The sequence below is a fragment of the Hakea prostrata genome, chromosome 4 (assembly GCF_041222555.1).
Source record: "Hakea prostrata isolate BN-2017 chromosome 4, UWA_Hpros_2, whole genome shotgun sequence".
Taxonomy (NCBI): domain Eukaryota; kingdom Viridiplantae; phylum Streptophyta; class Magnoliopsida; order Proteales; family Proteaceae; genus Hakea; species Hakea prostrata.
Genome location: NC_142603.1, coordinates 50,825,437 through 50,929,438, shown reverse-complemented (window position 1 = coordinate 50,929,438; position 104,002 = coordinate 50,825,437). Strand labels below are relative to the sequence as shown.

General features: G+C 37.8%; 5 protein-coding genes and 1 pseudogene across 11 annotated transcripts; 4 read left to right on the top strand and 2 right to left on the bottom strand.

The window, feature by feature from the left end:
* Positions 1 to 7,116: 7,116 nt before the first annotated feature.
* On the top strand, positions 7,117 to 22,129 carry LOC149019422 (DEAD-box ATP-dependent RNA helicase 40-like). 3 transcript variants are annotated; one of them, XM_089153441.1, is made up of 9 exons: positions 7,117 to 7,399; positions 7,615 to 8,989; positions 16,212 to 16,436; positions 18,347 to 18,415; positions 18,969 to 19,238; positions 19,334 to 19,681; positions 20,123 to 20,400; positions 20,587 to 21,448; positions 21,533 to 22,129. In XM_089153441.1, the coding sequence occupies exons 2-8, from the start codon at positions 7,736 to 7,738 to the stop codon at positions 21,440 to 21,442; spliced, it is 3,300 nt and encodes a 1,099-aa protein (XP_089009567.1). In that variant the 5' UTR covers positions 7,117 to 7,399; positions 7,615 to 7,735; the 3' UTR covers positions 21,443 to 21,448; positions 21,533 to 22,129. The 3 variants fall into 3 exon arrangements, with proteins under 3 accessions (XP_089009567.1, XP_089009566.1, XP_089009565.1); XM_089153440.1 differs by having other exon boundaries at positions 20,587 to 21,453; XM_089153439.1 differs by having other exon boundaries at positions 20,587 to 22,129.
* Positions 22,130 to 24,767: 2,638 nt separating this feature from the next.
* On the top strand, positions 24,768 to 25,742 carry LOC149019421 (dihydroorotate dehydrogenase). Its single transcript, XM_089153438.1, has 3 exons — positions 24,768 to 24,972; positions 25,208 to 25,279; positions 25,433 to 25,742. Exons 1-3 carry the CDS (start codon positions 24,811 to 24,813, stop codon positions 25,598 to 25,600), a joined length of 402 nt encoding a protein of 133 aa, XP_089009564.1. The 5' UTR covers positions 24,768 to 24,810; the 3' UTR covers positions 25,601 to 25,742.
* Positions 25,743 to 25,788: 46 nt separating this feature from the next.
* On the top strand, positions 25,789 to 32,246 carry LOC149019420 (GDSL esterase/lipase At1g09390-like). The gene is made up of 6 exons (XM_089153437.1): positions 25,789 to 25,872; positions 26,013 to 28,248; positions 30,341 to 30,526; positions 30,783 to 30,940; positions 31,404 to 31,677; positions 31,789 to 32,246. The coding sequence occupies exons 2-6, from the start codon at positions 27,975 to 27,977 to the stop codon at positions 32,019 to 32,021; spliced, it is 1,125 nt and encodes a 374-aa protein (XP_089009563.1). The 5' UTR covers positions 25,789 to 25,872; positions 26,013 to 27,974; the 3' UTR covers positions 32,022 to 32,246.
* A 3,990-nt stretch (positions 32,247 to 36,236) lies between these two features.
* LOC149019419 (peroxidase 12 pseudogene) lies at positions 36,237 to 38,037 on the bottom strand (annotated as a pseudogene).
* Positions 37,720 to 96,008, top strand: DRM3 (S-adenosyl-L-methionine-dependent methyltransferases superfamily protein). Of its 4 annotated transcripts, none has more exons than XM_089153433.1 (10): positions 37,720 to 37,968; positions 39,033 to 39,142; positions 39,234 to 39,350; positions 51,345 to 51,455; positions 52,682 to 52,781; positions 63,506 to 63,576; positions 70,557 to 70,659; positions 71,516 to 71,595; positions 92,343 to 93,754; positions 95,868 to 96,008. In XM_089153433.1, the coding sequence occupies exons 2-10, from the start codon at positions 39,140 to 39,142 to the stop codon at positions 95,887 to 95,889; spliced, it is 2,019 nt and encodes a 672-aa protein (XP_089009559.1). In that variant the 5' UTR covers positions 37,720 to 37,968; positions 39,033 to 39,139; the 3' UTR covers positions 95,890 to 96,008. The 4 variants fall into 4 exon arrangements, with proteins under 4 accessions (XP_089009559.1, XP_089009556.1, XP_089009557.1 ...); XM_089153430.1 differs by lacking the exon at positions 95,868 to 96,008 and adding an exon at positions 94,902 to 95,461; XM_089153431.1 differs by lacking the exon at positions 95,868 to 96,008 and adding an exon at positions 94,902 to 95,461 and having other exon boundaries at positions 51,329 to 51,455.
* Positions 96,009 to 96,363: 355 nt separating this feature from the next.
* Positions 96,364 to 103,786, bottom strand: LOC149019417 (shaggy-related protein kinase alpha-like). 2 transcript variants are annotated; one of them, XM_089153435.1, is made up of 13 exons: positions 103,491 to 103,786; positions 101,427 to 101,617; positions 101,205 to 101,297; positions 100,842 to 100,901; positions 100,435 to 100,707; positions 99,751 to 99,825; positions 99,057 to 99,113; positions 98,837 to 98,977; positions 98,647 to 98,697; positions 97,698 to 97,793; positions 97,530 to 97,613; positions 97,278 to 97,380; positions 96,364 to 97,159 (listed from the first exon to the last, which is right to left on the bottom strand). In XM_089153435.1, the coding sequence occupies exons 2-13, from the start codon at positions 101,538 to 101,540 to the stop codon at positions 97,077 to 97,079; spliced, it is 1,230 nt and encodes a 409-aa protein (XP_089009561.1). In that variant the 5' UTR covers positions 101,541 to 101,617; positions 103,491 to 103,786; the 3' UTR covers positions 96,364 to 97,076. The 2 variants fall into 2 exon arrangements, with proteins under 2 accessions (XP_089009561.1, XP_089009562.1); XM_089153436.1 differs by having other exon boundaries at positions 103,544 to 103,786.
* Between the last annotated feature and the right edge of the window lie 216 nt (positions 103,787 to 104,002).

Below are 104,002 nucleotides of genomic sequence, written 5' to 3'. Positions count from 1 at the left end.
TAGCGTTATAAGCACAAGTTCTCTCTCCCCTGTGCTCATATTATTTATAATGCTAAAGTTGAGTATAAATGTGTGACAGAGGCCTCAAGAAAGAAAGGCTCACAAATTGCAGAAGGATAAAAGACCAAATTTTCAGAAGTTTTGGTGCAGATAAAGCAACCAAATAGAAGTAGATTTATTGCTGACAAGAGTACAATAAATTAACCAAATACTCAAAATTTTAATCAATTCTTTAATCATGTAGGATTGTTTAACTAAAACCTCACTAATGATATCACATCCCAAAAAAAATATGTTCTCACCGGTGGTACAAACAAGAAAGGGATCATGACACCAAATACATGCTTTGTTCATATACACAGTTAATCTTGTAAATGTATCAAACATATGAGATGCACATTTAATCCATGTATAGATAATCAAAAGGCATTATCAGTACAATATTCAACAAGCCTACCATATGATCAACTTTAACAGATGTATCGAAAAACATTTTGGAATTAAAGGTGCCAATAACCCTTTATAGAGTAAACGAACTCCTTACCAACAACGAATAACAAAATCAAACCATTTCACGAAAAGAATGAGTGAACTCTCAACGAATATAAACAAATATTCCCTACCAGCAATCCTCGCCTCTGCATCGAGGTAAGCTCTCTAATCACAAGTAGCAGAGAAAGAGAAAGCTGGAAAGACTGAACACACCAATTAAAAACCATGAAAAACAATCAACCTCTTTACCTCAAATTTCTCTTCCTTCTCCCCCGGAAGGATGGAACCCTTGTATGTAAAGGATCCGAATGCTACGATGCTTCTATATACCATATCAAAATTTTCCATTTCCATTCCACGCAGTCATTTGTTGGCTGATTGACTGGCTGAGAAACTGAATGGTTTCTCTGGAGCCAAGAGCAGAATGCCTTCCGCTGTTATTGTAGTTTCGTTTCCAGAAATATATTTTTCTAGCAAAATGTTTACTATCTTACAATCCTATCTGATGCATAATCATGTTTTCATCTATAAGGTGAAAATAGAAAGTCGTCATCGGATCATGATCATGTTCACCCGTCTAGTACTTAAAAGTTAAAAATTGCAATTACACAAATTTTTTTTTTTTCTGAGATAAATAACTTTTATCCAGAATGTGGGTTGAGGTCAATACATTCTCATGGGTTTTTGATTTGTTTTACCAACAACAATAATTAAATGAGTTCTAAGCTTATTACCCCAAAAAAACAGAAGAAGAGTTCTACCCTTGAATTTTGATTGACATATGCATGTGGTTTAAAGCTTTCATGTCAATTGTCCAATGAGAATATGTAGTTGATGGGTTTTGAATCCACTAAAGATTAGTGAAGATTTATTCCTTAATAAAAATTAGAGAATCTTTTAATTGAGAAATTAAAGAATAAATAAAACAAACAATGGATGAAGTAATTAACCATGATAATAAAACTTTCAATCAGTAATTAATTTTAATATGATTTCCTCAATTGATCTGACTCAAAGACAAAAACTTTAATTTCGGATAGATTGATTACGGCCATTGAAAATCAGTTATCTAATAACCAATGTTTCTCTACTTTCTCTATAACCTTGGAATACGTCATTTGAGTTATTTTTCCTAATCAATAAACATAACTTTCGAATCTGTCTTTTGTATGAACTCGGAAAAAATCTTGTTTAATTAAACTATGACATACATTATAATTGCAAACTCTCTAGGGCATGATTATCTATTCTATGATGCTATTTGTTATTTATTAGAATGATCAATAAATAACTATTTGAATTTATTAACTGTTGAATTAATCATCAAACAATAAGTGGATACACTTGATACATGACAAATATGGCCAAACAGTCACACACGGTATAGATTGAGCAAATGAGATTGAGATTCTTTCCATCATGACGATGAGATTCTTAATTAGTCAACAAAATGTTATACTGAGGATAATTAGCAGCCAAGTCGAATGAGAACATGTTTTTCGTCCCTTCAAACTTCGTGAATCCATTATATCATTATTGGTTTCAATCTGCAAATGAGAATACCCTTCATCAAATGACAAGATAGGTAGCTTTAGATTATTCTTAATAGGAGATCGATGGAAAAGCCAATACCAACATACAAAAACAATAAAAAAGAAAACCCCAAGCTATAACCCATTATTCAAGTATTATTAATCTCTCCTACTTCATTTGTTTTCTTCGCCATAAATATCCCTATTACTACATTAAACCAATTGGCTTAAAAAAAGTCATATTGCCATTGAAGAAAGAAAGGAAGACAAGGAATAGAGAGGCTGTCTTCTTCAAAGCTCTATCAAAACAAACACTTGTAGAATTGTTAAAATCAATCACGAATTTCTCTATATAGAAACTTCCCAGACTCTCTCGAAACTCAGGATATCCATTCACATGCAACACAATATTGGTAGTTAAGGTTATGATCGTAATCCGTACCTTTTTTGAGGTCCATTGTGCAATTAAGATAATTGCCAATCTTATACTCAAGCTAAGTGGAATTTGAATGGAATGTATGTATTTATAATGTTATGAACCCCATTAATATTAGAATATAAATAAATCTAATTACGATAACGAGGTCTATGGTTTTAAATGCGATGAAATTCGTCTATGATAAGCATCCATAATTTGAGCTTTCTCGAATTTTAATTGTTATGTAGATGAAAACAAAAATGAATGTACATTTAATTGGAGACATCAAGTAATGCTAATGTAAGCATTCTCAATATAGCAAGCTAACAAAGAGTATTGTCAACCTAAAAAAAAAAAAAAAACGAAGAAAAAAAAATAAAGCAATGGATGGTTGATTTTATTTGCTTTAACTTAAGACATTCTTGAAAACATTAATTTATTGCCCCAATTTCAATTGTTCCCCCATGGTTGTGTAATATCTCACTTGATTATATGTTTCCAAAATGTGTTTGATTTAAATCTTGTACTAATTAATAGCTTTCTCTCTTTACATGAAGTGAAATAAATGAACTATAAATTTTGAAATGCCAAGTGTCCTGTCCATGTAGGATGGGATTTTGGGAAATTACTTCTGCATGATGAGTTGGTAGGGGTGTAGGCAGGAAAATTCAAAGCATTATCCACCTATATAGACCTGAAACTAACAAAGAGTGATTAGAGTTTTTCAAGAACTGTGGAAGAGTCCAAGTTGGACCACCGGATACCCACGGATCCATTAAAAAAAAAAGGGCTAGCACCATTGCTAATGACTCTATTTACCCTTTCTTTAAGGTGGGAAGAGACAAAGGTGAAGTGCAGAACCTATTTTCTTTTAAACGTTTGGATAAGAAAAATGGAGGATTAAGGGGAGTATTTTTCTTTGATAACCCCAAGCCAAAACACTAGGGGTGTCAATTTAGAGCCTGAACCGTTAAAATCGAACCACACCGGCCCGTTATAGCCCGAACCGAACTTTAATGGGCCGTAATTAGGGCTGAGGGTTGTGGAGCCCGCACCAACCCGAAACCGAACTGCAACCCGTTTAACCCGTTTACAACCTTTTTTGTAATTTTACATTAAATAGTATTTAAATTATTATATTACCATTAGATAGATGGTATAGACAATTAAAAAAATTAAGCATGAATTCAAAGATCAAATAATCATTTTACTACTTAATATCTAGGTTATTGATTTATATAGAATGGGTGGGTTTTTTTAATAGAAATTGACCAATAACAACTTTGTTTTTCATATAATTTTTGCTTTTGTTGTAGAATGCTTAATTGTTTCTTCTTGTTTTTTTTTTCTTCTTACATACCATAAACCGTTAGTCAACCCGAATCTAAACCGTTAGCCCAACCGTTAGTTAGCCCGAGCCCAAACAGCACCAAACGGAAACCAGCTCGAAACCGTTATTTTGCTAATGAGCCGTGTTTGGGCTAGGTGTTTCTCAACCCGAAATCGTTAGGCCCAACCCGAAACCGCCCCAAACTGCACCATTGACACCCCTACAAAACATTTTTAGTTCCAGTTTAAGCCTCCAAGCATGCTCGGGAAGCAAGTCCTTACTAGGCACCTCAAACTTTCTAAACTTAGACCTCTATAAGAGGTAAGCAAGCAAACATGCTAATCAGGGAAGAGTTTCTTGACCTTATGCAATTACCTATTGTAGGAATAACATCCTCCGATGTGCTGTGCGCAACAAGTGCATATATATGCCAAATAATTGGATGAGAAAGCCAAAAAATTATAAAGCTATTTTGGACTTTTCAAATTTGAAATCAAGCTTAAAGTCTTAACATGTTATATGGTATAAAAGTGCACTGCTATGCTCAACAGAAGATTCCCCTCTCCATCCACTATTGTATTGTTTTTATTAATAAACTATTTATGACAAAACCTTTTGGGCAACGATTTTGAAAATTGAAGATTCCCCTTTGAATATGCTTGTTTGTCTAGAAGAAGAAAAGAAATGTGTTCGAGCACAAAGCGTGTAGTTTTTGCTTGAATGGTAATTAGGATAGGTTGCATATTCCTAGAAAATGCAGCTTTGCTTAGTGTATTTGGTGGAAAGTAGTTATAGCTTAGTATTGTGGGCATGGTAAAAAATTCGAGGGAAACTCAAGTTTCAACCGGGTGAAAATAGGAAACTTATGTGGAAACTTGGGAAATTTGAAGAAACTAATGACTTTTCCGTACAAGTTTCGATAGGTTTTAGAGAGTATTTTGGGATATGATTTTGTATTTAAGCTAATCAGAGTATAAAGAACACATTGGTTGTATTTTGTTAAAAAAATCAATGTAGACATGTCATTCAATATACATAACATCAATGTAGAGTTGTCCAAAAGGTATATTATAAACTTAACTACTTAAGCATATAAAATTCAATATATAATTTCTAACTTCAAAATAGTTGACAATAAAAGGAGAGTACAACATAGTGCTAAGAGAAGTGCCAAGAGTGGATTCATCATGTGAGCTGAATAGTAGTATACTTGTAACATCATCTCCTCAAACCAACAAACATAGACACCCCATGACATTTTATGCCTATGGTTGTCAAGGTAATCGACAACTGTAACTTTTATGAGTCTGGTCATCAACGTGCTTAAGATAACCAGCCTAAGAGAATACGCACTTTGGATAGGGAAGTCCTAATGGAGGGGGTATTTGGGGAAAAATGAAATAAACAAAATAATTGAAAATTTGGGAAAACTACAAAAATTCTAAGAAATTTTCCAAGTTTCCCACGAAATTTGAGAATTTTTTTCTTATGAACCAGCTGGACCAAGTTTCGATGAAAATTCGACAAGTTTCGACGAGTTTTGACAAAATGATTACTTTTTTTTCGGTCCTCACGAGTTTCGTTTCGTATTTTTCAAAATGTGAAATTTCGACCGAAATTTTGCACATTTCGACCGAATTTTGTATCATGATCGTGGGTGGCTTTTTTCATTGCGACCGAGCCAATTGACTGCACTCAAATCTTTGCGGGCGACTCTTAGGGCCTGTTTGGTTACACGAGTCCAAAGATTTTAAATATCTAGAGATTTCAAATCTATAGACTTCAAATCTATGGAGTCATAATTTATAAAATTAAGTGTTTGGTTGTGGAAGAAACAGGATTCATCCAAAAATATTTGATCGCGGATTTTGGAAGTGCAAAGTATAGCTTTTTGAAACTGGTTTCACCCATACCATAATCATAGATTCCGTTTAGTGTAAAACGGATCTATAAATCATGAATCTAGAGATTTTACAACCACGGGTATAATTCGATTCATGATCCAAGATTTGAAATCTCTAGATTTATGTAACCAAACAGGCCTTTAAGTGTTTCAGTGATTTGCCAGTAAAGGTTTCTTGCATCATGTATTTCTTATAGGGTTGGCGATCAAGATATTCACAAAGTTGATTTCACAGGACCATGTGATGGAATGCCTATATTTAATGATTATTAATTGTCAGTTGGTCTTCTTCTTGGGTTCTAATGATTCGACGTTTGGGTGAACCTGTCTCTTTTGATTGCAAATCTCTATCAATTTGAAGGTTCAAGTGTAATGCGGATGCAACGGTGGGCAAAAGAGGCAGTTTCACGCAGTTGAGGTGCCATAAGGGATTAAGGTGGAGTTTTCAATAGAGGTTTTGCAAAGGAAATAGGCGATTGCTCTGTTCTTGAGGTGCAAACGTTAACAATCACATAATGAATTATGCTAGTCGTGGAGTTGAGGAGGTTCACTCTGATGGTTGAATTAGATTCTTTGAAGGCTGTGGCTATTTTGAGGCTTAGTTCGTGAGTTCATGGTAGGTTGGTGAGACACATAGAGGAGATTAAATTGCTTGCGTGGCTCAATGAAGGGGGGATTTGCATGCTTATTCATATTTGTAGGAAAGCCACTCGCGCTGATTTGATGTCAAAGGTTTCTATTAAGCCGATGGATTCTTCGATATTTTTTCTGGATCCTCTTCAAGAATTTAGTTCGATACAAAGAGTCATCTATTGTAGTTGTTTCGTTTTGGGCCTTTAACCCCATCATTGGGCGGAAAGAAAAATATTTTATTAATCAATTTGATGTTTTTTACAAAATCTTAAGCTATGGTTTGGGAATGTGGATCGTCTTCCTTGACATTCTTTCGATTATAACCATAAATCAAGTAGGACCCACAAGTAAAAAATAATAAATAAAAAAAATCTCATGTTTGGGAGCAATGCAACCGTGCCTGATCCAGATCCAATTTGGGGTCCAGAGCAAATTCGGACTCCAAATTAGATCTAGGCCTTTGATTGCTCCCAAGCAAAATCACATCATCTTACCGTGCAGGCCTCCTATAATTTGTGGTCAACAGCTATCAGAGAGCACGGAGTGCTCCCCGTTGGAAGAGACGATTGAGACTCAGGGTTAAGAGAAATTCCTAAGCTACGGTGATTACTGAACTCCTTTACATTCTGGTCAGATCAAATGTGCGGCAATCATCCGAAGTTGTGGGGATCGACTCTATACGCGTCAACCTCGACGAAATCGGAAGGCATGTAATTGGACGGTTCAGATTGATGATCGTAGGTCCCTCCCTTTTTGTGTCCAATAAATAACTGAAGTCTACTCGTGTGTTCCAGCGTTTCAGGCCTGGTTCTACGGTCGCAAACGGACGTTTCTCAAACCCTAATACGAGCAGCCTTAAAATTTCAAGGCTCGTCTGGAAGCGCATTCGTTAACTCTCCCTCTCTGTCGAGATCGAGAGTTCGAATCGCTGTGAAGAGTCTTAAGACTCGCGAATTATTTGATCTTCTCTCGCCTTTCTAAATGACAGGGCTCAGGGAGGTTTTTAGGGTTTATCGTTTTCCCCTAGTTCATTGCTAAAGCTCCCCGGAAATAGAGGAAGTACGGTGTCCGCAGGAACCCTAACTCTCGAGGTTAGCAATCTTTGTCACCCGTTTAATTTTCTCTTAACCTGATTTTTTTTCATATTGTTCTTAAATGTTTATCTAGTGCTTCCCTCCTCCATTCTTTCGCCGGAGCTCGGTTGGTTATTAAGTTTTAGGTTGTGTTAATATTTCGCTTGGCAAGTTGCATAATTTTAGGCTGATTCGGTATTACGCCGTTGTTGCTATTGGTTTTGCTCTCCTAGCTTTGGGCTCTGAACTCTGGCAAAGCGCACTAGAGCATTTTTAAATTGGGAGTTAGGGCTGGAGATTGAATTATTTTGTCTTGTCGGTTGAATCTTGCTTCTGTGCCAAGAACAACTGCGCATGGCTACTACCGAGGCCACTTCAGTTTCTTTGGGTCCTCGATATGCACCTGATGACCCAACTCTTCCAAAGCCATGGACAGGATTGATTGATGGAAGCACAGGCCTTTTGTATTACTGGAATCCTGAAACTAATGTCACTCAGTATGAGAGACCTGCTTCTTTACCGCCTCCATTGCCACCGGGTCCTCCTCCTGCTGCTTCTACTCCAAAGCTGGCTCCAATACCCATGACCCGGACAATGCAGGGTCAGCAATTGACACAAGCCGTGCAACAGCAAGGACAACAAATAACCCAATCTGCGCAACAGCCTGGTCAACTACTGTCTCAGCAATCAGGCCAACAATTCACTCAAGCTCAACAGCAGGGTCCTCAAATACAACAAGCTTCTCAACAACCTTCACAAATGGTGCAATCCGCACAGCAGCATGGTCTGCTTATGCAACAGCAGTTTAGGCAGCAAATGCAGCAGCCGGGGCAACAGATGACTCAGCAGATGGGTCAACAAAATGCTCAACATCAGGGGATGCAATTTTCGAATCAGCAGATACAACAACTGTCATATCAGCAAGATTCACTCTCACCAGGGCAACAAGTTTCATCATCACAAACACAGCAGGTCGTGCATCATCATCATATGCCACAGGTTTCACCGCAACAGGCACAGCCAATGCAACATCAACAAGGGCAACACATCTCACAGCAGCAGGCACAGCCATTACAACAATATCAACAGGGCCAACAGATTTCACAGCAAATCATTCATCAACAGGGTCAGCCGTTCTCTCATCCTCAAGCGCAGAAAATGGGGTTTCCTGTCAGAGATGAAACTGAATCTTGGCAAGGAAAGCAAATCCCATTTTCTCCATCGCAGGTTCAGAACCTGTCTACTGGATCACATTCTGTTCAAGTTCCCCAATTTAACATTCAGTCAGTTCATGCTCAACAATTTGGTAGTTCTTCTGGGAATACACAAGCTGCATCTCCTTTGGTTCAGATTCAACAATCTATGACTGACCATATGAACCGTCAACAAGTAAGGCAACAAATGGGTGCTCCTATTGAGAATCCGGTGGGGCCACCTGTGATGCATAATCAACAATCTGGTGGACCTCCTGGTGGACTTAAAATAGGGTATGAGGATCCTCATGGAAGACCTGGCCATGAATTTTACTTTAACTCCCACAAGGAGGGTTCAATGATGGTTCCTCCGCAACCAAAGCTTGCTGCAATCCCCGCTGCACGGAATCCGCAGGTATTCATCTCTAACATTTCAATTAATTTTTGCCTTGTGTAACTTAGAGCTAGTTTGCATTGATAGAACTAAATTTGCATGTGCTTTGAGTGTATATTTAATTTAATCCTCAACAAATTGAATAAGCATCCAGTGAATTAGGGCTCCGGCTACTGTAGGGTTAGGGAGGTGCTGAATATCCTGATTCATTGAGAGGCTGTTTCCATTTTTCGATCCCACAACCTGATACAACTTAACTGTCGTGAAGACTCACCCACTCAATTGTTTATGAATTATTTCCCTTATTTCTCTATCCTTTTGATTTGCAAGTGAGAGATATAAGTATGGATAATATATGTCAATATTTCCATCCTCAAAAAGTGTACATCTATCTCTAATGGCACAGGGTTAGATGGTTAGATTTAGTCTAGTGGAAGATGGGGAGGCAACCAATGATGGTTTAAGGTGTTGCAGAAGTGTTTGGAATGATGAAGTTTAAGTTCTTAGCAAAATTTAATTTGGTGAAACTAAGGCACTATTTGTTTGCTAAATCTGAAGTGGGGTGTGGAAAAGTTTGAAAAATTAAACTTTTCCATGAAATCCCAATGTGTGGCTTGTTTGGTTCATTGGGGTGGGAAGGTTGGCAATTAAGGAGGCTTGTCTATTAACATGGGGTGCTAAGTTTTCCACTCTTTTCCTTTTCAAAGTCCTACTAAATAGGTGGATTTTGTGGAAAAAGTGTAGAAACAACAAAAGTGGAACTTACATTTGAAAAATTTCCACAAAATTCTTTCCTTTCCTTTTTTGTTCCCCCACCCCATTACATATGGGCCCCACATATTTATTTTTTCCACCCCACCTTTGCAAACAAATGGTGCCTAAGGTTTAAAGATTTTGGGGATGGGCATTACGATGGGGCTGTATTTGGTATCTTGAATTTGGATGGTTGGCCAATGTTTTGTTGCTGGTCCCAAGCCTGGGTAAAAGAGGAGGGTTGGTGCGTGAGGTTGGTAGCCGGCACTGGAAAAAATTTAGTCAAATCCTTTTCATTGATTCGACCTTTATATGATAAAAACTATGCTAGGGCGTTCCCTGACAAAAGAAGCGACGCGCTACACTATGGCCCGGGTGTAGTGATAAGTGGGCAAGGGTTAGCTAGGGCATCTCCTGTAAGCGATGCGTTGTATCAAGCGCCGGATGCGGTGATAAGTAGGCAAGGGTTCTCACTTCGTGGATGAGTGCGAGTAAAGAAGCTAGTCCAAAAACGTAGGATTAGATTGGCATCTTGGAACATAGGATCTTTAATAGGTAAGAGTTTAGAATTGATAGATGTTATGAGGAAAAGAAGGATTAATATAGCTTGCATTCAAGAGACTAGATGGAAGGGTAAAAAAGCTAAAGAGTTGGATGACTTTAAACTTTGGTATATTGGGGATAAAACTAATAAAAATGGAGTAGGTATAATAGTGGATAAAGATTTAAAAAATGATGTGGTGGATGTTAAAAGAGTGGGAGATAGGATTATTGCTATCAAGCTTGTAATGGAGAATGAATTCGTAAATATAATTTGTGCATATGCACCTCAAGTAGGATTGGATGAAAGTCTAAAGCTAGAATTTTGGAAAAATATGGATGGATTAATGCAAGGAATTTGTCAAGGAGAAAAGATTATCATAGGAAGTGATCTAAATGGACATATTGGAAAAGATCAAAGAGGCCATGAGAGTGTATATGGAGGATATGGTTTTGGAGAGAGGAATGAGGAAGGGATTTCAATTTTAGACTTTGCTATTGTTTTTGATCTATCTATTATAAATACTTACTTAAAAAAGAGAGATGAACATTTAATTACCTTCAAAAGTGAACATCATAGAAGCCAAATAGATTTCTTCCTAACTAGAAGGATGGATAGATTGTTGTGCAATGATTGCAAGGTGATACCGGGGGAAGTTTAACTGCACAACATAGACTTTTGGTCTTGGATATGTGCTTAACCCCAAAAACTCATAAAAGGTCCAAGGTTAACTATCTCAGGATAAGATGGTGGAACTTGAAAAGAGAGTGCTCGAAATCCTTCGTTAATGAAGTAGTCAAACAAGGAAAGTGGGATTTTAAGGGGGATACTAATGCGATGTGGAATGAGATGGCTATGTGTATCAAGAAGGTGGCTAAAGATGTCCTAGGTGAATCAAAAGGAATGCTCCATTCTTGTAGAGAGACTTGGTGGTGAAATAGTGAGGTTCAAGCTGCCATTAGGAATAAGAAAGGTAGTTTTAAGACATGACAAAAAAATAAGGATGTTGAGGATCTTCAAAGGTAGAGGTTGGATAGAAATGAAGCTAAGAAAATTGCGAGAAAAGCAAGGGAAAAGAAGTATGAAGAGTTATACAATAAGTTGGGCATGAAGGAAAGGGGAAAAAAATCTATTTATAATATAGCTAAGATGAGGGATAGGAAGAGTAGAGATCTTGACCATGTTAGATGTATAAAAATGGAGATGGTAAAGTATTAGTATGTGATGAGGACATCAAGAAAAGATGGAAAATCTATTTCTCTAGTCTACTAAATGAACATACTTCAAGCATTTATAATTCAGATGATTACACCTTTCACCAAGGCACCAATTTTTGAACTTATATACATAGAATTTCGATATCCGAAGTAAAAGAAGCACTAAGGAGGATTAAACTCGGTAAGACACAAGGTCCTGATGAAATCCCAATAGAAGTATGGAAGACTTAGGAACCCATAGACTAGTTTGGTTGTCTAAGTTGTTTAATAAGATTATGAGCACAGGGAAAATGCCAGATGAATAGAGGAGAAGCGTCGTGGTTCCAATTTACAAAAATAAAGGAGATATTCAAACCTGTAATAATTATAGGGCATTAAATTGATGAGCCATACTAAGAAATTATGGGAGAGAACAATTGAAACCTGTTTGAGGCACTTAACTACAATTACGGAGAACCAGTTTGGGTTTTTGCCGGGAAGATCTACAACGGAGGCTATTTATCTAATAGGAGACTTATGGAAAGCTATAGAGAATGTAGGAAAGACCTTCATATGGTATTTGTTGACCTAAAAAAAGCTTATGATAGAGTCCCTAGAGCGTTAAGTTGGCAAGTACTAGAGAAAAGAAGTGTTGCAAGTAAATATGTAGATATAGTTAAGGATACGTATGATGGTTTGGTGACAAGTGTAAGAACAGTGGGGGGACAAAATAATGAATTTTCAATTACAGTTAGGCTACGTCAAGGATCAACTTTAAGCCCATATCTATTTGCACTTGTAATGGATGAATTAACCAAAGACATTCAAGATGAGATCCCCTGGTGTATGCTTTTTGTTGATGATATTGGGTTGATTGATGAGACTCAAGTGGGGATTAATACCAAATTAGAATCATAGAGTGTAACTTTGGAATCGAAAGGGTTTAAACTAAGTAGAACAAAGACATAATATCTAGTTTGTAACTTTAGTCATGATCAGGTAGACGATGAGTTGGTGATACTTGACGATAAGGAGATTTCTCAGAGTGATTGTTTTGGGTACCTAGGTTCAATCATAAGTAAAAGAGGTGATTTAGAAGATGATGTTTCCCAAAGAATTAAATTAGGGTGGATGAAGTGGAGAGATGCGTCCGGGGTCTTGTGTGATCGGCGTATTACATTAAAGCTTGAAGGAAAATTTTATAGGACCGTTGTTCGACCAGCTATGATGTATGGTGTGGAGTGTTGGACTATTAACATGAATCATATAGATAAACTCAGTGTAGCAGAAATGAGGATGATAAGATGGATGGGTGGTAAACTAGGATGGATAAGATAATGAATGATCATATTAGAGTTGGTTTGGGAGTTGCTCCCATAAGTGATAAGCTTTGAGAAAGTCGTTTGAGGTGGCACGACCACCTATAAATGCCCCTGTACGGAGAAGTGATATAATCCAGATTGAAGGAACTAGAAGAGTTAGGGGTAGACCTAAGATAACCTTAAGAGAAGTGGTGAGAAAAGATATGCATAGCTTAGGCCTTTGTATCTAGCATGGTCTTGAACATAACTGATTGAAGGCAAGAATCCATGTAGCCGACCCCATTTAGTTGGGACAAGGCTTATTGTTGTTGGTTGCACTAGGTAGAATATTAGGGTCTTCACTTGAGGTTAGGGTTGATAGAATCTAGGTTTCAACGGAGGGATTTTGCAGAAATGGTGGACTTGGGTGTAGGGATTGATATGGTGAGGCCGTGGACTGAATTTGAATGCTTTCTAAAGTTGAGTAGAAGAAGAATATTCAATAAAGGGGGGAGTCAAGGTTCTGGAAATTAGAGGGCAGAAGAATAAGTATGGGCTGGGATGTTGTAAACTGGCTGTTGTTGTTAAAGCCTCTTTAACAGCAGCTTGAGTGGTTGAATGTGTTCTTGGAAGGAAGAAAAGAGAAGAAGGGAATAAATCAGATTTCAGATGTCAATCTCGTGTTGCTCAATAGCATTAAGGATGCCTTTGGTATAGTTTGAATTTATGATTATTTGACATATAAACATAAATAGATGTGTTTGCTATGATTTATGATCGCTGTTTCTCATTAAAATAAATTGATTTAAACATTAATTCATAAACAGATCAAGAGCCGTTTATTATTGTCATAAACTATCAATTTTTGTTTATGTGGGTACCGTTAATGAACATGTTCAGAATTACTTTTTAAGTAGGGGTAAAATGGTTACATTATAAAAAATTAGGAAATTTTTTTTGCTTTTCTCGCTTGCCACTCCCGCATGCTTATACCTCCACTATAACAACATTTTGGGGGTATTCTTATAAAACTAACCCAAACCAATAAAAGTGAACCAAAATCAAGCCTATATGTTATTTATCCAACTATACAAACTATTTCTTGTTATCTAGCATATTAGTTTTAGTTCTAACCAAACAATTATTTATTACTCATAACCTATTGCTGCAATTGATAATTCATAAATAGGTCATAAACATTATGCCAAAGAGTGCCTAAAACTCTGATAAAAATTTAATTTCTTTGTTCAAATTATCTCGCATTGATGGGGGATGTATAACATATATATTGACTCTAAAAGTCTTTAATTTAAACTGAAAATGGTCTCCTACTCATTCTAAAGATTCAAAATGGTACTGAGGACTCAAACTGAAGCTAGGGTTCCAACTGGGATACACTGTTCAATCCTAGTTAAGGTTGCAACTCCAAAATGAGACTTAAGTAGAAGACTGAAGCAAAGATCAAATATTCTTAGCTACTATGAATCAAGTCTTCTGATCTGGTTGGTGATGCGCAGCCCCAATATAATGAGGGTGCTTTCAAGATCTTTAAGAGAACTGTTAGAGATGTGAGATATGAATATGAACTACTATGATGTGAGACGATGGGGGAACCCCCCTATAATGGTTTTTTTGTTGCTTTTAGGTTTTTACTTATCAATGTCTTAGTCTAAGTAAGCTTCTTGTAGATAAGAGTTGGGAGTCATTTTTCTTATGTAATTCTATTTTGGTTTATCATAAATATGTGGTGGGATATGCTAAGATACAAATTTTATCGCCCAACACTAATCTCCGATTATTCTCTCTTTTTCTCCCTCAATCTCTCTTTCTTCTTGTCTCTGTCCCATACTGGTTACAGATCTTGAGATTGCATGGTATCAGAGCCAAAAAAAATTCAGTTTGAGTCGTCACCGCTCTCTTGTTTGTTGTGAAACCCTATTTCATATAAGAAGAACAACTATGATTTGGATGAAGATTGATGAATTTGTATATTGGATTATGGCTGATATTGATTCATCCTATCTCATAGTCATATGGTGGCTATATTGAGTTATTTTCAGTTTCTGTCAATTTTCTATGGTTTTTCAAACATGGAAATGAGAAATAAAGTCATGGGTATTAGATATTTTCTTGCTCAGAGGAAGAATCATCTTCAAAGGCATTAATTCAGTTCTGTGATTTTTGTTCAATTTTCATATGGTTTATCTCCCTTTAGAACAGCATTGAGAATCACTGGAATTACCGTTCTTCAGAATTTATTTGTGAATTGAGGACATGATTTTGAGTGAATATCTGCTGCAGAGAATAAGTTCTCTTTCTTTATGCGGCTTTTCCCACCATTTTTCAAGTTGGGGGAGAAAGTGCTATGTTTCTGGCTTTTGGTGGTTTTCTGATGCTGCCACTGCAATTCTCTGTTGTTAATGTTACAGACCAGAGAAGATCAATGGATTAATGGATTGAAACTGTCCCTGTTGATGTTTTCTTCAAAGGTTTTGGGTTTCCATGAGTGTATGTCGTTGAGAGAAGAAGGGTACTTTGGTGCTCTTTTTTTGTGGGTTTGCAGCAATTGTTTGGAAGTAGGAGAAGATGATGTCCCTTCCCAACTTGTATTTGAGGTCATACTTACTAGAAAGGCCTTGGCAGTGTGTTTCTAACCTCACCACTTTTCCCCAATAACTTCATATGAATATTCTTGATTCTGATCTGGCAGCAAAGAGGATTCCTTTTATTAGAAAAATATGTAGAGTTGGTACATGTACAGGTTGGGCTTTTATTCACTGGATGTTATCGGCTCACTTCATGGACCCAAAACAAGGTTACATGGGTTGAGTACGAACTAAACTTTATTTTGGTAGACAGTAGCAATTCAAGGATGCATAGGACTTAAACCCCTATAATTGGACTTAAAGAATTGGTTTATAACATTGAAAACCCAAAAAAAATTAAGCAACTTCCCCATATGACTCATTTGACAGTCAACTTTGAACATATTAGTCCATTTTTGGTCCAGATTGATGGTCTGGCTTGCTTCTGGCCTTGTTCATTTTTACCACATCAATTTCTCATTTACTGCAGAAACGTTAATATATTTGTGTGACAGTCTGGCTTGGTGATCGTATCTCTGTGTGTGTGTGTTGCATGCCATGTCTTTCTCTTCAGACTCACGTACATGCACATTTGCTGCGACACAAATCCACTAAATTTAACTCAATGTCTGCAACTTCCTCTTAATATTTAGATAGATACAAAACATTGTATTTCCTGAGAATTAGAAAGCATTTTTTCTCTAGAGTACCAGCTAGAAATATACCCAGATGATTTTTGCCAATTAAATTTACATGATTTTGAGAATATCTAGTACAGTTCTTCTTTATATATATAAGTTGGGATTTGTAATGTTTATTAGATGACATATAACTGAATTTAAGGATGTTGTCACTATCTAACAACAGGAAATCAGGGTAGAGGGTGTCCCTCATAATCTCAATCCTGGACGTCCAGGGGGATTGAACATTGTACCAGGGCAAATAATGCCTAATTTGTACAATCATGCTGCTGGTGTTCAAGGTTTTTCTAATAGTGCAACAATAAAACCTCCAAGGATGGTTGGTTCCTCAGATGTTGGGAATCTCTCATCTGCTGAAGTATATTGTCAACAGCATGAAGTTACTGCAACGGTTAGTGAATACTGAACCTATTTTTTACTGGTTTTCTGTGTAAACATATATTTTTGAGGTATACGTGGCTTTACTTCCATTTATATTTATGAACCATTGCCTTAAATGATTTCCTCTCGCAGGGGTTTCATGACATGCTTTAATTTCAAGTTAGTTCCTATTTCGTGGTAAGAAATGTGATACAGTAGTAATGTAGAAGTACAATGCAAAGGAGCTTTGGAGATTTTATAACAACGGCGACAAGCCGACAACTACTACAACAACAACAGGATCACCTTATCCCAGCTAAATGGAGTCGACTACATGGTCCAAATGTCCAATAGGGAAATAGACAAGCAGGTTAAAAAAAATACAGGAAATAGAAAGAAAAAGATAAGAAATAATGTGAATAAGTCAAGAAGCATCTCAGGAACACCTCCTACGAGGGGCCAACAACATGGATCTATATCCTCCAAATAACTCTATTTGCGGTAATACTAGTACAAGCCCCATCACATGTATATCCTTTCTTATTACTTTCCTAATAGTCATTTTGGGCTTTCTTCTACCTCTTTTAATTCCAGTCATTTTTTAATAAACAGCTGATGTGCATTGGAAGAGGAAAACCAAATTGAATTTTTTTAATAAACAGCTGATCTCATGTAGCTGATGTGCATCATCCAATTATTAAATTTAGGTTAGAATCTATTAAATGAGTCAATTCCAACTCCTGTTTAGAATCTTTAGAGTTTACTAATTAAGAATAAATGAAATGGTGGTCATCTTGGCTCTCAAGATGTCCAAGGCGCCTGCCTTATGGACATCTGATAAAGCGTGCATTTCCTTGCACCTCCAAGTTCCTCCTGGACACGTAGGCTACTCCTTGCCAACTGTGATTGTATCATGTTTAGCTTTTATTATGCCAAATACCATTCTGGTAATTTTTCATTTGCTTGAGGTATTTTGTATTCATAAATAAGCAAATAACCTACCCTACTTGAAATCCATTTAAAATAGTTAAAGAACCAAATTTCAAAAGATAACTAGTTATTTCCCTGTTTATAAACAAAAAATGGTTGGCAGCAGGTGAGAATTTCAACTAGTTGATGCCCCCGGGGGGTGTTTCCTTTATTTTATTAATCGAAGTAATTATACAGCATTTGCATAACCTTTGAGCAGAACAAATCTCCTTCAATGCAAATTATATTTAAGCAATCTTTTGTTTCTTCAGAAGCTAGTTTCTGCTGTCTCTTATGTGACACCAAAATTCTTATGTAAATTGACATCAGTTTTATTAATTATGGTAAGATCATATGCTACTTTCTGAGAACAGTATAATCCCAATGTGAGACTTGGTATACCAGGACTGACCAATTCTAAGAACAATATAGAACCAATGTATGTTTTGGTATTTTCAATCATCTAATTTGCCTTTTGAGTTCTGCTGTCTTCTATTTAGGCATTCGGCAAACCATTTTGTTTTCATTTTATATGACCTCCTTATGGAGCAAGCTTGGGGCTTAGATTCATTTTGTGGAGGAAGTATTAGTAAACAAAACAGCCGTTATTGGTGTAGACTTCTCATGAAGTTGAAATAAATACTTCTCTCTCTTCTTCTTCTTCTTCTTCTTCTTCTTCTTTTTTCTCCATCTTTTCGAAGACTATAATTTATGTCCTGTTTAGTTTGTTATGTTATGTTATGATCTTAGTCTTCTTCTTGTATTATTGATTAATCCATGTTAATATGTTCCACTAACACCTCTTTTGGCTGACAGACTGTTTTCTATTCTCTTGTTTCATATTTTTCAATGCTATCATTTCTTGATTGGGCGAATAATATTGTTGAAGGGAAATATGTGTTTCTCTTGGATTCAGTAGGATTTAATCTTTCGTGTGGCTTGTGACATGGATTTGTGAAACAAATTGCTTAGGGTGACAATGTTCCTGCTCCCTTCATGACTTTTGAAGCCACTGGTTTTCCTGCAGAGATACTCAGAGAGGTACATATTACTATAAATCAAAAAATTTTCATCGTAGTCAACCAACTTATATGGTTGAAAACTTCTATTTTTTTCCCTTTTCCTTTGCATTGAAGTTTTATTTATTCAACATCTATAGGTGTTTAAACTCATCTATTTTCCATTGTCGCTAGTGCGGTATTTGCTCCGGTATTGGAGCATATGTCGTACGCTGCATTGCTATGTGCACCCTGATACACAGCAACTGCTCTGTCCTTTGGGGGCTGCAAAATAAATAGTTGGAGCCTTCTGGACAGGTTGGGAGGGTGGTGGGCCCTGCTTCCAAAGACACAAGATGAGGCTGGGGTGTTCCTGCTTCTTCACTTCGCCGTCTGAAATGCCCCTTTTGCTGCCTCAAGTTGCTTCAGTAAGCGACTGTATACCCATGGGGTTGTCTTTGGATTTTTTTTTTATTTACTTTACAATGCATGAGAGTGGAAGTAAATTCAGATATTTTCGGTTGTGCGATGATGATGATATATCTTTAGTAGATATATTTTATTTATTAGGACTATTTCCCTTTTGTTTGTTTTAGATACATATGGCTGGCTTCTCTTCTCCTACACCAATACAAGCTCAGACATGGCCGATTGCAGTACAGAGTAGGGACATAGTGGCCATTGCAAAAACAGGATCTGGGAAGACCTTGGGCTACCTTATTCCTGCATTTATTCATTTGAGACAATGCCGAAATAATGCTCAGAATGGTCCAACGGTGTTGGTTTTGGCTCCTACACGTGAGCTTGCAACACAAATACAAGATGAAGTTATGAAGTTTGGACGGTCTTCCAGGGTCTCTTGCACTGTGAGTCTTATGTTTAATTTAACAGTTCTTGTGTTTTGGGGTTTCCACTTTTTGTTGATCATCTGTTTCTCTTTATTGGTCAATTCTTCCTCCAGTGTTTGTATGGTGGAGCTCCAAAGGGTCCTCAGCTTAGAGAATTGGATCGAGGGGCAGATATTGTTGTTGCCACCCCTGGTCGGCTCAATGATATTCTTGAGATGAAGAAGATTGATTTTCATCAAGTATCTCTGCTTGTCCTTGATGAGGCAGATAGAATGCTTGACATGGGTTTTGAACCTCAAATTCGCAAGATTGTGAATGAGATACCCCCGCGTCGACAGACTCTAATGTACACTGCTACCTGGCCCAAGGAGGTCAGGAAAATAGCTAGTGATCTACTCGTTAATCCTGTTCAGGTGAATATTGGCAGCGATGAGCTTGCAGCTAACAAGTCCATCACTCAGGTATGTGATTCATATTTGTCAAATGATTGATTGAAACAACATCTTTTAATGAGGGAATTACAAGGTTCCCTCTGATGGATCCTAGGGTGACCAAATTGGATCAGAGTGATAATGTAGCCACCTGTCACCTAGTAAAGGAATTATAAATTATAAATAATACATAACAAAGGGATTGATAATTTCCCCGCAAGCCATGCGCTTTGATGCTTGCTGCACATGTGGCCTTTCAGGTTTTTTTTTTTTTTTTTTGGGGTGGGGGGTTCAACCATCCTTGTGGTTTGATGGGTTCTGTCATGCTTCAGTCTTTTCCTTGACCCAGGAAATGGACTACTGGGTTCCACTGCTCCCACCGAACTCTCTTTCGTTTTTTGATCTTCCCTTAGTGCGTTCTTAATTTTGTTTTGAACCTAGTGCTTTCTTAATTTTATTTTGAACCTGCAGTATGTTGAGGTTGTCCCACAAATGGAGAAGCAGCGGCGCCTAGAACAGATTCTTCGATCCCAAGAACGTGGGTCCAAGATAATTATCTTCTGCTCAACAAAGAGGTTGTGTGACCAGCTTGCACGTGGTATCGGCCGTAGTTTCGGTGCTGCTGCAATTCATGGAGACAAATCTCAGGGTGAGAGGGACTGGGTTCTTAATCAGTTCCGCAGTGGGAAAGCTCCAATATTGGTTGCCACCGATGTGGCTGCACGAGGGCTTGACATAAAAGACATCAGGTTCAATGATCCCTCTCTAGTTTTTTGGTTGTTGTTCTTGACGGCCACAGTTATAGTTCTTTTTTATTCAAATGTCCATGTGGACTTCTAGAGAAGGGGTTCACATGATTCATGTTGGTCTCTGGAATCTGGCCACTGTCTTGTGTTATTGTCTTGTCTGATGTACTTGTGGTATGTTTTGTTCAGGGTTGTGATCAACTATGACTTTCCCACCGGAATAGGAGATTATGTCCACCGAATTGGAAGAACTGGGAGGGCTGGTGCAACAGGAATTGCATACACCTTCTTCTCTGATCAAGACTGGAAGTATGCAGCTGATCTGGTGAAGCTTTTGGAGGGTGCCAACCAGCGAGTTCCACCTGAATTGAGAGATATGGCTTTACGTGGTGGGCCCATTATGGGCAAGGGGCGGGGTGGGATGGGTCGTCGGGATTCTGGAGGGCGTTTTGATTCTGGTGGTGGGCGTTTTGATTCTGGTGGCGGGCGTTGGGATTCTGGAGGTCGTGGTGGCTCGAGGGATGGTGGTTTTGGAGGCCGTGGTGGGAGGAATGACTTTTTTGGTGGAAGGGGATCCCGAGGACGGGGATTTGGTGGACCTGGTAGTGGTCCAGTAGGTTGGGGAAGGCATGATCAGGGGCCACGTGATCGTTACGATAATATGAATGGGAGAGGGCGATATGATAATAGAAGAGCAGAAAAGTTTCGTAGAAGTTATGGCAGGAGTCGTAGCCGGAGTAGGAGTCGTAGCCCAAGCCGGAGTTGGTCCCGTAGTAGCAGGAGCAGAAGTAGGAGCAGGAGTCGCAGTCGCAGCCGAAGCTGGAGCCGGAGTAGGAGTCGCAGCCGTAGCTACGAAAGAAATGAGAGGCCACATGGACATAATCGTGACCCGGGTCCTAAAGAACCAGAATATGTTGCCGGCCCCGAAGAATCGAGGATGTCCCCCATGTCCCCTGGAGGAACACAAGGTGGATCGATCTTGGGTGTTGAGGCTACAACTCCTCAACTGCCAATAGGTGATAGCGCTGGATCTGGTAACCCGTGAGGATTGGTGAGGTGTGCTACAGAAAGATTTTTGCAATTATAGTTCTCTTTTCTTCTTTTGCTGCTGTATGATGGTGGTCTCATACCTCAGGGCTCGTGTGTGAAGGGATCATCACAGGTCGACTTTGCTATTCACTGTGTCGAAGGAATTGCTGTGGCTACTTTCAGGGTTTTCTGGTGCTTATTAGTTTTGCATACTTTTAACCCAGATGGAATAGGTAGACTTTTGAGTACTTTTGAGACAAGAACAGCTGGGTGGGATTGAAGTTACGGTATTCAAAGAATGGCAAAGAAGGGAAGGCAGGAGAGCTGGTGCATGTCCATCTAATTGAATTTGTCTGGAAAGTGTATGATCTTACTAAAGTATGATTTAGCCTCCCCTAGAATTGAATATGGTTTATGTCTTTTGGCTGTAAGAACCTAATATACCTGAAAAAATGAATTCTTTATGAACAATTGACCTGATCTTTAACCATTTCTTCCCCACCTTAATTTATTAAAGGAATGGGTTAGTTTTATGTTATCTCTTTTTAAGATATCATAATATAATGTACTCGTTCAGGAAAAATGTCAATTGTACCTTAAAACTAGCTGTATTAACTCAAAATATGAATGAAAAAAACAATAATTTGTTTTTATTGTTCTCTTCATTACCATCTCAAAGTTCCTATTTTAACTCTATCTTCATGTTCCCCTTGAGGGCAAAAATCAAACCTCGATTTAAGTTTGGATTTTCTGTGTTTTGCGAATAATTTGGTGGTTCGTTCATGCAGCATCCTAGTTTCAAAATGTATTAAGTGTAATTTCCTTTCATTTATATTCAGTTTTAAAATCAACTGAATATACTTTATATTTTAATACAAGTCTCACCCAACATTCCAAACCAAGAGGCTATCGGCTGTTAAATAAACCAATGTAACTTTTTTTTTTTGAGTGAAGTCTACAATTAGGGCATGTACTTGACTTCAACCAACGTTTGGGAATGGAAAGTTAGAAGAGCGAAGAGAGAACACTGAATCCTTAGGGTAGAAGGACGGAGAGAGAGAGAGAGTTAATTGAGGAAACTCGTAGCAAATGGAAAGTTAGAAGAGCAAAGAGAGAACCCTGAATCCTGAGAGGAGAAGAACAGAGAGAGAGATAATTGAGGATACTTGTAGCAATTGAACTATTGCTTGTTTTTAAGTAATTTGTCAACTAAGGTTTAAAGTATTGACATTATTATACCGTAATAAGATTACCAAAAAATAAAATATAATTGTAAGTTGCCAAGTAAGTATCAATATGTACCATAAACCGTAGTGGTGTTGCTTGAGTTACCTGACTTCTGACTTTTTTTTTCTTCCAGTAAATAACCTCTATGCAATTTCAGTATCAAGTTTTGTCAAATTTATTGGAGGAATTGGTGTATATTTGCTAGTTACTTTTCTAAGGACGATGAAACACATATCTCAAATTAAAATTGTTTAAAAAATCACTTCTAATTTTGAAGGGGTCATGATAATCTCAATGACCAACTATGTGTGGACGCTAATGAATTCTTTAAACTGGACTACCAAAAAAAAAAAAATTCTTATAGCTTGGAAGTGGAAGTGTAATTCACCTGTTTGCACTAGTTGGGTTCTTGCAGTGGCAAAACTCTTCCTGGGCCACGGGTGAAATTTCTCTAAAAGACCCTTTTAGTCCCTTGTTTTTTTTTCCATGTGCAAAAGTACCAGCATTAAATAAGTTGCCAAAGTAAGGTTTAAAGTATTGATATTACATGCAAGGTTCGAAATGTCCATACAAAATCGCGTGTCGGTGGTTGGCAGGAGCATCGACATGGCAACATTTTGCTGACATTTCGGCGACTTTTGACGGTGGAACCTCCATAAAATCGTCTCCTCCATTTTCTGTTTTGCAGAGATCAAATATGAGAAGCAACTGATATAAAGAAACAAATTTGAAAGATATTGAGAGATCAGGTCGAACTTCAAAGGACTCCATTTTGCAAAGTTGCAGCAATGAGGGTTGTCATCTGTGAGGCATTTCCATTGTTGAAGTTGGAGAAGGTGAAGGGGAAAGCTTAGAACCATGGTTCTCTTCTTCTTTTCGGGCATCCAATAGCACTTGCACGGTAGAATTCATACCGCCGGCAGCGAAAGCTTCGATTTTTGCTAACATTTTGCTGGTTCAACGATTTTCCGACGACTTTTAGGATATTTTTCGGCGACTTTTGGTTGCTGTGATGCTTGGTTTCTCGTCGCCCTTGAACAATGTGCGGATTTTTTGCCGAAATATTGTGATATTTCATCGACATAATATACCTTGATTGTAGCTCAGGTTATTCAAAAGAGAAACATATCAATATGTACCGTATTGATTGAATTCAATAGGGATACATATATCGGTTAATATTGTTGACAAAAAAAAAAAACGGGTTAATATTGCATTGTACCATGGGATGCCAGTCTAGGGGTGTAAATGGATAACCGAAATCCGCTTCCGAATTTGCATCTGCATCCGTTTAGAAATATCCGAATCCGTCCGATTATCAATAGGATGCGGACATGGTATACCCCTTTCTTACCAAATATTATCCGTCCGATAAAATTATCCGATTAAGTTACTTATTTAGATTTATTATTCTTGTTTTTATAAATTTTACCTATGATGTGACTATTTTTCTAGATTTTCTACTAAAATATCTCCCAAAGTTGTTCAATTCTTCAAACAAAACAACCCCAAAAAAAAATACAGAAAGGAAAGAAAAAAAATATATACAAGAAAACAAGATCAATCGAAAAAATTTAGGAAAAAATTTTTAATGAAAGGGGGCCACCACGAAAAAAAAAAAAAAAATCCAAAAAAAAAAAATTGGGAGGGGAAAAGGAAGGAAGAAGAAAGAAAAAATGATGGTGGTGGGGTCTCCCTAGGGGAAAATTAAAAAAATACTCCCCCCCAAAAAAAAAACAAAAAAAAAAAAAAAAAAAAAAAAAAAAAAAAAAAAAAAAAAAAAAATATTAAAAAAACCCAAATAAAAAGGTACAGATGAAAATAGGTAGTAAAAAACTTGTATTCAATCTATATTTATGTTCGTTTAGAAGAATCTTCTAAAGAAAATAACTATCCGATTATCATCCGAATCCGAGAGAATCCGTCCGAATACCGATAAGATATTATCCGAATCAGTCCGAATATAATAGGATACGGATATGGATATACCACTATCCGATCCGAATCCGGTCCGTTTACACCCCTAGATGCCACTCATTGCCCCTTTCCCAAAAAATAAAAAATAAAAAAATTCAGACATTGGTTGGTTCACTTGGCTTTTTAGGTGGATTAGATTGAACCAGAGACTAGATGTGTTGAGTAGGTGGAGGAAGAGAAATGACCAGTGGAATGGAAGAAGCCGGCGAAACCCACCACCAAGAATACGTTTATCGGATTAGTACGGTCAAGGAATGGGAGGTGTTTCAGTCTAACGGTTGCATTTTCGGTGGAGAACTTGATAGAACTACTGGTTGTATTCATCTAAGCAAACTCGATCAGGTCTTCTTCTCAATTTGTTCTCAAATATTCAATGTCTTTCTGGTTCGGATCATCAAATATAGCTGCTAATTCTATTCGATCAATTCTTCATGATTGTTTAGCTTGAAATCATTGGTTCAGATGTTTGTCTGGACTGATGTTGCTGAGATTAGGTTTAGATCAACGGAAACTTTTTCCGAAACCTAAGTTTTCCAGTTGTAGGATGACTTGATGGATCAGATTTTGTATTTTACAGGTGCAGATGACTCTGCAGAATTTTTTCAAGGGCGTTCCAGATCTCTACTTACTCCAGATAGACAGTAAGAAGGTATACAAGAATTCGCTATTTCTGGAGTATTTTAATCTCCGCCATCTATCACCTCTTCTCTATCTTTTCAAAACCCTATCAAAACCTAATATTCTCTGTTATTCTATTGTACATTATGATCTCATATTCAGTCTTTTTATTTTGGTAATTCAGCTTGGAGATGGCCTAGTTTACGAAGCTGCGGATGATGGTTCTAATAATTTCTTCCCTCATTTCTATGGTCCATCTCGAAGTTTTATTCCTCTTCCTTTAGATGCTGTTGTTCAGGCAGAGAAATTGAATTTATTGGATGGTAAATTCAGTTGTAGTTTTCTGCAATGAACTATCCATGAATATGAAATTGATGATTTCATGGGATTTTTCAGAACTCGAAAAATAAGTATTGTATTACTGTTGTACATTACTCTTAAAGTTTTTCTGTGAAAGATTCTATCCATATGCTTTACAAATTTGCGATTAAAATGAAACATTTATGTTTTGGCAATAATGGTGGAGTCGCGGTGATTAGAACCGCAAGCAATGGTGGAACAGATACTGAAATTTTAGGGTTTTGGCAAATTGAGCTTCTTTTCTGAAGCGGAATTAGCTAGCTGGTACAGTTGCCAATTCCATTTACTTATTTGAGTTAATTTCCTCCCTTCTGTTCATATGTTTCTGCGATTAATGTAGATTCCTTCTTTTTTCTGGGACTTGAATAAAGAAACACCCATAAATTTGAAGTTAATTGTTTCAGCTGAAATTCAGAATCGATGGAGGCAGAAATCCTTCAAATGCAAGGTTTGTCTTTTCCAGAAAAAGGTCTGCCAGGGGCATATGTTCTGTTCTGGTATATGGATATCAGATTTAGTATGAAATACTGTGAAAGTCACATTTATCTTATTGAGATTGATGCAGGGATAGACCAAGACCAAAAAGCATGAGTCCAGACTTTATATGGTAAGCTTCATCAATAATATTGCCAGTAATATTTCTTAGGCAAAGAAAAACAAGTGGATTTTATTAAGAAACAACCTCAATATGAAAAATGGTTAGAATAATTTCATATGGGAGAACCTCAAATATATAGGCAGCATACCTCTCATGTTGTTAGGTAACTATGAACAATAAAAAGGAAAGATATAAAAAATGGAAATACAATATATGGAAATGCTTGTATGGAAATACAATGTATGAAAATGATTCAATAGAGAAACCAATCAAGCCAAATTAGGATACTGATGAAATGGAAGGCTGAGATGGTATGGAAAGAATTCAAATGAGAGGAGGAAATAATATGGAAAGAATTCAAATGAGAGGAACAAATAATATGGAAAGAATTCAAATTAGAAACAATTAAGGAAAGGATGGAAAATCATTTTTATCATGGCTAACATGGTATCAAAAAGCTTAGAAAATCAATTATGGGATGCTTGATTAAGCCCATATAGTGATTTTTGCAAGTGATAAACCAAATTTTCTCATTTTCGATGATAACCAGGTGGAAGTGTCATATATACTTCTTCAAAAAGATCGCCATGGAGAAAGACGTTGTAGATGTCCAATCGATGCAAGGACCATCATTTGATGGTAGCAATGGCAAGAAGTGTTCTTATAGTAACCAACTTTGCAACTGGGGCAAATGTCTCATGGAAATCAACCCTCTCAATTTTGAGTATAATCCTTTGCCACCAAACGTGTTTATAACGCTCAATTGACCCATCTAAATGCCGTTTATTTTGTAAACCCATTTACAACATATGAGTTTCTTGTTTGGGGGCAAAGGTACAAGAGACCAACTTTTGTTAAGTTCAAGAGCTGCAATTTCACTATCCATTGTCTCCTTTCAATTATGTGAAATAATAATTTTAAAGCTTGTAGGTTCAGTTATAGTATTGAGGGCTTTGAGATACTTGAAATGGGGTGAGGATAATCTATGATAAGATAAAAAATAATTAGCAGGAGTGAGAATACCTGTGCATGAAGGAGGAGCTTGGGAATCCATGGCATAATAGTGATAGTCTTTAAGATGGGGTGGCAATCGATGAACTCGAGATGGCTGAGAGATGTTAGTGGATGGGAGGCTGGGTGAAGGAAGTTGTTCAACCGGTTGGGGAGAGGGTATGGTTGATAAGGGTGGATTCGACAAGATGGGTAAACTATCAATATTTGAGCTGCAATAGGTAAATCAGACAATAATGAGAATATGACAATTTTAAAAAAGGAAAATAATCTTTTTCAACAAATGTGACATCACGCCTAATAGATTTTTACTCTCTTTAGGAATAAGTAGAACATGGTATTTGCCACCGACGGATGAGTGAGTTGGATGATTAAATTAGAAACATGGATTGAAGTTGCAAACTTAAATCTGTCTCTTTTTGTGTTCTTAGTTTGTCCCATGCAGTTGTCAACGCTGGTATCCAAATTGTTTATACATCCAAAATCTCCAAAACCGTGGATTGATTGATTTGATTTGGAAGGGAACCATAGCATCATGTGAAACCACTGGTCCAGAGGTAGGTTATATAATGCGAATCTTGATCTTAAGGGCTATCTCTGTAGCTTCCTTCATCTTAATTAGTAATAATTTTGGAATAATTCTTCCCCCATTTTTGGGTTCTCTCTACCTACACGTCTTAGCTGTCATGCATGTTAAGGTTGATTGATAAGTGAGCTTCAAGGTTTGCTTAGAAGAAGTAGAGAGGAAGGAGACAATATGGGTGATGGAAGAGCTTATTCTCTTTCTCTTATTGTTCAGCTGCTAACATTTCTGATTTCTGTAACAGCAGTTGTAGTGACCTTGGTCCCTCCCAGCCTTGGCAATGAGTGCAGCAGAAATCCTGTAATCTTCAACTTCGGTGATTCCAATTCAGACACAGGTGGGATCAGTGCTGCTCTGGGCTTTTCCATCGGCCTTCCCAATGGCCGTACCTTCTTCCATCAATCCTCCGGTCGATTATCTGATGGTCGCCTTGTTATTGATTTCCTTTGTAAGTTATAATAACCTCACACATCCCCTTTCCTTTCCATCAGCATCATTGATCATCTTTCATCTAGCTTTACTGTTCTTGAACTTGACATGGTGCATATTAAGCTCCCTATACATATCTCCCTGTGTTACTATTATCACTTCGTTTGCCATTGTTGCTTCCCGAGCTACTCGTTATGGGAAACTCAAGTCATTCTTTTTCCTTTCCGTTTCAGAGAAGGTGCATCAAGTTGAGGTATTAGAAAAATTAGAGTTATCATAATGAGTACACTGTCGGTGATCCATCTCAATTGTTGTCCACCACATGTGGGAGTCTTCATTTGTTATTTCAATAGATCTAAAGTTTTTCCTTCAAATAATTAAAAAAAATCCAAATGTGTGTTTAGAGTTTAGACATCCAACTTGAGGTAACCTGAGGTGATCAATTCACCAAATAACACCAATATGTGTTTGGGTTTAGGAATATTAGACATGTACCCAAGGATTCACATCCTCTGTAATTCCTTTCTTATGAGGAAAACCATTGGATTACTTAAATGTCACATGGCACAATCCTATGAGGGAATTACAGGGAATTGTAGGGAAAGGAATTACAGAGGATGTGAATCTTGTACCCAAGCACTTGTCCATTTTTTATGCGTAGAAAATTTGTTTTAAAATCTTAGTTTTATTTTAAAAAATAATTTTTGGAAATTTTTTTGGGGACATCTAAAGATAATTGGCAAAAAATATTGATATTCTAAAATTATGTTAAATCGGTAATGATTCCCAAAATGTCTCTTAGATGTGCACAATAATACATTTGGCTGGTTAGGTAATTTTATAATTTTTAAATTGCGCGTAATCGTTTGTAATCTTGCTATTAGGATTAGAACTATCAATCACACACAATTAAATAGAAAACAAAAAAGAATGAGACAGATTTTATCGTAGTTCACCTCAATGTGAGGCTATGTTCAACATTAAGTTTTTCACTTTATTCTTCTCAAAACAATTATATCTGATGTTGAGTTACAAGAGAATATATATATGAGCTTAGAAACCCTATGCCATAGCTATTCATGGGCCCAATCCTGTAAAGAAATTTCGAGGCCCAAAGAAACATGGATTCTCTACAATGTGAAGCATATGAGCCATACTCAACACTTACAGTGTTGCTCTTAGTTAAATAGAATCTTAAATTTCATTTTTTTTAAATTATTTTTTTATGAGTATATTCTATTTCCTTGGTTTATCATCTTATATTATAAGATTTAGAATAATACAATTAAAGGTATATTTGTTATTTCTCTAATTAATTGTTCTAACAAAAATGAGGATGACTGCCAATTTGTCATAGTTTTGGAATGTCCCAATTTTTGCCATTTTTATTGGAATGTCCATGAATTTATTTTTTTTCAAATAAAATAATCGAATGAAGCATGTTCAAAATGTCATCCAAATTTTGCTAAGGTGACCAGGATTAAGACCAAATTAAAGAAAAATATGAATGAGTGAATTTTAGATGTGGTGGGTGGAGGTATTCTGTCTATCATTGCGTTGTGATTAACTTATCCGTCATGTAAGGAGAATAATAATGACGCTTGAAAGTGTTGTTTTGGGCAAAAAAAAGTAAATATCTGAACATAGATGTTAATCCCAAAGTAAAGGTAAATAGCTCAACCAACGGGGGTTGGTCCAAGTGGTAAGCAGTTTGGTTCGCTTAAGCAAGGTTCTGATATCAAATCTTTGTGGATGCAAAAAATCTCCATTGGGAGACTCACCCACCACACCCAGGTGTGCGATGCGGGTCAAACCATCGGTTTATAGAACCGGTTTTGGCAAAACCAAAAAAAAAAAAAAAAAAAAAGGTAAATAGCTCATATAATGAATTGAGTCATGGCTTCTCTCTCGGGAAAATGTTCTCATTTTCTAAAATCTAAACATAGAGGTTAATCCCAAAATAGTGAAAAGGTTGAGGAAAATAGCTTTTTTTTTTTTTTGGTTATATAATCAATTAATGAGTCATGGCTTCTCTCTAGGGGAACATGTTCTAATTTTCTTCTCTTATAACTACATAATTGGAATAATTTTCCTTGTCCTGCCATTCACAGGTGAGAACTTGAACACAAGTTATTTGACTCCATATTTGGAGTCGGTGGGTCAAAATTTCACAAATGGGGCAAATTTCGCAATAAGTGGATCAGCTACTTTACCAGAGTTCGTGCCTTTCTCCTTGGATATTCAAATTCTTCAGTTTCTTCGCTTTCAAAGCCGCTCCCTTCAATTCACAGCTCAAGGTAATAAATAAGGTATTGACTTTCATGGATGTGTGTCCAAAGACGTAAATTGAGAAACTGTAATTTTTATGATAAAAGTTTCTCCCCATCGCTTTTCTCCAAATTAAATATCATTTTTTAGTTTGATTTCATCATTAAAGATAAGAATCAGTTTCTACAAATCTTGGGGTTAGGCTAGTAAAGAAGCAATGGTTTCTCCAATCCTAACAGAGCAGTATTACAAAATGGGGTATTGAAAAATTTGTTTTGAATGAAGGTTGGAAAGATTTGGTCGACGGAGATGGCTTTCAAAATGCACTCTACATGCTTGATATTGGGCAGAATGATCTCTCTAGTGCATTCACTTACCTTTCTTATGAGCAAGTCATCCAAAGAATCCCATCCTTCCTCATAGAGATCAAAGCTGCTGTTTGGGTGAGTTCCTTTTTCCCCTCCTATCTTGATGGGTTAGAAGCAAGAGGAACCAATGAATGTCAAGGACCTAGCCCCCCCCCCCCCCCCCCCACCACCAAGGTGGATAGATACCCCAATAAAGAGGTATTTTTGGTCTTCAAATAGTTTAGTCAAGACTATAAATATCCTTCCATTGTGGCCAAGTGATCATCTAATGGAGTTTAGAAATAGTCTTTTCTGTGAAAAATGGGCAAGGCTGTGTATGTAAAGATCCTCTCTGAGCCCCTCTGTGATAAGTAGACTTCTGCACTGTGTTATAAAATTGCTGACTTCCAAAATTTTATTACTGACAATCTCTATCTGGAGTTGCCCTTCCCACAATGTGCTATATGAAGCAGCTATTCCATCCTTTGTACATTTTCTTCTTTGATTTACTTCCTTTGACAATAATATAGTTCCTCTTTCATTGTTAAATCCTAACTAGAACATATATAAGTCTGGTGGCAAGAACATTTGGATACACAACACAGGACCTCTTGGTTGTTTGCCTCAAAAGCTTTCAACGATGACTGGCAAAATGGCCACAGAAGTTGATGAGTATGGATGCCTCAAGCAACTAAATGATGCTGCAAAACAGTTTAATGAAGGGTTGAGTGCCCTTTGTACAGAACTCAGAACCCAAATGAAGAATGCCACCATTGTATATGTAGATATGTATGCCATCAAGTATGACCTCATTGCGAATTCTACTGAATATGGTCAGTTACAATGCCACCTTATTAATTTTCTTAATTCTCAAATTTTCATGCATGTTATTATATATTACACTTGCAGAGGTAACAAGTGATCTTTCGACTATATATTAACAGGTTTTGAGAATCCATTAGTGGCATGTTGTGGCTATGGTGGTCCTCCTTACAACTTCAACCCTAATGTGACCTGTGGTAAGACTGGTTACAGCATTTGTAATGAAGGATCAAGGTATGTTAGCTGGGATGGAATTCACTACACTGAAGCAGCCAATCTCATTGTGGCATCGAAGATCCTTTCTACAAATTATTCTCAACCTCAAATTAGCTTTGATTTTTTTTGTCATGCCTAAACAAAACTCAGTGCCAAATTATAGGAGATTCTTCAAATAATGAGAACTCTGTATTGATGTAGTTAGAAAGTGTAAACTCCTGGTCATTGTCAATAGGGGTTCTTAAAATAATTTGAAACCATTAGCTTCCATCATTCTCTAGTACTCATGTGACGCATTAGGGTTTACTCCCGGGACAAAAACCCAAAAAGCCTGTAATTTATAAAAACAAAAAAGTTAGATTCAAAATTATTTAACACTACAAGGAAATCCAATAAAGAAATTTTTTGGTTCAATATGGTTCTATTTGCTAGGCTTTTGGCAAATTGATGCTCTTTTCTGATGTGAAATTAGCTAGCCCATAGATTCATATAGTTTTCATTCAATTGTAAATAAAAAAGTGGTCGTGCTTCTAGCATAGGGGTGGCAGCCTCTTATTTAAGAGTCGAAAACCAATGAGGTCTCAAGTTCAAGTTTTTGTATCCTAAAGAATTAAAATAGAGTAGATGGAATGGAGATGTGCTTCTATGGTTTTATATGATAGTCGATTGAGGTGGCACAATCATGTTCATCGGGAGACCTTTAAATGCTCTTGTATGAAAAAAATGATCCAATCCAAATTGAAGAAATTAAAAAAATTAAGGGTAAATTTAAGATAACCTTAAGAGAAACTGGAGAGAACAAATATGTATAGAATATGCCTTAAATCTAGTATGGCTTCAAACAAAGCTGATTGGAAGGCAAAAACCCTTGTAGTAGACCTCATTTAATTGGGAGAAAGGCTTATTGGTTGTTGTATAGTTGACAATTCCATTTACTAATTTGAGTTAGATTTTGGTTGACGCATCTTATGGTTCCAAATCTTAAATTGTTCGGATGCAAGAAAAAAGATCTATAAGGGGTTCTTACAAAAAAAAATTTATTGCATGGAAGTGGAAGTAGAATTCACCTGTTTGCACTAGGTGGGTTGTCTATCATATTAAAAAAAATGCAGTGGCAAAGCTCTTCCGGGGCCAAGGGTGAAATTTGTCTAACAGACCCTTTTAGTCCTTTTTTCACGTGTGAAATACTAGCACTAAATAAGTTGTCAAGTAAGGTTTAAAGTATTGATATTACAGGTCGGTTATTCAAAAGAGAAATGTATCGATATGGACGGTATGGATTGTATCCCATATGGTTACATATCGGTTAATATCGCATTGTATCGTGGTATACTTCAAACCGTACCAAGAAGTGTTGATACTACTCATTGTTAGGTTCAACTTCAGTGTTGTGCATTAAATATGCAGCACTGTGTGTGCACAACATTGTGCTGCCAACTGTTGAGATCGAAATCTCGACCGACCGTCCGTCTCCCTTTTAACCACCTGCGAGACATCTCACTTTCAACCAACTGCGATACGGACGATCAAGATCGAAATCCTTAGTTGCTTGCCTCAAATGCTTTTAACAATGGCTGGTAAAATGAAACTTGATGAGCATGGATGCCTTAAGCAAGTAAATAATGCTGCAAAACAGTTTAATCAAGGGTTGAGTGCCATTTGTACAGAATTGAGAACAGAAATGAAGAATGCCACCATTGTGTATATAGATATATATACCATCAAGTATGACCTCATTGCAAATTCTGCTACTTATGGTCAGTTTTACAATGCCACCTTATTAATCTTATTCATTATCGAAGTCTCATAGTCATACTATTATGTATTACACTTGCAGAGGTAGCAAGTGGTCTTTCAACTGTACATTAACAGCTTTTGATAATCCACTAATGGCATGTTGTGGTTATGGTGGTCCTCCTTACAATGTCAACCCTGAAAAGCGCCGTCCTTCAGTTGGTTAATTACATATTTTTTCCATGGCCAATTTGTACATATTTTTTCCTTAACTAGTAAGGACCCACATGCAAATGCACGTGTTTTGTATTATTCAGTGATTTCAATGAGACAAGAGAAGTTTTATATCAAAGAATGAACATATCATACAATAATATCATCTTGTCAAAACTTTGTATATAGTGATCTGAAATTCCTTACCTCCAGATGATGTGGGGCTTCCACGGTCAAACCAAGTGTTGTAGCAACAAGTCTTATGTGAACTCCCGGGAAGGAGTGGGGGAATGTGGCGACCAAACCCAACTTGATATGTGATTTGTAATAATCGTACATCAAACTAAAAAGGAGGAAATTTATCTACAAAAAACCTAGATGAGGATCCTCATCGACTAACCTTGCGGTGATTCACCTGTGGCGATTATGTAACCTCAGACATAAGCATCACAATCCTACCACCTAAAATATTCATTTCAATTTAGACACCATAGTTCAAAAATATCTTAAATTGAAAAAATTGTAATGGCAAGTGTACAATTGATATATTATTTGGAAGATAAAGATGTGTAAATGTACTAGGATAAATTTAAGGGGGTATAAATGTAATTGTATGCAAACCCAAGGGTGTACATGTAATTTGTTCTTATAATTAACATTGATATTATCAAAAATATAATTTGAAGTACAATTATAATAGAAGACATATTAGACATATTTATTGATGATTGAGAGTATTTTACGACGTAAAAATTTAGTCATTTTAAAATAATAAATGAGAATTTAGAATTAAGATTTTGGACATAATTAATCGTAACTACTTTGTAAATGATAATGATAATTGAGGGCATGTTTGGAAGAAAAATATAGCCATCTTTCTTGAGTTCCTACATAACACCATCTCTAGACTGTAAGGGAGTCTCTAGGGATGCAATTCAGCCTTGAACCAAACAAGTTTGAACTAGGGGACAATGGAAGAGGGATTCCTGATGAAATGGGAAGAAGAAGTAGAGAAGAGCCATAAGCTATGTGTTATTCATTGATAAATTCCAAATATTTTTGCACCCAATATTGTTGGTCTTCAAGGCAGTTATAGCCATCAAAACGACATCTCATTTCTCCAAAACAATAGTCATCCATCTTAAATTGTTCATTGAGGAGTTATCATACCACACTTATATCAGAATACAACAAAAATAAGCCTTTTCCAATTAAATGGGGTTGGTTATATATTTTTTTTGGTAAACAACAATCTATTCAAAGCAGACGAGGGTGGGGCTGAACATAAGGCCACCAACCACTCAGTGAAAATCGGTCACTCTTTCGGGCGCGAAACCAAAAGGTCTTCCTGGCTAAGAGATCTGCTATTACATTAGAACTCTTAAGAATAAAGGCATGAATACAATGCAGGAAGTTATCCATTAAATAATGGGGTTGGTTACATAGATCTTGTCATTCCAATAAGTTCTATTTGAGGTTATACTACATATAAGGCCTAGGCTATGCATATTCATTCTCACCACTTTTCTTAAGTTTATTTGAAGTTTATTTTTAATTCTTCTAATTTCTTTAATTTAGATTAAATCACTTCTCCACATAGAAGCCTTTAAATGCCTTCGTGGAACATGGTTATGCCACCTAAATTGATTTTTTCGTAGTTTAGCATTTATTAGAGTTATTTCAAGTCCATCTCTAATGGGATCACTCCATATTTAGTCTTTCCTAGCTTTGCCACTCATCCATCTCACCATCTGCATTTATGTTACAATAAAGGGTAATTTCATCTGGACCCCCTGAGGTTTGGTCCAGATCACTTTTAGAGTTTTAGTCCAATTTAAGTTTTCTTTTGCATATGGCTCCCCTGTGGTTTCAGGAAATGATTAAGGGCGGGACAGAACCGAGATTCACCCCAAGGAGCCCGTGGTGGGAACCGCAACGAGACACATTTCACAAAACGGAACGGAGGGAGAGGGAACCGAGATTCCCTCTAAAACTAACATTGAACCGACCTAAAGTTTTAAGGAATCGATTTCTCCAAGTCGCTAACCACTAATTTTTGCCGACTCCATAGATTTGAAATCCATAGATTTGAAATTTAGAGATTTTTGAAATCTCCAGACTCAAGTAACCAAACAGGCCCTAAATGAGGACAAGTTTAACAGAAACTGTTTGTTTAATCATTTTTGTGACCAAAATACCCTTTTATATTTATTTGTTTTAATTTTTTTCTTTTTAATAAATTTATTTATTTTATTTAAAGAATAAATATAAAACTCTCATTTATGATAGTGAAAAGAATCTCTTAACGGAACGAGGTGAGAGTGAGACCCTCTATTTCCTCGTTCTCTTCGTCTTCTCTGTCGTCGTTGTCGGCGTCTCCATCGTCTTCGTCGTCTGCACGTGTTTCTTAGTAGAATGATAGTTGTATTATAGAAGCCAACTTCGAAAAGTTCCAGATTAGATGAGAAGAAAATTTAATTGATCTTAACTCCTCGCGCTTCTCTTCGTCGTCGTCTCCATCCACCATTGAAGTCAGCTGAGTTGCAGAGTTGAGAGCGGAGCAGTTTGCACGAACCTCTCCGGTTTTCCCCGTCAAGACGTTAAGTTGACCCATCTTAATCATGCCTCGAACGAACTTCTCGAAAAACAGTTCCTCATCTTTTGTGAAGCTGACGACAATGTCCTTGGTTCTACTATCTGTGTAAAGATCCTGATCTGAGGTGGAGAGCCCCTATCGCTTCACCAGGTTAACGAAATACTTGTTGTTGAAGAAGTTGGGTGTACAGACATCTATGTCGGTGGTGACGTTGGGACCGGATTCTAGGCAGATGCTCTTCAGGTCCTTTGCAAATTCGTCTTCCAGGGTAGGATATTGGGTTGGGTACAGGCGGTTGGTGAAGAAAGAACAGTGGCCAAATTGGTATGGCCACTAGAGAGTACAACGACGTCGTAGGTATCCAAGTTATTGCTGGCCATCAAGCTAAGCACTGCGCTTGTGTTCTTTGCTGGTAGTAGCAGTCGAGGTTTGCTAGAGTTGCTTTCCTTGTGGCAAAGTTCACATTGTATTGTCTCCCTAAGGGTACTTTGTAATCTGGATCCCATGACTGCACAATTTTAGCAAATATCTTAGGGTTTAGCATTTGCATGTGAATTGCTCGACGAAAAGCCGAAGAGTTTTGTTTATGAAGATGAGCTTTATAAAATTTTACCAGGAAAACGGAATCACAGGGAGCAAGAGCGACAAGGTCAGCACAGGAGACGACGACGCCATAGTGCTCCTGGACGAGGGCTTGGAGGTCGTTGATGATCTCGAATGCCTTAGCTCTCAGGAGTTTTCTCCCGACTGAGCATCTAGCCAAGTTCTTGGCCCGACGACAGAGAAGACAAAGAGAACGGGAGGAAATGCCAGAGGTGTGAAGAGATTCTTTTCACCATCCAAAAATGAGATTTTTACATTTATTCTTTGAATAAAAGAAATAAACTTATTAAAAAGAAAAAACCTAAAACAAATAAATCGAAGAAAAAAAAAGGTATTTTGGTCACAAAAATGATTAAACTAACAGTTTTTGTTAAACTTGTCCTCATTTAATCATTTCCTGAAACCATAGGGGAGTCATATGCAAAAAAAAAACTTAAACTGGACTAAAAGTGACATGAACCAAACCTCAAAGGGTCCAAATGAAAATTACCCTACAATAAATTTATCTATATCACACTTTGCACCATCCAATGTAGCTGATCTAGTGATGAAATTTTGGTAAATAATGGAGATCATGTAAAATAAAGTTTTGAATATCATAATTTTTCTTTTCAATAAAAGGATATCATAATTCAAATTAGCATAATAAGTAGGACAGAAGATTCGAGATCCATCAGCCATTGTGCAAAAAGCAAAATGATCGCTTCAATTGAAACATCCGCATTTAATACATGCCAGGAGAACAATATAAATTGTCACAAAAGAAAAAAAAATATATAATTCTGATTATAATTTCTGTTCCCACCGTCGATGACGAGGCGATATCTGACGAAGCGTATCTAACTGTACTTGTACATTGCAACCTGCAAATTTCCCACCATTTTGCTGGTTTTCATGAGGACATATCCATGGGGTCCGAATTCGGAACGCTAAATCTCAGGTTTTGTTAACCTGTGCTCTCATACTGGTTTTCGCATTTTAGCTCTTCTTCTGTTTTCTTTCCAACCATCTAATTTGCAGGGTTTCATTCCATTTTGTATTTGTTCATTCGTCATCACTTGTCTTATAATTTGGCTTTTGGTGAGGATGTTTTTATTCTAGTTCTTCGTTCAAGTGAATTCTCCGTACTAAACCCTTATTGACGGTGAATTATGCTGCTGCCTCCTTAATTTTTTTGAGTTGGGTTCTGGTTTCTTGTTTTTCGCCTGTTCTCGATGCTTGCATGTTTATGTTTTTGGGACGTTATTGCGTGTGTTTTATTTCTGCAAAGCTTGAATTAATTTTGTTACTGTTCCAGATAGTTTCTTGTTAAGTGACAATGGCAGATGATTGCGGTCACTTTTCTTCTCCCTGCTAACTTCCTTGGTGGACAGGCTGGCTGTTTCTTGATTATTTCAAGTGTGGAGAATATAATTCCTAAATTAGTAGATACGAGACATCGAGACTAATAGAGCAGAGTTAGCGTGTTCATAAATGGATTGTCTTTGTCATGTAAGCAAACTTGCTTGTTTTACATCAGTAGGGTTCTGGAAGTGGAAGTGATAGGCAGAGCCACTGTATACTCCCCACGTGCACATGAGGCAATGAGAATCAAAAGATAATAATGTTTCTCCGCTTTAATTTTACTGTTAATGTTTAGGGTTTAGGGAGGTCATCTGGACTCTGGAGCTCACATGGTCTTAATTCCTCATCCATACTAGCATGCTATCTTCTGCAGCTTGGAGCAGGACTATTTTTGGCCTTTGATAGAGTATGATTAGCTGTTATGGTTGTGTTCTGTGTGACTGTGTTATGGTGGACAAGCCTCATTTGTTTCAGTTATCTACAATTTTGGATTTGAATGCAATCTGATAAGTGGGTCTACAAATTCCAAACTTGATGTTTTGGGACTCTTTTTTATTTGATGTTAGATCATTGGTTGCTATAGCCCCACAAATTAGTCTGGTAATGAATTCTGTGGTTACAATTTTGTAGGTTTTATATCAGTATCTTTTTTATCCCTAGGTTATGGATTCATAGGCTATCTGGTAATGACATTGCTGTAGAGGTTTGGATGGCTTAGTTAAAAGAGTGTCAAAATCGAAGTTTTAGCAGATGTGCTTGGTTTCGACATGGTAATTTTCTCAACACAAGTGCATTGCTTTCTCTAAATTAATTAACTGTTTGCCTGTGGCTTTAATAATTATCTAGTTTTGTTCTATACAGGACAAATTAGTGGATAATGCAGATAGTGAAAGCTCATCAGATTGGGATGTTGAGGAAGGAAGCACTTCAAAGCTCAGGGTCCTGGATCTGGAAACAGCATGCTCAAATCATTCTCATGTATGTGTACCTTTTGCAAGTTGTCAGTTAGGTTTCTATGTTCTATCTTTAGTTCATTTCTGTGACTTTTACCATGAATATGTTATGGATGATTTTGATGTTGGTACCTTCACTGAAGTAAGTTATCAGTAAAGGACACTCTGCCTCTTCTGTTGGCTTCACACCAGTGAGCCTCTTAATTAAGCAAAGAGCACTGGCAGGGATTCTTTCCTGAAAGTGCGAACGTGAAAGAATGATTGTGCCCCAGGTTAACATCAGTTTGCCGTGAAGAATGCAGGTTACTTTACAAGGGTTTATTTGTGAAAATCAGCACAGGCTTCCATTCCTATTCTGCCGTTCGTATTAGTTATTCACGATTTCTCCGTATCAATAGGGGATGATCACCTTCCTTGAACTATCCATAGCTTACACTTATTAGAGAGCTGCCAAGAAGCATCCAACTAATAAGTCTACTGAGTACTTGTGTGCAAAGAAGAATTTTTGCTGCCAAATTTCTTCTCTTTCTATTTTATTCAATTGATGAAAGATTCTATGTAAACTTCAGTGATGAAATGGTGACATTTAAAATGTTAAGGGCATTTCTTGAAAGGAAAATGGAGCTCAAGATTTAGCATCAGGCACTAAATCTCCATCCAGCGACTTGGGTATGTTATTGAGTCCTTATAGGACCTCTCTCCAGTAGTCGAATATGATCAAAATTCTGTGTCTCTCATAACGAGAGTGAGGTCTCCTTCAGATTCAATCTCTGCTTCTCTTCTCCTCTCTCTCTCTCTCTCACATTCTCGTTCTTCTCTGTCTCTTCTCTTCTTATTATTGACATGGTATCAGTGTGTTGAGGCTGAGAATCCTTCAAAACTTCCTGCGGTAAACTCTGAGTTGTTCTTCTTTGAGATAAATTGGTGGAGCCTCTTGCATGCTAGTTTGAGTGTGCTCTTGGAGCAGAATTCTTGCTAGTTTCTTGGTGTGGTTTCAGACTTGAAGATGATGACGGACTGATTCACAATCTGATGCAAAAAGGAATCAAGTCTCTTCTGTCCCGGCATGTTTATGCTGTTTTGACCTATTTTTATGACTTTTTTGGGGGACTAGTTTTAATCAGACCTAGATGATTAATGTTGGAGACTGTTTGAAATCCTGTTTTTAAAGTTGAAACTGCTTTTGTGAGAATCTATTTGGATCAGACCTAGTTTTCAGTGTGGCCTGCTGTGTTTATTTGGTTCAGACCTAGATTCGACCAAATTTTGACCTAGCTATTGGAGACTACATGAAATCCTTCTGGTATTAATTTTTTGGACTGCCTTCATTCTCTGTTTTGGTTTTCTGGAGAAGTTTCTATTACTGCTGCCACTCTGCTCCTTGGAAGTTTTTATACACTAGGTCTGATTATTAGCATTGGTGGAAGTTATAGTGCTGCTGTGAAGAATTATTTTGTCTAAGGACTGTCAGAATCTTTCTTTTGGAGTTTGTTGTCTGCTCTCACTGTGTTTCAGACCTTGTTCTTTTGATTGCAGACTATTTTGAGGACTTATTTATTGCTGTCACAGTATTTCAGACTTAGACTTCTTTTGATTGGGTATTTTCAGTTGATTGAAAAGGAAAATTGGTGCTTGCTGCCACTGGTTTCTGTAATCTTTAGAGAAACAGAGAGCTCAAATAGAAGAGCTGAGAAGAGAGATTAGAAGGGCAAAGAAATACAGAGAAGGAATGTAGGAGCAAAGATCTAGAGCTTTATTTGTAGAAATATTAGAGTTTTACAGTCGAACTTGAGAACAGTAAGGAGAGTCCATAACGGACTCAAATAACTCAAGGAACCCAAATTGAGCCTTATTTCCTTTTCCATCAATGCCCTCCAATACTCCCCCTCAAGATGGAGAATAAACATCAAATATTCCCATCTTGTTACAAATATAACTCACTCTTTCTCAAGGTTGTCAAAGCGACAAGTGGACCAAAGCGGTTGGGACACATTTTTCTTGTACAACTATTTTATGTGACACATAAAATACTAAAAAACTGATATAGTTTTAGTATAAGCTAAATAAATTTGAAAGAATCCTAATTATGAAAGATTATCATAATAAAAATTAAGTTCATCTCATTATAATGCAAATATACAATAGCCATTAGCATCATAATGTAATAATGTTTTTTTAGTAACACATAATGTAATAACATATGATAACGGACTATATAAAATTATAAATATGAAATGAAAGTATACAGAATGTGGTCTACAATATTATACATCTTTTAGCTTATTTCTCAATTTAAATATCCTATATTCTTTTACCTGACTTTTTTTTAAATAAATGAATAATGCTCAAATTTGAATCGAAATTTAAGTTGTCCTCTTTTCTTTACCACTTTTTTCGTTGAACCAATAAATTAATAGATATTTTAAAAGGATAATTATTGTTGCCCCCTGTACTATAGTTTAATTACTACTTTTATTCCCTATACCTTTTTAAATTACTAATCCAACCTTAGACTTTACCTGTAATTACTGCTGCCCCCTACTGTTAAACTTTGTTAGTTAAGTGATGATGTGGCAATTTTTATTTATTTAAAAATCCCAAAATAACCCGAAAGGTTTTATTCTACTTATTTACACTTTATATTAAATTATATTATTAGCTTAGTAATTAGGAAAAATTTAACCCTAATTTGGGAGCTCCTTATTTTTTTAGCTTTTTTATATTTACTTTTCAATTTGGTGTTATGTTTTAGTTTTTGTTATTTACTTTCCAATTTAATGTTATCAATTTTAAGAAGTTCCTACTTCCAGTAGGTTTTCATTTATTTACTATATAGTTTAGCATTATCAATTTTAGGAAGTTCCTTTTCTTAGTAGAACAAAATAATTTAGGTAGTTTTTTTTTTAATTTTTAAATAATAGGAATACAACTCTAAAATTGGTACTTGATATGGTTTTTTCCTAAATGAGAATAGTATTGTGTTTTGACTTCTTAATTTTAGAAGAACAAAATAGACATTAGACATTCAACTGTAGCAATCTCTTAATACTGTAATACTAAGGGGGGCAGCAGTAATTTCATAAAGAGCAAAGTCATTTTAGTAATTAAGCTATAGTATAGGGGGACAACAATAATTATCCCTATTTTAAATGATTCTCCATCTAATCCCGAATCCGAAATGAATTAACTATTATATTTTTATATGATTTTGTAGAATCAAGTTTGATGTTATAAAAAGTCCACAAAAAAAAAAAAAAGTTCTGGTACAAAATATCACAAAAGTGATCGTTGAGCCTAAATTCAAAATGTCAATGTATTACATTTCAGGGAAGCAAAGCAAAATTTTGCCATCTCGGTAGTGGGCAAAATGAAATTCCCGCCGAAATCGAAAAGTTTCAGATGTTGGTAAAACTATGGTCAAATTGTGGAAACTAGGCTGAAATCTTGAAAATAGCAGTGAAATTTTGAAAATTCCAAGGGGTTGTACTATACAGGGCCTGTGGCTATGGTGGTTCATCTGCTAATCTAGTAGCATTTTTGTATATGGGTATGGAGATGGATCAAGTGTATCATTTGTGGACTCCATCTTTGGATATCCATTAAGACCAACACAACCAATCATCCCAGTGATGAACTATATGGACAACTTCATCTGTACCATGTCATGGCATGCTTATGTCCAGTATTTAAAGTACTCCTCCATGACCCAGGGAATGGATCTCTTCGACAACTATTTGTATATTGAATTCCACTTCTTGTATTTGTTGTTGCATTTTAATAAAAACCTTAGTGTTGACTTGCATAATATCCATATTATATTGGTTAAAATTCATGTTCCGAACTTTTAGTTTTGCCCGCATATAGCCAAGCATGTTCCAATCAAGAACATCACTTTGGATTAGGTTTTAGGCACAAACAACACTCCCAGTCATCTATTGGCCTCAAATTTGGATGGACACTGAAAACGAGGCTAGAATAACCAAAAACCCACCGTGTCAAAATTTAGAAAAAGATTTTGGAACACCAAAACCCCAACACCCGGGAGCAAAAAACCACCCCCGGGGGTGTACCCCTTTTTTCCCAAAAAAAAACCCCTCCCCCCCCCCCCCCCGCCCCCCCCCCCCCCCCGCCCCGCCCCAGTAGAATGGCTATTGACCATGATCTCAAGCCCTTATTTATAATTAAGTGGAAAGTAGAATATTACAAGGAATAGAATTCTATATGAATACAAACCCAACTAACTCCTATACAAACCATAGACTCTAATAGAATCCAACACTCCCCTCAGTTGAGGCATAGATATTACTCATGCCTAACTGCCTACAATGGAAGGAAATTCTCTCAATCCCTGGTGAAACACCGCAAGGCTTGATCTTACAAAGGATGCGATAAGCCCTGTTCCAACTTCCTTTGACAAAAACGCAATTCAATGTGCTAGTTCGATCATGTTGCCTGGATTATTAGCAATACTAATAGCAGCCTTGTTGTCACAATATAACATCATGGGGTTTGGAACTTGGACTCCAATATCTTGCGCAAGCCTTTCAACCAAGTAGCTCACAAACTCCACGAACCATAGCCCTATATTCAGCCAGACTAGATAAAGCACCACATTCGTCTTACTCCCAAGAACAGATTACCTCCAATAAAGGTCAGAACCGAAATTGACTCGCTGGAGATCCAGCGACGCATCGGGATGCTACTTAGATATCGGTGGGTGACAAAGTATCCTTTCCAGAGTTCCCTCAAACCGAGTATCGATAACAGACCTTCATATGAGCAAAATGGATCATGCATGAATTGACTCACTATACCTACAGATAAGCAATGTCGGCCGGGTGAGACAAGTAGATAAGCTTCTACCAGCCTTTGGTATCTTCCTTGTCCCTGGTCTCCCTCTTTTCTTTAAGTTTAGCTCCACTCAATAGGGGTATCAACTACTTACACCCCAACATTCCCACCGATAATAGATCTAGGACATACTTTCGGGATAGGAATATACCTTTATTGATCGAGCCACCCAATCCCTAAGAAATCGAACTTCCCTAGATCTTTAATTTCAAACCTTGCAAGATAGTCCTTAACTTTTGAATTTCTTCACCATCATTCCCGTGATGACAATATCGTCTACATAGACAATGAGAAGTGTGATGTTAGTACTGACTTCGACAAATAGGTATGATCGCATTGCTGCTTGTACCCAATAGAAGTCATTGCCTTCGAAGGCGTCCAAACCAAGATCTAGAGACGTTTAACCCATATATTGACCTCTTCAACCGACGGACTTTCCCTGCAGGATTGTCATCGGAAAAACCAGTGGGATTTCCATATAGACCTCTTCGCTAACTCCCCATGTAAGAAGGCATTTTACGTCTAGTTGGTGCAAGTTCAGTGTTTGTTCACAGCTACGGACAACGAACTGAGAAGGAAGGGGAAAGGGAAAAAAAGGGGGAAAGAAAGAGCAAGGGATATAAGAACAAAAACATGAGGGTGGAGGAAGTGTAACAGCTCCAAGTGCATTTCTCATGGCATTTCAAAGCCTACTAAGATAGGCTGAACAGGAAGGAGAGAGAGAGGATATAAAAGAGGTAGGAGTGAGAAAGAGTTATAAGAAACATATTTAGCATGGGATGGAGAAAGAGAAAAAGAAAGGAAGATCGGAAGAAGATACCGGAGAACGATAGGAGCGGGAGAGAAGGGAAGACCCTTCTCCACGAGGGGTATTCTCTGATAAGGATATGGTAAGGGAAAGACCCAACAGGTGTCTCAAGAGTGGTCTCGGCAGGTTCTTCAATGGTTGAAATGAAGGGGGAGGATAGAGTCCTCGGGAGGGAAGTCTCCCGGTGGAAAACGGGACTCTTAAGTTGTGTTGGGTGTGAAAGGAAGATCTAGAGTGGAAAGAACACCTCTCTTAGGACTCTCCCCCGGAGAGGTGTAAGTAAGGGCAAAATAGAAAAAGTACATCCATGGATACAATGGTTTCTGGAGGGAGGATGATAACATTTGTACCTTCGAGTAGCGAGAAACCCAAAATATGCAGCGAGGGGGGAGCCAAACTGGGGGGGATTGGATAAAACGCATCCAAAAACCTTTGGGAAATAACAAAAGAAGAGGCTCTGAAGAATCTCATTAGGACATTTAAAACCAAGTATCCACGGGCATCCTATTCATAAGGTAAGAAGGGTGAGAATAGCATCACTAGATCGGTAGGACATTCATAGCAATCATAATAGAACGGGTATCTCTAAGAGATGCGATTTTCCTTTGGCCACCCATTTTGGGCAGCGATCAACGAACTAGTCGATGTATTATGCGAGTCGAGAGATATCTTTGAAATTCACCATCAATATACGTGCATTGTCACTGCGAAGGATCTTCACGGTGGCATTGAAGCGAGTTTTAATCATATTATGAAAATCACGAAAACATCGGAAAACTCATTTTTTGTTTTAAAAGATAAATCCATGTAGAACGAGAGTGACAATCAATAAAAGTAACAAAGTACCTATGGCCGATGATAGACACACGTGGCGGGGACCCCACACATCGGATGAATTAACATAAAAGGAATATTTTTCTATTATGAAGAGAAGGTAAATAAGTAGAAGAGCCGCGCAAAATGCGGGCTACAAAAAAATCATCCTCATCAAGAAGAAACTAAATCGGAAATATTTCTAAGAGTTCCAGAGGGGGTGACCTAGCCTACGGTGCACGATGAAGGTCGATATTAGAATGGACTGATTAGAAGATGTAGTGAGAGAAGTAGATCTAATGGCGAGCAAATAAAGTCCATTGTTAGTTTACCAGTCCAATCTCCTTCCGTTACCGGATCTGAAAGACACAATAAGATGGGAAAAATGTCACTTTACAATTTAAGTCATGTGAAGGCTGGCGATAGAGAGCAAGTTAGTAGAGAAAGAGGGAACATGTAAAACTTTAGACAAAGACAGGGGATGGAGAATGTTGAATGGTCCCTTTTCCAGAATGGAAGAATAGGAGCCATCAAAATTGAACTTTATCCTTTCGAAGTTGGAGAATATTGTAAGAAAAAAGAGGATAAACTGCATATGATCCGTGGCTCGGTATCAATAATCCAAGGAGTAGAAAGCGAAGAAACTTGGAAGCTTGTAAAAGTTTTACTGAAGTAGCAAGGTAGGAGTTGGTGTGATTAGTAGAGGAAGCGAGTGGTAGAGGCTGTACGGAGAGAAGATTGGAGAATACGTCGCAAAGAAGTTAACTCCTCGTGAGAGACCAAATCTGCAGAGGGCGTGGAAAGCTGTCTGAGAGATATGAGCTTTCGATTTCCTTTTTTTGTGCTCTTTTTTCTCAAAATCAGCGAGGCTTCCCATGGAGTTTCCAACAATTTTCCTTAGTATGATAGGGTTTGTGACAGTGCTCACACTTGACAATCTCCTTAGCCGGATCAGATTTAGTGCGAACAGACTGTAAAGCTGATTTCTCCAAAATAGGAGTATGAAGCATGGCTAATCGACGACTTTCCTCACCGAACAAGAGCATAAGACTGCTCTAGTGTAGGAAAGGGAGAACGACTTAAGACTTGTACTCGATCGATCGTACTCAACGTTCAAACCGCCAAGAAGTCATATACTCGAATCTTATCAATGTGCTTCTTATAAGTCGCCACATCATCTGGATTAGTGGGGTGATAATCCCCATAATGATCCAACTCTTGCCAAAGAGATCGCAACTCAGCATAATAGTGGGCCACAATCAGTTCCTTTTGGGTAGTCTCATGAAGCTTCTTTCGTAGCTCATAAACACGTGCATTATTCCCCAACCGTCCATATGTTTCAATAGTAGCCTTTCGGATTTGGGCAGCGATATCAAGTAATAGATATCCACGGGCAATATTTGAAATCATGGAATTCAAGAGAAATGACATAATAAGAGAGTCATTCGAGATCCATTTATCTGTGGAAACGCTTGTGGTAAGAAGGTTTGATGGTGGTGCCAGTAATGTATCCAACAAGTCCTCTTCAGCAATAGTTAAGTAAGGATCGTGACCAAATCAAATAATTTGTCCCATCAAATCTTACCGAAAGAGGATGAAAATTTGGGTAATGTTCGGGGCGGTGGGAGCGAGAGTACCATCGATAGTTGCCATGTTGAAAAAATTGTCTGCAGTTCTTGACCACCTGAAAAAAAAACAAAAGCGCAAATGCAATAGCAAACAATGATAGATCAAATCTCCTTTTCCCTCTTCTTCTTCTCTCTTCTTTTTTTGAACCAAAGAAAAATTCTGGTGCAGTCCAATAGAACCAGAGACAAAAAAAAAAAAAAAAAAAAAATGGTTCAGTCTAGTCTATTTTGGACAATGAACCAAGAATTGAACCAAACAATGAACTAAAGAACCAAATCAAAAGTTGAACCCAAAAAACCAACCAAATAACAATCGATATCTTCTTCCACACACCTGAAAAATCAAAGATTTATGTTGCGCACGATTGGGAAGATGATGCAGCAGCATAAGGTGAGGGAGGCGATGGGGCTCTCTTCTCTTTCCTTTCTTCTTGGTCTAGCCCACTGTGATTCAGTTTACCTAATCGCAAGAAGCAGACAGCAGGTTGTGGCTGCGATTCTATTTTTCTAATCGCAAGAAGCAGCAGGGAGTTGTGGTTCTTTTTCTCTTCCCTTTTTTCTTCTCTGGTCTTCTAGGTGGAACTGAAAAATAGTGCAGCGGTGCGGTGCGATGGGTTTGAAAAGGGAAAAAATTTCTGCCAAACGATGGTTGCAGAATTAGGTTGTTGAAGAACAAGAAAAAACTGCGAAGGGTTTTGGAGAAAAAAAATCTGCTGTGGGTTTATAGGTTTGAAGAACAGAAAAAATAGAAGAACATACTAATCGAACTTAGGCTCTGATGCCATGTTGAAAGAAACGATTGTAGTAGAATGGCTTATTGATCCATGATCTCAAGCCCTTTATTTATAATTAAGTGGAAAGTAGAATATTACAAGGAATAGAATTCTATATGAATACAAACTCTAACTTAACTCCTATACAAGACAAAACCAACACTAATAGAAAAGGGGAAAAGAAGGGGGGGGGGGGGGGGGGGGGGGGGGGGGGGGGGGGACACGGAGGTGGAGGGGAGGAAAGTGGGGGAGGAAAGAAAGGGAGGGGGGGGGGGGGGTTGGTTGTAACAAAAAAAAAGGAAAATTCCTAACTGCTCCTACATTTGGTGAAAGGTTCTGAAGTATGGGGATAAGGTGGAACCCCTCATACTAACATGTCTTTAGTGATGGAAAGGGTACTTGTATGTGGCTGGAAAATTGGCATCTAAGGAGTATTTATCAAAAGATATGGAAACATTATCATTTTAGATGAGAGGTCTCAGTGTATGGAGACGATACACAAGTTTCTCATTGATGGACCATGGAGAAGTCGTACAAAATGATCATTGATATGAAAGAGGCCCCAAGGTGGTTTTTTGTCCCCTAGGTGATACATTACTTTTTGGACATGAAAAAAAAGACTGTTTTTTCACCTAGGCAACGTTGCCTTCTGTGCCATATTGACGCCTAGGCGATAAAGCAGTTGCTTTTTTAACATTTTGTACCAAGTTTTTTTTTTTTTTAATATTTTCAAAAATCAAATTTTATTGTACAAAGCCATATGAGAATATAATAGTTAATTATTTAAGATTTGGGGATTCATTTAGACAGAGAATTATTCGAATAATGCAACTAACTAATTTATCAGTTCAGTCAAATAGGCAGTAAAAAAAGCAGACGAATTAAAATTTGGTTTCGAGAATTATTCTTTTACTTAAAATAAAGTCGGATGAAAAAATTCGGATGTTTTAGGTTGAGCAACAATTGTATATATGAGGGCTGAGGTCATATGTAAAATGCTCATAGGGTCTAGGCACATGGCACTTATTTGACATCACAGAGGTAAGTATAATTACTATTTTCATTTTAGATTTATTATTTTATATAGATCATAATCATATGCTATAATGTTATTATGTTATGTTGCTGATTGCTGTTGTATATTTGTATTATGATGAGATGAACTTATGATTTTTTATAGTATTTTGCATAATTATGATTCATTAATATTTGTTTAGCTTGTAGTAAAACTATATAAGTTTTGGTGTGCTGTTTGTGCCACATAAAATAGTTGTATTGAAAAAATGTACACTAAAATGCCTTGTTTCCAAGGTGCTGCCTAATTGCCCTGGCGCTTAAGCAGTTCGCCAACCGCCTTGGCTGCCTTGATGCCGTGATAGCCTTGAGGACGATCATCAAATTTGCTGGCTGTATGGTGAGACTTACCCCTTGTAGAAAGGATCAATCATACTAAGGTCGATGTGGTGGTTTGGAAAGGGACTGCCACTGGTTTCTTCACTATCAAATCAGCTTGGGATGTCATCTGTCTGAAAACACAGGTCAATTAGTGGAAGGTGGTGTGGTCTGCTGATAATACCCTAGACACTCATTTACTGCTTGGAGATGTTTTAGAGATGCCTGAGACAATTTGGTGAAAAGGAAGATTTGGTGCAACCTATTTGCTGTTTTTGTTGGGTAGGGGTTGAGAGTAGGGACTGCCTACCTTTCATTGTAATTTTAACTCCTTCGCGTGGAAAGGTACCTTTAAAATGTTAACTAAGAAAGAGGGAAATAACAAGGTTGTCTGAAACTGCTATTTGGGTGAGTGTAAACATATGGTGGTAAAGGAGAGAGTTGGAGTTATTGCAAAGTTGGCTCTTTGTGCAACCATTCAGCACCTTTGGGACTGAGAGGAATTATCAGATCTTCAGGGACAAGACCCGAACAACAGAGCAGTTAATTGCAGCCTTTTTGGATAATGTGAAAGTAAATGTGCTGCTCTGTGCATTGCTACTAAGAGAACTGCCTAGACTGTTTATGTAGTTGAGAGGTGGAATATTCAGGTTGTTCGGAAGAATAGGATTCCAAAATTTTGATCCTGGTTTAGGCCTTCCAGAAATATGATCTCATTGCACAGTGACGGGGCTTTGGCGAATTCAATAGCTTCATATGATGGGGTTCTAAGGAATAATTCCGGCTGTCCTATTATGGCATATGCTGGTAGAGCGGAACAGTTATCAATATTGGCAATGGAATTGCAAGCCATACTTCGGGGGATTAGAATATGCTCTCAAGAAGGGTATTTGCTGGTCTCCATCAGATCTTATTCTAAATTAATAATAGATATTCTTAATGGGTCTATCCAAGGGCCTTGGAAGTGTCAAGCTATAAAAGGGAGAATTTTGTAAGAGGCAGCTATGGTGATAGAGTTGGAATTTAGGCATGTGTGAGGAAAACTGAATCAGCCAGCATATTACATGACAGGGATTTAGATAGGGCAGTATCAAGTGTGATGAGATCCTATTCATTTCCCTAAAGAGCAAGTTGATCTGATTCAACGGGGTGCAGCACTACATGTCTATTACTGTTGGTAATTGGGCTCCCCCCCCCCCTAATTTGGGATACTTGTTAGGAGGGGATGCCATCCTCTGGCTCATGAATTGCAGTAGTGTAACTTTACTATAGTTTGGTTGAAGATTTAGATATGCCAGTTTCAGAGTTGGAAGCCCAAAGCCAGCTTATTTTCTCAGTTACGTGAGTTTGATGATCTGATGTTCATAATTGGATCTGATGAAGCTGCAAACTTGTTTGGTTTTCACTCTGGAATACATAATTGAATTAATGTACATAAAAGTAAACTGCCCGTCCCTCTTGTTTGGATGCTAATGAGTAAAGTTAGTGATGTAGATCTTGAATTTGTTATATTATTCTTTGATTTTGACATTTTGTTTGTAATTGTGAAAGAAGACTTTGGTAAATGTTGTCATGTTTCACCTGCATATGGAATGTAGAGGGAAACTTGTTCTCAAAACATAGATACTGAATTTGGTATTTAATCATATATTCTTGGAATGGTTAGCATCAGTGTGATAGAATGTTTTGGGCATTGATACGGATTACGTGGCAAATACTAAAGGATAATTGTTGATAGGCTTTTGATGAATCAGGTACTTAAAAAATCAAGTTCTGAATCCTCAGATTCTCTTGATGCCTTGTTCAGTAGCTGCAGCAATGGTGTTAGCTCTCCTGAAGATGCTACCGATATTAATGATATTGAGGTAACTTATAAGTGTGACAATTCTGCTACTTTTCTTGTACTTAAAATGCTAGGCTAACACATTCTCCAATTATATGCTAATTGAATCATGTGAATGTGGTGTTTTTTTCTTCACGTGTCTCATCTACATAAGAAATCAGAAAAAGGATACAGGAAAAGTTGAACCTACCCAGTTTATCAGCCTACCTACTTCACTTTTATTAAGTTATTATAACTAGGAATTATATTTTTAAAATATGGATTGAGGTAAATAGGAAGAGCACTAAGGGGTGAGCAAGAGAAATGTGGGAGGCAACTGGAATGGATGTTGAGTTACAGCAAGAACAGGAGCAAGGTCCATAATTAAAATGTGATCTGACTTTTTTGAATGATTGGGATTGGGAAGAGTTTGAGAGAATATAAAAGGAGGAAATATAGGTAGGTAGCAATATGTTGTCTTGAATGATTATAAACTGATTATGAAAATTTTGAAAGCTAAGTTACTTGTGTTCTTTGAGATTCCCATTCAGCTTATATAAATTTAAAAAAAGAGTAGACAAAGTTATATGCTTATCGAAATACTTAGGCACCGTTTGTTTGCTGAATCTGAAATGGGTTGTGAAAAAATAAACTTATCTATGAAATTCCAAAACATGGATTGTCTGGTTCAATGGGGTGAAAAAGTGGGCACACAAGCTTCCTTAAATTGAGGAAGCTTCTCTACTGATGTGGTATGTTACTTTTTCCACCCCATCCCTTTTCAAAAGTGTTGCCTATGTAGTAGGACTTTGTGGAAAAGTGTGGGATATAGCAAAAGTGGGACCACATCTAATATTTTTCCACAAAATCCTTTGTTTTCCTTTCCTAGTCCCCCACCCCCACTACATATGGGTTCCACGTGTTTATTTTTCTCACCACGCTTCTACATACAAACAATACCTTACAGGAAAAAATATATGAAAATGTAATGCTGCTGTTTCTAAAAGTTTTATTTATGTAGTTTCTGAAATCACTAAATCTACTGTAATGGAAAAAGTTCAATCTGGGTATTGATACTTCGACTATTAGCTTATTGCCCAATTGTATTCAGTTCTCAAAGCATGTAATTTCTCGGTGGGTTGACTGACTTCTCTTGTTTTCCGTTAGCAAAGATTGTACTCTTTTAGGGAATCACAGTTCCATGGTTAGTATGTTAGTGCTGTTATACGATTTTTTCTTTTAATGACTATCCTTACATGTATCTGACAGGAACTTGATGTGTCATCTGAGTTTAATGAAGACAAAAGGGCGTCCTTATTAATGATGAATTTCTCCGTGGATGAAGTTGAGTTAGCAATCGATAGGCTTGGTGTGTAAGCTGTTACCAGAATTGATTTTTCATGTATGTTTATTACATATTTATAGTCTAGGTCTATGTTGCTGTCTAGTATGTTGATAGTATCATTTTTTTGTTATATATCTATACTTTGGGTCTATGTTTTTGTTTAGTATTGTAGTAGAATGTTTATTATTCTTTATTACATTATTATGCCCCACTAGTTCCTCACTGCGCACTTGCGCAGTCAAAACTTTTTTTTCTTTCTTTTTTATTTACTTTGAATGTTCTTATAGAACACAAAAAGGGACAAATTGGGGATGTGAGGAAAGACTTAATGCGTTTAATGGCTGAACAATCCATTGAGAACTGCATAGAGGGAAGTGTTTTCTTAATGCTACATCACTTAAATTGTCCAACATCCTCACTCTTTTTTTTTTTGGATGAATAAATAATTATATTAAAGAAACGAAAGCAAGAGAACAAGGTTTTTAAGAAGAAGACCGAAAAGCAGAACTAAGACCCCAGGAGACAACAATGAGCCTGTTCCTTGGGGTATCATCAACAGGGGGATGGGGAATAGCTATCAGCCTAGAAGAAACATCAAAATAGATGACACTCCAAATCCTATCTATGGATCGGGATTTGGAAGTCCATCTCCTAAGATTGTGCTCCCACCAAAGGTGATGGATCAAGGCACAATACACTAGCTTACCAATCCGATCGCAAATGGAAGTGCCTAAAAAGGTTCTCAAAATCCAAGACCAACATCCTCACTCTTATTTACTTGTTCTTTCCATTTTAGTTAGAGCTTGGAATTTTTGGCTTCCTTCCAATTTTTTAAGATGGACCAGATGTGTTGAGAAAATCGATTGTGGTAGAATGGTTTAATGAATCAATGTGATCCTAAGCCCACTATTTATAATAAAGTGAAAAGAACTATTACATAAATACCCTTACTTGGGGTAACAAAAAATAGACAATTACATGGACTGAAACTCGTAGAGTTGAACTCCTAATAGAACTTAACACTCCCCCTCAAGTTGAGGCATAGATGTTCGTCATGCCTAACTTGCCCACAATAGGAAGGAAATCTATTTCCTATAAACCCTTAGTGAAAATGTTTGCCACTTACTCTCCAGATTTCACAAAAGGCATGCAGATGAGCCCTTATTCCAGCTTTCCTTTGACAAAAAATATACAATTTCAATGTGCTTAGTTCGATCACGTTGCACATGATTATTGGCACTGGCACTAATGGCCGCCTTCTTGTCACGATACAACATCATAGGTTTTTGAACTTGAATTCCGTAGCTGACCTTTCAACCATAGTAGCTCACAAACCATAGCTTTGTATTCAGCTTCTATACTGGATAAAACTACCACATTCTGTTTTTACTCCTCCAAGTAACTAGATTACCTCCAATAAATGTACAGTAACTTGAAATTGACTTTCTGTTAGGAGACCCAACACAGTCTGCATCCGTGTAAGCTTCTACCCTTAGATTGTCGGTGGGTGATAAAAGTTGTCCTTCTTTAGGAGTTCCCTTCAAGTACTGCAGTATTCTAGTAACAACTTTTATATAAGTTGAATATGGATCATGCATGAACTGTCTTACTATTCCTACTACATAAGCAATGTCTGGCCTAGTGTGAGATAATTAAATAAGCTTCCTTACCAGCCTTTGATGTCTTCCTTTGTCCATTAATTCTCCATCTTTCTCCTTAAGTTTAGTCCCAATCTCAATAGGGGTATCAATTGCTTTATAACACAACATTCCCACTTCTGATAGTAAATCTAGAACATACTTCCTTTGGGATAGGTATATATCGTTCTTTGATCAAGCCACCTCAATTTTTAGGAAGTACTATAACTTCCCTAGATCTTTAATCTCAAATGTTTTACTAAGAATCCTTCAATCTCTGTATTTCCTCACCATTATTACATGTGATGACAATATCGTCCACATAAACAATGAGAAGAGTGATATTGGTTCCTGACTTCTTGATAAACAATGTATGATCAACATTGCTTTGCTTGTACCCAATAGAGGTCACTCCTGCCTTCTGGAGGCGTCCAAACCAGCATCTAAGAGATTGTTTCAACCCATAAATTAACCTTTTCAACCGATAAACTTTCCTCGTAGTATTGTCATCAGACAAACCATATGGGATCTCCATATAGACTTCCTCCAACCTTCTTTGCAACAAGGCATTCTTTACATCTAGTTGGTGTAGATTTCAGTATTTGTTCACAACCACAAATAACAAAACTCTAACAGTGTTCAATTTCACAACAAGAGCAAAAGTCTCTTGATAATCAATCCTATAGGTCTGGGTAAACCCCTTTGCAACTAATCTAGCCTTTGACCTGTTAACCAACCCATCCATATTCTGTTACCACAAACTCTCATTTACAACCCATATGTTTTTTTCGTGGAGGAAGTGTAAGCAGCTCCTATGTATCATTTTTCTTTATTGTTTGCGTTTCCTTTACCATAATTGTCTTCCATTTCTTATTAGCATAGTCGTCCAACCAACTTTTAGGGACACAAATAGATAATAGAGAGGATATAAAAGCATGATAAGAGTCAGACGAGGAGTCAAAAGAAACATATTTAGCTATGGGATGCTGAGTACAAGATCTAACTCCTTTTCTAATAGTAATAGTAAGATCAGAAGAAGATAAACAATAGAATCTGATTCTGGAGCAAAAGACTAAAGTAGTAACATGTCATTTTTCTTCACTTGCTTTTGCCGATTATAATTCTTCCTTTGATTAGTTTGTACTTTCTTATTCTAGCCAATCTTATTTTGAAAGACCTCAATAGTATGCCTCACATGAGTGGTCTCCCCCTAATCAGGTTCTTCACATGATTCAGAAAACGGAGGGGGAGAATTAGAGTTATCCGATATACTGGCCGAAGTCTCCCCCTGGTTGATCTCTTCTTGAGCTTCTAAGTTGTGTTGTGGTGGTGTGTGAGAGTCTATGGTAGGATGGTCCAAAGTGGGAAAGAACACCTCTCCTTTTGGACTCTGGCCCTGGAGAGGTGTATAGTAAGGGCAAGACTCATTAAAAAATACATCCATGGACATAATGACTTTTCTTAAAGGAGGATGATAACATTTGTACCCCTTTTGAGTTGCAAAATATCCCAAAAAGATGTAGAAGAGGTTACGGGGAGCCAATTTACTCCAGTGGGCTGTGATTCTGGCATAACACACACAATCAAAAACCTTTGGGGGAATAACAAAAGAAGAGTCTCCCTGGGGAATCTCATTTGGACATTGAAACCAAGTATCTGATTTGGCATCCTATTCATAAGGTAAGAGGCAATGAGTATAGCATCACTCCAATATTGGTCAGCGACATTCATAGCAATCATAATAGAACGGGTGATCTCTAAAAGATGCTGGTTCTTCCTTTCGGCAACCCCATTCTGGGAAGCCGTATCAACACAACTAGTCTAGTGTATTATGTTGGAGTCAGAGAGATATCTCTAAATTCACCATTAATATACTTTGTGCCATAGTCACTACAAAGGATCTTCACAATAGCATTGAATTGAATTTTAATCATATTATGAAAATCATGAAAACCTCGAAAAACCTCATTTTTTGTTTTAAAATATAAATTCACGTAGAACTAGAGTGACAATCGATAAAAGTAACAAAGTATCTATAGCCAGTAATAATAGACACGTCAGTACAGGCCCCAAACATCGGTATGAATTACAAAAAAGGAATAGGTTTCTATTATGAAGAGAAGATAAATAAGTAGAACAAGTTTGCTTCACAAAAATGCAAGCTTCACAAAAAAAAGTTGTCCTTATTACAAAATGAAACTAAATAAGGAAATACCTTTTAGGAGTTCTTAGAGGGGGGTGACCAAGCTTACAATGCCACTGATAAAGGTCTAACATTATTGAATGGACCTGATGAGAAGATGCAACCAGAGCAGAAGTAGATCTTCCAATCGGCTCCAACAGATAAAGTCCATTGTCTAGTTTACCACGTCCAATCTCCTTTCCCGTTACCGGATCCTAGAAGACACAGTAAGATGGAAAAAATGTCAATTTACAATTCAAGTCATGGGTGAGACTATTGATAGAAAGTAAATTAGTAGAGAAGGAAGGAACATGCAAAACTTTAGACAAAGAAAGTGATGGAGAATGCTAAATGGTTCCTTTTCTAGCAATAGAAGAATAAGAGCCATCAGCAATTCGAACTTTATCTTTCCCGGAAGTAGGAGAATAATGTAAGAAAAGAAAGGATGGACCTATTGTATGATCTGTGGCTCCTGTATCAATGATCCAAGGAGTAGAAAATGAAGAAACATGAAAGTCTTTAAAAGTTTTACCTAAAGTAGCAAGGTAGGAGTTGGTATGGGCAGTGAAGGAAGCAGTGGTAGAGGTTGCACCAACAGTAAAAGATTGCAAAATACATCGCAGAGTAGCTAATTCTTCCTATGAAAAATCAATGTTTGCAGAGGGTGTTGTGGGGACAGCCTCAGAGAGTTAGTGATGAGGACATCAGTGGCAATTCTGAGTTTACCAACAATGCCGACATAGGGATCATCCCACGACAGCATCTATGTGGATGGACGACTAGTTCGGAGGTTATCGAATTGCTAGGATCCTATGGTTCGATGAGAAGCACTGCTTATAGGCAGTTTGTCATGTTATTTTCCTTAGTCTTAGTGGGTTGGGTAGTAGTTTGCTATTAAGTTTTTTTAATTTTATGTTTGAGCCTTTATAGGCTGGGCCTAGAGTCTATTTTGGGCCCAATTTTGAATTATTTTGGGTTTGGGTTATATTTACTACTTAAGTTGGGGTTATTTTGGGAAATAAACATGTAGGGTTGTGAGGGATCAATTCTTTTATTTAAACCTTGTATAGAATTCGTTTTTAGCAGCAATGAATGAAAAAAATAAAAAATAAAAAAAGAAGAAGATTATTTCTCTCTCTTGCGCAGATCTCTCTAGCTTGGTTTCCTCCTCTCTCTCTCTCTCGGGTAAGTCCTCACACTTTTCCTCCTGCTTTCTATCTTGCATGATCAGACTTATCTCTTCTTTTCTTCCCTATTTAGGATAGCTATTTTCTTCTGTCTCTATTGATTCTCTCTACTCTTCTCAGTTTTCTTTTCTTTCTTTTTCTGTCTCCCTCTTTCCCTGCTATTCTGTCCGTCAGAATTTTCTTCTTTCTCTGTGTACTTTTTTTCTTTATTTCTTCTTTTCCTTTTCTCCTCTATTCTCATTGCTTGTACAGTAGTCTTGATGTATTTCTCCATCCTAACGCTATGCCCCTTCTTGGATTTCATCATTGTTCAGAAATATTTTCCTTCTATTATTTATGTTCCTAGATGTTTTCTAACCCCTGTTTTGGCAGCTAGAACCAGCAGGTAACCTTATCTCTCCCTAAATACTTCTCATTTATTCTTTGGCAATAGTTTTCATTAAAACAAAACTTCCTAAGATTTTCTTACATTGTTAATTGTTGAATTCTTTGTTAGAGATCTGATATTTATTAGGACAACTCTATTTTCTTTAAGTTTCTTAATACTCTTGCATTCAATTTAGTGTTATGGTGCCAAGATCTCCATCCCCTTGTTTCCCTATTGATTCTTGTTTAGTTGTGCTTATCAGTTAGGATTTATTGTGTTTCTTTCTCTGCTTTAGCTGTCTTATATGCATGATTAATCAAAATTCAAGTGTTGCAATTCCTTTTCTTTACTATCTATCAAGAATAGGTGTTTCATTCTAAGAGTCTAGTAGCCCACTTTGTAGGTCCCCTAGTTTCTAGGGTGTCCCCTACTTCAATTAGCCTTTGGTTTTCCCTTCTTTGTGCCATCTTTTCTGTTCAAAATCAGCAGGCTTCCTATGGAGCTTCCAACAATTGGCATTGATATGATATGGTTTGTAACAGTGCTAACACTTGACAATTTCCTTTAGTCGAATCAAATTTGGTTCTAACAGACTGTAGGGTTGATTTCTCCACAATAGGAGCATGAAGCATAGCTTATAACGGCTTTCTTCACATTGAACAAGGGCATAAGACTGTTTTAATTTGGGAAAGGGAGAACAACTCAATACTTGTACCCTGATATGATCGTACTCCACATTCGAACTAGCCAATAAGTATACCCGAATCTTATCAACATGCTTCTTATAAGTAGCCACATCATCTAGATTAATGGGGTGATAATCCCCATAATGATCCAACTCCTGCCAAAGAGATCGCAATTCAGCATAATACTAGGCCACAGTTAATTTTTCTTGGTTAGTTTCATCAAGCTTCTATTTTAGCTCATAAACATATGCATCATTCCCTAATTGTCTATATGTTTTTGTTGTAGCCTTCTAGATTTGGGCTGCAATATCAAGTAATAGGCATCCATGGGCAATATTTGGATGCATGGAATTCAAAAGGAACGGCGTGATAAGGGAGTCATTCGATATCCATTTTTCTCTGAGAAACACCTATGATGGTAGGTTTGATAGTGGTGCCTATAATGTATTCAACAAGTCCTCTTCCGGCAATAGTCAGCTATGCAGATCAAGACCAGATCAAATAATTTGTTCCATCAAATCTTACCAAAAGAAGAAGAAGAGGGGGGTAATATTCGGAAATAGTGGGAGTAGTAGTACCATCGGTGGTTGCCATGTTAAGAAATTGTTTGTAGTTCTTCAGTCTTCACCCTTTTTAAACAACTGAATAGCCTCACCACCCAAATACATCTAAGGATTCATAGAATAGAGGACATCTCCCTTTTTTTGAAAAAGAGACCCCTGGATATATGGAAAATTACAAATAGGCCCCTAAATATATGAGAAATAATAAATAGACCCCTAGAAATATGCGAATTCACAAAAAAGATCCTGGGTATATGTGAAATCACAAATAAACCCCTATATATATATATGTGCAAATTCACAAAAAGAGACCCTTGGAGTATACGAATTTACAGATAGACCCTAGGTCTCGTTTGGTCCATGTGGGTTCAATGGATGCTGGTTTGGACTGCTTTAAAATTATAAAACACTGTCATCTGGAGGTGATCGGTGGCTAAAGAAGGTTTGGTGAGTCAGGTGTTGCAAGTCTGCTTCTAGAAGAAGAAGAATTTTCTGTTTTTCAGGTTGCAAGAGCCTTACGATTCCAAAAAGAGGTGAAAAAGGTTTGATGGTTGCTGGAATGGTGAAGAGGTGAACTGCAGGCCTGGTTGCAGGTACGACAGCAGGTTCGATGGTTAGAAGATGAATTACAGCAATGGTATTGGTGAGTTGCAGGTCAAGGTAATGGCAGAAATCTTGGGTGTGAAGGTCTAGCAATGGGCTTTTTCAGGTCAACGATGGGAATGGGAAGGCAGGCAATGGGTGTGGAGGGCTCAGCGATGGGATTGAAGGGCAGAAGTAATGCAGTTGCAGTGGTAGCAGGTCCTAGTCGCGGAATCGAGAGAGGGGGAGAGACGATCTTTCCTTTCTTGCTTCTTTTTTTCTCTTTTCCTCAATCCATTTTTGGCTCTGATGACATGTTGAGAAAATCGATTGTGGTAGAATGGCTTAATGAATCAGTGTGATCCCAAGCCCTCTATTTATAATAAAGTGAAAATAACATTATTACATAAATACCCTTACTCGGGTAACAAAAAACAGAAAATTACGTGAACTAAAACTCCTAGAGTTGAACTCCTAATAGAACTCAATAGGATATCAAGCTATTTTATGGTGTTTAGATGAATTTAGATACTAGTCCAGTTTATATTCATCTGTGACTCAATGCATCAGATAAAGCTGCACCGTTATGCATCAGATAAAACTTATCATGTGAACAGAAGCCCTAGAATCAATGTCCAAGGGGAGGATGTGGAAGATGAGGAGGCATGAATTAGTACCTGCATGGGATAAAGTGGCAGTCACGTAGAAGTTCCATGTGAATTGAAAGTGGAAGCTTCAATATTCTGTAAGCGGTGCATGATTTGGCTTGCACATCACGTAGACTTTTGAATTGATCTCCTAATGAAGTAGTTGGTGCAGTAGTGGTAGGCTGAACTATGTCAGAACCACTGTCAGGCTCCCAGGATTAGCTAATTGATGAGCCCATTCAGGTTTCCGATATTTTGCCCAATAGGCTTCCACCAGATTACCAGCTTTGCCACGAAAAGTACTTTGTCATGAGGCAAGATCAGTATGCTGTCGACCGCGGCCATTAGATTAATGACATCCCTCTGAACCACGACCTTGGGAGGTGATGAATGTCCAATTACTGCCTATAGGTGTATTCAATGGATTAGTGTCTCCTGAAGAGACATTGTGCTGGAGAGGAGAGAAGACATCACTCAAAGTAGGTACACCTCTCCAGCTAACAGGTGTCCTTTTATATACTGAGTTTAGGATCCAATCTACCAAGAATTTGGAAACCAAATGTTCATTTTGTTGAGTCTTAAGTTTCTTAATGTCGTCCATCTTTCCTTTCAACGAGCTGCAGTAATTTTGTAGGGCTTACGTAATTTGTTGAGAATATATTTCCTTCAAATCATCCCATTTAGTAGAGTGAAACATGACATTGGCTGCAATTGTTGGTTCCATTCTATTCCAAAACTATATCATTATAATGGGATTATCTTTGGAGCAGGCATCATAATTTTTATCTTTGGTAGAGGGGGGGTGCACTCTCAATGAATGTCAGTTTACCTTTGGCTAGTATATAGACTCAGACAGCTTGCGCCCATTGAAGATAGTCAGAGCTGCCTTGAAGCTTGATAGAGGTTATCTGAATGTTAAGTTGTTCAGAGGAAAGTGTAGGTGCATTGTTTTCTGTTGGTGCAGCAGCAGCCTCACTAGCCACTAGGATATTCAAGAAGAACAATGACAGAACCAGCCGGAATAAAAAATCCTGAAGTAACCGTACGATATCCTATTTACCAGAAGGAAAGAGGCTCAATTCGATTCTGATAAATCGAACAGCAGCAAAGGTAGTAATGACGAGTCAAGTTCCTATCTGGCAGAAGAATAACAAGGCTGAAGTAGATTCTGGTAAATAGGGCAGCAATAGTAGTAATCCCAGTAATAAACAAAGCAGCAAAAACAGTGGCAATATCAAGGTTATATCCTATCTAGCAAAAGAATAAAAGATTGGAGTCGAATCTGTAGATAGAACAGTAACAAACTTATGGCAGAAAAGACAGCATGTGGTAAACCATATAGAAGTATTCTAGTAGCACTGATAAGACCAAACAGAGTATGTCATCGAGGTTACCAGTTAAAGTGCAGTAGGAGACATGAATGCAGGGCAGAGGGCCAAAATAGAGGCAACCAAGAGCAAGGCAATTGGTATTAGATTGGCACATGTTCAACAGACCTTGGGTGGTGTCTGTGCAGGTTTGACAGGCTCTTCCTCGTCCAAGAACTTCACTTATCTTTGCACACCAGTAGAGGTAATGGCAGGTACGCAGATCAGTTCATAAATTGCGAAGAAGGATCTAAAACATAATAAATGCCGCAATTGGTGGCTGCAAACCAGGTAAAAAGGAAAAACTAGAAGATACATGATCAAGGCGAGAGAGGAAGAGGGTTTTCTTCAAGCTGATGACAGGAGCTCTGATACCATCGTAGACCCAAGATCCTGTATCCAGCTAAAGGACAGAGAGAACAAGAGAAAAACAGAGAAAAAGTAGGAGAAGAAGGTCATATTGTAAGCCAAGAGGGGAGCATGTGTTTAGATGATCATCCTTTTAATCACACGCCTTGTTGTATAAAATAAAAAACAAGAGTAATGTCCTTTCTGCTCCTGACTTAATGACGGCAGAGTTACAAGAATAAAATAAGTAAAACAACCCTAAACTAATAAAGGTGTCGCTGCTAGAACTAGGAGTCCCTGCTATTGCTGGAGTTCAACACAAAACACAGGGAATCAGTCCAGCATTCGGTTTGTTATAAATTCTCAGAAATAGAGGACTTAACCTAGGAGATCAGACCTGATTTAGAACACTTTTTTTACCCTAAACAAAAACGTGAATTAGTTCTAGCCAAACCTCTTGACACCCTAAGTATTCTTACTGCTATTCAGCTAAAGATCTTGGATTTCTGGCCCTCACTTGATACTACATTAAAGGCTATAGAGGTTATTCCAGTGATACTGAAACTTTAGGCGTGAATTTTGAAGGACCTAAATGTAAGATTTGAATCTCTGAGGAGGTGCCTCATGTTTAAAATGTTTTTTGAGGAGGTGCATGTAATTATACCCGTAAATAGTAACAATATAAAGGTCATTTGACAATGAACTTTAACGAAAACTTTAGCGGAATGAGTTTTGGAGGATGTAAATGTAAGGAATGATTTTCGGAGGTGGTGCATCGTGTTTAGCATGTTTGTTGAGGGGGTGCGTGTAAAAAAACTCTTATCTATAATATCTTTTAACTGTAGTTGTACTGCTAGTGGTAATCTGATGGTTGCATTCTAGTTCCAAACTATAAAAAGAGAAGAATGAAAAGAAACATAATCATGTCATGACATATTGACAGGGTCACTCCCCCTATTGTGAGAGAACTAATTCTAATATAAATATAGACAGTGGTGAATATAAATATAGACGGTGGTGTATGTCCTAACATTCTATGATATATTAAGCCAGTTTTGTTTTCCCTTTTGATGCTATGCCTATCTTTCTGGGTTTGTGGATCTTGTCATTCTTGTTTTGTTGTTCCTTTGTTACGTGGTAATTTCACTTGTTCAACTTATTCATATTTTGTTTACATTTAAGGTGAAAGTGCTGCTATTAATGAATTAGTGGACTTCATTGTTGCCGCTCAAATCGCTGAGAGCTCTCGAAAGGTAATCTACTTATCCAATTCATTCATATTCTAAGAATGGCTCTAGCGCCTGACACAGGCCCTTGGAAATGACTGATCTATTGAAAGTTGACATGCATCAGATTCCAAGTAAGTTACATTTTTTGAGATAGAACCCTAGCCGCAGACCTTGTATTACCTGACTTTTGGGGAATAACCAAAAGGGAATTGATGGATCATTATTGCTTCGTTCTTTTTTTCTTCTTCCATGTTCTATAAAGGATATAAATAGTTCAGCCCTGAACCTGTTCTCCCCATACCCGAATCTTTTGGAGACCTAGACTAGGGCAGATTTGGGTTTCTTTTTCTGCTGTACCATGGGAGTGTTTTACCTGCTTTTACAATCTCTTTTAGGAATTTCTGACTGAATTTTTCTTTTCTATGAGCAATTTGCTTTTAGGGCTGTATTCTGAACTTAAGTTAGAACATTTCAGATTTATAAGGTTGTAGGTTGTAGTTTTCTCCTTTTCTCGCACACATTGCTTACACCAAATGGGTTGTAATTCTGCCCTAGTTACCCATACACTCACTCCTAGGTTTGAAACCGTAAAATTATGAAGAAGATGACTACATCAGAATCAACTACAACTACAGAACCTATATCTACTGCAACTGAAAATTCTAATAAGACTGTTACCGGCCCCTTGGTTCTCCACTTAAAACCGTAGATGTTTGGTTACATGAATCCAGAGATTTCAAATCATGAAATCTCTGGATTCATGAATGCGAGATTTATACCCGTTTGGTTGTGAAAATCCATGGATTCATGAAATCTAGAGATTCATCTTTTTACACTAAAAACATGAATCTATAGATTTATGGGTATGAGGTGAAATTCAGAGATTTCACCCCTACTATAAAAGCAGTAAACATTTGCACATTCACAAAAATCACGTCGACCAAACAATTTTTCATAATGAAATTTCCACAAATTTAGGTTAACCAAACAATTAATTTAATGAATTATGACTCATAGATTTGAAATCTCCGGACTCATGGAACCAAACAGTATCAGTAGAAAAGGATCAGATCTGGAGCCATTCTTATCAGTAGCCAGGTACTTCTAGGACATTATAGGAACTACTACAAATCCAGAAAACCTTAGATCAACACAGGATCGAGGGCTTGCATATGATTCTCTGGTGATAGTATTCTTAATGAGATCTATTGAAGCAGATTCACACCAAACTTTTCTATTAGAAACTGTTGCTAGTATTTGGACTGCTGCTCAAAAGTCTTATGGTAAACTGAGAAATAAAGCCCAAGTCGATGAACTCTGTAAACAAGTTCATGAGACTGAATATAAGGAAATGACACCCTCTCAGTATTACAACACCCTTAGTGCACTATGCCAGAAGATTGACCATCTCAACATATTCTAGCCAAATAATGTTAATGCTGCAGCCTATCGCAAGCACCTTGATGAGGCCCAACTATATGATTTACTTAATGTTAAGCATGATCCTGTTCAACTTCAGATTCTCAGTCAAGATCCCTTTCCTACCTTAGAGGAATCATAAGCTTTTGTTCACACCAAAGATTGTTGTCATGCTGCAATACACTCTTCCTCTGCAGTCTGCACCTGATAGGTCAACTCATCAGACTCAAAGCGGAAATAATACAGAGGCACCAGAGGAATTTATCAAATGTGAGCATTGTGGTAAACCATGGCATTTAAAAGAAAAATGTTACAAACTACACAGAAAGCCCGTAGACTTTGAAGCAAAAAGAAGGGTTGGTCACTGAAAAATTAGGAAAGACTCATGCCAACAAAACTAATGCTGACTCCATACCTTTTACTGAACGCTCTCGAATCTCTCTAATAAGGAACTGCAAGCTCTCCATCTGTTACTACAGGCTGCCCCCACTACCACATCTACAATTGCGTCTACTACTTCTAGTAATCATCAAGCCCACTCAGGTAGTTTTGAACTACCCTTTTGTGCTTCTACGGTATCTACCTCTTGGATTAATCAACTATGGGGCTACATATCACATGATTGGTTTTTTAACTCAACTCCATCAATACACCCCTTTATCAGGAAAAGACATAGTCCGTGTGGCAAATGGATCCCCCTCTATTACTAGGAGAGGAATTGTTCATTGCTCTTCCACCTTAACCCTTTCTCCTATCTTGCATGTTCCCTCATTTCCTACTAATCTCTTATTCCTTAGTAGCTTTGTTAAGGATTAAACTGCGAAGTTACTTTTTCCCCTACTCATTTTATTTTATAGGATCTAGTGACAGAGAGGACGATTGGGCATGATAAGGTGCAAAATGGTCTCTATCTGCTCATTAGTATGGCTCCTCCTACTGTTGCAACTTCTTCACTAATACCACGGATCCACTCATTCTCCTTATATGTTTACCTCCTCCATTAGAGACTTGATCATCCTCCAATAAAAACCCTATTTTCCCTTCTTCCAAATTTAGTTAAGCATTCTAATAAAGATGAATTTTTTTATGAAGCATGTATTTATGTTAAGCAAGCATACTCTACTCATTCCCCATTTGATAAAAAGAAGTGATCGTTTCGTAGATCTACTTCATTTTGATATATGGGGCCCTACTCATTGTAATTATATTTTGGACATTGGTGATTTGTGACCTTCATTGATTGTTAAACTCTGTTACTTGGGTATATCTAATGCAACATAAGATTGGCATGTTCCAATGCTTCCAAGTATTCCACAAGATACGAATTCAGTTCAACAACAAGATCAAAGCTCTTTGCATTGACAATTTAAGAGAATATATGGAGCATACATTTTAGGCATACTTAGCAGATCATGGTATTCTCCATTAGACCAGTTGTGTTGATACCTTATCCCAAAGTGGCATGGCGGAAAGAAAACTGACACTTGTAAGATGTTGTTCATGCTTTAATGTTTACACCAAATGTCCCCACAATGGCGTGGCGGAAAGAAAATTGACACTTGTTAGATGTTGCTTATGCTTTAATGTTTACACAAAATGTCCCGTCCTAATTGGAGTGATGTTCTTATTGTCAACTATCTAATCAACCATAAGCATTTTTGCATTCTTGATTTATAATACCTAGAGGTGTACTTCTTGGAAAGAACCCCTTTTTAGTACATCCAAGAGTATTCAGTTATGTCTTTTATGTCCTAGATCATCACTGTCCTAGCAAGCTTGATCCATGGAGCATCAGATGTATTTTTGTGGGCTATTCTCCTTCCTAGAAGGGCTACCACCACTGCCGTCCTCCATCCCATAAATACTTTGTTTCCATGGATGTTGTCTTTCATGAAGCCTGTTCCTACTATACCTCAACAAGTTTTTAGGGGTAGAATATTTCTAATGAAGATGCATTGACCAACTTGAATGTTTTTCCAATAATCGATGATGAGATGATGAAACAACAACTTAAATAGCTGTCGCCCCCAGAAAAAACAGGCATATGAGGAGCCACAGACGCCTAATAAAGGTACCTTGTAGACACATGAACAACAAACTCCTGGTAATAGTATTTTGAAGTCTTATGACCAAAGCACCCTTACCATTACAAAAATCCTCCAAAACCAAAAGCTTAGATCTCCACCGGCTTCACCACCCATTAAGAATTCTTCTCTTGAACAACACATAGCCTTAAGGAAGGCCGTTAGCAAATGCATTTAGAATTCTTCTCTTGAACAACACATAGCCTTAAGAAAGGCCGTTAGCAAATGCATTTACCTAATATTCCTTGTTGTCTCTCTTAATTCTCTTTTGCCTTCCTATCGTAGTTTTGTGTCTTCCCTTTCTTCTATACCTATCCCACAGAAGTAGCAGGAGGCTTATGCAGATCCTAAGTGGAAGGCAACAATATTGAAATAAATGACAGCGCTGGACAAAAATAGGACTTAGGAACTTGTGGTTCTTCCTCTGGGCAAGAGACCTGTTGGTTGCAAGCGGGTGTTTGTTGTAAAGCAGAATAGTGATGGATTTGTTGATCAGTATAAAGCCAGATTTGGTTACTTAAGGATTCACTCAGACCTTTGGGATTGAATATTAGGAGACATTTACACTTGTTGCAAAACTAAATACAACCAATGTATACTTGCATGTGTTGTTAACTTGGGACGTGACTTAAGCAATTAGATGTGAAGAATGCCTTCTTACATGAGGAGTTCTTGGTTTCTCTAACGACAAAACCTAAGGAAAAGTCTAGAAACTCTGGTGTGCACTATATAGGTTAAAGCAGACTCCTTGGGAGAGTAATGTTGATGACACCCTCTTCAAATAGGTCCTCAAGTTACCATCCTATTTGCCTATGTTGATGATATAGTTATGATAGGTAATTTTGGTGGAGAAATACTAAAATAAAAAATAAAATAAAATAAAAATCTTGAGTCATGAGTTTGAAATAAAAGATTTAGAAAAATTAAGGTACTTTCTAGGGATTGAAGTTGCTCATTCATCTAAAGGCATATTTGTATCCCAAAGAAAGTGTCCTAGATTTGTTATTAAAAATAAGCCTACTAAGTTGTCACCCAACTTTACTCTTCTTGAAGTAACTACCTGACTCAAGGACAAAGAAGGAGAAGCCATAGATATAGGTTGTTATCAGCAATTACTCGATTAGTGGGAAAGCTAACCTTTCTCATAATAACCTGACATTGTTGCTGTTTTTAGTATTGTGAGTCAATTCATGCATAATCCTCATTGTAGTAATATGTTTGTCATCTTCCAAATTCATCATTATCTGAAATCTACTCCTAGCAGAGGTGCTCTCCTATCCCCACATGATCATCTTCGAGTTGAAGCCTATGTTAATGCAGTCTGGGAGGTTCACATGATCGGAAGTCCACCTCAAGGTATTGTACTGGCGTTGGTGTGAATCTGGTTACTTGGTGAAGCAAGAAGTAAAATGTTGTTGCAAGATCAGTGCTGATGCAAAATTTTGAGCTATGGCTCTAGGGGTTTGTGAGTTATATTTATGTGGTCTACTTGAAGATCTAGGTGTGCCAACGTCTCCTCCCATGATGCTCTATTGTGACAACGAATGCCATAAGCAATGCCCATAATCCAATACAAATTGTAGCACATAGCACGTGGAGATTGATAGGCATTTTATAAAAAAAAGAAGTTGGAAAGCGGCATTCAATTATATTCAATTTGTGAAGTATGAAGATCCAGTAGCAGATGTCTTTACCAAAGGCTTACCTAGGCGGATTTTTCATCCTATTTTGACCAAGTTGGGCATGTGTGATATCTATGCCCCAACTTGAGGGAAATTGTTGTGAGAGTGGAGATATTTCCTCGGATTGGTGCTAGTGTAAGTTCGAGGGTAGTCCTGCTTGGATTAGGAGTTCCACTTTAAGTCTTTTTTTTAAGTCTTTAGTTATGTTTTCCTATTCAGTTTTGTACTTCTCTTTCTTCTCAGAGTTGGTTATAGCTCATGCTTGTTAACCTATAAATGTCCTATTGATGCGACAAATGAAATCAACTTTTCTCAGAGCAATTTTCTCTCATCCTTGACTTATAAATAAAGGAGAGGCCAAAACGTAGTAGGCACAATTTAAGCAAAAACAAAGAGATAGCTATGCTTTTGCCAAATAAGTCTGCGGACCTTGTGAGGCTGTTCTTTGCCTTCATTTTTTCTGTTTGTTTCAACTGCAACTTTGTTTCTGTAGAGCTGTTCAACACCTACTATATCTGGATATCACCTGCTGTTGTCAGAGGTGAAGCATTATCATCAGCACGCCCTGTTGCATCTTCACTGATGCAGCACCACGTCTATTTCCTCAATTGCAATTCCATCTCCCCTATTACTATTCTAGCCATCAGAATCAAGTAGAGTTTTGATGGTATAATCCGCCATCAAGCTTAAGATCAGCCTCAACTAACTGCAGGATCTACTTCAAGTCTATTTACAAACCTGTCTTAGTTTTTAATTCCAGACATATGGTATCATCTCCCCATCTGGTCATCAAATCCTCTTGACTCTTTGAAGTGTTGACCTTCGTTCCAGCGCCGACCTACAACCAATATTTGAATCCCGTTTATTGGTTTGTTTTCTGGATTTTAATCAGTTACTAATTTCAGTACTCTACTCTTATTTGATATTTCTCAATTTGTCCAATGGACTACTACCATCTTTTGAAGGATTAATCACCTATGCAAAGGTGATGGTGTTCTACTTAATTTCATGCCCATTCAAGTTCTGGTTGAAAGTTAATGCTATTTCACTATTGTGGTTTATCCAATACGTGCTGCTGTTCTACCTTTTTGGTGGTTTCTTTGGTCATCTGTTGCTGACCTTACATTAAGCCTACTGTTAATGGAACTTGTGATCCTACTTTAGACTAGGACTTCATTGACCTAGCCTTACATAAGTACAACCATTGAAGCACTAGAGTGCTACTCCTGTTTGCTGTTAAAAGCAAAGTGTCATAAAATATGTCTTTAGGCTGGTTGGCAGCAGGTTGCATTAACTTGTTTACGTGGATTGGAAGGTGCCATGAATGTCTTTGCTGTATGCAGAACTCTGATCTCTATATCCATATTGGTTATTGGTGTAAGTTATCCCCTAGAAGAGACAATCGCCAGTAATACTATCACCTAAGATCAATGACCGTGATTTTAAAGGTTTGAAGTGTTCCTTTCTAAATCTGGAAGGTAATCACTTTGTAGCATCCAGTAATCTGAGGTCACTGGCTGGTGATACTATGATGTTAACATAAAAGAGGAGAAAATGCTGTGACAATAATAAAGATCAAGATAACTTCACATCAGAAAATAGATCCCTAAATAACCTACTGAACCCAAAATCCAATTTGGACCTGATTGATCTCCATCTGGGAACTCTTAAATGGGTTTTTGCTGAACTAATCGAAGAATAGAATTCTTGCTTCACCCTTTTGGGCTCCAAGAGGTTTGTGCTGGTCCAAGGGAGTATCAATTATTTAAAAATGTAAGTGAACATGTTCCTGCTACTAATTTATTGTCCAAATTGCCAGGAAAGTAGTACAGAAGCTTTGTTTGGGACTATGGATAAGACACTTCGTTTGCTTGAGATGGGTTTCTCTGAGCATGAAATTTCTTCAGCTATAGAGAGGTTTGGTGAGTGTCATCAACTTGGTCTTCTGGTTTCAGACTTTGCTGCTTTTATCTTAGCTTTGTTTCCTTTCATGCTTTGAAGTTGGTAGCTTGGGTTTTCAATGTTTAGTAAAAGGAATCTCCAGTTAAACCAATTAATATTTTATCCGCAAATACACTTTTAACTCATTCCGAGTAGTTGGAAGGAGTTGAATTGTATTTGTCCAAGACTTCTGGTTTTGGCACTAAACAAGGAATCTATGATCAATCACTTGTGTAGTTTGAGAATGATAAAGCAATTTGAGAGCCAATATTTATGAGGAATTTACTCGAGAAAACATGGTGGGGGGGGGGGTGTGAAGGAGTGGTATGCTATACTCAAAAGAGTTCATATAATTATGTTTTCCAGCATGTGGCAGTAAAGCTTTATGATCATTAAAAGTTGAAGCAAAAGGCATGTTCTCAAGCTTGGCACCCTGCAGCATCATAACACTTTGGTGATGCATTTGTTTCTGTATTATAATCTAGAGTTCTTTGCTATGCTTGAACTGTTGACACCATTGAGTTTGTAGTGTCTTCTCTTTTACTATTTTTATTTTCTTTTCAGTGTGGGGGTCGGGGAGGTGGGTTGGGGTGGAGGATGGAGGGTTCACTCTGTGACAGGCAAACAATTTCTGTAACATGATTGGAATGGATGTGGTATACCTTTCCTCCCATCCTTCGTACCCAGTGAGTTTTGGTGAAAACATTAAATTTAAAATGGCACCATATGCTAGGAATGTGCTTTTTAAGGGGAATGGGGGGAGGGGTTTAGATTAGATGCATCTCAATATTTGCTTTTCTCATTGCCTTTGGTTTCTAAATCCTTCACTATTTTCAGGTTCTGAAGTTCCCGTTGGTGAGCTTGCTGACTCTATATTTGCTGATCAACTTGGTAGCACCTCTGTTGAAAATGACAAGGTCTCTAGTCCGTCTCGAATTATTCAGTGTGTAACTTAACAAAGAAAATTTAGTTATAATTTATTTTATTCATTAGCACTTCAGGCTTGATAGACTTAGGAGACACTCTTTAATTGGAATTGGAGAAGTCTGTCTCTACGTTGCATGGCATGCATATTTCTTATAACATAATAGTATAGTGTGCATTTTAACTTGATATTCTTGACAAACAGAACTGTCTCTGGCCATACATAATTCTACTTCAGATAATGCCCCTTCGCTTGCTAGCAAAACTTTTAATGGGAAATAGAGAGCTCATGACAACCCATTTTTACAGAAATATTTTTAGCAGAAGGTCAAATGATGCTAGACTGAAACTACTTAATCAATTTATTAGTGTTCTAAACCATGGCTGATGTAATTTAGAGAAGTAATATGAAGAGAAAAGAGGGAGAGAAGAAGAGAATGCACAGACTTGGTGTGGAGGCTCAGAGAGAATCATGAGCTAAACTTCAGCCTATAGACTGATTACAGGTAAAGAATCTGGAAGCCTAATAGGAGCAGAACTCCCAAGTTTAATAGGAAATAAACTCCTAAGAGCAGCCCCTCTTCCATCCTCGCTGGTTCTGTTTCTTTCCATTATTGGCCTTTCTAACACTCCCCCTCAAGCTGGAGCATATATATTACTCATGTGCAACTTGTTACAAATATAGTCAACCCTTGCACTCCCTAAAGCTTTGTTGAACAGATCTACAAGCTGCTCCCCAGTATGTATGTGGCTGGGGGATATTGTGCCTTGTTGTAACTTTTTACAAACAAAGTGGCAATCGACCTCAATGTAATGGGTACATTCATGGAAGACTGGATTAGATTTTTTTTTTTTTTTTTTTTGATGAATAAATAATTATATTAAAGCAAAAAGGAAAACAAGGTCTTTAAGAAGAAGACCGGAGGGAAGAACTTAGACCCCAGGAGACAACAATTAGCCTGTTCCTTGGGGTATCATCAACCGGGGGTGGGGAATAGCTACCAATCTAGAAGAAACATCAAAATAGATGGCATTCCAAATCTGGTCAAACAAGCGAGATTTGGAGGTCCATCTCCGGAGATTGCGTTCCCACCAAAGGTGGTGGAATAGGGCACAAAACACTAGCTTACCAATCCGATCGCAAATGGAGGAGCCTGAAAATTTTCTCAAAATCCAAGACCAATCTGGACCAAATCCGAAGGAATGTCTCGAATGGGACCATATGAAGGAAAGGGCTTTTCCCCAGATAGATCTGGAGAAAGGGCAGCAAAAGAAGAGGTGCTCAAGGTTTTCCACAGCGGACCAGCAGAGGATGCAGTTTGGGTTAACAGGGATGTGGCGGTCAGAGAGGAATGCTTGGGTGGGAAGAGCAAGGTTGAGGGCTCTCCAAAGGGTAAAGAGAGTGGCGGGGGATGAAGCCCTTTGAACCAAACCAAGGGGGGCCAGGGAGGTTTGGGGTTATGGGGCCGAAGGAGGTTCCAAGCCGAAGAGGTGGAGAAGGATTTGGTGGGGGACGGAAGCCAAATGGTGAGGTCATGGGGGGAGTTGGAGAGAGGGGGAAGGGAACTCCAAACCTGTGTGAGCAAGGGAAGGGGGGAGGGAATCCATGAACCATTAGAGATGAAAGCCGACAAAGGGATGGATTTGGGGATGCGGGAGTCATAGACGGTGCGGGGACCAAAGTGATTGTAGAGAATGCCCATCAAATGCCACGAGTCAAGCCAAAAGGAAGTGGAAGATCCATTAGAGATGGAGATAGAGATGGCAGAGATAGCTCGGGGGCGGAGGAGAAGAATTTTCCTCCAAACCCAAGAAGGATTTGAGGGCAAAGGAACAATCCAGAAGGAATCCGACCGAAGAAGGTAAGAATAGACCCACCTAACCCAAATAGAATCATGCTTTGAGGCAATTTTCCAAATAAGTTTGAAGAGACAAGCCAAATTTACATCAGAAATCCAACGGATGCCCAGGCCCCCTTTAGAGGTAGGGCGACAGATGGAAGCCCAACTAACAGGACGAATGAATCTAGAGACTTCCTGCCCTTTCCAAAGGAAGGCACAGAATAAGGATTCCATTGCATGGATGGTGGCTTTGGGGAAGGAGAATATACCGCACCAGTAGAGATAGGTGGACTGGAGCACAGAACGAATGAGGTTCACTCAGCCAGATGTTAGATGTTATATGAACAGTGGTTTGATTATCATACAATGACTTCATTGGTAAGTCAGCAACAAACCCTAGTTCATGGAGTAATTGTTTTATCTATATTCTATAGTTCTATACCATCTTGTACATGACATGCACCACAACACAATACTCGGACTCTACACTTGATCTTGCTACTTCAGTTTGTTTCTTGGTCTTCCAAAACACGAGGTTTCCTCCAACAAATATGCAGTAGTTTGTGGTTGATCTTCAATTAATAGGTCATCCAGCCCAATCAGCATCGGGGAATCTTCAACATTCATATGGCCATGATTAGTGTAAAGAAGTCCACGTCTTTGTGGTTTCTTAAGATATCTCAGAAATTGAATAACCCCGCATCCTATTGAGATGACCGTGACACAGATAAGATCTGACTCACAACACTGATGGGAAAAGCAATGTCAAGTCATAGTCAAATAATTCAGCTTCCCTACAAGTCTTCTATACTTCTCTGTATGTCAAGGATGGTTCCATCTTTTGGCATCAACTTTTAGTTGGTTTCCATGGGAGTTTATAGGCTTTGATTCCAACATTCTTGTTTCAGAGATTAAATCAATTGCGTATTTCCATTAAGACAAAAAGATGTCCATTGTCAATTGGGCGACTTCAACTCCTCAAAGTATTTTTGTTTGCCTAGGTCTTTGGTCTAAAATTTCTCTTGTACATAGGTCTTCAAACTTGTCAATTCCTAAAGCATCATCCTCTGTAATGACAATGTTGTCAACATAGACCACAAGAATGATTTTGCGTATGTTAGAATGTCTGAAAAATACAAAGTGATCACTCTCACACCATGTCATCCCAACCTCTAACACAATGGAAGTGAATCATCTAAATGATGCTTGAGGTGATTGTTTTAGACCATATAATGATTTGCGAACGTAATAGATCATACCTTTTTCCCCTTGAGCAATAAACCCAAGTGGTTGCTCCATCCACGCTCCTCATATATATCCTCATGAAGGAAGGCATTCTTCACATCCAACTAAAACAAGGACCACTGGCAGGTAGTTGCCAGAGAGATTGAAATACAAATAGATGTTAGCTTGGAAACTAGAGAAGAAGTATTTAAATAATCTACTCCATAAACTTGAGCATATCCCTTTGCCATGAGATGCGCTTTCAGGTGAGCTAAAGAACCATTAGGATTAACTTTCATAGTGAAAATCTGCGGAAAACCAATAGTAGTTTTCCCTAAGGATAAGGGTATAAGATCCCAAGTCTAGTAGTCTTCTAGGGCCTGTAATTCATCTTTACACTAGCCCACCCAGGATAAGTCAAGGCTTTAAGAACATTATTAGGATAAGGATAAGTCTCAATTATAGATACAACAATAGAAAAACCAGAGGATAAAGTAGAATAAGAAATAAAATTAGGATGGGATATTGAACACAACGAGTATCGTCTCGAAGGGAGATGGAAATATCAAGATCAGATGTGGTGGGGATGACCTCAGAATCAGCAGGCGAAGTTGACAAAGAGGTAGAGACCGTAGGTGTAGAGCAGGAGCAGGTGGTCTCAAATGCCGCACATACACTTTGGTGATGGTCAGCGGTAGTGGAGATGAACGAACTATTCCCTACGAGAAACACTTCAAACAATAGAGATAGAGAGATCATCATTGAGGTCAATTATGCTAACAGATTCAATAGAAAAAAGGAGTGGACTCAAAAAATGATAAACTTGCAGTAACAAAGTCTTTTCATAAGTTAATAATAACAACACTACCCCTTTTGAGTTTGAGAGTACACAATAAGCAAACACTTAAAAGCATGAGGATTAAGTTTGGATTTTCCAGAACAATGATCACAAATGAAACGAACTCTTCCAAATACATAGGGAGGCAAAGCAAATAAGGGGGATGAAGGAAATGCTAGAACACAAGGAATGCCTCCTTCTAACACAAAAGAGGGCATCTTGTTAATAAGATAGCAGGCAGTCAAAACAGCATTAGCCCGAAAAGATTTGGGAACCTTCATTTCAAATAATGAGATAACAAGTGACCTCCAAATAAGTGTATATTTTTTTCTTTTTACCACCCCATTTTGTTGAGGAGTGTCAAAGGAAGAAGATTGATGAAAATTTCCATTAGAAGCCATAAATTTACAAAAAGGTCAGATAAATATTCCTTAGCATTATCATTATGAAAAGCGTGAATAGAAACACCAAATTGTGTATGAATTTCAATAACAAAAAGTATGTCAAATAGTTGTACACAATTCTTCATCAAATAGAGCCAAGTAACTCTTGAAAAGTCATCCACAAATGTAGCAAACTATCGATTACCTAAAATAGAAGTAACAAGACATGGACCCCACACATCAAAACGAATCAAGGAGAGAGGTTGGTCTGATCTTTTATTTGTACAAGGGGGTAACAGGATGAAGGTTTCCAAACTAACTAGACTCATAAGCTGGAAAGGGAATGAAAACATTTATCAATAATTTTAAGTTTTCCAAAGAGGGATTCCCCAACCGGCAGTGTATTTAATGGGGGATGGAGATACTGGAACAAGTAGTAGAGGATGTCTCCTCGGACGAATACAGCCCCCTTAACATAAGTCCTCGAAGTGTCTTCTTCATCCTAAGATCTTGAAATAAAAAAAAAAAAAAAAAAGCCATGAAAGAATGTCACGGAACAGTTATTAGTGGAAGTAAATTTACAAACAGATAATAGATTGAAAGGCAAATTAGGTAAAGAACTGAAGGTAGTGTTATGGATGTTGTGAGTCGAACAGTACCCATTCCTTTAACATTGGTATAAGGAATCATCATCAAGTGTAACCAAAGAGGATGATACATGTGGCCCGGTCAATATGATCAGAAGCACTTGAGTCAATAATTGAAGGGTGAGATGTGGTCAAAAGGCATGCAGTAAAATTACCTGTCTGAACAAGGGTGGCAGTGGTGGATTGTTGTTGAGTGGCCTGGAACTGAGTAAAACAAATATAGTCTTCCTTGGTCATCTTTATAGTCTTTCCCTCAAGTTGAATTTTAGTCGTTGTAGAGGTTGGTTCAAAAGTGATGGTTGCATTAGCAATGTTGGGGCTTCCCATGAAGTTTCCAACAAACTGTTGAACATGTCCTAGACAACCAAAATGATGACAGGAAGTAGATGATTCTTCATTCTCCTTGTCCTTCTTTTTCTTATCCTCCTTACGCCTTAGACAATCCCTCTTTATATGACATTTCCCTTTGCAAAAATAATAGATAATTTTGCGACCTATAGACTTTGAGTGACCCCTTGACTTGCTGGACCTCTTTACTTACCGTTGTGTTCCTTAATTTCTTCTCTAATACCAACTCTTGTCATGGCCTCATTTACAAGCCAGGTGGGGCAATCTCTCGAGATATGACCTTCTTTTCCACATTTGTAACATGTGAAGGTACCCAAGAGACATAATTTCCAGTGCCTCCTTGCACACTTCGGGCAGCTCTTTCTTTTTTGTTGTCATTGCCTTCCTTAAAACTTCTTTCCTTGACCTCTCCCAAAAATTTCCTTGAAACCACCAGCCATAAAAGGTTAGCAAATTCCACCTTTTTTCTTCAATATTTTCTAAGTTCTTCCCTCAAAGATTTGTGAGCGATGCACCACCTCAATGTAAGTCCTCAATTGAAGCACACCAATCGACTTCTGAATGTCACTATTCAGTCCTTGCTTAAATTACCTTCATTTCCTCTGTGCTCACCCTATGTGGAGCATATTTTGAATGATTTTCAAAAAAAAATTCCGTACTCCTCCACAAACACTTGCTTAAGATTAATGAACTCATAAATCTTTTGTCTCTTCACACATAAAGGGAAATACTTCTTGTTGAATTCTTCCTTGAACACCTCTCTGGTAATTTGTTTCTTTGCAACCTCTAATATAGATTTTGTCATTTGCCACCACTTATCTACTTCCTCTGTGAGCATTCACAGTGCACATCACTTTATAGGAATCTGTGCACTTTATGACCTCAAACGCCTTCTCCATATTTCAAATCCATCCAATACTCATTGTCTAATCTACACCATTCCCCTTGAATTCCTTTCCATAGAATTTCTTAAAATTCTCAAGGACTTGCATATCATCATTATCTTCATTTTTCTCAGTACTCCTTTTACCTGTATTTGCTCCAGCTTGGGCTTCTTGAAGTACCCGTTCCACTTGCTCCACTTGCATTTGCATTGTGTTGGCTAAGTTGTCCAATGCTTCCAGAAATTGCTGGATCTGTGATGCATTTTTATGTAGTATAAGGCCTTTTGTTGATGTTGAGCTTTTAGTTTCTAGTTCAGAGAAAGCTCTCAACCTTTTCCTGATTGCCATTTCCTAGTCACCAAACTGAGATTTATTGATGCCTAAACCTCAATTCTTCAAAATCATCAATATACTTCAATTTAACACTCAAAGATTCCAATCTTCACAATTTTCTACATCTATTCAAATCTATCTCAAGTATCCTTTATCCATTTCTATATAGTTCAGTTCAGTCTAGTTCACTTTAGTTCTGTCAACCTCGAATCAAATTGATTAATTTCAGTTCAGTGCAGTCCCTTTCTTTTTTAATATATTCTTAATTCCTATGCCATAAGATAATCAGGTCTACTGAAACCTATAACTCAACTTTGATAGACTCCTGTCATGACCCCATTTACTAGGCCAGGTGGGGCCCATGACGCCGAAACCCTATTGGGCGATGATACGCCCCTTATTACTCAGGTGTACAAACATAGAAATAAGCAGGGGAAAACAGCAGTAGCAGCAGCTGATACAGGGGAGCAGATAGCAACACCAGCAGCTGGTGTAGGGAGAGGACAAGTGGCAATCCCTTAGTGGACAGCCACCACCATTCTGTTATGAACAGAGGGACAGAATTGTCAGTCTAGGTGGCAAAATGACATTGGGTAAGAGAGTAAGAGTTTGTTAGAGTTTGTTACGCAGGCTGGAGGGGGGGAATATATCAGGAGTGAAAGAGACATTGAGGAGGGGGAGAAAAGATAGGGAACAGCAAGCTGAGCTTGCGGGAAGAGAGAGCCTCTCAGGTGAGGGAATGGTCTTGTGTGGAGATTGTTTGCAGTTTAGTTTCGTTTATGTTATTATTCCAAGAACTGGTTATCAGATGAAGAGAATCTGGGTTGTATCAATCCTTGTATGAATGTCTTAATGATGTTAATGGAATGACAGCCAATTCTCTGCTATGTTAATGTTCTTCATTTGTGAATCTAGGTAATTACTGCTTTATTTACTGATTTGAGGGAAAGACAAATTCAGCTCTCAGAGGGTTTTATAAGGCGACATGGCACTTCATTCTTTTCATCCTTTCCTTCATGAATAGAGTAGCTTGAAACATGATATAACTGCAGAAATGTCAATTTATCGAGGGAGGAAAATATAGAAAACAGATCATCTAATGGGAACTACATACTCTAATTATGTTTACCGATAAGTACAGTCATTTGTTATCCAAATCCACATTAGCTACTGAACTGAACATTTACTGTCTTATACAAACCCTTAAACTATTTAACTATAATTGTCCATTACAAACTGAAATAACTAGCATAACCAAAAAGAGACCCAGGCTCTCAATCCTGCTCTTGGATCATTATGCCTTTACCCTTGTCTTTGATTGTCTCTCTGCACATAGTAATGGGGTATGAGCTACATTAGCCCAATGAATATTATAAAACAATCATGCTACATACAAAAATATAACATGCATATTTTTCTGAAATAAAACATTTAGACACTTTTCAAATGGATATTAGTGCATGTGTTATGATGAAAAAAAATCCAGTCTCAAAATATATGTTTTGGAGAGCATTTCTAAAATTAAAATATTTAAATTCTTTCAAATATTCTGTTTTCTCTTTCTCATTTATTTATAGTCATAAGCCTAAGCAAATCCAAGGAGGATGTACATCTCTCTATATCACCGAAATGGCCTTGCTCTACACCACTGAAGTGGCTACACTACCGAAGTGTTTCATTCTTTGGGCACAAGGCTATGTACACCTCATAGTCTACTATCATTGTTTTAGACCCAATCTTTCTACTTTTAACTTTGGCCACAATGCCTAACCATCTGGGTACTTAAGGTACCAGGATTTATATAGGCAGTGCTTGTCAGCACGATGTCTTTTATTCCATTTAATCTTGCATTTATTAAACTTACATTTGATAATTTAAAATGCAAGAGTATTGCTAAATGCATAAACAAAGAAATCCATTGGACTACTTAGTCATATCCAAATCTTAAAACACTTGCATGTACATGAATTAGTCATGCATAAAGTAATCTGATACAAAATCCAACAAATATTGAATCAAGTATTGCTGTATAATTCATATGCATCAAATACTCATAATGTTGCAAGTAACTCATGATAGTCAAAACGCAATACAACCGTAAGTAACAAGAATTGAGTTATAATACTCATAAATATACCGGTTTGTTCCTGTCTTTTAAACTGGATGGCTGCCTTTACAAAATTATCGTTTTACCCTATATCACCAAACATGCCAAACTTTAATCTATTTATAATTAGACACGTACAACTCAAAATAATGTCAATCTATACAATACAAAACAAAACAAAACCGACTTTTGACTGGCTGGATTCCATACATACAGTAACTTCATCAGCCGTTTTGATCATTTTCTGGTCAGTTTTTGGGTTTCTCAGAAACATATGAAATATAGATTTTCTAGTTCTGTTTCCAACGCATCTTTAATCGTTCGATTCCAACGTATAACGAAGAAGTTACGGTCAATTTAGTATACAAGGATCAATCTGTGAAAAAAGATAGAACAATCGAACCGGAATGATAACCCTGTTAAGGATTAGGGATTTTCAATCCAGCATACTGGTCAAGCTGATGGGGAACTAAAAACCAGAATTTCAGCTATCTAAATTTAGAAAAATATACCTGTTGGGTGTTTGTTTCAGTATGAATAAGTCCCCAAGATTCCCAGTACAAGGAATGATTCCACACATCCGTACTCCCATTGTACTCACCTATCTCTTACTCCATCTCTCTGATTTTCTGAAATTCTTATCCTTCTCTCCTCTTTCTCTCTCTCTCTCTCTCTTCTCTCTTCTCTCATCCACGATTTCTTCTCTCTCTCAAATTTTCTCTTTACCTCTCTCTCTCTTTTCCCCTCTTTCCTCCTAACTCCTGAATTCTCTCTTGTTCTATCTCTCTTTAATTTATATATATTTTTTTCCAACTTCTCCTAAGGTGACACCTACATCTTTCAGTGTGTCACCTTCTCCTCTCTCTTCTTCTCCTCATGTCACTTCAGTTCTTCCTCTTCTCTCTTTATATTACTTTTTCAAGTCTCTGCTGTGGTGACACATACGTTCTTGGGTGTCACTTTCTCCTCTCTCTATTCTTAAGACGCATCAATTCTTCTTTTTCTCTTTGTTTTCTTCTTTTTCTCTTTGTTTTCTCAATACTCCACCTCACCTCTCTACGTGGAGAGGAGTGAGGTGGTCTCTCCACCTTTTCTCCTTCTCCTTCTTCTTCTTCTTCTTCTTCTTCTTCTTCTTCTTCTTCTCTTTTCTTTTTTTTTTTTTTTTTTTGTTTTTTTAAAGTTAGTTTAGCCAAATGACACCATTCTCTCTTGCCAAGTTTCCTTATTGTTTAAGATAGTGATTATATGTATACACGACATATATAAAATAATATTTATATAATAAGGTTTTAATCACAGTAATAGGCCTTAGTTAGGTGATTGTGGGCCCATCTTGGGGTCTACTTCAAGGTTCAACTCTTAGCACCTCGAGATGCTGAAAATTATGCTAGTCATTTCTCCGTCTTAGGTTCAGTCTAATTTTGCGAATGAGAGGCCGATGGACATTAATCCGTTTCAAACCGGTTATGGATTAGGGGTCCAAGCATCACTAACTATTTTAATAATCTAGGGTATTGGGGGCAACCAACACAGTATTAAAATAATAACTAGGGATGCTAGCTTGACCAGATAACGCAAGACGACGAACAAGAAAAAGAAGACAAACGATCCCGGAGAAAACCAACCAAGAAGAAAGAAAAGAAAAACAAGGGAGGTATGCAACAAACCGGGGAAACAGAACAAAGGAGCAGGAAGAAACAAGAGGACAGGGGGAACAAGCCCCCCAAAAACACAAAACAAACAAACCAACCCCAAGAAAACAAGAACGGAAGAAGGCAGGACCAAACACAAGCAGCACCAAACAACACAAACCAGAAGAAGAAAAGAAGAAACCCAACAACAAGGAAGGAGGAGGGACCACCCAACCACAAAACAACCAAAAGAGAGAACCCCAACCAAACACCAGACCAAACCAAAAGAAACAACCACAGAAAGACACAAGACGAAAAGCAACGCGACAAACAAAAGGACAAACAGCACGAAAACAACAAACAGGAGGACACACACCCAACACGAGAGCCCGAACAAAGCAAAACAAGAAGGACAGAGACAAAAAGAAGAGAGAAACGAAACAGGCCAACCCACAGAGCCGCCCCCAAAAACAACCGAGCCCCGAGCGCCCCCCCCCGAGCCTCCCCGGCGACCCCCGCCCCGCCCCCCCCCCAAAGTCTCAACAAGGGGGCCAGGAGAACCCCCCGAGACAGGGCGAAACCACAGTATACAAGAATTAGCCACAGTAGCCCGGCATCCATTGAAGGACGAGAAACGCCCGTGTGAGCAGCGCCAACCCCAAGGGGCGTCGTACACGTAGAGCAAACAAAAGAAGGAAATAGCATGTGCAAAATGACTAAACAAAATGCAACATGTGGCTAATAAAACACCCATGTACTCTAAACAGCAAATTCAATCAAGCCTCTCAGTTAAAAGTTATAAATCTTAACTCTATTTCATAGAGTTATCGCTCACATCCACCCTTCCTTAAATAAATATCGTCCTCAAAATTTACTTAACTGATCAAACAAGAAGTTGGGGATATTGGGTTCTCATGTTGGATTCAAACTCCTATTAAGCTTGTTGACTTGACTAATTGCTCCACAACACCTTCACAGTGGTACCGCCTTGTTCTTTAATTTCTTCTCTGATCCAAAGTTGTCAAGGCAGCAAAGTGACCAAAGCGATTGGGGCTCCACCTAAGCGATTAGGCAACAAAGCGGCGCCTAGGCGGCAACAAGGAGACCAAAGCGGTTGGGTCAAAAAATTTCAATACAACTACTTTCTATAATAAGGTAAACAAACATTCAATAGTCACATTCATCCAAAAAAGAAAGCATTCAAGAATCATAATTACGAAAAATTAGCCAAATAAAGAACACAAACATAAGTTCATCTCGTCAAGCATCATAACAATGACTATGTACTAACAGGGCCAACATAATAAATCAATAAATCTCATTATTCCGATTTCCAAGTCATTGTCCATTTAATGATTCATTGATTCTCGATGTTGAGGATGGCTCATGCTTCACATTCTATTGTTGATGGGCCCTTTGCAATTTGGGCCTTCAATTCCGAAATGACTAAGCTATTAAATTTATATACAGCTTTGTAGAATAAATTTTGACTAAAAAAAAATTCAGAAAAAAATATTATGTACAAAAGGTCAAAAAAACGGTTGTTTTAGCATTTAGGTGGCAATAAGGTGCACAAGGCGACAAAGTGGTAGTGTTCATGCAAAAAACCAACACGTCAATTAAGTAGTTCAAAACAAGGCGGTTGAAAAACCGCCTTGTCGCGTAGGCGGACGCTTTGAAAACACTACTCTGATCTTTGCAAAATGTAGATCGACTTCTCTTCATACAAGAGGTCTTCTTTCAACTTCAATAGTTCATATTGTAGCACATGAGTGGGGGATGCTACATACTTCTTCAACATCGATGCATAGAACATGTCATACTGGATAGATTTGGACGTAAAGCAAGTCTATGCGCCACTACTCCAATTCGTTCTAGAATCTCAAATGGTCCTACATACCTAGGGCTTAGTTTTCCCCTTTTGATGAACCTCACCACACCTTTTATCTGTGCCACTTTCAAAAGAACTTTGTTTCGCCCACTTCAAATTCCAAGGGCTTCCTTCTAACATATGCATAACTTTTATGTCTACTCCGAGTAGCTTTCATTTTCTTTTGAATTGATTATATTTTCTTATAGGTCTAGTGTACAAGGTATGGCCCCAACACTTGCTTCTCGCCAACATCACTCCAACGTATCGAAGATCTGCACTTCCTCCCATAGAATGCTTTATAGGATGCTATTCCATAGTAGATTGGTAGCTGTTGTTATAGGCAAACTCTACCAAATAAAAGTGGTTATCCTAGCATTCCTTAAAAGTCAATAACACAAGCTCTAAGCATGTTCTTCAATATTTGAATTGTCCTTTCAGATTGGCTTTTAGTATGTGGATGGAATCCAATGCTGAAGTTTAGTTAAGTGCTCAATGATTTCTTCAAACTCTTCCAAAATCGGGAAGTAAATCTTGGATCACGACCTTCAAACTTTAAGTGACCCGTGGACTTGCTAGACCCCTCTTGATCTGTCCAACATACATGATGTGTTCCATATATTGGTGTTGAAGAAGTATGTAGCAAACCCCACTCATGTGCTACAATGTGAACCATTGAAGTTGAAAGAGAAGCGGATCCAGATTTTGCAACGATCATGTAAGAAATTAAGAAAAAAGATGGTACCACCGGTGAAGGTGTTGTGGAGCAATCAATCATGTCATGAAGCTTAATGGGAGCTTGTATCCGACATGAGAACCTGATATCCCCAACTTCTTGTTTAATCAGGTACGCAAATTTTAAGGAAGAAATCTATTTTAAGGAGGGGTGAATGTGATGCCATTAGTTATTATTTCAATACTGTCTTGGTTGCCCCCAACACCCTAGATTATTAAAATAGTTAGTGACAAGACTCCTAATCCATATCTGGGTTGGAATGCATTTTTGTCCATTGGCCTCTCATATGGCAAAATTAGACTGTACCGAAGACAGAGAAATGACCAACATAATTTTCTGCACCCAAAGTTACTAAGAGTTGAACACCATAGGTGGCGCCACAATCCCCTAACTAAGGCCCATTACCCTAATTAAAAACCCTATTATATAAATAATATTATATATATGTGTCATGTATATAAGTAATCAATATCGTAAATAATAAGGAAATTTGGCAAGAGAGAATGCTGCTACTTAGCTAAACTAAAAAAAAGAAAGAAAAGGTGGAGAGACCACCTCACTCCTCTCCATCTAGAGAGGTGAGGTGGTATTGAGAAAAAGAAGAATTGAGGTGTCTTAAGGAAGAAAAGAGAGAGGAGAAAGTGACACCCAAGAATGTAGGTGTCACCATAGGAAGAGTTGAAAAAGTAATATAAAGAAAAGAGGAAGAATTGAAGCAGCATGAGGAGAAGGTGACACACTAACACCAAAGGATGTAGGTGTCACCCTAGGAGAAGTTGGAGAAAAAAATAATTTATAAGATAAAGAGAGATAGAATAAGAGAGAATTAAGGAGTGGGAGGGGGGCTCTGCGTGGGAAAAGGGGAGAGAGAAGAAGTTGTGGGTGAGAGGGCAGAGAGAAAGAGAAGGATGAGAATTACAGAAAACCAGAGAGAGGTGAGAGTATGAAAGTGTGGAATCATTCCCTATACTGGCAATCTTGGGGACTTGTTCATACCGAAATAGGCACCCAACAGGTATATTTTTCTAAATTTAGATTGCTGAAAATTAGGGTTTTAGTTCTTCATTAGCTTGACCAGTATGCAGGATTGAAATCCGTAACCAAATTATCGTTGTGTCTTTTTTGACAAATTGATACTAAATTGACCATAACTTCTTCATTACGCGTCAGAATCGGATGATTAAAGATGTGTTGGAAAGAGGACTCAAAAATCTATATTTCATATGTTTGTGAGAAACCCCAAACCGACCAGAAAATGGTCAAATCAGCCGATGAAGTTACCATATGTATGGAATCTGGCCGGTCAAAAGTCAATTTTGTTTTATACCTTATAGATTGGCCTTATACTATGAGTTGTACTTGTCTTATTATAAACAGATTAAGATTTGGCACGTTCGGTGATATAGGGTAAAACAGTAATTTTTGTAAAGGAAGGCATCCAGTTTAAAAAACAAGAACAAATCGGTATATTTGTGAGTATTATAACTCAATTCATGTAATGTATAACTGTATTGTATTTTTTACTATCACGAGTCACGTGCAAGATTATGTGTATTTTGATGCATATGAATTATACAATAATACTTCATTTAATAAATGTTCAATTCAGTAGCTAATGTAGATTTGGATAACGGATGATTGTGCTTATTGGTAAACATAATTAGACTATGTAGTTGCCATCAGATGATCTGTTTTCTATATTTTCCCTTTCTTGATAAATTGACATTTGTGTTGTCATATCATGTTTCGAGCTATGCTATTCATGAAGAAAAGAATTAACTGCCATGTCACCTAATAGGATTTAGGTGTCATGGACCCCTGTTGGCCCTAGTAAATGGGGCATGATAGGATTTGATACATCCCTCTAATTTCTTTTCATTCAATCTGATGTAACTACGATTAGGGTTTCGTGATTTTTTTCCTAGAATTAGGGTTAGCTCAGAATCTTTTCCACTTGTGAACCAATAAGTAATTATCAAATCTAGGAGAATTTTGGATAAATATTGGGATTGAAAAATTTAATGGGCTGTAGAATTTGGTTAACAGATAAATGTGGGATAGGATTAAGGTTTTGTTGAGAGGTACGGGATTACCTAAGGTTGATAGGAAAAGGAATCAGGTGAATTAGGGTCTATATGGGTAAGGTTTGAGGTAGTTAGAGATGGGCAAATTTGGTATGGGCTGCATTTGAGATAGCTAGGGTTTTAACAAATCCCTATGGGATGATTTAGGGATGATGAAAGAAGGGATGGATAGGTTTGTAGGGATCTTGGGAAATTCTTGGGCACTCTTTTGATCTTTCTTTTTTTTTCTTTTTTCTCCTTTCCTCCTCCTTTTCTTTCTTCTCTCTTTTCTTCTTTTTTCTTTCTTTCTCTGGTTTTCAGATCTGCTGCAAGAAGTAGGAAGGGGAAAAAGAGGACCGAATGGGATAAAGGAGGGGAAGGCGGGTGCCACAAGGTAACGGAGGGTGGGGGATGCTGTCTTTGCCACAGAGGTGGGGGAAGGGTCTAGGGATGATAGAAGTGGTGGGAAGGCGGGCTGCCGCAGGGTTTGGAAGGCAATGGGGAGGTTGTGCAAGAAATGGGAGGGGTGGGGGAGGGCTGCAAGTTAGAGAGGAGGAGGGGGAAGGGAGCTGAACTGCTGTACTTTATATTAGGTACTGCTGGTTTGTTGAACTGATGCTGGAGATGGGAAGAACTTGCTGGAACTTTGAACAAGATGCTCTTAAGACATGCCGTAGCCCTCTCAAGAAGACCACAACTCAATTTCCTCAAATTAGATTTGTATTCAATTCAATGTGCCTTCACAATGAGATGAGTGGACTATATATAGCCTTACAATTGGAGGGAAAGACTTAGACTCTAACTAGGAAATAAAGTTGACTCAAACAGGGAATCCTTTATAGTCTAGGATCCCCCTTGCAACCAATTAAATATCAGCCACGAATAAAAGAACTACCACGAACAAAAGAACTAACTTGCATAAAAATACCTAATTATCCATAAGAAATCTTAATTTAAAATAGAATCCTAATGGCATTCCAACTCTAACTAGGACTTACTCAACTAACTCAACCAAGGAAATAGAATCAAATTGGGACTCCCAAAAATAAAACAAAAATTCTTGAATAAAAATAGTTAATAAGTGGGAAAATGACCATATTGCCTCCTCGGGGGTTTCGGCCAGCCCACTAGGTGCACCACTTTGGTTGGGCCTTAGGGCCCATTTTAGGGTTTCGGCCAAGGGGAGGATTCTTGCTTACATCACAATCGATGGGAAGATGAAGAAATAATTTCAATCATGATATTTTTATTATCACCCTTACTAGATGAGGTTTCTCCCGTATCCAAATAGAGTTATTCAAGAAACACAGAAAATAACAGATCTCAATCGCAATTTACCCAAAGACGGATAAAATATCTCCTTTTACCCCAAGAAACAAGGATTGGGGATATTCCATAAACACACCCTAGGAAATCAGATTCAAAATATCAAGTTCTCTTCTGAAATCACCAATCGCAGACCAACAACAATAAGCCTTGTCCCAATTAAATGTGGTCGGCTACATGGATTCTTGCCCTCCAATCAGTTCAGTTCGAGGCCATGCTAGATACAAGGCCTAAGCTATACATATCCTTTCTCACCACTTCTCCTAAGGTTATCTTAGGTCTACCCCTAGCTCTTCTAGTTCCTTCAATATGGATTATATCACTTCTCCGTACAGGAGCATTTATAGGTCTCCGTTGAACATGGTTGTGCCACCTCAAACGACTTTCTCTAAGCTTATCACTTATGGGAGCAACTCCCAGACCAACTCTAATATGATCGTTTCTTATCTTATCCATCCTAGTTTTGCCATTCATCCATCTTAGCATCCTCATTTCTGCTACACTGAGTTTATCTATATGATTCATTTTAACAGTCCAACTCTCCACACCATACATCATAGCTGGTCGAACAACGGTCCTATAAAATTTTCCTTTAAGCTTTAATGGAATACGCCGATCACATAAGACCCCGGACGCACCTCTCCACTTCATCCACCCTATTTTAATTCTTTGGGAAACCTCATCTTCTAAATCACCTCTTTTACTTATGATTGAACCTAGGTACCTAAAACAATCACTCTGAGGAATCTATTTATCGTCAAGTATCACCACCTCATCATCTGCCCGATCGTGACTAAAGTTACAAACTAAATATTATGTCTTCGATCTACTAAGTTTAAAGCCTTTTGATTCCAAAGCTACTCTCCATGATTCTAATTTGATATTAATCCCCACTTAGGTCTCATCAATCAACACAATATCATCCGCAAAAAGCATACACCAGGGGACCTCATCTTGAATGTCTTTGGTTAATTCATCCATTACCAGTGCAAATAGATATGGGCTTAAAGTTGACCCTTGATGTAGCCCAACTGTTATCGGGAATTCATTACTTTGTCCCCCCACTGTTCTAACACTAGTCATCGAACTATCATACATATCCTTAACTATATCTATATGTTTACTTGCAACACTTCTTTTCTCTAGTACTTGCCAAATTAACGCTCTGGGGACTCTATCATAAGCTTTTTCTAGGTCAATAAATACCATATGAAGATCTTTCCTACATTCTCTATACCTTTCCATAAGTCTCCTAATTAAGTAAATAGCCTCCGTTGTAGATCTTCCTGGCATAAACCCAAATTGGTTCTTCATAACTGTAGTTAAGTGTCTCAAACGGGTTTCAATTATTCTCTCCCATAATTTCATCGTATGGCTCATCAATTTAATGCCCCTATAGTTATTACAACTTTGAATATCTCCTTTATTTTTGTAAATTGGAACCACAACACTTCTCCTCCAATCATCTGGCATTTTCCCTGTGCTCATAATCTTATTAAACAATTTAGTCAACCAAACTAGTCCATGGGTTCCTAAGCTCTTCCATACTTCAATTGGGATTTTATCAGGACCTTGTGTCTTGCCGAGTTTCATCCTCCTTAAAGCTTCTTTTACTTCGGACATCGAAATTCTACGTATATAAGTTCGGACATTGGTGCCTTGGTGAAAAGTGTAATCGTCCGAAACATAAGTGCTTGAAGAATGCTCATTTAGTAAACTAGAGAAATAGGTTTCCCATCTTTTCTTAATATCCTCCTTCACAAACTAAAACTTTACCATCTCCATTTTTAATACATCTAACATGGTCAAGATCTCTACTCTTCCTATCCCTCATCTTAGCTATCTTATAAATAGATTTTTCCCCTTCTTTTGTGCCCAACTTATTGTATAACTCTTCATACTTCCTTTCCCTTGCTTTTCCCGCAATTTTCTTAGCTTCATTTCTATCCAACCTATACCTTTGAAGATCCTCAACATCCTTAGTTCTTTGCCATGTCTTAAAACTAGCTTTTTTATTCCAAATGGCAGCTTGAACCTCACTATCCCACCACCACGTCTCTCTATAAGAATGGATCTTTCCTTTTGATTCACCTAGAACATCTTTAGCCACCTTCTTAATACACATAGCCATCTCATTCCACATTGCATTGGTATCCCCTTTAAAATCCCATTTTCCTTGTTTGACTACTTCATTAACGAAGGATTTAGAGTACTCTCCTTTCAAATTCCACCATCTTATTCTGGGATAGTATACCTTGGACCTTTTATGTGTTCTTGGGACTAAGCAGATATCCAAGACCACAAGTCTATGTTGTGCAGTTAAGCTTTCCCCCGGTATCATCTTGCAATCCTTGCACAACAATTTATCAGTCCTTCTAGTTAGGAAGAAATCAATTTGGCTTCTATGCTGTCCACTTTTGAAAGTAATTAAATGTTCATCTCTCTTTTTGAAGTAAGTATTTATAATAGATAGATCAAAAACAGTAGCAAAATCCAAAATTGAACTCCCCTCCTCATTCCTTTCTCCAAAATCATATCCTCCATGAACACTCTCATATCCTCTTTGATCTTTTCCAATATGTCCATTTAAATCACCTCTTATGATAATCTTTTCTCCTTGACGAATTCCTTGCATTAATCCATCCATATTTTCCCAGAATTCTAGCTTTAGACTTTCATCTAATCCTACTTGAGGTGCATATGCACAAATTATGTTTATGAACTCTTTCTCCATTACAAGCTTGATAGCAATAATCCTATCACCCACTCTTTTAACATCCACCACATCATTTTTTAAATCTTTATCCACTATTATACCCACTCCATTTTTATTTGTTTTATCCCCAGTATACCAAAGTTTAAAGTCATCCAACTCTTTGGCTTTTTTACCCCTCCATCTAGTCTCTTGGATGCAAGCTACATTAATCCTTCTTCTCCTCATAACATCTATCAATTATAAGCTCTTACCAGTTAAAGATCCTATGTTCCAAGATGCCAATCTAATCCTACGCTTATGGACTAGCTTCTTTACCCGCACTCGTCCACGGCGCGGGAACCCTTGCCTACTTATCACCGCATCCAGGCACCGATGCAACGCGTCGCTTACAGGGGACGTCCTAGCTAACCCTTGCCCACTTATCACTACACCCGGGCCATAGTGTAGCGCGTCGCTTCTTTTGTCGGGGAACGCCCTAGCATAGCTTTTATCATATAAGGTCTTTTTTTTTTTGTCAACATTTTATCATATAAGGTCGAATCCATGAAAAAAGGTTTGGCTAGATTTTTTCCGGTGCCGGCTGCCGACCTGACGCACCAACCCTCCTCCTTTACCCGGTCTTGGGACTGGCAGCAAAACACTGGCGGAGTTACCAATCGCAGACCAAATAAAGCCAAATTCCTTCAAATAAATCTCTAGGAATAATAGTACTGATATTGAAGCAGCCAACGAACAGAGATAACTACAACTTCCGGGTCCAAACTAGGGCAAGAAAATTTTCCAAACAAGGTATCTCCAAATCCACAGAACTTGGGCAAAAACTTCAAAAAATCTTCAAAAAGAGGGGATCCATAAGTTGCACTACATTCAAACAGTGGAATTTAATCCAGAAAAAAGAAGTTTTTATTAACTTGTTACCTCATCGATCCATTAAACAGCAGCTCAGGTGCTGCACCCCCTTAATCACAGAAAATAAACTACTTCTTATCAGTTCCAATCAGCCTTCAAACCTCTTCATTGTGTCAGAGTTGATTTGGATGAAGGAGAAGCTCTATTGGAGATATACAGCAGCCTTTCTCTGATTTCATGTAATTTAGAGAAGTAATATGAAGAGAAAAGAGGGAGAAGAAGAAGAGAATGTGCAGGCTTGGTGTGAAGGCTCAAAGTGAGAATCATGAGCTCACCTCTCATAGACTTTTCACCATATATAACTGATGACAGGTATAATTTGAATAGGAAACACTCTAGAAGCCTAATAGGAGAACTCCCAGGTTAATAGGAAATAAACTCCTAAGAGCAACCCCTCTTCCATTGAGAGTTAGCGCATGGTGCTAACTTTTGCTGGTTCTTTTTCTTCCATTAGTGCCCTATCTAACAGTTGAAAAGCAAAGTAGTGACAATATTTATGTAGAGCCTTGTTTTCAATCTTTTGGAATCCTATATTCCTCAATCTGTGGTTGAGTAAGTTAATTGATTTGAATGTTTTGGAGTAACAGTCATTTGTAGCTTGGGGAGGAAAAAATTTACAGGAAAACTCTCCTTTCATACTGATATCAACCGACTGTAATTTTTTTTTTTTTTTAACCTTTTGTGTAAAGGTGCTGGTTTTGTTTATATATTTTGCTAATGAAGCTCAAATTATGTAACTATGAGTGTCAACTTCTAGTTTCATGCTTCTCTCTGTGCTACATGTTCAATTGTCAGGCACACGTGTAGGCTCTTTTGCATTTTTACCTTGAATAGGTGTGTTTCTTAAACTCTTATAGCATGTCCTGACTTTGATATTTGTGCAGGAATCAACACAATCTCATGGTATGCATTTTTCCAACACTGAAAGCTACTGGAGATCTCTAGGTAGAGAGACAGAGTACAACCAATGGAATGGTGAAATAAAGACAGAGGAAACTGACTGTAGTCACCCATGTATAGAGCCACGGCACAACAAACGCTGTCCTGAAATTAAGACCGAGGAGTTTGAGGTATTGGATGCTAATGTCCTACCTCATGCAAAAGAAAATGACTCTGAGAATATTGGGAAAGGGAAAAGGCCAAAACATGAATGTGAATATGACTCAACTTTTCTTGATGGCTCTCTGAGGCCGGAAGCAAGATTAATGGAACACAGTGCAGACAGTTTTCAGATGCCATTACCAAAGGGAAGGCTCCACCAATCATCAGAGCCATTGGACATGATCAAGTCTAAACCTATTCAGTGTTCTAGTGTTAATCAAATGTTAGCTAAACCCCCTTATTTCTTCTATGGAAATGTCATGGATGTCTCGCATGATTATTGGACCAGAGTATCACAGTATTTGCATCTCATTGAGCCTGAGTTTGTGAATTCTCAGTTCTTCTCGGCCTTGAGTAGGAAGGAAGGCTACATACATAATCTTCCCAATGAAAATAGATTCCACATCCTGCCAAGGCCACCAATGACAATTGAAGAAGCAATACCACATACTAGGAAATGGTGGCCTTCATGGGACACTAGGAAACAGCTAAGCTGCATTCGTTCTGAAACTGCTGGAATTTCTCTGCTATGTGACAGATTGGGAAAGATCCTATCTGATTCACAAGGGATGCTTTCAACGGAACAGCAAAGGGACATCCTTCACCACTGCAAGACACTGAATCTAGTCTGGGTAGGAAAGTACGTACTCAGCCCCATTGAACCTGACCAGGTTGAACGCATATTAGGTTACCCATTACATCACACGGCTGATTATGATCCAATTGAAAGACTTAGATTACTCAAACATTGTTTCCAGACGGACACACTTGGGTATCATATCTCTGTCTTGAAGTGGATTTTTCCTGATGGTTTGACAATGCTATCTATTTACAGTGGAATTGGTGGGGCTGAAGTTGCTTTACATAGGCTCGGTGTTCGTCTTAAAGGTGTAGTTTCAGTAGAATCTTCAGCAACAAATCGGAGAATTCTAAAAAGGTGGTGGAATATCACAGGCCAAACTGGAAAACTGCTACAGATAGAAGACATTCACAGGCTGACAACCAAAAAACTTGAAAGTCTCATCAAAGAATTCGGAGGTTTTGACTTTGTAATTTGTCAAAACCCATGTTGTTCCATTTCTGGCAGTTCAAAAATGGCCGCTGATGGTGATAACCCAGCAGGACTGGACTTCCAATTGTTTTACGAGTTTGTTCGTGTTCTGCTACGTGTAAGGAGTTCGATGGCAAGAAACCGGTAAGAAAATTCTTTGTGCTTTCTCTCCAGATGTATAGACATGCATTTGAACATACTCAATTTTGGTGACAAGGATTCTTTTTCTTCTTTTCCTTATTGCTGATGACTGATGAATGAGGTGGTTAACTAGTAAATTAGCCAGCTGACTTGATTCTAGAAAGCAGGCCTTCATATACTGCCCTAATTGTTGCCATGTTTTGCTTAGTTCAATGAATCTGGCCGCTACAGCACACTAGGTTGGTTGATTTCACGTGCTTAGTTTATGTGAAAATTATTTAAATATCTGCTTCATAAACGATCTTATGCTCGTCTTTCGGAACTGATCCTGGCTCCATTTTCAGTTATATGATTTCTGAATGGTAATATGAATGGAAATGCTTGAAGTGCTTCCGCAACACTTATTCAACAGTGATGAGAACCAAATGTTTGTGTTGGTAGTGATGTTAATTCCTTCCTGAGTTCCTGGTCATGTAAATGAAAAAAAATAAAAATTGAAGCTGTTGAAGATCCAATTCTCCTTTTTAATGTTAGTGCTGCAAGTGCATATGCTGTGTCGAGCGTCCAGTAGGGTTAGATCCTTACATACTCCTGCCTGCACCATAGTTTGAATTTTGAAACCACTAGTTTAAAGAAAGACTCAAACTTGCTGGTTAGGGTACCATAAAAATTCATAGGACCATCTTGGGGGGGGGGTGCCACATGGTCAAGGGCATGGGTTCAAATTAATCCCTTTTAGTCCCAGTGATAGGAGAGACTAAATCATTTTGGCTTTCTGTATTCAAGACGTCTCAGTCTCTGAGTCTATGACGAACAGGTATATAACAAAGCTGCATCTTTTGGTAACCAAGCAAGGCACAACCAGAAATTTGGCTGAACAAATCGAGTGGGTTTCTATCTCAAAATAAGACAATAGAAATGTCCTTTCATATGGAAGTAAATATTCATGGAAATGGCTGATGTAGGCTACACTTCCAGATAAATGTTTTTCTCATTTATAAATGCTGACAAAGGTATTTTGTATTTTGCTGGTATGAAGGTATTCATGGGAAAGGAATGCATTCTGACCCTTAGTTTCTATTTCCTGATCAGGCAAGAAAAACCGTACATTTTCTGAGAAGTACCTATTCCTTTTTACATTTGTGGGCAGGGAATATTGGAATATTAACGTTGAAGAACCTTCTTTCCATTCTCTCTTGTCTGATCAAGTGTACATTTGTATATATTCGTTCTTGCTGCAAAGCACTGAGACTCGGGAAGTTTATTGACCCACAGCTCACTCTGCACCAATCTACAGTAACCTTTTCGGCTTCTGTTTCTGGGTAGAAGGGTTCCCTTTTCAGCACTCTTTCCAGGAGTGGAGGACTGGCCTTTGTATATGTAATGGAGTTTCCTCGACGAAGTCTACCACCGGATCTTTTGCATTGTTACGGAAGAAGAAAAGCCACTTTGACTCGACTTGGTTGAAGCAAAATGTTGTTCATTTCTTGGCCCAATCAACCAAGGTTTAATGTATCCCATGATATAATTCGATACTAGTCGATACTTGATACAACTGATACAAGATGTCACTCTATTGGATTGCACCTAAATGCATTGGCCAGTGCTTCTGATGGGATTTCAATTTGGAGTATAAGCCATGCTGATGGGGTTTCAGTTTTGGAGAATAAACTATGCCCAAGTTTCTCTTCTCCATTTTCAATCTGCAGTACCAGGAATTCTATTGAATTTCCCGAACAGGGCCGTTGGTTACATGAGTCTAAAGATCAAATATCAGAGATCAAACATAGATTTCAAAACGAGATTTCAAACTATAGATTCAAACTATGGAGTCATAATTTAATAAATAAGTGTTTGGTTGTGGAATGAAACGGGACACCAAATAATAGACGCGGATTTTGGAAGTGCAAATGTATAGCTTTTTGAAACTCTAGATTTCCCCACCCATAAACCGATCATGTTTGGTAAAAGTGTGAATCTCGATCTGAATCTTGAGATTTTTACAACCAAACGGGTATAATTCTCAGGTTCATGAATCCAAAGATTTGAAATTTCTAGATTTATGTAACCAAACAGGCCCTTAATTAACTATTGCCCAACTCGTTTTTGCTTTCAGCGGAATCTACGAATACACGTGATCAGGTCCCTGCAAGTAAAGTTTCAGCATTTAATTATGACGGATTGCTCAGTTGATAAAAGATCAATGCTTCCACGTAAGGTCAGGGTTCGAATTTCTTTCTGAGTTGAAGGCAAAAAAAAAATTATATTTAAATTTTAGATAACAATTAGTTATTTGTTGAGGAATACTCAAGGTGCATGCACGGGTCAAACCCGAGCAAGTTTCAGCATTTAGCTATGGTGGCACACTTACGTCAAGCAGCTTGAGGCACCTCGATGTCAGAGTATCGGAAAAGTACCTCACAATGGCAACTCGATTTGGATTTGTTTTCAGAAAGAACAAAGATCCACGAGTGTGGTTAATTCCTCCTCTGCCTGTTCTGGTCGTCTTTCTATCTGAAACCAATATAGGAAGTGACCATTTAACTCTTAATCAGTTATCGTCACTTATTAGCTAATAATATAATTACATATTAATTAGAGAACCAAATCTAATATCTAATCAGGCGTAATCAAACACACATGCGACGTCATATAATCTTCTCAAATTAATTATTAAAAAAAAAACTGAACTAAATAAAGAAATGGACTTTGATAGGATGGTCGACAACGACAGTTGCAACCCGAGATCAATACAGCCAAACTCCACTTGTCCCAAACCTTTCGACACCAGATTCATCGGATAGTTGATATATATGACGCCGACACATATGAGTCATATATTATCCAAAATGCATTGAACAATGAAAGAAAAAAAAATTATCCAAGATGGAGGAATTCAGTACTTCTCAGCTACTGATCATTAGAGGACGGGAACAGCATCTAAGACCATAATGCTCATGGCTCATGTGCAACTGTACAAGCGTGTTTTCCGCAACCAGGTTTCTTGGCCTTAAATATAACTTTCACAATTTTGGTACCTCATTCCAAATCTCTATCACTTACAACCTTTATGGTTCCAGGTTACAAAGGAAATAGGGGTCGCACACCCATCAAGATTCGCGGAAGACAAAGAAGATGATTCCCATCAGCTATTTCAGGATATAATATGTTGCAAGTGACTAGGTAAAAGGGACAACAAATAAGCTTGGGCGGCCGGTGTGAAGACACCAGAGAGCTTCAACTTGATCCTTGCATGCAGAGCTGCCTGGTTGTTCTCAACATCAATAATTTCTAACATGGGTAAACAGGACCTACAGGTACCAAATCACAACCCAAGAAATGAAAATTGCTTTCTTCCGTGCTCTGGAATCAATTTCAACAAAATCTCTATCGGCAACCCCTTCAGTTCTGAGTGATGGTAGTGACAGCAAAGTCGACATGATAAGCACACGGTAATCAAGATAACAGAATGACATCAAGAATTGCTTCAAAACAGGAGATTTTCAGCTGTCAAAACAGTCTTTACCGTGAGGCTTGAAGTTCAGCAGTGGAGGGAGGAAACGTCCATTTGGCAAACGAGTATTTGGGTCCCGGAGCTCATCAAAAAAAGGGTGGATCAAGGCCTCCAGCTGCATAAATCAAAAACGTACCATCCTTCATATCTATATGTTACCCCATTCAACAGATGAAAACACGTTTGATACTCCTAAGCGATCAGTTCTTCATAAAAAAACATAGTGACATGCTTAGGAGAAAGACTTGAGAAGGACAAACTCACAGCAGTGCATCGAAGGCTAGGAGAGTACTGCAGAAGTCTTGAAACAAGATCAACCGCTTCAGGTGGCATGCGCTTATAAAATATCTGATGACCAAAATATGCTTGCTTAATAGTTTTGTTATGTAAAGATGGGAAAATTCAACAATGAGAAACATATATTGCTCATACCTTGTGCCATGGATGAGCTTTAATTTGGGGAAACTTGAATTCCGTGTAGTTCGGGTTCATGCACTTAATTTCTTCCCTAGTCGGGGTACCCAGAACCTGCATGGCATAATATTTGGAGTAACCAAAAAAAGAAGGCCAAACTTAAGAGTACCAGACTCTTCCAAGGCAATCAACCAGACAAAGAAACCATAATTTTAGAATTTGGATAAAACTGTCATTTCAGTATAAATATTACAATTCTGACCATCAAACATGTAATCACTTCAGGGATTCTTAAATGGAAATCTATTGAAATCAACAGAATATTTCAATTTTGGATTTAACCAATAACAGAAATCAGATAAAACTCGAATCCTGAAGTAACACAAACTTTGTTCCTCTTATATTGTTGGTATTGACATCTTTTTCTTCTTCTTCTCTTCTTCTTCTTCTTTTTTTTTTTTTTTTTTTTTTTTGGGGGGGGGGGTTGTAGGATGCACATAGCCATGCAATCATAGCAGCAGCTAGCACACTCCACCTCATCTGGTCGAGTGCTCAAGTGGAATCATTGAACAATGAAATAACTACCAGACATGGTTCAAAATTTTGGTTAAAGATAAAATATTTCGCATTACTACAGTCATTTCGACTGAAATCGGAACAAAGTGAATATCAAAATTGCTGTCAAAACATAATGAAATCTCCATGAAATATTTCAGTCTCGCAAAACCAAAATGGAGTCAAAATCTGAAAATTCAAAATCGGTCCACCACCAACACCCACCCAAAAAAAAAGGGTTAAGGACCTCTGGAGGTAGAACACCCTGAATTCAAATGGCATGCAAGAAGCACATGCAGAAAAGACAACTTGTTACCTCCCATAACACAATGGAAAGATAAAAATAAAAAAATAGTCATGTCAAAAACAAGTAACAACATTTGGAAATAGACATAATTAACACAATAATCACCTTGATGATTTCCACAAGCTGGTCTACTCCGCTCTCACCAGGAAAGAGAGGCTGATATACACAGAATGGATAAAAATTACATCTTAATATGTTAAAAAGGTCATAACTCATAACCCACCCCTCAACCCCCCCCCCCAAAAAAAAAAAAAAGGATAGAATGAATTCTATAAAATATAATGGAAATACCAACCTGTCCCAGAAGTAGCTCAGCCAAAACGCAGCCTGCAGACCAAACATCAATAGCAGTAGAATACTCAGTTGCTCCAAATATAAGCTCTGGGGCTCTGTAATACCTAGAGCAGATGTATGAAATGTTCAGCTCCCCTTTCACCTGTTTAAAGCCAAATGAAAGGTATCAGCATGAGGACAAGAAACCAAGATAATGCTGATCCCATGGTTCAAAAACGTACCAAGACTTTTGCACTTCCAAAATCACATAGTTTTAGCTGATGAGTATGTGGGTTCACCTGGTAAAATAACAGACAGTTTTACTTATTTTCCAAGGGGGTAAAAAAAAAAAGAACAGAAAATTTTCATGACAATTAAAATGTATCAAACAAGAAAAACAATTAACTGGATGCTTAAAATAAGAGAAGGGAAGAAAATTAGAAAATTAGTCTTCTAAATATATCAGGAATCTGGAGGGTTGAACTTCCAAACTGTTAGAGATGATCTACCAAAATTGGTAAACGTACTTCTGAAGTTTGGAGGCCAGAATAATCATAGCAGCTCTTTGCACTAGTAAAAATCGCAGTTCATTGTTCAGCCTAATGCATTTTCTTTGGACATCCACCATCCTACTCCCTCAGCCAGAGGATCACACAAAACTAGAAGCTATAAAGATGATACAGTTCAATGGAAGTGCCAGAATATATCACACCCACAAATGAACTCTTCACATTAAGTAGTAATTGATGACATTAGGTGTTTCAGCAGTTTCTTCATCTTCCCATTCAAGTGAAAAACAAAAATCTACAGGTAACTTCCAGCGAAAACATATTTAAAAGTTATAAAGTTACATTTAATTTCACATACGAATTCATTGATTTCTGGAACAAACAAACACTAAAAGAAAGACAAGTAAATTTATCAGCATGAAAATACCAAAAGATTTTGAGGCTTTATGTCCCTGTGGCAAACTCCAATACTGCCATGCATGTAAGCCAACGCCCTACAAATCTGCAAGATATCAACACTACATTAGAACCACTGTGAAGTTTAACTTCATTTCCACAAAGCTACCCCTCCCCCCTTCCCCAAAAAAAAGATAATTGGAGGCCAATGCCACAACTATGTCATTTGTGAAGACCAAGTTTGCCCAGCAAAATGTTTCGAGGCCTGCTCTGAGATTGCCGAAAAATGATGAATGCCATCACCACCAACTATAGGTTGCATTTTCAGAATTTCAAGATCTTCGAAATGACTAGTTATCGGCATTTATGGGCAGGGGCATTTGGGTCTTTTCTGGGTTAGAGTTTTCTTCCTATTCTGTCATAAGTACATCTCATTTGTTTGATGGGGGTAGAAAAAATATTTAGCACTGTAAAACTGCTTCTTTATCTTCATGGTGAAACCATCACAGAGCTCGATCATGGAAATAGCCTTCAGAAGAACCGTGTAAAATCTCATCTGGTGCATGTGTCTTCTCCATTTTTTATGCTTTCATTGTGCAGCGTTGCTACCAAATGACTCATAGGATACATAGAGCTAAAATACAATGTAGAGAAAACTAGAGATTTTTCTATCACTAACAATTTAAATAAGCTTTGGTTTCATAAGAATGTATACCTGATAGGTGTAGAGTTTCACGTATATAAGCGGCATCCTCTGGCTCATCTTGGTATAGTGTTTAATTACTCGATGAACAGTTTCAGGAACATACTCAAGTACTAAGTTCAGATAAAGTTCTTCATTTTCAGTTGTTGAAAAGAAACAGTGCTTCAGTGATATGACATTTGGATGGTCTAGGAGACGCATCGTCTGTAACTCACGGTTCTTGTACCGCTTGTCTTGAAGAACCTTTTTTATTGCCACAGTTTCACCAGTCTCTAAGCATTTGGCCTGCATAACAGCATAACAGCAACACAGCAGCAATATCATAATCTGCACTGCAGATTCAGTCATGGCAGTCACAGACATGCAAATACAATTTTTTGTTTTGTTTAGTTTTTTTCCCACTTGAAGTACAAATGAACCTGGAAGACAACTCCAAATGATCCCTGCCCAACAACTCGCTCAGCCATGTAGCTTATTGTCTGCGATGATAAAGTTGAGTTAAATTATATAAACTAAGTTTATTGATGGAAAGCTTAAAAGTGAGAACAAGAACCACAAACTAAGCAGGAAAGCTTCATTACTAGAAATCGATTAGAGAATATTAAAGATAAAAACTATTAATAACCAACCAAAAAGAAAAGAACAACTTAAGTTGCCATTCTTATCAGTTTAGGTAAATGCAAAATGATTAGCACTACAAGTTCAGGAGTCGAGAAGGAAAAATTATTTAAGAAACCTTGACATAAAGTAAACTAAATGAAAGACCACCTATGCAAGCTTACCTGCTTTGGCTGTCCATTTCTTCCACCAATGGTAGTCACAATTATATGGCCTGTTTCTGTCCCGTTCCCATCAACTACAGTTGCTTCCATTTCCTAAATCCCAACTCGAGGAGAGAAAAAGACGAGCAAATGAATAAACAAGACATAACTTGGCAGTAAAATATTCAAACCTGAAAGAGAGAAAAAGAGTAAAACAAAAAATGAACATCAAGACTTATCTACCTTGTCCTCCCTAATTCTCAAGTCATTCATCTCCTCAGGCAATCTATCAACAGCAACATTATTGCCACTAGGTTCTCTAAATCCAGAAGCAGGGGCTACACTCACTGAAGCCATTGGCTGAAATAGATAACCTGCAGATTCTCGTTACAGCACTGCCTCCTTCTTCGAATCAATTGAACCCAATTATTTACCTGCAAAACAGGAATCTTTAATAATCCAAGACTCCAAGCTCCGAAAAATGGGTGCATATTTATCATTCATCTTCAACAACAAACTCAGCTTTCTCCCAACTAAATGGGGTCAGTTAACAATCCATTCAAAAGAAAATAGAGAGAAAAACTGAGATCAACACCGAAGAAAGGAGAATGAATAAAAATAAAGTTATAAAAAATAAATAAATAAATAAAAGAGAGAGAGTAAGAGAAAAGACTCTGAAGAACATGATCCATTACAAATCCAGGGGGAAAAACTCAATGTAGAGCCAGACATGTCCATCTTTAAGAACGTTCACTACAGCACACCCCCCCCCCCCCACAAAAAAAAATAATAATAAAAAATAAATAAAACATGAATCCAAGACAAATCCAGGGGGAAAAAACTCAACGTAGAGCCGGACATGTCCATCTTTAAGAACAATCACTAAACCACCACCACCACCAACCCCCCCCCCCACAAAAAAAAAAAAAAAAGAAAAGCAGTTTGGTTCCACCTCCCAATCAAATCAGAAGGTGCCCAAGAAAAGAGAAAAAGCTTGAAGCATTTAACGACCTGCATATTTTACACACAGTAATATCAGATACAAACTACACCCAAAAATGTTCTTCAATCCTAAACATAACTCCAAATAAGCAGCAACAAAAAGTTAAAGAATTAGCAAATTGCAGCTTTCAGATAGCTAAATTTCTAATTAGTACATTCTCCAGCTCAATGAATGAGCATTGATGTGTTAGGAAACCCAAAAACTGCAAAAAGTAACCACTATGGACAGTTCGACACAGCAAACTACCAACTGTAATACATGTGACACTCAAATTAACAAAAGCACATCCAAATTCCACGTGTGAACCCAATGCCTCCATGCATGAGCTCACGATCAACCTGAGATGCACCAGAATCACTTGCATTTTAGCTGGATATTGCTACAAGAACAGTCACAGTTACTCTTTTTAAGTCATCACTGTGGCAGAGAGTGCAGCCAAGAACATGTTCACAGATTTGTTTCGTATCTCAGAACATGGAATAGTGGAATGAATCCACTGCCTAATACACCCACTCAAAGTCCATGAACTTGTAGGATAATTTCAAGACTATAAAAAAAATAAAAGAATAACCAAAGAAGCACTTAATGTTAACAAGGCGTTGATAACCAGCCCAACAAAATGGGTCAGTAAGTTGTTTTTTCTACAAAGGTCTCGGACTTCCATAAAATTTTAACCAGAAGTTCGAGAAGTCAGAGGAACCCAAAATCAAGTAAAACAAAACCTGTGTTGTGGGGGGGGGGAGAGAGAGAATATAGTAGTAGTAGCAACACATTCCTTCAAAAAGGTTAATTGAAAAATGCTCGCAGTTCACCAAATGAGCTAAGTATAGGGAACAGATATAGATCAGCAAATAACTAGTTAGAAGAACAGGCTAAAGCAAAACATACCCACCAGAACAAATAATACACAAACCACCACCAGAATAAAATTAAATAAATAAACATTTTAGCAGAATTCGAAATACCTACATAAATATAAATAAATATATAAGGAAACAAGAACATCAGAACCTCAGAATCTCACATTCTAAATAATTAGACTTCCTTTTTGTTTTAAAAATGAATTAGGATTGCGCTTGCATTCATCTTACCCACCGCAGAACTTTACATTAAAAATAAAAAATAAAAAAGTGGGAAGTAATCAACAAGGGAAAAAAAAGGCACTGTGACTCAAAATCGATCGTCATAATCGATCCAGTTGCAATTTTATCAAAAAACTTCAGCCAGAAGATGGATTCCATGGCAAAGAAGAAAATGCACAATCAAAATTTTACACGAAAATAACAAAACAAAAAAACGCCAACCTGAATTCGATGTCCGGAGACAATACGGATCCTTCTGCTAGAATCAATCGAACCTGATCGAAATCACCCCTTCCGCCATTGTTTCCCCCGTGACATTTTCTGTGAAATGAGCTTCGTACTCTATGTCTTTTCCTCTCTTGTGGCACCGAGCCCTAACATGTATTTTCACTATTTTGTGTATCTGTCATCTGTGGCGATGCAATAGGGAGCTTATTTTTTTGGAATGCTTCATTACTCTCCTCTCTAATATGGGGTCATGTCAGTAAAATGTATGTCATGCTTTGGTTATGGAGCGTTGGGGATTATCCATTTATGTATTAACACAACTGATTTGGACGAGGAAAATTTATTTGATTTGATGGATTTCATTAAATTTAAGTTCATTGGTTATGAAAATCTAATCTTAGTGAATCACATGCAGAGTGATTTAGCTGGATTTTTTTTTTTTCATTTGTATCTAAGGTTCATCAGGCAGCTTGAGCGCACCTGGATTACATCCTTAGTGGGGAGCT

Excerpts from the sequence above, each read along its gene's own strand:
- LOC149019417 (XM_089153435.1), bottom strand. The coding sequence starts at position 101,540 with ATGGCTTCAGTGAGTGTAGCCCCTGCTTCTGGATTTAGAGAACCTAGT. Across the intron at positions 101,298-101,426 it reads TGAGAATTAGGGAGGACAAG|GAAATGGAAGCAACTGTAGT; the intron begins GTAGATAAGTCT and ends GTTGGGATTTAG. Across the intron at positions 99,114-99,750 it reads TAAAGCCTCAAAATCTTTTG|GTGAACCCACATACTCATCA; the intron begins GTATTTTCATGC and ends TTATTTTACCAG.
- DRM3 (XM_089153430.1), top strand. Across the intron at positions 71,596-92,342 it reads CCTCTGTTGAAAATGACAAG|GAATCAACACAATCTCATGG; the intron begins GTCTCTAGTCCG and ends ATATTTGTGCAG. Across the intron at positions 93,755-94,901 it reads AGTTCGATGGCAAGAAACCG|GGAATATTGGAATATTAACG; the intron begins GTAAGAAAATTC and ends ATTTGTGGGCAG.
- LOC149019421 (XM_089153438.1), top strand. The coding sequence starts at position 24,811 with ATGACCAGTGGAATGGAAGAAGCCGGCGAAACCCACCACCAAGAATAC. Across the intron at positions 24,973-25,207 it reads ATCTAAGCAAACTCGATCAG|GTGCAGATGACTCTGCAGAA; the intron begins GTCTTCTTCTCA and ends TGTATTTTACAG. Across the intron at positions 25,280-25,432 it reads TCCAGATAGACAGTAAGAAG|CTTGGAGATGGCCTAGTTTA; the intron begins GTATACAAGAAT and ends TTGGTAATTCAG.
- LOC149019422 (XM_089153441.1), top strand. The coding sequence starts at position 7,736 with ATGGCTACTACCGAGGCCACTTCAGTTTCTTTGGGTCCTCGATATGCA. Across the intron at positions 19,239-19,333 it reads CTTCCAGGGTCTCTTGCACT|TGTTTGTATGGTGGAGCTCC; the intron begins GTGAGTCTTATG and ends TTCTTCCTCCAG. Across the intron at positions 20,401-20,586 it reads CTTGACATAAAAGACATCAG|GGTTGTGATCAACTATGACT; the intron begins GTTCAATGATCC and ends TGTTTTGTTCAG.
- LOC149019420 (XM_089153437.1), top strand. The coding sequence starts at position 27,975 with ATGGGTGATGGAAGAGCTTATTCTCTTTCTCTTATTGTTCAGCTGCTA. Across the intron at positions 28,249-30,340 it reads CCTTGTTATTGATTTCCTTT|GTGAGAACTTGAACACAAGT; the intron begins GTAAGTTATAAT and ends TGCCATTCACAG. Across the intron at positions 30,527-30,782 it reads CCTTCAATTCACAGCTCAAG|GTTGGAAAGATTTGGTCGAC; the intron begins GTAATAAATAAG and ends TTTTGAATGAAG.